Source organism: Sinohyriopsis cumingii, chromosome 10 (assembly GCF_028554795.1).
Source record: "Sinohyriopsis cumingii isolate HCF-2022 chromosome 10, ASM2855479v2, whole genome shotgun sequence".
NCBI classification, from domain to species: domain Eukaryota; kingdom Metazoa; phylum Mollusca; class Bivalvia; order Unionida; family Unionidae; genus Sinohyriopsis; species Sinohyriopsis cumingii.
In genome coordinates, this window is record NC_142970.1 from 4,336,278 (window position 1) to 4,480,456 (window position 144,179).

The window sequence follows — 144,179 nt, forward strand, 5'->3', positions numbered from 1 at the left end:
AGAAAGATGAAGAGAAGAGAGTCGAGTGCAAGAAAAGAGAAAGAAGAGAAATACAAATACATAAAGAAGGAAACGATTCAAGATCACGTGATAAGTCTCATTGACTCCTCAATGACTAATAAAGTGATTTTCATGAGCTAGACTGAGAATGTCATGACGATATGAATTCGGAAGAACAAATTGAGAGCTTACTGACAACTCGTTACCAGCAGATACCTCGGGTCATCTACAGTGTCTCATAAGAACCCCATATTTTACAAAATAGCAAGCTTTCTCTTGTGTGAATTAAGTTTCGTCCTCTGAAACAAACAATAGATCTGATATTTTTGCTCTTGTTCGACAATGTGCGATTTTCTTTTGGCACCCTGATTAGAATATAGCAAATTGGTAGTAGAAAGAAGATCGTTGTAATCAATATCATTTGATTGATCAATACTAAGATGAAAAGTGAATTACTCATAAGACTGGCTATTAAATGTGTCAGCTAAATGAGCAATTTCAAGATCAATAGCTCTGGTATATGCACAAACAGGATACAAATCAGGGGTTTCATTTTTATTCGGATCAAACACTTGATCCAAACAAGCTTTTTAAGTTAAAAGTTGATTAACCGCGGCCTTATCCGAAGCCAAGTTAATTCCCTCAATAGGTCAAAAGTCACTGCTCCAGCTGTTACGGCTCTTGAGAATAAGTCTGATGCCAAATGGCCACAATGAATAGGAATATTAACAAAATTGCTAGCCACTCCCTGAATGCTAACACTTTCACTAGATTAAGACTTCCCTGACAAAGTGAAAATATCTGATAAGAAAAATCTCATAGAAGCTCATGTGCCCCTCTTTAATAATGTAATATAAATAGGTTTAGAGGAGTCACCCAATAAGTGATACAGAACCATTCGACGAGAATGGTTTATAAAAATCTTCATAATATGGTCCAAACAATGCATTGCTTTCAATACAAGACCGTGACGTTGTATATTTGGAATAGCCATGTCCTTCATCTACCGCAGTAGTGAATGGGGATACTAGAGCCGCAATGGGAATTAGCATTACAGACCCCCCCCCCCGGGAACATATAGCCTCAATGGAAATTTAACATGGAGAAAAATCGTAGGAACATATAGCCTCAAGGGAATTTAACATGGAGAAAAATCGTGGAACGATATAGCCTCAAGAGGAATTGAACATGGGAATAGGGACTGTATAGCGTCAAAGGAATTTAAACAGGGTGGGATGTATAGCGTCAAGGGAAATTGAACATGGGAACAATTGCTGGGTCACTCTAGGGACAAGGGGAATTGAACATGGGAATAGAGTGTGGGTCTGTCTAGGGACTAGGGGAATTTAACATATGGAAATTGAACATGGTGGGTCTGTATAGCGTCAAGGGGAATTGAACATGGTGGGATTGTCTAGGGACAATGATGGTAGAGGGTCAAACACAACAGAGACAGAGACATACATACACTAGTACAAGCGTGAGATTTATATATAAAGCATTGCCAAGACCTGAAATCTTGCTGGGGTGTTCAAAAATTTGCATAATTGTAATGATGCTATAAATAGCTATAATCAAGGAAATGCTCAACGACAAAATGGATGTGACTAAAAGTAACGCTAAAATGACGAAATTGTCCCAGAATTTAAAGGAAAATAAACATATCCCCGAAAATTAAGTTACAACGGTTTAGAATAAAATGGATAAAATTAGTAACTACTTACAATATCAACTTGTGTGACGATCAAGGATAAACACCCATGTATCTATTTATAGCTATAATCAGCTAAAATTCCTATGAAATGCCACTATCTATTTATAGCTCCAACTTGTGGGTTATTCCTTTGGAAAATCCCATTATCTTTTTATAGCTCAGCTTGAGTGACGTTCCTGTTTATGAACTCTAGTACATATGTATAGCTACAACCTGTGGAAATCCCCAAGTCCATATTTATAGTCTTAAAATTTCCAGCGTCAGTGACGTCACTGTACTGAACACTAGGGGATAAGTGTCAACAGTGTTGCAAGTGGCAGATCTGAATACGCGCTACTGTAGGTAGGTAGGTAGAATGTATCTGATAGGGATAAAGGGAGTTTTATACGGACAAACAGAGACCAATAGAGACACACACACACAAACACACACACACACACACACACACACAACGTACGCGTGCAGACACACACACACACAAACACACACAACGTACGCGCGCAGACATACTCACACACACACAAACACACACACACACTATAAAATAGATAAAATTAGTAACTACTTACAAAATCAACTTGTGTGACGATCGTCGATAAACACCCATGTATCTATTTATAGCTATAATCAGCTAAAATTCCTATGAAATTTCACTATCTATTTATAGCTCCAACTTGTGGGTTATTCCTTTGGAAAACCCCACTATCTTTTTATAGCCTCAGCTTGAGTGACGTTCCTGTTTATGAACTCTAGTATATATGTATAGCTACAACCTGTGGAAATCCCCAAGTCCATATTTATAGTCTCGAAATTTCCAGCGTCAGTGACGTCACTGTACTGAACACTAGGGTATAAATATCAACAGTGTTGCAAGTGGCTGACGTGAATACACGTTACTGCAGGTAGGTAGGTAGAGTGTATCTGATAGGGATAAAGTGAGTTTTATAGGGACAGAGACCAATACACACACCCACACAACGTACGCGCGCAGACATACGCACACACACGCACACACATACACACATACACACACAGAGGGAAGAGGAAAAAACAAACCCCAAATATGCTATCAACGCAGAAGGGAGATAATACAAACCCCAAATAAACTATCCACACAAACGTACGCGAACGCATACAAACCCCAAATATACTGTCAACACAGAAGGGAGATAATACAAACCCCAAATAAACTATCCACACAAACGTACGCGAACGCATACAAACCCCAAATATGCTATCAACACAGAAGGAAGATGATACAAACCCCAAATAAACTATCCACACAAACGTACGCGAACGCATACAAACCCCAAATATACTATCCACACAACGTCGCTAACGCATACAAACCCCAAATATGCTATCCATACTCGGGAGGAAGAAGAAACAAAACAACCAAATATACGATCTACACAATGTACGCACACACACACACACACACACACACACACACACACACACACACACACACACACACACACACACAGGGAAGAGGAAAAACAAACCCCAAATAAACTATCCACACAAACGTACGCGAACGCATACAAACCCCAAATATACTATCAACACAGAGTGAAGAAGAAAAAGTTTTTTGAAAGCACCTAAGCCCTCACCTGCAATGACCAACTCTGCCAAACACCTACACCCCACCCCACCCCACCCCCACTCCCAACACTACAAAACCCATTTAACCCGTTATTTTATGGCATCAGTGTGTGATTTAGGAAACATCAAGACACAAAATGATGGATGAATAGACTGACTATTGTTTACCGACTTGCATGCCTAAAGAGCGTGCGTGAAGGAAAACATCCTTCCATTTCAATTCTAACTAAAACATGATCCAGAGGGATAGAGAGAGGTGAAAGAGCACAATTTCATAAAGTGTGAGTAAAAACAAAACACGCCATCCTTATTATACAATGTCAAGACGAAGAGACACTTACGTTTTCTTTCTGGTCTATTCTCTTTTAGAAGGTAGTATGAAATTTCACATCAGGGCCAACGCATCGGCTCACATTGTCAATTTTTCCATTTCCATGTCTTTACTGGCACAAGTTCTTCATCATCTTCAATTTCTTCTTCTTCTGAATCCCTCTTCTCTGTTTCGTCTTGTTTTTGTTTCTTCTCTTTTCTCGTAGGGCACTCTGAATTAAAGTGTCCTTTCTCCTGACAACGATATTAGGTATCTTGACTTTTGTCTCTCTTTCTTAGACGAAGCAGGTATTCTGGAGACAAATACCCATTTACCTTTGCAGATATAGCAAACTTCATTAGCACTTACACACTTTCGTATGACTCTCATCAAATCAACGACCAAAAGAGTAAGTTTTGTTGCCACTTTCGCATGTGAATTATGCTTTCGTATGACTTTTAGCAAATATTTGACCAGCAGGTCGATCTGTGCTGACTCTTCCATCTTCTTGATCGTTTGAGAGCGGAATGAATACTCTGACACTAAGACACTCTCCTTATATACAGAGACCTGCTGCGTATGAAACCTAGTCAAATGTAATTTTGCAATAAGATGAAACGATTTCATTGAGGAAGTAAAAGGCAATGATGTACCGTATCGCCTCACACAAAACCTGAAGTGTTAGTTCAAATCCGTGTCAACGATTTCGAAGACGACATAACTGGGCTTTAATCAATGCTCTCCAATTATGCCACAAAACCACGAGTCCTGATTCACGCCAAAAGAAATTTCGTTCGGTCCATAAAAAATAGTATCACATCTGAGAAACGCAAAAACGAACTTCCAGAAAACTGAGAACGACGGCTTACACCTACAACGTAAATGTATGAGTTCAAGTAGTGCGTAAAACTTAGTCAAATTAAATTTTTATAGTCAAGACGAAACGATATCTTTTCGAAGAAGAAAACAGACACCAAACGACAATGGCGATCCGTGTCACACAACACTTTTCAAAATGTGTATTATCAGAGGTTTGTTCTAGCGATCTGCACGGTTAAATTAAATGTTGATGTATTTTGCAATAAGACGGACACAATTTCCATGGGATCGCCCATGGTACGATTGTTCGTGCATTAGTTTAATTTTTAAAAATATTATTTTATATAAATCGCGTATAGGATAGACCCAGTAAAGCACTGTCTGAATAGCTACTCAAGTCAATTCGAAGCGAACGCGGTAAGAAAATAAGTATAGCAAATGAAATGGCTTACAACGGGTGATGCATTGTTTCGTTCTAGGACTGTGTGGCATAATAATCCCTATGTTCTTGCGTTGTTACCATTACAGTGCAGACACTGAAATGTGAACTTACAAGCCCTCTTTGTGTGTGTGTTGTACCATTTCCTCTTACCACATCAAAATACTGAGCGTCACAGTATTGGTTCGCGTTTTCAAGCTGACCATTTTTTTATATCTCACTTAAACATTTCGACATAAACACTCACACTCACATCGGTAGAGTCAGAACAGACGTGTTACAGTATTGAGGGGCATGTTATCTTTTTTTTTTTTCAAACTAATAAATTTGGGGTTTGTATGAAGTAAAGAACCGAAAGTACAGTGAAACTCAAGGATGATGACCCAATCTGTCTGTCTATTGATGCGTGTATTTACTTAAGAAGAAATATGACCTCTAAAACACAAAGAGATACGGCAAGCATGATTAGATTAAACACAACGATGTTTTTCCTTCACGCCCGTGTAATTTAGAGTTTCAATCGTCTTTGAAGACAAACTTGGTCTCCTTTTGTAGGGCTTGAAATAATAAAAAAAACTGAAAAATCTTAAGCACTTTGCTATAGATAATTTCATCAACAGACCAAACAACATAAATACCGTTACAACAATAGAAAGCCTTAAATCTTCTATCAAAAAGAAATGCATGAAAAAAATTAAAGATTAACGATAACTAACCAATGAAACCGAATTAACAAAGGCAATGACATGTGAAGAAATGCCTCTCACTTTGGAAAGGTAGGCGAATGTACTCTCTCATGCACCATCAACTTGAAAAAAATTATAAACAGAGAGAAACCTGAATTCAAAATTCAGTTGTTTTTTTCTTTTATCAAAATTATTTCGTTTCTTTTTTCTTTTTTTTTTTAACAAATCTAAGCACTAATATAGAGTGGAAAAGGGAAAATGCACATACAAGCTTTGATATTTCTGAAAAAATGAGGGGATATTCCTAACGTTCATAACCACCTATATATGCTTGGACTTGTCTGTAACTTATCCACAAAACAAGATGTACATATTTCTGGTCAAGCTGCAAGTGTGTGCGTGGTTTTGAAAATGGTAAAACTTGGATATACAATTTTCTCGTGACACTTATAAAGTGAAGAGTCTGTGCAAGTGTCAAAAGCCAAAGTCATATAAGTTTTGTATTTTGTACGGCTTGTAAAGATTTCCACTTTAGGAAATGTGAAGTATCACAAGTTATTATCACAAACAGAAGTGGAACATAGGGGCTTGCAAGAAAGAAAATAACCCAGACAGTTGGTGTCATCAAGAGTGCTAGAGACGGTACCCGAACTTGCTTGCTTGCTTACTTGAATTAAAGTGATTTTCTCTCTAATGGAGCATGTATCACTGGTTTAATAACGCACCGCGTGATTTTTAATTACTCCTGGGGAAGGAAAGAGAGCCTCATCCCCCAGGCTTTTATGTACTCACAGACTATTTTTAAATTTAGCCACTCAGGTGTAGGACTAACTAGTCCTTAACAACCTGTCTGAAAGGCTTTAAACATGAGTGGGAATTGTCTCAACACACACTCATTTTTCTGTCCGAGCGTGGTAAAGGAGGAAAAAGGTGCTCAGCAAGACAGCCATGGATGTTAAGTACTCACCAAAACGCTAGCCCGTACTTATTTCAAATCAAGTCCCGTTTTTTGCTAATCGACAATAATAAGTACCAATAATGTGTTAACCACCTGTGCAATTAGTTCAAATCTAACGAGTCTGTTAAATTTCCTAACATATCTGTCTAATATTAGTACTTAGTGTACATTAAAATAGCCATACTGATCTTATTTAAATTATTATGTCTAAGCGACATATACCAGTTTGGTCACCGTTAGGTTTAAAAAGTTAAGTTTGTTGCAGTGTTCCAATGGGTCAAGTTTGTTTCTAGAATAGTTTAGTCAAGGAGGGATACCAAGCCAAATATGGTTCCCTATTTAATAAAAAGCAATCTTTTGGAGCCCTAAAAAAGTCTGTTTTTTCTGTTAGAAGGTAACACGTCTCTCTTTTGCTTTCTGTTCTTTCCCGCACTCCTAGTCTCATGATTCTTGATATCAGGAAATGCGTAGCCATGATGGGCGGTAATGTAAGCAGCGGCTTCTACCAGTTGACTGAGGGGGTATCCAGTGTAGGTTTGTCTGTAGAATTTGGGAAGAACTCTGACCCCTAATCCCCATTGAGAAGGCCTTGGTTTAAAGGTGTCTAGAGATTTGTAGGCAACGTATTGTATGGCTCTAATAAACTGCCCTGCTATGTTGACGTCATACAATGCTTGATCTAGCCCCATTTCGGTGTACTTTTCAACGAGGGTCAGCGTCCCCCTCCTCCTCCTAAACCGCCTCAATTTCCTTTTCTGGTTCTGATACTAATTCTTCAGTTGAGGTAGATAGTTTCAAATCCGCTGCTATGGTGTCTGTCGCTGTTATTGGTGTTGTGGTTGTTATTTCAGCTGAGATTGCCTGTAGTATCGGAGTGAGAAAAGAACGTAGTGCCTCCGATAATTACATTTGAGTTTGCCATACCGTTTGTCTAGCATAATTGGACCTTTGTTTTGCCACCACTCTTTCCGGGACGGGCTGTTTGTTAGGTATAGTCGGCTGTTGACTAGATGTTATTTGTGTTCTCGAGGTGGGTGGAGTGCTAACTGGCAGAAACCGTAAAGTGGGCAAACGACGTGTCAAAGAAGTCAAAGTACCTTGGAAAGGATATCCACCCAGTTTTGATTCTTGGATCGACGCTTCGCACGTCATCGACTATAAAAAGAAGTGACCATCATTCCCTTTCACACAGATTCAGCTACGTCGACCACTCCTTCACCTAGTTCTTCTCTGCAAGATTTACAAAAACAACCCTTGTGGGTGTGGTGTGGAGAACGTGTGCCTAAAACGCAAATCGTCTTTTTCTGCCAAATCTTCGTGGTGTATTGTGTCATCGGGGCAGCCATTACCAATTTGAGTTTGCAACAAGGAGACAAACAATTGTGGACCATTTTATTGAGCAGTTGCATCGGTTACCTGCTTCCCAATCCCTCCCTGAAATTCTCCTCGAACGGGAACCACGGGAACGTTGTGTCCAGTGCCAGCCACCACTCCAACAACAACTCCATTTTTTGGGCGGAGACACTCTTCTGACTTCCAGTATCGCCTCGGAGAGCCACAAACCTCTGGAATTATGAGCAATAACAATCAATTTTACTTAACCTTACCCAGTGACAGTTCCATGGAGGTGTTTCCCAACAACACGTTGTGCTGTTACACGGTCAAATTACCTCAGACCATCCCGTTAGATCACGAAGCCCATTGGGAAGTGGCCTTAGTGGAAATCATTCACCCAACACAAATCAAAAACATCACCGAAAAGCAAAACACTTTCGAGGTGGAAATCCTGAATGCCCAATTGGAGGAAGAAATCAATAAAATTGGGTTTTTAGGGGACACAAGACCAGCCAGCAATCCAGCCTTCATTATCTACACCTTGAAAATTCCTTCAGGTTATTATTTTAGTGGTGAACATTTGGTGGACACTATTGCGGACAGGTTCAACTTAGCCTTTGGCAAAGCACTGAACAGAGCCAAAAAAAGTGTGAAGATTGAGTACCATAAAGTGGCTCATCGTCTCGTGATCAAATTTCAAGATACGGACACATTGTCCCTCAGGTTCAATGGTAGTTTGTTTGAAAGTTTGGGTGGACATGCAGAAATGGTCGCAAACAATATGAGCCCCAAGATCAAAAGTAATATGGATTTTTACAGAGCTTTTGGAAACCCGGTAGAAATGAACCAAGGACTTAATGTGATCTTTGTGTATTCCGATGTGGTGGAGTACAACGTGGTGGGACACACCTCTGTGCCGTTACTGCGTGTCATTCCTTTCAAAGTGGATAGTACCACAAACAATGACCAGGAAGGTGCAAACACCTATCACGTACACCGTGAATTTGTACATCCTCACTATTTACCCGTCAGTAAGTCGTATTTAGACACTGTCAACATTGCTATAAAAGGAGATCTGGGACAAAATATTCCCTTCTCCAAAGGGAAAGTTACAGTGAAACTCCATTTTCGAAAACGGTTCTCTAACGAATTGTAAGTCAAGACAGCGACGAGTGACATTTTCACACTATAAAATCCGGCCAGATGCGTGTGGAATTTCAGTTTGCAGAAAATCTACGCACAGATAATACGGTGAACGTCCTCCTGTATGCTGAATTGGACAATACGATATAAACCAACAGTTTGAGAGAAGTCATTCTACACTATTATAAGTCATGGAATACTTTTATCAATGTTTATATAGTAGGGATTCTTTGAACATGGAATGTGAAGATCCTGTGGAAGGAGAACCCCAAGACAAAGACGAAGAAGTCATCATCATGAAGTCTAGATGGACAGAACAAGAATCACATATAGTTTCCTGTTATGCTATAGTCTTGACAGAAAAAAAAATTAAGGAATTGATCAAGAAAGATTGCTATGGATGTCATAACGATCATCCCAGTCAAATTCAACACGATAAATGCCTAATGTTGAGTCAAGAAGAAAAATTGGACGAATATCTGGACGAAGATTGGAGTCTCATCTCGGAAGAAGACGTGTTACAACAGTGGTATAAAGGCTTGCGTGAACATTATTGTCCTCCATTAACCACTCAAGAGATCCATCGCATCCAAGCTCTGTTGGATCAGAGTTGGGAGACAAGGCGAAGAAAACGGTTACTTGTCAGACATTTTCAAGCAGAAAGTCAGGATCGAATTGATGACTTAAGAAAAAAACAAAAAATGGATACCTGAGAACTTTATTACCTTTTGAACCACAGTTCGTATACGGCTTCTTGAAATCCTGTCGTCTGTGCTAAAGATGAACTCCCTCATCGCAAACCTCAAGACCATCTAGCTTACGTGATCAACATGGACGACAGTCATCTCCCAGGAACCCAGTGGGTAGCCGTTTACTTTCCTCAAGAACGATGTGTGGAATATTTTGATTCGTACGGATTGCCCCCTTTGGAAGACGATATCATTGACTTTATGAGAAGAAATGCTCAAACCACCCGATTCAATAATGTGAAATTACAAGGCACAGATTCGCGGTGTGTGGACAGTACTGTGTGTATTTTCTGCATCATCGCAGCCTGGGCTATTCCTTAGAACATTTAGTGACTCATTTTGATCCTCGTTCTTCTTCAAGAAACGATGTGAAAGTAGATCGATGGTTTTGGGACCAGTATGCTTATCTTTTGTCTCTAACTAGGAAACGTAGTGTCCATCAATGGCCTACTGACTTCCAACAGTGGAAATCACAATTTCATTCACAATGTTGTCAGCCCTGTTTAAAGTAGAGTGTGAATTGAAAAAAAATGTTTGGTATTTGAAAAAAATGTTTGATGTTATAGTGTTGGATTATTGTTAAAAAATGTTAGAGTTGTTTGTTAGTATGAATAAAAAAATGTTGTGTTTTGAAGAAAAAAATGCCTTTGTGGTTTGTTTGGCTATGCGAATCTTGATTCATGCTCTTTGACTTCTCTCTATCCCTCCCATAACACTATTTGAACGTTCCGGCTCGAAAACTGTGTAGTAATGTTTTCCTTCACGTCCGCGCTTTGACAATAAAAACGGGGCACTCTCCAGTTTGCCCATCCATTGTTAACTTATCTTCCTACGAAGATGTGCTCAAGATTAGCCAAGTTGAACGAAGCCTATGTGAATTTGCATAGGGTCATGACAAGTCTGATACCGAGACCTGAAGAGATAGACAATATCATAATGTTGAAAGTCACTGAAGACCTGAAAGAAGAGCTCTTCAAGGAGGAATTCAAGAAGGAGAAAGAAGAATGGATGGAGAAGTACAGACTTCATAGACGGCAGAGAGAGCAGCAACAGCAGCAGCATGAACCTGACAGAGGCTTTGTCAACAGTTGTATCGACACCAAAGAGTTCTTCTTCTCTTTTCCGAAGAAGCAGACCTTATCCTGTGAGAAAGCCTGTCGTCAGAGGAGGCCGCCATCTTATAACCTAAGCGATCGCCATAGCTTCAAGTTCCCAAAAAAAATTCAGGGCTACCCCATACTCTCGAAAAGAAATAACATTCCATTGCCTATGATATGTCAGTCAGTTAGAAAAAAAAATACAGAAGTGAGTCTATCAGCACATGATTTCTTTATCTTGGTTAGAAAGTGTGACTCTAAGTTGTTCGTTTCCGTCGCTTATCAAAATTTTAAAAATAGTAATGTTCTGTGAAAAAGTGAGAGAGTGTTTCTTTTAGGTCTGTGCGTTTTTTTTTTGTTGGTGATAATATGGATAATGTAAGTTCGGGTACAACGAAATTAAAAGAATTAGGCCCAGAACTCGGTGTGGAGGGAAGAAATATACGCAACAGCAGCGGGAGCAAGAAATGCAGACCTAGCTAGTTAGCATTGAGGCATTCTGCGTTTGACAATGCCTTTGATGTCGTACACGTCGTCTTTTTTGGTGACACGACTTGATTTGAAATAAGTACGGGCTAGCGTTTTGGTGAGTACTTAACATCCTTGGCTGTCTTGCTGAGCACCTTTTTCCTCCTTTACCACGCTCGGACAGAAAAATGAGTGTGTGTTGAGACAATTCCCACTCATGTTTAAAGCCTTTCAGACAGGTTGTTAAGGACTAGTTAGTCCTACACCTGAGTGGCTAAATTTAAAAATAGTCTGTGAGTACATAAAAGCCTGGGGGATGAGGCTCTCTTTCCTTCCCCAGGAGTAATTAAAAATCACGCGGTGCGTTATTAAACCAGTGATACATGCTCCATTAGAGCGAAAATCACTTTAATTCAAGTAAGCAAGCAAGCAAGTTCGGGTACCGTCTCTAGCACTCTTGATGACACCAACTGTCTGGGTTATTTTCTTTCTTGCAAGCCCCTATGTTCCACTTCTGTTTGTGATAATAACTTGTGATACTTCACATTTCCTAAAGTGGAAATCTTTACAAGCCGTACAAAATACAAAACTTATATGACTTTGGCTTTTGACACTTGCACAGACTCTTCACTTTATAAGTGTCACGAGAAAATTGTATATCCAAGTTTTACCATTTTCAAAACCACGCACACACTTGCAGCTTGACCAGAAATATGTACATCTTGTTTTGTGGATAAGTTACAGACAAGTCCAAGCATATATAGGTGGTTATGAACGTTAGGAATATCCCCTCATTTTTTCAGAAATATCAAAGCTTGTATGTGCATTTTCCCTTTTCCACTCTATATTAGTGCTTAGATTTGTTAAAAAAAAAAAGAAAAAAGAAACGAAATAATTTTGATAAAAGAAAAAAACAACTGAATTTTGAATTCAGGTTTCTCTCTGTTTATAATTTTTTTCAAGTTGATGGTGCATGAGAGAGTACATTCGCCTACCTTTCCAAAGTGAGAGGCATTTCTTCACATGTCATTGCCTTTGTTAATTCGGTTTCATTGGTTAGTTATCGTTAATCTTTAATTTTTTTCATGCATTTCTTTTTGATAGAAGATTTAAGGCTTTCTATTGTTGTAACGGTATTTATGTTGTTTAGTCTGTTGATGAAATTTTCTATAGCAAAGTGCTTAAGATTTTTCAGCTTTTTTTTATTATTTCTTGCAACACTGTTGATATTTATCCCCTAGTGTTCAGTACAGTGACGTCACTGACGCTGGAAATTTCGAGACTATAAATATGGACTTGGGGATTTCCACAGGTTGTAGCTATACATATATACTAGAGTTCATAAACAGGAACGTCACTCAAGCTGAGGCTATAAAAAGATAGTGGGATTTTCCAAAGGAATAACCCACAAGTTGGAGCTATAAATAGATAGTGGAATTTCATAGGAATTTCAGCTGATTATAGCTATAAAAAGATACATGGGTGTTTATCGACGATCGTCACACAAGTTGATTTTGTAAGTAGTTACTAATTTTATCTATTTTATAGTGTGTGTGTGTGTTTGTGTGTGTGTGAGTATGTCTGCGCGCGTACGTTGTGTGTTTCTGTGTGTGTGTGTGTGTGTGAGTATGTCTGCGCGCGTACGTTGTGTGTGTTTGTGTGTTTGTGTGTGTGTGTGTCTGCGCGTGTACGTTGTGTGTGTGTGTGTGTGTGTGTGTGTTTGTGTGTGTGTCTCTATTGGTCTCTGTTTGTCCGTATAAAACTCCCTTTATCCCTATCAGATACATTCTACCTACCTACCTACAGTAGCGCGTATTCAGATCTGCCACTTGCAACACTGTTGACACTTATCCCCTAGTGTTCAGTACAGTGACGTCACTGACGCTGGAAATTTTAAGACTGTAAATATGGACTTGGGGATTTCCACAGGTTGTAGCTATACATATGTACTAGAGTTCATAAACAGGAACGTCACTCAAGCTGAGCTATAAAAAGATAATGGGATTTTCCAAAGGACTTACCCACAAGTTGGAGCTATAAATAAATAGTGGAATTTCATAGGAAGTTTAGCTGATTATAGCTGTAAATAGATACATGGGTGTTTATCCTTGATCGTCACACAAGTTGATATTGTAAGTAGTTACTAATTTTATCCATTTTATTCTAAACCGTTGTAACTTAATTTTCGGGGATATGTTTATTTTCCTTTAAATTCTGGGACAATTTCGTCATTTTAGCGTTACTTTTAGTCACATCCATTTTGTCGTTGAGCATTTCCTTGATTATAGCTATTTATAGCATCATTACAATTATGCAAATTTTTGAACACCCCAGCAAGATTTCAGGTCTTGGCAATGCTTTATATATAAATCTCACGCTTGTACTAGTGTATGTATGTCTCTGTCTCTGTTGTGTTTGACCCTCTACCATCATTGTCCCTAGACAATCCCACCATGTTCAATTCCCCTTGACGCTATACAGACCCACCATGTTCAATTTCCATATGTTAAATTCCCTTAGTCCCTAGACAGACCCACACTCTATTCCCATGTTCAATTCCCCTTGTCCCTAGAGTGACCCAGCAATTGTTCCCATGTTCAATTTCCCTGGACGCTATACAGTCCCAACCTGTTTAAATTCCTTTGACGCTATACAGTCCCTATTCCCATGTTCAATTCCTCTTGAGGCTATATCGTCCCACGATTTTTCTCCATGTTAAATTCCCTTGAGGCTATATGTTCCCACGATTTTTTCCATGTTAAATTTCCATTGAGGCTATATGTTCCCGGGGGGGGGGGGGGGTCTGTAATGCTAATTCCCATTGAGGCTCTAGTATCCCCATTCACTACTTACCGCTTATTTTCAGCATGTAGTAATCAGAAATAACGTGCTTTTACAATGAATGCACGTTGTTAGAGATACATATTTTTGATCAGAATCGTTTAATTTTTAAACATTGTGCAAAACTGATAAAAGACTGGGATGGTTTTTGTCTACCAAAACAAACGGCTGCAAACAAGACTTGTTGACAAATGAAACTGTGTGAGTCGAGGAGTAAGCAACAGCGTAACAAAAAGCGTTTGTAAGGTGTCCACTGTTTCCTCATCAAGATAGCAAAATACTTCAACTAATATGAGCTGTCTGAGGTCATCGTAATCTTGAACAACATTCTTGGCTGAATACCATTGCAAAATGGGTTTGTACAATTTCTTCTCTACAAATCCAAAACGATTGTCGATATGCCTCAGATACCAACTCATAACCCTTCAAGATAAACTGTTTATTACATGATAATCAACAATCTGTTGTACAGACAATGAAATGTAGATTTCTCGAACTTTGGTAACAAGTACACTTTGTAATACCTAAACTCAATGTAGTCTTGGTCATTTTCAGTTTTCTGCATTACCCTCATTTTTAATTATTTTAATCCATATCGTCTTTCCCCGTCAGCTTTCTCTCTCTCTGTCTTTCTCTGTCTCTCTCTGTCTATCTCTCTTTTGATTCTCTTATCACTCTCTTTGCACTTGGATTTGCATCTTTTCCTTCTTTCTTAACTGTTTTACCATCTGATTTTTAACTGTAATTCTTTTAATTTACCATCAAAATAAAGCTAGCGCGTTCTTTTCATAAACTCTATTCCGTCCTGGGAATGATTTAAAACTGTGTTATGCATCTGAGATATCATTTTTGAATGCTTTCTACTTTCACTAAGAGCAGCAGGGAGGGCGAATCCGACATTTTGTCCAATCGTCATTTGGCTTAATTAATACTTTCTGCGCGCCGATCCCAGCGTCGTCAGGGTCCGGTAAAAAAGCGCGACGACCGCGTCGATGTCATCGCCCTCCCTGCTGCTAAGTGGCTATTTACAATGATCTTACAAACAGAGTGATCACTAACTCCTCCTCTTGTAGATCAATTAGGTTATTTGACTGATCGGTAAGTTTAAAATTAATTCTTGTTAAAAACCGATTATGGGATCGCATATAGACCGGATTAATCGGACTCTCAACGATTAAAAATCCCGGAGGGGCTGTTGGTGAAAATGAATAAAGGATATACCCCTGTTGAGCCTGATTTGATTGCTTGGTATTCACCTGGTAACTCCCTTCGATAACATCACACACTAGATTGATTGCTATCACAGACGTAATATTTACGTTGTATGAAGCAATATGCCTACCATCCTCTCCGTTATCGTGTCTGAGGATAGTTGATGGGGCGAGAAAATCATTAAGAGATTTTTTTAGTTCTGGCGCGTTGTATCCTGGAAACTTGAAATTGGGTAAATCGGCTTCTGTGATATTATACTCGGTTAGGAATTTTTGTTTATTATCATCGCTGTTAGCAGATATTGTTTTAACGATTCGTTCATTAATATATTCCATGTCTGATATAAGTTGATTTAACACCTCAACGTGTTTTCGTGCTTTCGTTTTCCGTAGCTGTTCTAGTTGTGATTGGTAATTACGATTAATCTCGGCAAACGCACCAGTGATATCATTTAAACCAACTGTGACCACGGCGGACGATTCAGGAGTTTGCTTATACGGAAAATACCATTGCATGGTATTCCTGTTTTGAAATATAAACCTGCTGGGTAATAACGTGTTTTTTATAATAGACAAATCATCTCGATAAGTGGGATCAATCTCATGATACGATTGCACATTCGTGTGCAAGTCCGCGGGGATTTCATGAGGTGGATTCTTAGGCCATCCTAGTATGGTTCTTATTGAACTGTTATAAATATCAACCATGTACCCCGGTGTGCTTATTTCAATCGTCGACGATAACGTCGGTTCATGAACCGTAATAGCAATTTTTGATTCTTTTCCGGTGATTGATTTTATCCTGCGTTGAAATTCTTTATTGATTTGTTCTATTTGGTATGACCCAGTTGGTATTGTAACCTCCTTCCAGTCTGGGGTCCCATCGGGTTTATTTGTCCATGCAAAAACCAGCGAGTTATTAGGTTGTTGTCCGTTAAATGCATCCGCTCGGATATTAGGCCAACTGTGATATACTCGCAATTTTGCCAGCGCTATTTCCTTCACTGGAACCGATGATGGGAAGTTCACACTGAATTCGGGTTTCGTTGACGTTATTGATATCATACTTGTTTGTACAGGAGTGGTGTTCTCCGCGATCCGTTGAAGTAATTGAAACCCTTCGGGGTTCAGCGACATTATTATTATTCGCTGTTTCTAGTGTTTAATTTCAACACCGAATATTAACAACCTGCTTGTTTTCAGGAGAATGTTTTAAGTCCATTGAAGTGGTTTCAGCGACGTGGTTTCCGCCTTCCAGTTGAAAATTTTCGATTTTTGACATCGCGGAGCCATACAACTGGACCATCGTGGAGAATTCAACATCGGATATGAACGAATTATCGATTGACAACGAGATCAACCCGGATAATTTCGAGTACGCGTCGGATACTATTTGATGTTTTACTGTATACTCGTTGAGTTTTTTCTGAGAACACGATGATATCTTTCTAGTGATTGCGTTGGCGACTCCAGCAATTGTTGTCGCCGCGGAGATAGCGATTGAAACAGCGATCGGGGCTATCATGGTCACCGTGGATAAAACGACGCCGGTACCAGCTACTATACCGGACACCGAGTACACAGTCACGTCGATGGCGGTTATTTTTCGGCGGTATTTTTTTATTTTTGCGCGGTATTGTTCGGAAAGCGTTTTCAAGTTCGCGGAGAATTCTTTTGCGGTATCGAATCGATATTGATGTGACGTCGGTGATACCTCTGATTCAATTATCCTGGTGGTCATTTCTATTCTAAAAGAGCTATTGTTTTCAATTACCTACTTAAATTGTTGCCACGAATTCCACATACCATGTAATGTTTATCCTAATTAGACTGCTATCAACGGCTCTAATTATAAACCGTTCGGTTGCATCCTTGTCAACGATTGTTGATATTGTATTGTTAAACCCGGATGAACTCGACGATGATATATTAAACTGCATCGCTGAAATCAATGTCAATCGATAAATGCCCTTAACAGTTGCGGTGATATTTACTATATTATGCGTAGGAGTCCAATCGAATGATCCGTGTTGAACCGTGTATACGCTATTGCCGATGCTCCCATGAGGTGTTTTCATTTTTTCGAGTTGCTCTGTCATTCTAGGTAGTCTGTCTTTAATCGCTGTAACATCAGTTTTGATCGTTCCTATTTCCTGTGTATACGCGTCTATATTATTCTTGTTCGCTGTAACCTTAGTAATGAGTGTATTTATTTCCCCTCCATACGCGTCTACATTTTTTTGTTCGCTGCAACCTTAGTAATGAGTGTACTTATTTCCCCTCCATACGCGTCTACATTTTTTTTGTTCGCTGCAACCTTAGTAATGAGTGTATTTATTTCCTGTGTATTTTCGGTTATACTTTTTTTGTTCGCTGCAACATCAGTTTTGATCGTTCCTATTTCCCCTCCATACGCGTCTATACTTTTTTTGTTCGCTGCAACATCAGTTTTGACTGTTTCTATTTCCCCTGTATGCGCGTCTATATTCCTTTTGTTCGCTGCAACATCAGTTTTGACTGTTTCTATTTCCCCTGTATGCGCATCTATATTTCTTTTGTTCGCTGCAACATCAGTTTTGACTGTTTCTATTCTCCATCCATGCGCGTCTATATTATTCTTGTTCGCTACGATATCAGTTTTGATCGTTCCTATTCTCTGTTCATGCACGTCTATACTTTTTTTGTTCGCTACAATATCAGCTTTGATCGTTCCTATTTCCCCTCCATACGCGTCTATACTTTTTTTGTTCGCTGCAACATCAGTTTTGATTGTTCTTATTTCCCCTCCATACGCGTCTACATTTTTTTTGTTCGCTGCAACATCAGTTTTGATTGTTCTTATTTCCCCTCCATACGCGTCTACATTTTTTTGTTCGCTGCAACATCAGTTTTGATTGTTCTTATTTCCTGTGTATGCCCGTCTATATTCCCTTTGTTCGCTGCAACATCAGTTTTGATTGTTCTTATTTCCCCTCCATACGCGTCTATATTCCCTTTGTTCGCTGCAACATCAGTTTTGATTGTTCTTATTTCCCCTCCATACGCGTCTATACTTTTTTTGTTCGCTGCAACATCAGTTTTGATCGTTTTTATTTCCTGTCCATACGCGGTGATATCATTTATAGTTGTTGTAATCTCATCCAGCTTGGTATTTTTTTTACCAAAGAATTTATCAAAGTTGTCATCGATCCTGTTAACATTTTTTCGTAACGTGTAAAATTGACCCGACAGCGTTGTAAACTCCGAAATAGTATTTTTTATTGTTGCAATATTCGGTTCGGTTACCGTCGGGGTCCCAAAAAATCTAGCGGTAGTGAGTTGTATATCGGTGACAGATTTTTTCACCTGCGTGTCAAGTTCGGTCACCAATCTATCCAACCTTATAAAACCGTCTTGGATTAATGTTATCGTCGATATATGTTCACCCGGTTTGAGTCGTCCGCCGCTGGTATACAACGCGATAGTGTTCTCGGCGGCATCACGCTGTCGTGTTAAAACGTCATCCAGCGACACATTACTGGATTTTAATTTACCCTGGCGGTCTTGAAATACAACTATTTCGCCCGGGTCAACACTGGTTAGATTTAACGTATCGGCGATTTCATCCTCGATTAGTTTTTTTTATGTCATCGGTGGCGGGCGTTTCCGTGGATTTTTTCAGCGCCGAAATAGGTCGTCCCCAAATATCAATCATCGTTATTGTAAAAAAAAAACGGTGTTTTTAATTAACCCGCCGGGCCTCTACGACCCCACTAGTGTATTCGTTTACAACCACATGAGGTGGTTTCCGCGATGATGAAATCGCCGCGAGTACGTTCAACACCTCACGGCCGCATATCGGTGGGTCACTTAATTGCTGTGTTGGCAGCGTGGAATAAAAAACCGGGGCTGAACACGCCCGGATATACCGCATGAACTCGTTTGGCGGGGCTAACCCGTATGAATCAAAATAGACGATTGCACGCGGATCAATCGCGTACGCAACCCAATGAGTTCCCGCTCCGGAGGACCCACCGAGGTTAATTATGCCGGTTTCAATATTCCTTGGTGCCGCCGGTAATTGATCCCTCATAAAAACACCTCTGAAGTTTTTTATCGCTAGCGCGTCTGCGGCATCTATTAAATCAAAATTAGACATAGGAGTCATTGACTCTTGCGTTAATAAACGGCTCCCGGTAGTCTTAGACCCTTCCCCGAGTACCATGAATACGGGGTTCCCGGTAGTCTTAGACCCTTTCCGGCCACGGATCGTTTTTTTTTATAGCCTTTCCCGGTTGCCTTCTTCAATGCCATCCCCGCCGCGGTACCAACGGCTCCTAACGTCGCCGCCTTCGCCACTGCTGGGGCCGCCGCGGCAATCAACGCTGGAATCGCAGCTAACAGCGGAAATATCCCACCGGTCTTTTCCATGTTTTTAATCGCTGCGGCCGAAAAATCTATTTGAACACCCTTTTTATTCTTCATCGCATCATTGAAATGTTTTATTTGACGTGTCGTCAACGATATCTTATGATTACCACCTGCCATCTGCGACGGCTTCAGCGTTATTGTGGTCCCGCATTGTTTAGCCGACTTTGATCGTAATTTCTTGACTTGACCATCAGTTAGTGTAACGCCGACAACACTATACGACATTTTATTGTAAACGCGTTTGTGTTTTCAATTACATGTTTTCCACCGGCGCATCAACGATTCTCATTCGTCCACCAACACCTTCTAGCAGCATTGATTTATCGCTGAGAATGACAGCAACCGCTCCATAATCAGCACCACCCGGGGCTATACGAGCTCGGAAGTGTATATCAACGACGGATTGTCTCGTTAAATCAAGATGTTCCAACGAAAAATAATAAATCGGATACAGGTTTTTAAAATCAAGTTGTGATATTTGCAAACCAGTGTCGACGTTTTGATCACGACCCATGTATGACAGCAATCGATGATACACACGTGCGATATGGTTGTCGCCGTAATTAAGCTGTATATCCTCGGATGGTTCCTGTTGTCCGTTTATTCTCAGCGAAACATCCCTGACTCCTAATTGATCAAATATCATATGGCTGCGTTCTTGATTACCCAATCGTTCCCTATTCTGTAGCGCTATGAATATATGACGCGGGGCTGAAACACCCTGTTTTGATGCCAAGTGCCATGTAAATGTATCAGCGACATTATCCTCTTTAGCATCAGTTGTTACCGCTAGCCAACTCAACAACGATTTCCCTCCCTGTTCCATAAATGATAACAATCGTGCTTCCGTGGTAACTGATGGAGTCAACACCGGCATCCACAATGCTATTTTAGTTAAAACGACTTTACCGTTATCGACGCCAGCAGCACGCCATATTGCATTGTTATCATCGCCCCTTCGCGTTAGCGCGATTGTATGCTTGCCCCATAGATAACTTTTCTGACATTTCTGCAAAATCCGAATATGTGATGGAGTGGAATCGCGCATGAAAACTGTCGGCGTTGTCCTTGCAACATCCCTACTCGTGTTGCGAATCCCATATTGTAATTATCGTTAATACTTTTTATAATATTGAAATCAGCGCCTGGTCTTGCTCTGCGATCTGGATTGGCTGCTTCAGCCTGTGGGTCAACTGCGTTATCTCTTGCCGTCAGCACGTTAATGTACTGAAGATGATCAGCGTTATTAGTGGTGTCCTTTGCGAACATCATAGATGGGCCCGCCGATCTTGTATAATCATCCGAGTATCTCGCTAACCCAATTATCGTTGTTGCAACATCAACCTCGCGTTCTATTGATTCAATTTCTCGCCCGTCAATAAGATATCTGGCACTCTCAAATAACGCCATGATACCGTTGTTGACGAAACCAACTCGAACGCGATTGTCATTTGCGTATGGTGTATTAGCGGCAACATTTGTCACGAGTTCTCCCTCAATTTCGATAAACGCTTCACACGGCAAAAAGTATTTACTGGTATCTTGGACTTGAAGTTCAATTCGCGATCGTAGGTCGGCTTGTGGTGGTTGATAGGAATAAAATTGATAATCACGGACAGAATCATCCCTGCGCACTGGGGCGTCCATATCAAACGCGGGATTTGCGGCTCGCGCAAACATTTTTATTATTTATCATGTTTTCAATTGCAATCCATCAACGTCGTCTTCGTCGTAAATTCTTTGAATTCTGTTTAAGACCACTGCCCGCTATTGCGTTCATGAGCGCGTTGGTTGCCGCATCGGCGGATGGCTGAGCCGCCAGCGACGGAGTCGGGAGCGGCGGAGTCAGCGACGCTAGTTTTTTTTCCACCGCGTTATTTATTACTTTACTGACATTTGCAGGCATCACCGTCGTTGATGGCATCACCGGTGGTTTCTGTTTTCTTTTTCTCACCAACGACATTAGTTTGTCCTTTGCTGCAGAAAACGCCTTTCCGGCAACATCTCCAATAGCACTAATTCCCTTATCACGAATAACATCAATAGCCTTCATTCCTAATTGTTTGGCTAACGGCGCTACTTTTGGAGCCATTCTTGTAAATAACCCCGCAATGGTATTACCGAGACCATCTCCATAGTACGCGCGGTAAACAGGCAATCGCGAGTTTACCACGTAGACGAGTACTGGTTTATCATGGTTGTAGTGTATGATCATCTTTATTATAAAAAACACCAGTTTTCCAATTAATCATCCACGAGCTCGTCTATGAGCGTTCGATATGCATTAATGTCCATGATACCGCCTGCAAATAAACGCCTGCAAATATCAACGGCCTCATTGATTATTTCCGGAGAGTTATTTCCGGCTCGTTTTCCTCCGATTAGTACTTCCAGCCGTGATATATCACTGAGAACACTACCAGGACAAGCGTTTTCAACCACACCGCTGTATCCTTCTCCTTTTTTTGGTTTTGCACTTTTAACCTTATCGAGGAATGCTTTGTAATTGGGACCACCACGACGTGGTATTTCGTCCTTGTGTATACTTGCTAAATACACCATTCTTGCCCAATTAACTCCCTTACATTTTCCTCGTAACCGCTATTGATATGCTTCTTATCTCGTATGCTCTTAGCAAAATTTGTGACAGTAAAATTAACTAATTCTTCCTCGCTGCTGAAGCCTCTAATTTTATCTATTGTGTCCTTTTTAAGTACATTACGGTATATATTCTCCCCTCTCTCTTTTTTTTCGGTATTTCTTCCGGTATTTCTTCCGGTATTTCTTCTTCTGGTTCTTTCGCAGTAGCACCTAGTTCTTCTTCGTCGGCCATTGTAACATAGGGTTCTTGTGGGTCCGTTATAGCGAGTGGTGGTGGCCTCCGTGTTGTAGCAACCGCTATTTCCGCAGGAGGTGTTTCTAAAGACCTTTTTGTTTGTTCGGTCTGAGCCGCTATCTTTTCAAGTACGCCAAGCAGTGGCGCCTTTTTCTTTCTTTCTTCGTCGGGAATATCCCCGTATATCGCTGTTTTCACATCCTTGGTTGCACTCGTTATTGGAGCAAAGAGTTGTTCACTTCCAACAGTAAAATCAGTTTGTAGTTGCTGCCGCGTTTGAAGTTGTTCTCGGATCCTGTCTCGTAACGGTATGAACTTTTTAAGCGCCGCTAGTCGCTCTCTGGCTAGCCGAGTAGTAAGTGATTCACCTACCATTATTGCAATTGCTCCGCAATTTCTAATTTCCCGCCGAGTGTGGCGGGGGGATATGTATACATTTAATGTGCCATCGGGGGCTCCACGGAGTTTTCGTCTATAATCCTTCTAATGTTTTTGATCTTACTAGAAATCTCCCGGCGTCGTTCATAAACACGTCCGAGTTTTTTTCGTATTATTTCAACGGCAGTGAATAGTCCAATGAATGCATTTACGTCATTGTGGTACAGGTTCTCATTAATCGTATGTTGTAATCGTTTTATAAAAAAGTACTCGCCGGCCAGGGTAAAACGCCCCCGTTTCGATTGTTCGTTAATAATCTCATAATCGGATAATATTTTTTCGCTGTTGAGACCATCAGATAATTCAATTCCTTGATTTTTTAATTTTGAAATCTCGGTTAATATATTATTGATGTCTTCGATATTCATATTCTTATAAAACATCTTATTTTTAAATAAAAAAAAATTATTTTACAAAATGAACCCCGCGCAGTGTGTTATTTAGTATGAAGTATTACAGACAATTCGTCATGGTGGCCTTGTCACTCGCTGATATTTATATACGAAAATCGAATTCTGTGTCCGGTCCTTTTTGAGATCGCTGTTTGATATATTCGTTCTGCAACAAATCGTACTGAGGCGATACAAATGTCGAAATATTTTCCTGCCTCATTCATCGACTGAAATATTTTTTCCTCGTGCGTTGATGTATTAAACGATTTGACACCCTTTGCTTGCTTTGAGCACTTACCAGTTTGGCCTTTTTTAATATTTTCGCTCTGAGAGATAGCTTGCAAATTACACAGTCTGTTATCTCGATAATTAGAATTAATGTGATCAATAACGAGACCATCCTTGATCAATCCGTGGAAGCATTCATAGATAATTCTGTGACAGAGATGGTTTTTCCCTCCAGCATTAAATATCAAATACCCCTGATTATTTTTCCATCCAACTGGTTTTTTTAGTCTACAATTTCTAACAACGCCGTCGCGAGATGCCTCGTAATTAATGAGCACAGGATGCGGCTGAAATTCTTGGTTCATTTGTATAATAATACTACTTGTCTAATTCATTATTTGGTTTAATTATAAACCTTTCAATGTAGTCTTGAGGAGTTTTGATGATTTTGTCCTTGACGGAGTCAGCGGTGGGGTCAATGACGGCGTTTTTTATTCGTTTGTCATAATAGCGTTTTAGTTCCCTGTATCGCTTTCCGCCACAATTGATACATAATTGTGATTTTCCTCTTACACCAACGTGGCAAACCAAGCACGGGAGGGGGCCAAGAGAACCATTACGAACGCTTTGTAAATGATACCCGCAGAATTCACCTCTACATGATTTATTGCACGGGGTTGTCGACCCAATCATCAACCATTTGCAGTGATTCATTATACTATATTCTTTCATTTAAATACTTGTTTTAATTATATGGAGGAGTTCGAGAGATTAGCAGCAATTAAGCCCTGGAAACATATTAGGTTTAATCTCGATAGAGTCTTAAGGACGCACCAAAAGCGTTAATAAACGATAGAACCCTGTTGGATAAAATACGCGATTGTATCAATGAATTCAAGCGTGATGGTGCATCTCATAGTTGGTCAACATTTCGAATTGATGGCGTTGTTGATGCTACCATGAACGACAACCGCGCAGCAACGATAATGTCACAACTTGACGGTAAAAAGTATTTCTTCAGAGTAAAATTCATTGTCCGGGTGGAATCAGGTAATTGGATCATACGTGATAAATTTGAACCAGTTCTTAGCGACAAGAAAACAGTCATTGTTAGCCGCGACTCCAAGCCGGGGCTGTTAACCAGAATTGACAGACCATACTATGAACGAGCGTATCCTGAAACAGCAGTTGTTTATGGAATATACCCGTTAAATAAGAAACCTGATATCGGAAAACTAGCGCCGATGAAACAGTCAACGGGGATAAATTGTGTAGCAGAACGAGTAATAGAGCATTTTACAAATGCGCGTCGAGGAAACAAATTGACTGATTTACGACGTTGCAAAATCAACCAGTGGGAGGAGACAGTGCGCGAGCGTGGAGCAACCATCAGCGACATAGCGAGATTAGAAACGTCGTTGAGATTTCCAATAACCGTTACAACGATAACCGGTGAAGTATTATACGAATCGAAGTATAAATCAAATGGAGCCCCAATCAAAATTATTGATCATAACGAACACGCGTGGACGCCCGCGATCACAGTGTTTCCACGGGATAGAACAGTAAAGTATATACCTGAAGAATTTTTGGGAGAAGAATTCTCCCGGGATGGTTTTCTCGCGGAGAGGAAACTATTTGATGCTATTGCTTGTTTGTGTAAAAACGACCCTGTATCAGTGTGGTTACTTCGCAGCGCTGAAAACGATGCGGATACCTTTGATCAGTTTGTAAGACCAAACGGTGAATTATATCGCACTGAAGCGTTTCACAACAAGATGAAAAAAACCGCCATGGAATTTGAGGAGCATGATGAACAACTGCTAACAAATTGTTTTACGATTCCATCGGTTGCGGCTCATGTTGCAGCAAGGAAAAATGCGTGGAGCCCAACGCGCAAGGAATTTCTACCGGATGTACAATCCAGTTGTTTGGAATACTATCAAGGTGGACTATGGAACACTGAATACAACCGCGACGCTATGATTTCCGTTGATATGGTTGCCTGTTATCCAGCGAGTTTTCTCGGGTATGGATCCGCCGCTAGGTACTTTAAACGATTTGGACACCCCAGACATGAAATGACTCGTGTTGCTATTAATGGACCACTGCCTGATTTTGATTTAACCGGATTCGCTCGCATAGTATCATTTGAATTCGCGGCAGGATTTCATCGCTGTTGCTATATTTGGATCGGTAGACACATGAATGAAAAGAAGTGGTTGCCAATAGCGCTGCTACGGTATATGATTGATTGTAAAATGCTAGTTTCGTTGATTGTCAGTGACGCAATTATATCATACCGGGCGCAGACTGAAGTCTGGTTACCAGAACCGGAGCGTCTAGATAGCATAATTGACGAGTCCAGAAAACACATTGATGCCGACGAGGAATATATCGTCGAATGGTCCAAAAAGATATTCAAGCAACGAAACAGACAGGCAAAAGATCTCGGTAGAAGAATAATTGGTAAGTTCACACAAGGTGGAAAAAACTGCGACTACAAACGATATTGCTCACGGCTGATTATAGATGACGCAGAATATGATTTCGTAATCAAGGACGCAGTGGCAAAAAATAGATACGTGAACTGCAAAACAGCTTTCTTGTCCAATGGAACAAGGTTGGGTACAGTTGTTACCTACAGCGATGGAGACAGCCCAGCATACCCGCATTTGAGGGCGTCTATGCTGGGTTACGCCGCTATCAATTTATTCTCGATGATAAATAGATTTCCCGACACCGCGGTTAGAGTTGCGATTGATTCATTTTACATAGACGTAAAGTATAAGGAAAACGTAGCCGAGTTTACTAGTCCGGACGAGAGTTGGGGCACATGGAGAATTAAAAATGAAATACGACGCGATTATTCCTCGTCAGCAGATGTCACCGTTGAGAACAACTACTTACGCGGTGATAAATTGTCAGAATGGTCTAATGCACCACCGTGTTCTGATCCAATTTGTAGGCACAAAACAGTTTATTTAAGCGGCTGTGGCGGGTCAGGAAAGACGACTCGGGCAATTGAATTATTTCGAACGCGGGCAAGTATAATCGTGCTTACACCGACCCATAGACTAGCGCGAGAGATAAAACAACGAAATGTTGACGCCGTTACTTATCACAACTTTTTTCGATACAGCGGCGGTGAGTGGACTCCTGATCGAATGGGCGAAAAATTTATTCCTGAGATTATCATCTGGGATGAGATATGTACTGTTTCGTTAGATGTTTTACAAATGTTTCTTGATTGGTTGCTGCTCGCGAATACAGCGGTGATAATGTGCGGAGATCATGGTCAACCACCACCATTTGTCGGCGAGGGCCCACATGATTGGTTAAAGGGTTTTGTGGACTATTATGAAGAAACCGATACTGATTACCGAGCACTTGATGAACAACTGCGCGAGGTTAAAAAATTAATCAGATTACAGCCGGATAGAATTCAGTGTGAAATAATCCGCGAGGTGATTCCGGAAACGCCGTTAAATGAATTCTGGGAAACATGGAGACCAAATGATTTGATTGTAGCGAGTAGAAAGATAGTCAGAGACACACTTCAGCGGAAGTTGTTTACGTTGCATAAGGAAAAGTTTCCAACGCGCCCAGTGCCGTTATGTTATAGACCCGCGGACACACGGCGGCAGAACATTGAAGTTGAAATTCCAGGCCCGACAGCGTCAGGGACAAAAAAACAAATTCTCGTGCTGAATAATATCGTGCTCGTTGATATCAGCGTCGTCGAGGACGCGCTACGTGCTGATAAATCCCCGTGGACGCTAGGATACGCAACGACAATACATTCCTCGCAGGGACTGACTATCACGGACACAATTGTTTGGATGGTTGATAATCGCATCGAATGGTCAAATCTAGTCTATCTTGCAGTGTCCCGAGTACGGAGGATAAATCAGCTTCGAAGAATTGTTATTGACGGAGTCACCAACGACAACGACATCATCGATGCAAGCGTCATTGATAGAAAACTCTCGGGTTACCGCCAACAGGATAAAAAAAAACAGCGGCGTTTTGATATTGATGCCGAATTAATAATTGCGTTACGACAACAACAGAATAATCACTGCGCGAGTTGTAATTGTGTAATGCGCTGGCGTTATTCGGATAAAGACGCTCGCCAATTTACCGTGGACAGGATCGATAACAGTCTCGGTCATGTCAAAAACAATGTGAGGTTGACCTGTCTTGAGTGAAATAGACACAACGGCGCTAGTTAAGACCACGCGGGGGCAATTGAGTATCGTCAGGTATCACTTGAAGTTGCTCGCGTGTAAACCCCCGCTGTGGGGCAGTTGAATCCAGTCTATAGATCGGTGGTCTATCAGTTGATCGTGTTATCGTTGATATGTTATGTGTGGTAACACTCCAGATAGGATCAGTAGCTCTTTTTTTACCGCCTTCAAGCTCTCCTGGTTCATACAGATATCTAACAGTGACATCGCCGAGAATCGGCTTGGAAACGCTATCTATTTTTGATCTTCCGGGTATATACTTTTTTTTAATCGCGTCGCTGGGCTTCATGTTGATTGCTCGGGTAATCTCGTTATTTAACGCTGCAATTACGCCTGGTAACCTTTTGACCCATTCACGAGATCGTTTTTCTTGGATGAATTCCTTCGCGTATTGATACCCAAATAACCGTTCAGAAAGAGTCCGATTGAATCGTTCAACAATTGCCTGATCACGATGTAGCGCAGTATGACCTCGTCGTATCGCGACGCTATGATGTTTCAGCGTTGATAAAACAGCGCCGCGAAATTCACTACCAGGATCAACTTGTAATAGATTTGGCCAGCGCAGAGGGCCTCTTCGATAAATCCGCTCAAACGCATCGGCTACTTCAGTTGCTGACTTTGTTTTTAACGGCTCCGCTTGTTTGTATCGACTCGCAACATCAACTACGGTTAGCGCGTATTTGTAACCGTTGTCATGCGGCAGAAATAGTATATCAGCCTGATGAACTTCATTAGGTACGCTGACATCAAAGCGCGAGAAGTTGATTTGTTTAGGCGGTGGTAGATAGATTTGCCATATAGCCTGTTTGGATAACCAATTAGCCGCAGTGGCCCTTGTTACCTTTGCAGCGCTTGCAAGCTTAGCAATTGCGGCCTTCCCCTTCCAGTATCCTCTCGGAGAATAATAGATGGATTCCATGTTGTTATTATAAACGCTAGCGTTTTCAATTACCAGCGCGAGAAGCTCCGCTTCCAATCATTAATTTACCTTTCATAGCCGATTTTACCAACCATGAAGCCAATTTTTCTTTGAAGGATTTATCAGGAATAGCATTTAACGCGTGAATTAATTTTACGTCCGCGATATGACGCTGTTGCAGATCGCTACTTTTGTAGTAAGCAACATCATGAGCATGACACGCCTTATCGATAGCGTTTATTGGATACTCACCGGGTTTGGGCTGATTTTGATCATCGAGTCTGATATCTAATCGTGTTCCGGGGCCACAGTAGTTATATCCTAGAAGGTGTTTTTCTCCTGGATACTTTGCCTACGGGGTTCCGGGGAGTTTTGATAACTTGGCTGCAATATCACCTCCTCGCTTTTTTTTAAAACATCTCCGGGTCTAATAGAAATAAATCTAAATTTCTTTATACCGCATTGTGCACACTTACCAGTAAGTGCCGATCTATTATTTCTTGTTGTAACGGTTGTCATATCATTTGTGCCAGTACGCACTCTACACTTCACACAATATAGATCCATAATTTATGTATAGAGATATGAATATAATTGATTTTTCGGCGACTAAAACAAGAGAACCAGTTAAGCATGTTGCAGCGTTACCAAACTCGATCCGGATGATTATCATCGGACCATCTGGATCCGGCAAGACGCAATTGTTACTTAATTTAATAATGAGATGGATGAAGTGGGATAAGTTGTATTTAATCGCCCCTAGCGTAGATGATCAACGATGCTACGAGGTGTTGAAAGATTTCAACGAGAATGCATCAGCGATCGCTGAAAAAAATGTTATTGAGTTTATTACAGATATCAATGAAGCACCAGGTATTGATGATATTGATGGCGACGTTAACAATCTAGTCGTGTACGATGATGTTATGTTAGACAATCAAAAAAACCCAGCTAGGATATTTTCCAGAGGCAGGCATAAAAACACTGACGTGATATATGTCACTCAACGATACACTCAGATTCCAAAAGTAATCAGAGACAACTGTAATATTCTTGCTGTATTCAACGGCGTCGATACACACACGCTACGAAATATTTGGCAGACATGGTGCGGCGGTGACATGGACTTCAATGTTTTTCGAAACTTTTTTAGTCATGCTCAGTCGACCCCACATGGATTTGTGACGATAAATTTACATGATCCTCGGACACGATATCGTATCGGACTTGACCAAATATTCGGTTAAATTGTAAATAGCCACTTAGCAGCAGGGAGGGCGATGACATCGACGCGGTCGTCGCGCTTTTTTACCGGACGCTGACGACGCTGGGATCGGCGCGCAGAAGGTATTAATTAAACCAAATGACGATTGGACAAAATGTCGGATTCGCCCCCCCCCCCCTGCTGCTCTAAGGATTTTAAGAATGTATCAGATTGACATTTTTGTTATGAACAATGAAAGTCTTAGAAAACCCGTTAATTTAAATTTTAAAGACAATTTATTTGTTTCTATGAAATATTTTAACGAAATTCAGATCCTGGACGATCTCCTAATTTCTGTTACGAATTTAGATCTTAAACTATGCAACAGAAAGAAAGCGAAGCCGATAATTTATGCAATATTTAGAAACAATTTATTTACCTTGAATAAAAAAAAAAATGTCCGTTTCCTTTGAACTCATTTATTACATCATTGCGTGCTTCACAGAAAGCGTAATCAATGGCCCTAAGATCTTATCAGGTGTGCCTTTGCTGTGTCACATGTCTGTCGTGTAGGTTGATATCAGGGCGAAACAGGTGTATAGCACCTGCCTGGGTTAAACATGTGGCTGATCCCGTTCATTGCCTTCCAATGTTAGCCTACCTCTCAGAGTAACTTAGGCAACTGTTATGTACTTTTATCACCAATAATAATTTATTATTTTATTTACTTTCCCAACTTAAACACATACACACGTTAATTTCTCTTTAATATCGTTATGTTCTGTAGCTTTGCGTTTGAGAAACGCGAAACACTTACAAAACCATTATGTTCACAATGATGCCCATTATGAAACAGCAAATGAAATGACCGTATGAATCATCGGTGGTTTCATTTGCATGTCGTCCTAATCGGCATTTGTATGGCCCCCTAAGACACGTATGCGACAATTAATACAATTAATCACACTCTTTTATCATTTTATGGTAAGGAATACTGAAAAAGAGTCCCAACTGAATAAATCAAAGGTCAATATGTGCATAACAAAAATGCTAAGTAATTTCAAGAAACGTCTAATAACAGCAAAACCGAGAAGCAATTTGCGTTATCGGTTCTAAAAGAGAAGATGAAGTACGCTAAACAGTTATTTGAATGCTGCAAGCAACTATGCACCATCCCCTTCATATTTTAAGAAAAACAAATGAGAAATGTTTAAAAGGAGCCATGCCTGTTCATTTCTGACTGTCATAATATGCATGATCGAAACCATTATACTAAAAAAGTATTGAGAGGAGCATATCTTAAAATATGTTCAAGCCATCCAGAATAAATATAGCTGAGATCTGTGGTTAAAAGGTTTTATTAGCATGCTTAATCATCATCCTTTCTCTGATAACGAAAGTACTATGGAAAACATGGCCAGTTTGTAACAATGTGATAATGCATCTTCAGAACACGTTAAGTATTATTATTATTATTATTATTATTATTATTCAATCAGTGAATTCAATAAGCTCTCTCCAGATACTGCAATTCTGAGTTGTTCTTCGTAGACCTAAACTACTGACGTGTTATCTGTATGTGATTTTTCATATGCGTGAGTGCGCGTTCTTGTGTGCCTGTCTTGAAGAGAGACGTTGAAGCCGACATAAAGAAAGATAAAGAAAAATAAATAAGTGCATCTTTTTATCTTGTGCAGACACGTATGTGTGTGTATAGTGAACGAGGCCGATATAACATCATGTTGAAAGTGAGATTCAATAACAGTAAATGGATATTTTAGAGCTGCTCGTGTGTGTGTGTGTGTATGTGTGTTCAGAGATCAATAATTAAGGTCTTATCGTATGACACATGTACACACCAACGTTGCTATAACTCATAAGTCAACAAATATATACTAGGACCTCTAAAGGGCAATGGGTACATATGTCATCCAGGACTTTTTCATACTGCTGTGCCAGCAGTTTATATTCTATACAACTGCTCAGAGACGTTAAAATCAGTGCTATTACTATTAAGATCTATCCTTTGATGAAGCAGTTGTTTCATTTCATTTTTAGACGCACTAAAGCAGATTATGATTGCTATTTGTAAACATTTAAATCTTACATAATTGATTAAAGGGATCTTAAATTCTACAATAAGTAATTTTCATTCCCTAAGAACTGTGCAGCATCTACCGTAGTGTCTACAAAATTATATACATATACGAACACGAGCTCATTTATCATTTCTGTATATACTTTTTTCTTAAAATTGTGCTTTTCCTTCCTTTATCAAGTTTTGTTCAAAATATGTAAAAACTTACTGAATCGTTCAAATATTTAATTTGAAATTGAATCTTGATATAGTCTAAGATGCATGTTTATGAACTCAGTTTCAAGTCAGAGATTTTTAAAGCATTTCTTTCTTAGTCCCTACCCTGTGAGCAAAACGTATCTCTGGTTGTTATTAATCCTTATTTTCCACTACTATGACGGTTTGTTTAGATTCTTCGTGTGAATTCAAAATTTTGTTATACGTGCCTCCATTTCAAATTATTATGTATTTCCGTATGCTTGCGCTAGTAAAAACTCGTAAGAATAATTAAAATACCAGCATATTAGGAACGGCGATTCTTCAAATCGCCTGCAATTTGAAAAATCTTCATATTTACATCCATCTGGAATTGATCATACTGAAGGTATACTGAGGAGTGTGCAAAAGAGAGAGAGAGAGAGAGAGAGAGAGAGAGAGAGAGAGAGAGAGAGCGAGAGAGAGAATACAGTAGGGTACCATAATTATTGGCTTGAGGTGTTAGCTATATTTTATTTTGGCGAAAACGTATACTTTTTTAACATGTTTCGCTTCCATAATGATTTTTATTTCAACGAAAGAAAACAATATTTCAAATTCTTAAACCTATTAAGAAAACGCGTATTTACATAATCATTCAATTTTCATTTATGAGCTTTCTTATTATCAGTTCATTTTAAACCTCAGACAAATGCTCGCTTTACAAGTAAATATAATGAGAATGAAATCGAAGCCATGCATTATTGAACTATCTTAAATACTAAGTTTAATATTATTTTGTGTATCGTCTCATACCCGGGCCCACAAAATTTGCATATTATAACTTTGTATATGTCTGCTTTGTCGTCAATGAAATATTTTGTCGTACATACATACATACATAGATTGTACCTGATAGATATCGAAAGCCGAACCCCCGATATTTAGACCATCCCTCTTATGTAACCACTTTCTGCTAATCCAAATAATAGTCGTAACTTTTTTATTGTATATGATACCACCGGTTGACAAATATGTATTATCCTTGAACGCAATATATACAAATTACCTGTTGGCGCTATATACACATAAACCATTGAGCTACATCGTCAAATTATAGGTCACACCTAGGAACGTAGATTTTATTACATTTTGGTGACATTAAATGAGCAACACAAAATGTTTTTCGCTTCTTTTTGTACCCCTCCCCCGTTTTCATAACTCTAAATATTCCTTTCAATACTTCCAACAGAATATACCCTTCGAGTACAATAATTGTTATCCCTTATTCACAGTATAGATAATGTCATCGCGAGGTACTAAATTATATGCTATCACTTATATGTATGTGTCTATGTATATATATGTATGTATGTATGTTGTTGTTGTAGGTTTTAACGCCATTTTTCAGCACAAGATAGGCTATATATGGCGGCCAGTATAACTGGTGGAGGAAGAACACGGGAAAACCCCGGGAAGAACCACCGACCCACGAGAAGCTACTGGCAGGCTTTCTCACGTACCAACGTTAGCCGAGCCTGAGACTCGAACTCACGCACACAGAGGTGAGATGGCAGTGATCCGTAACGGTGAGCGCTTTAGACCACTCGGCCACTCGGGGACCCCATGTATGTATGTATGTATGTATGTATGTATGTATGTATGTATGTATGTATGTATGTATGTGTGTTCTTAGAACGATTACAACCTTTTTAAGTTTAGGAAATGCGTCAAATATTATTTGTGATCATCAAATAAATCATGGAATTAAATTTCCGCCAGTTAAATGTAAGTTTGAATAGTTCCATTAAAACACATAGAACAGATTCATAAATCATAGTTCCATAGCTCTCAGGACAACTGTTTATTTGTTTGGTGCTTTACGGGACAACAGCACAAGTGGGTTATTTAGTACTGAGGCAACTGGAATAAAGTGCCTTACCCAAGCACACACCACTTTAGCTGACCTAGGATTCGAACTCAAACCCATTCCGTCGTGAGGCGGCACATTAACCGCTGAGCCTAACCACCGCGGCATCTCCCAGGACAAAGTCAAATGGAAGGTACCATATGACTGCAAGTATACAGTCTTTTTATTTTAACTACATGTCTTATACAAATTCATATTTAAACAGATAATAGTATGCATCCAATCTTGCCGTGTGTAGAAACATAAGGTCTTATGAGCTTCAAAACTGTGATGAAATAGAGATAACTACAAGCAATGTACGTGTAGACGCTATTCAGCTAAAACAACCTTGAATGAGGACAAAGTAGTTATTTCCAACTTTTAAAACTTGCTTGTTTATAACAGTACATTCCATTCCATGAAAAGTATATTACTAACACAGTAAAAATGTGTATGTCCTTGAAAATACCGGTGATGGAAGGAAAAGAGCAAAACCAAAAATGGAATTTTACGTTTTAATATCAATTAACTAGGGTCATTGCTATATTTAAAATTTAGTATTTAATTCTTTTTTGCACAAGTTTCTCGATATCTAAACAAACTGACATTATGGCCAACATAGTACAAGTTAAGTTAAGAGAAAAGTACGTCGAACGTATTTAGAATATACGATAAATTGCACAATGCTTATAAATTCAAACTGTAGTTCAATGCAGATTGACCAACCATAGGCGTTTCGGAGTCACCTAATTATGCTGAGGCAATACATGCAGGCAGCTCTCCTGTTTGTGACGTCGGGGTGGGTCTGGGGGTTGTTCAAATTAAGATCACTCTAAATATTTTAGCTTATCGTTATTAAGATACGTTTTGCATAATGTTGCCTGATTATTTCGCCTAGATATTATGAATACATATTATCAGACGATTTTTGTGAACACGTTTTACTCAGCAACTTTAAACTTTCCACCAAATGTAGAACATCCTAAATCCGAACAAATGGGGAGATTTCGCATGTTAAACTATACATTTATATTGTTTAGAACAGACTAGAAATACGTGCATTACGTAAGTTCATATTTATTAAGCGGCTGCCGTACTGACACAGATAAGTTATTCAGTATATACTTGAAAAAAAAGCAAAGTGAAGATTTCGACATAAGTAGTACTGAGCTTATTTCTATTTCTTGTTACGACTCGAGTTCAATTTCTTGTTACGATTCGAGTTCCATTTCTTGTTACGAATTGAGTCCCATTTCTTGTTACGAATCGAGTTCCATTTCTTGTTATGACTCGAGTTCCATTTCTTGTTACGACTCGAGTCCCATTTCTTCTTACGACTCGAGTTCCAATTATTGTTACGACTCGAGTTCCATTTCTTGTTACGACTCGATTTCCATTTCTTGATTTCCATTTCTTGTTACGACTCGAGTTCCATTTCTTGTTACGACTCGAATTCCATTTATTGTTACGACTCGAGTTCCATTTCCTGTTACGACTGGAGTTCCAATTCTTGTTACGACTCGAGTTCCATTTCTTGTTACGACTTGATTTCCATTTCTTGTTACGACTCGAGTTCCATTTCTTGTTACGACTCGAGTTTCATTTCGTGATACGACACGATTCCCATCATTTCTTGTTACGACTCGAGTTCCATTTCTTGTTACGACTCGAGGTCCATTTCTAGTTACGATTCCATTCAAAAACTGAGATTGATCGTTACAACCCTTGCTAGTTTAGTAACATTCCCTTTGCTTGAATAGTTATAACGGTAAGTAGAACAAAGCAAACAATTTACCTTTCTGGCAGTGTTTTCAAAACGAATTAAGTTTTTATAGGCAGTATGAACAAAACACCTAACCCAGCTTAATCATATTTACCAAGTGGCCAAATGTACCAGGAGGCAAGTGTAAAGTGTTAGACCCCCATTTACTAATTCATCGCCAAGAGAAGTTATTGCATGGAACTCTATTTAGAAACAAAACCTCATGTAACATTCATGGTCAGAGACGAATAACTGGCGTGTTTGTCCAAAGGAACGCCTCGTCTGAAGTGGAACTACCATTGCTATAATGACTTTGCACTGGTCTCTTCTAAAGTATTACTTATGATTTTGCAAGGGTTCGAGCAACGAAGTAGATTGTAAGTTTGAGAGAAATCTACATTTGTTAGTTTATGACATGATTTTTCAATATCACAAATTGAATAGAAATAAAAACAGAAAATGAAATTGATGAATATCCACAAATATCCTTATGAATATAAACATTACAATTCTGTCAAGAAAATAGTTACGCTACCCATCCACCCCACCCCCAACGCGCACACACAAAAGACACTCATTTTCCAGGGTTCAGTACTCATATTATGAACATTTCTATTGAATTTCACGTCTATATCTATTCGTAAATGTTTTTTTTTTATTATAAAACAAAATATCTTATACTCACTTAATTTACCTGAACTGTAATGTAATTGGGCAGACAATCATTTCCGTTCCTGTTCTATGTTGCGCCTTTTTGCCCTTTAACTTTATTATCAGATAAGCTTCGAAGAACAGGGTAACGAAGACGTGTTTTGACCTTCAAATATTCCCTCACTAGGTACACAATCCAGGTAAATATTATTTCTTTAATGACATAGGCCAATGCACAAATCAATACCACGCAGAATACAAGAAACCGATTTACCGTATAAAGATCATACGTATGCGGTATGGCTCATATGTAGTTATTTTACCCTTTGCTGTATGTATGCACGTATGAATGCATGTATGTGTGTGCGTGCGTGCGTAAGTATGTATGTATGTTTATGCATACATGTATGTATGCATGATTGTGTGTATTGTATATTTTATGTGCATTATTTTTTGGCTTTTCTCTATGATTATATGTTATGTTTAATTGTATGTTTCAATTGACCTTAGTCTAAAATCAAGTCGTTTGTTTACCTGACCAGAGATATTTAATTTGCAAACAACGCAATGCTTAGTTAATATTTTTCTGTGACTATAGATTAAATATTAGGATCATTATCAATGGAGGTAAACATGTTTATCTTAATCTGAGTCTAGAACACTGGCTTTTCATTTCGAAATTCCTAAGCTTACTGACAAATTTAAATGTTTTAGAAAGAAACATAAATACATCCTCGCTCTCAGATTGTGTCTTTAATTCCTTAGATTAGCGCACGTGTGTCTGCATCTCGGACGTTACCCCCCTTTCCTCAACTGCCTTTGATTTTGGCATGTATGAGTATGCCATTTTGATTTTTCGGAACTTTTGCGATACCTTCAACCAGAAAGTGCACGCATTATGTTGTATGCCATCAAGCGCACACAACTGTTTTAATTCCTCTTATTTTAATATTCATGAGTACACAAAATGAATTAGAGATCAGAAAACTTAGAAGCAAATATCATTGATGTATTATATCCTAGATAAAACAGGCACAGCTAATATAAAACTTGTTCAAACTGCATGTTATGGTCTACATATGTATAAAATCATATAGAATAAGTCGCAAAGTTGCTATTTTTGGCAATATATTTTTATACGAAAACTTGTCCCTCTCAACCTAAAGCACATATACATTAAGACTGTCATGGGCTACAAAATTGGATCATGTATCATCGATAGGATTTTTCAGCAATAACTCGATCTCATAAATATCAAATTAATTGATATATACATTACCATTCCACTACTACTTGTCACACACACCTTTGGAAGCAAAGTTTACAAAACGGTTGAAAGGTAAGTGGTTTTTACCATACAGTGTGCAAAGTAATTTTCATTTCCACCCGTTTGTGAAAAGAAGGTGGATATCTCCTGAAATCTCGGCTATATGAGGCAACGTTGTATGCTCTTAGTACAAAGTCGATGATATTAGTCATATAATTCTAATCTGGTCAATATTTTCTGGATACGTTCTGCATATTTTCCATTTAATTAAGGTTTTATCCGTATCCGGGATTTTCCCGGTGCTTTTACATTGAGGACAATTATAAATATGTGAGATATGTAATGATTATGTTTCTCGTGTACCCTTGATTTTTTCAACGGGATATCTGCGATTTGTCCAGTGTTCCCACATAGGGAACTATTCCTCATTTGAGATATGTTGATGATTTTTGTCATGTGCCCTTGACCTTTGTAAAAGTGTATCCGAGTTTAATAGTACCTTGGATACCGCCTGTTTAATGAAGTCCTTGATAGATATGAACACAACAAAATATCAAATGGAAGTATCGGCTTAAAACGAACTCTTCTTAAATAAAGAAAGACGTATATGGGGGAAGTTCCATAACACGTACGATCATACCCCTCATATTGGGTTACCTCTCTTTGGACTGATAACATTGCTGCCAAAACAATGTAAATTTGGTAGCAGAATGCTACTGGTAGAAATAACCGAACGCTTCGATAACTCTTACAGACTAAATTTATATACCATTTTGTGCAATCCTTTCTGTACAATGATTTCATTTTTTAGTGTCTACGTTTCCAATCATAACATATTTATTTTGCACCAATGCAGTAGGCTTAAGATTAAATGTTTGTACTTAGTCCGTCACACTTGAGAATTTATTGTGTAATGTATCTCGTACTAGACCTAACCATGATGAGACACATAAAATAAAAAGCTCATGAAAACTAGTGCTAAATTAATAGATTAAAACTAATAAATCTAGCACAATCGTTTGTATTGTGCTGTGATTTATTCATTATGAACTGTGTTGTGTATGTTTTCAATTATTTCATTGGAAATTAAATCTGTATTTATCAGCTATAGAGATTATAAATGCATGTGATGTCGACAATTTTGTTTTCTCTTTTTAACCTTGACCTTGGAAACCGAGAAAAGAGTTAAAAGGGATAGAAGACCATAACCTTCAGATCAATGGACAGGATGGAGGAGCACATATCATGATCTGCTCAGAATACCGCAACACCATATATGAGTAAACAGAGCTTCTAAACAGGGCAATAGTGTGCACTTGTAATAAATTTAAGTTTTCATGATAATGGCCCTGAAGGGACCTATAGACATAAAAACGTTTTCATCGACTCAGACAAAGAAGTAACACACGAGTAGAGGTTTTCATTGACTCAAAGTATAATGGTAAGTCAAATTTCTAATTTTCATTTACTCAGATAAGGGACCAATGGATGCAATATAAATATTAGGACAGAATATTTAAGTAAAAGTATTAAAATTGAATTTTCTCTAAATTAATTTTGCTAGGATATAGGTTGTATCGTAATCTTCTTCTCATTTCTTGCTATGAGAAGGGATTACTCATAAGTTAAGAAAGGTCTTTGCCCATGGTGAGAGAGAGAGAGAGAAAGAGAGAGAAAGAAAGAGAGAGAGAGAGAATGAGAGAGAGAGAGAGAGAGAGAGAAAGAGAGAGGGAGAGAGAGAGAGAGTTCAGGTTCTCTTAATAAGGGTGTCTCCATTAACGGTATAGATACGGCTACATTTTGGGGAATGAGGTACGGACTCGTTTTAAGGAAAAGACAGAGCTGTTCCGACTCGAGGAACGAACATTTTATTTAAATAATTTTATATATTACTGATATTATGTAGTTCATGCGTTGCTACTTTGATACTTTTCAGTTTATTATTTTTCGCATGGATAATATACCTTATTGTCTTATTATACCGCTATCTATGACAATTCAGTGAATTTAAGATAACTGGAGCCCTCCTGTAGGGACGAGGAGTCACGATTCGAGCTCCATAAATCAAACTGTGTCTTTCGACTCTTTAGATAGTCCTATCACCGAGTAGAACATGTCCTTTATTAATTGTGTAAGCGCAAACTTTTTAACTGAAGACCACATAGAGCGTATTTATTTCCTGAATCTATTCTTGTCATTGATAGGCTGCATAAACCTTGGAGATACAAGAGAAATCATGCTAGAGATACAAGACTGTTTTGTAGCACTAAACCGAAATTGAAAGGTGAAAGATTTAATTTAGGTTGCACTACTGTTGAACAACTTCTTGGCGTAATCTTACAAACTATCCTCCAGCAACAAACTAATATGGCCTTAATTTAATTTCTGTCTTTTAATTAGGTTATCCATTAATTATAACGGGATCATAAATGTTAATTTATTTCCGAAGTCACGAAGGCCACACCAACATGACCTAATTGAATTATACGATTAGTCTAAGCAAATCTTTGAAACAACTAAAATAGGTCTAAAAACTGAACCATTGTTTGAGCTAATATTTAGAACGCAACAGTCTTGGACTGTTATGTTGAGAAAACAGAAAAGTAATTTTAATCATTACGATCGCAGTAAATAAAAAAGAGCTCTGTCTATTGTTACATACTGAGCCATGGATTTATACCCTGATGGAGAGATTTATTGAGACTATGGTTTCTATTTTTAAATGGAAGTTCGTGGAAATTTGTAAGATAACTATTCCCCAAACAATTATGTTCGCAAGACAAACATACCGGGGGGCCCCGGGGGTTCCGAGTCGTCTAAAGCGCTCCCCGTCACGGATCACTGCCATCTCACCTCTATCTGCGTGGGTTCGAGTTTCGGGCTCGGCCAATGTGGATATGTGAGAAAGCTTGCCAGTAGCTTCTCGAGGGTCGGTGGTTCTTTCCGGGGTTTTCTCGAGTTCTTCCTCCACCATTAATACTGACCGCCATATATAGTCTATCTTGTGCTGCAAAATGGCGTTAAACCCTATAACAACAACAACAACAAACATACCAATGTGAGTAGTGAAGGGGGCCACTTTAGCGTCAATGGGACTACGATGTTAAATTTGGTCGTTTGCACTATGGGTTCATAACGGGAATTTAACATGGGGAATATTGGGCCTGTATATGGGCAAAATATTGGACCTGTATAGGTACAATATGAATTGAACAAGGGTGACGTCACTGTACTGGACACTGGCAACAATGTTGCAAGTAGCTGACCTCAATCGGACGGAACAGTGTGGCAACGGGCTAACGTGAATACGCACTACTCTAGGACAAATAGAGACATATACGTATAGACGTGGTTAGAGACAGGGTTTGAGACATGGACATAAGACACAAGCATAGATTTATGAAGATAAATCTATCACATCAAAAATCGACTAAAATTGTTTAGGCAAGAGAGAATATATATCTTTTCGAGGCATTGGAGTGGCCCTGAAAAGGGCCTTTGGATTCTTTTTTTCTCCAGTTTTTTCACCAGCTCCTAATTTTCTCTAGTATTCCTTTCTACTTCTTCGTTTTATTCTCTGGTATCCAGCTTTGAAGTTTTCCTGTATCTCAATCCAATTTTCATTCACATTCACAAAGTCCTCTTTATTCTTTCTATTTTGTTTCTCCTGTCTCTCCTTAGCCCAGATATATTTTATATTCGTCACCTCCTCTTCATTCACCTTTCTGACCATTTGTTCTGCTTTATTTAATTGGTTTAAGCCCCACTTCACAAAAGACCAATCTGTTAAATTGTCTATTTCTTCTAAAACTTTTCTTACCTTTCTCACACCGTCAAGAGACTCCTTTAATTTTCCCACCTTAACATACATAGGCTTAATACATCCTCTTAAATTCTCCACTTCATCCTCAATCACGTCTTTTATCAGTTCTCTATGTCACGGAATAGGGCAAGAAAATAATTCGGTTTTGCATTAAACGATGACAATGTATATTTGACTTTGTCGACGCGTACAGCGTTAACTAGAGTAGCTTGTTTTATCACCTTTACATATAGTTGCTGAATGAGTACATCTCGTTTTAGGTCGCTCGTAGCGTGATGCCCATGTTTCTCGACATATACGGGTACTTTACCCTTGGGTCTTGAACGTCTTGTTTTTTTATATAGTATAAATAGTAAGATTTTACTACAAGCGGTACATCATCGCTTGGATCTTGTGACCAAGTGTCGGTTTGGAACCACAAAACTACAGCCATACGGGTAAGTGACAACTGTTAAAATAATTTTGATTCCATTGTACATGTATGCTTTTCAGTGTGTTCGTGACATATTTATTTTATTATCATAAATTTGATAAAACTTCGATAGATAAAATAACCACGTTTAACAACAGACAATTCACTATTAGAATTTATTCCTTTTCACGTGTAGGGCTCGGAGTAGAAAGTCACACGTAAAGTGGGAGTTTAATGTATTTTTTGTTTGTTTGTATAAACCATTAGAGACATTAATATAATGTAATGGACTATAGGTATTAGTTCAGTGGATATTTATTCATTTCATATTCATATATTTGAGTTATCTTGAGAATTTTGTGTGATAGCGTATTTTGTATTATACGCTACCAGTTTCATCTATGTGTAGCTGTAACTGGTGGAGGGGGAGGTGTAGGTGAACCAGACTGGAACTGGTGGGAGGTGTTGTTGCGACATATTGAAACTGGTGGGATGCGTTGTTCGCGCCAGACTGAAGTTGGTGGGAGGTGCTGTTGCGCCAGACTAAACTGGTGGAGAGAGAGAGATTCTTTCTTTCTTTCTTTTGTGAATGTGTGTGTACTGTGTGTGCGAGATTCTGGTATTGCATGTATAGTTTCATTTATTATTTTTGGGCCATCATCGTATCGTACAATACACAAGTCTTGTCATTCGCACACATTGTGTTTGTGTTATTCATTTGGTCCAAAGCCCTCTCGTATCAGTTATGTTATTTTGGCTGCTTTTGGAATCGTCACTTGGCGCGACGTCAAAGGTAACTAGATACCTCCGTTCAGCTGAAATCCTTTCTACCACTTACGCTGCATCCATCATCCAATACCAACTGTCTTTTAAATCATTAAACGAATTCGTTTTTGAAAGTGCTGACTACTCAACGCTGTCCATAGCCCCTACCAAACAATCCAGTAATGATCTAAAATACGTTTTTAAGAGTTCGAGAGGGAATGGTTTAATGTACAAGACACACCATTGCCTACAATCATATTAGCAAAGGAGTTGGTGTTTATAGTCACACTACTCTACATTCACACAAAATAAACATTCATGAGTGTAGGGACAATGGGTTTGTTAAAGGAAAGACACACACACACATTTTTGACAACGTGATCAGTCTCTCATTCCTTGAGATCTGATTAGCCCTGAGAAAGGCTGTTTTTGTAAACTTCAGATGAACCTGGTTAACTCATGCACCTTCCAGGCCGGGCACCACACAAGCAACGGGCTGCTCCAGTCATTCTCCTAACTGACATTTGTTCTTGAGAGAACAGAGGGTTGTTGAGTGGCCTCATCATCCTAAATCTCACTCTGAGGGATAGTGGAGACTTCCCTCCGTCTTCATCTTTTCCACAGGCGTGGATACTGTGGCCTCCTTACCTCATGCGGACACTGAGGATCCCACTCTTGCCTCTGCCCTCCAATTCTTCGTCCGAGTTCTCTATCTGATGGACCACGGGTTTGTGTGTGGTGGTAGTGGCTGTGGTGCTGGTAGTTACTGAGGAGGTGTTATTACCATTGACTTGACTTCACAGACCTCTCTTAGCATTAGATGAGGCAGGATAATTTCTGTCTTTTCCCCTTTTTTTTTCTCCTCATCTTCTTAAAACATGGCACTTTCTTCTATGGCCTCCATGGCCAGCTCATCCAGGATTCGCCTGGCACCCTCCAGGTGCATCTAAAGCTCAATCGATTTGGCTATTCTGTTCATTCTTGAGAGTGTTGACTGGTCAACGCTGGGGTTGCCAGACTGACGAACGTTCCGCTTTATATTTCTGAGACACGGACGTGAAGGAAAACATCCCTTGATACAAAACTAACAATAGTTGGTTGGTTGGTTAGTTGGATTATAGTGGTCTTCGTTCTTTTGAACATGTACCACTTGTTTATTCCCGCACTGCTTGATTTTTAAGTTTTCCTGGCGGAAGGAAAAGGAGCCTCATCCCCCAGGTTTTTATGTACTCACAGAGTACTTTTTAATTCAGCCACTCAGGTGTAGGACTAACTAGTCCTTAACAACCTGACTGAAAGGCTAATAAACATGAGTAGGAATAGTCACACCACACACTCATGTTTCTTAGTTGGATTGAAATGTCCCAGGTGTCAACCCAAGCAGTATGTGACGCCCGCTACGATTAGTCGGCAGCGATTACGTCACATTAGGACACCTGGTCTTGTGGCAGGTGGAAATTGTTCCACATACTGCCACGTGTACGTTGTCCGAGCGTGGTAAAGGAGGAAAGGTACTCGGAAAGCCAGCCATGGATGTCATGTACTCCCCAAAAGGCCAGCCCGTACTTATTCCAAATCATGTCCAGTTTTACTAATAGACAAAATATACCAATAATGTGTTAGTCACCTCTGCAATTAATCAAATCATAAGAGTTATAAATTTTGAATACATTTTCCGAACAAGTTTGAATTTAGTGTACATAGTGTACATACTTATTGAAATTAAAAACCAATCGGTCAAGTCTAAACGACTTATAGAAATTGAGTAACGCATGGTAAAAGAGTAAGTGTGAGAATTTAAACGGCGGTACCAAAACAGATCAATTCAGATGTAAGATTAGTTGATCTAGGAGGGATACCAAGCCAAAATGGATCCCTGTTAGATATTTGCAGGCAATTTTAGTAGCCCTAAGAAGGGCTTTTGCTTTTAGGCAAACGTTCCCCGTCTGTCCTCTGCTTCCCTGCATAGTTGGGCTGTTTGCTTTCTTCGTTAGTTTCCCCTGGAAAGGCATAACCATGAAGTTTAGCGATGTATTTAGCCGCCTCGGTCAGCTGGTGTAAGGAGAACTCTGAGTAAGCTTCATAATAGAACGCCAATTAATGTATTTGATTGCACTGACGAAGTGGCCCGCTTTTTTATATCATCAATTGCCTTTCCCAGTCCCATATTCCGGTAGACAGAGCCTTCCTTTCTTCCACTCTGTTTAGGTGGTGCAGGTTCCTCAGCTTCATCGCCGCTGGATGATGATACTTCCAGGGCCGCTACCAGCGGGGAAGTTTCAAATTCTTCGGGGTCGTCTGCCAACATTGCCTGGATTTGGCTGAGTATGTTAGTAGAAATAGCTGGGAAAGCTTGATTTAAAATTTCAGCCAGTTGTTGTTGAGTTACTAACGGATCTTGGTCCGTATTGGTATGGACAGTCTTATTCTCAATAACTAACAATACCCACTCCACCATCAATAATATGGAACGCGCTGACCTAAAATAAACACTCACGTTCACTTTTTTCCTACAGACACACAATATCATCACTCCTACATATAAAAAACTATATAAGACTATCTTACAAGCCAGAGAAACGAAGTGTTTATAGGCACACGTTTATTTTTTATCTACATACGAACAAAGACAGAAAAATGTTTTGGGATTTTGACTAATTTATCTTTCTTAGATTGTTTGGGGTAGCCCTGAAAAGGGGGTGGGGGTGAGGGTGGGGGTGGTATGGCAATCTCTTATCGTTTAATATTGCCTTTTCGTCTGGCTGCATGTTTTCCCACAAGGTACGGTCTGCTTATTTGGAAGGTGGAGAACTCTTTCATGTCCACACGGCAGTCCACAAAACATGTCTGGCTGCTGCTATTGTTGTTGCTGCTGCTGCTGTTGCTGTTTTCTCTGCTGTTTCTAAAGTATGTAATTCTCAGTCCATTCTTCTTGCTCATTCTGGAATTCGTCTTTAAACGCCTCTTCTATCAGGTCTTGTGCCCCTTTTAACATTCTGACATTTTCAATTTCATCAGGCTTGGGTATCAGGTTTTTCTTGACACGATGTATATTCAAATGGGCTTTGATCATCTTCTTCATAGGTTGACGAGTCAACAATGGATGGTCAGACTGGAGACCGCTAAGGTTAATATTGCTCATGCGCTGACAGGATAGAAAACGTCCATACGATTTTGCTGAGTAGGAAGGCTATAGCTTATCTCATGGTGAGGGATAGAAAGAAATCAAATAGCATGTATTGTGAAACTATTTTATTTAAAACAGACCGCCAACACTCTTTCTAATGATAACATATTTATTCAACTAACAATTAATGAACACATAAGGTAAAAATTCATATACTATCAAATAACCAATTTTGACAAAGTTGACAACGTTGTGAAGTCAAGTTAGACTTCCATTGATGAGATCATTTGGCCGTTGATGTACACTACGTTTCCTAGCTAAAGACAAGATATCCATAATGGACACAAAACCATCGATCTCCTTTTCTATCGTTTCTAGAAGAGGCACGATCAAAATAAGTCACTAAATGTTCTAAGGGATAAAGAAAATACACACAATAATGCCCACACACCATAGAATATGTGCCTTGTAATTTCACATTATTGAATTGTGTCGTCTGCGCATTTCTTCTCGTAAAGACGATGATGATGTCTTCCAAAGGCTGCAATCCATACGAATCAAAACGCTGCACACAGACATCGTGCGGGAAGTAGACGGCTACCCAGTGGGTTCCTGTGAGATGAATGTCGTCCATGTTGAGGATATCAGCTTGATGGTCTTTAGGTTTGCGATGAGCAAGTTCATTTTTAGCGCACACGACCGGATTCCAGAAAGTGGTGTACCAACTGTTTTTCAAAAGGTACTAACGTTTCTAGGCAGTCATTTTGTTTTGTTTGCTCTTGTTTCACAGGTGATAATAAGTCATCTAGTCAGATTTGACTTTTTGGTTGATAATCTTCGTTAAGTAAACGGTTCTTTGCTTTGTCACCGTACTGTGTGGAAAGAGAGCTTCAATGCAATGTATCTCTAGAGCTGTCAATGGAGGGGAGTAATGATCACGCAAAGCTTTATACCACTGATGCAACACTGCTTCTTCCGAGATGACATCCTAAGTGTCATCCAGATACGCGTCCATTTGTTTTCTTCTTCACTCATCATCAGACATTGATCGAGCTGAATTTGACTGGGATGATCGTTTTGAGATCCATAGCAATCTTTCTTGGTCAATGCCGTAATTTTAACCGAACTGTAGATAGCAAAATAGGAAACTGTTCTGTCCATCTGGACATGACCGTCCCCTCTAAGTCTTTGTATTTGGGTTCTGCTTCAACGACATCCTCCCATTCCATTTCCAAAGATTCTCTACCATTCAAAAGGGATAAGAGTCTTCCATAGCTTCTATAGTCTAGAATGACTTCTCTCAAACTCTTGATTTCTATCGTATTATCGAATACGCATACAAGATAACGTTCACCTTCTATGTTAGAGCTTCTGCAAACTGAAGTTCCATACGAAGTTGACCGGATTTTATAGGGTGGAAATGTCCCTCGTCGCTGCCTTGGTCAGGAGTGAAATCAAAAGCCCACAAAGCATAACATCCTGCATAATCGTCGTACGAAATGCCGTACCTGATGTTGGTCCCTAACTATCCCGTAGCTTCGTACAGAGAAAAGTACGATTTCAAGTTATTCTTCTGGGCAAAGTTAGCTTCCAATATTTCTGGTATACAAGATCTTGCCATCTCGACTGACTTCGAAAGGATTGGCGGTAACGGCTCCGTTGAAAGCTACGTTGCTGACGATGTCAACGATTAAACGTTTGGGTAACTGTCCTTGGAAAAGATGATTCGATCTTGGATCGGAGTCCAGCGGCAATGGTTATAGTGTTCACTTCCACTAGTCCTATCGGATACTTGGCGCTTGTTCTGCTCAAAGTGTGACTGATGTCATTTCCTACTTTAGGTAAGAATTCCATGCGTTGCACGTATAGTCTGGCTTCTTCGATGATGGTTTTGTACTCGTTAGGATCGGCCATCAATACAAAAGCGGTACTGCTTTGACTCAGTCTGAAGCTGACATCCGCTCCGTTCATCAAATACTTCTCTTGCAACCACATGTCCAAATGCAAGCGGTCCATCAGTTCTAAACTACATCCTTGCAGGTTTTTCTTTCGGCGATAATTAAAGCCTACATTGTCAGAAATGTAAAGTGCTGTTTGGACTGTGTCGTTAAACTTGTCCTTGCTTGCTATGTCAGGTTTTCATACAACGCAAGCATCCAGATCAGTGTTCTTGGCATATTTTACGTACGTCAAGAGATTTTCTAGGCACGCTCGGCACGGGGAAGTATCCATGCTGCTGCTGACCATTTTTTTTTATATTCAAGAACAATCCACTTAGCTGAGAAAGAAATGCATAAAAGTATTGACGGGAGCTACTCTAGCATCGGCTCCCGGAGTGGTCACTTTGACCTTGATGTACAAGTAACTACTATTCAGGTCTATATAATCTTCGGGATGTCCTTTGATTTCAAATTCGATGGGGGCTGAGGTCGTCAAAGAGGAGATGGGATGAAATTCTACTCATTGGGATTCTTCCATCGTCATAAAGTGGGTGGCATGGCAAACAGATCCAGTTCCGACTTGGAACATTCGCAAGGCTCTCGGTGCATCATTTTTATCTCTCTGTTATTTAATAATCATAAACGTCTAATTCTCGGACGGTTCTTCTTTTCTTGGTCTTTCTAGATCTGGGTGTGTGAAGGCATCTGGAGGGGTGTCTTCGTCGTCTCTTTCTACCTTGTCCTTGTTGTAGTGTCAGAGAAGCAGGAATGCCTGACTGGGAAGTGTCCAGATCAGTTGCATGAGTTTCCCATCGGTCATAAATGTCTTTGCCTGCTTGAAGCAATACATTTTTGCCTGCTCTCAAGATGGCTTCTTTGGGAGTTTGTTTGTCGATGATGACATTTTGGAGAAATTTTTTGCCTTCCGTCAAAGCGGCATCTTTCAAGGCACGCAATCCTAGTGTCACCATCGGTTTTAAAACGGGGGCCACCGAACGAAACGCCGATTTCTCCTAAAACATGTCCTCGCTGTTGAGCGACTCCTCGGTGTACAGGATATATGACTTACAAGTCGTTAGAGAATCGTTTTCGAAAATGGAGATTGAGTCTAACTTTCCCTTTGGGGAATGAAATATTTTGTCCCAGATCGTCTTTTATAACAATGTTGTCACTGTCGAAATAATAATTACGGACGGGTAAATAGTGAGGATGTACAAATTCGCAGTGAATGTGATAGGTGTTTCCATCTTCCTCGTCCTTGGTTGTGGCAGAATACACTTTGAAAGGAGTGACTCGCACTAAAGGTGTGGATGTGTGTCCCACCACGTTGTACTCCACTACATCAGAGTACACGAAGATCAAATTTAGTCCTTGGTTCAGTTCTACAGGGAATCGAAAAAATTCGTAAAAGTCAAGATGTTGACTATGGGTGATATGTTGCTACCTTTGACTATCTTGAGGTTTCCGCCCAAAATGTCAAACAATTCAGGACAAAATGTAATGGCCATGGTCTTGGAATCGGAAAATTTCAGCAGTGGGCGACGAGCCACTTCATGGTACTCGAGGGTGACAGTTCGTTTGGTTTTGTCCAAGGCTGTGACAAACAGCTCATTGAATTTAGCAGCAACCGTGTCCTCCAGATGTTGACCGCTAAAAAATAGACTGTAGTCAGTCATGCCAATGTAGCTTTCGGTATTGGTGCTAATAAAATGTGCACAAATCTTCCGCGTTGTACCAATATATTTTGCTTTTTACGTATGGGTATTTTCTTCTGGACCATTTGGCGAAGAGTGTATCGATGCTTGGCTAAGCATTCTTCGTGATATTGAGACAAAGGTATCGTTCCTTTCAAGACATTCAGAAACCATTCGCACACGGTATCGATGACGGCTTTGAAGGCTGTTTAAATGAGTGGTTGTTTCATGGATGAAGGAGCTTTTGACAAGACGGACAACTCCTTTCCTTTTCTTTCCTTTTGGGACAGAAGAGGTATGGCTTCTGGGTGGCGACATCTTTGTTTGTTCCGGGGCATACACAGAAAATATGCTGATGTTGATGACTTGGCACATGCCCTTTTATCTTATTGTTTTGGAATAGGTCGAAAGGTTTGTAACCAGTCTTTTGTACGAACTCTTTGACTATCGCTACGTCAAAAATGTGACGACTTTTTATATAGCCAAACAATCCTCCCTTTTGATTGCTCCTCTTTTTCTTTTGTCGACTGTGTCTTTACTGGGGTGGACGTCGATGCTTGGCTAAGCGTTTTTTCAGATGCGGGGTAAAACAACGAGACTGTCCTTTTCTTTTTTCTTTTTCTTTTTGGACATGCGGACGACGATGGTGGTGGTGTGCACTTGCTGTAAGGGACATCTTTAGGCGTTCAGGAGCACAACAACACTGGTACCTATCGTTTACCGCAGGTCTTTTTTAATCGTGGGATGCGTCGCCACTGATTGTCGGTCCATCTTATCATTTTCATTGCAAGCATCACTCAACGCTGATGGGTTTGCCACGGACTAAATCGGGACAGTTCTTTCTTTTGAAAAATCCAGTAAACACCGTAACATGCCCGATTTCTATTGGACTTTGATTTTGGAGGAGGGAACTTTTTCAAAAACTGCAGCAGCTGCTAAAGAGGTGGAAGGTGTCACCTCTGGAAGAGAAGTTCCAGGAGACAGGGGTGTCCATTATTTCATCAAATTAGGAAAGAGGCGTGTCAAATTGGGTTTGGCAGGCTTCCCCAGCAACGGAGAAGTGGATGAACCTGAGGCTACTGAAGACGCGGTCACCGTCGCTGCAGGTCGTGGTTTGGGAATGTGAGGTTGCGTCCTGGTCTACGTGCCTCTCTTGCGGGTAGAAGCTGATTTCTGGGGTATATTCTAGGGATATTTCCTTTTCTGGAGGTGTGACCTGGTCTTGACACCAATGCTGTTTTCTTCTGGGTACGTTTGCGTCAGGGAATGATTTTTCTTGGGGAGGACTTTTGGAGCTTGATGATTCCATTTTAAGAGGGAGCGAATGATGACACCCCCTAGAGTATCGATACCTCAAGGTTTCAAAATGGTTTCGTTTTGGTTCGAGTCTCGATGCAGGCATCTGCCAGTTGCGTCAAGGCTACTTTGACTCTCTCAAAAAGCGTTTGGTTTGTTATGAGATGTGAATGATGCCTTGCAGTAATTGACATGGTGTCACAATTAACCATCGTACGCCTTCTCTGAGATTGGCTTCTAAGACACGAGAACGTATTTGTCGATTTTGTTTCGCGACTGATGCCATACAATGCACGAATCAATTTCACAGGAAAATGAGACTGAAGGGACGTCATGTTGATTATGTGTGAGACAGATCCAAAAGGGCCGAGGTGTTTATATATTTTTAAGTCGGTGTTGACGTGTACACGACATGCACTCTGTCTTGGCACCAATGGTGAAACAAATGGGTATGAAATCGCAAATAATCGGCGGTAATGAGTTTTATATCCACGAGTAAATAGGCGTAAAAGGTTTCAGTGGCATCATCGTAGGCCTGAGTCAGCCAGTTAGTTCCTAACTGTTTGGCTAACACTTGGACTTGCGTTTTATCAATGGGGCTTTTAAACAAAACCACATAATGAACATTGAGACTGATGGTGCTATATCCTTTGCTTTGTTGAAAACGATTTTGAGTGTTGTATATGACACTAGCATTATAATGATGCCCTTTGCGCGCAAACCACAGTTTAATTTCTTCTTTTTTCCTAACATATTGTCGAAGAAGACCGAATGAATTTGACTGGGGTCAGACACGATCCCGTCGTCTTCGCCAGGAATGCTTTGCACAAACACGATTGAATCGCATTGACTTTCTCACAGAAGGCTGTACGCCGATTGCCACTTTTTGTAACACGACACGATACGTTGAGGTGGACGATTGATCAAATGATGTTTATGCTCGATTAAACGTTTGACAAATTCGGTTTTGCCTGAACCACTCGGTGCAGCAATTAATATGCTAAAGGGATGACGGAGATACAAGGCCTCCCAACTAGCACGATCTAAGTGTTTTTCGATGACTTTGAAAGTGGTGGAAGACAGAGGAGAGACATCAGATGTAGCCATAGTGCAAGGAATGTCACTTTTGAGTTTTTATACTTTTTTTAGGACACCTTTATTTCAAAACATTTTCGAAATTGAATACGAAAGACAAAAAGACATAAAAGCCAAATAGTTAAGTATATAGATAACTTACATATCAAAACGATCAAAGTGGAATATAAAGAAGTCACTGTACAACATTCTTGGTGACGAAGGTGTAGTGTCCTAGGGACAGTTTGTACTGTTCTTAGAGTCTCTATACTTGGCACAATCACACACAGCTCCTCCTGGAATGGCCTTCCGGGGACGGCACCTCACAGTACAGATTGTAAAAATCCCACAAGTAATCGGCTAGTAAACGAATTCCCAGAAAGAAAGTCACTGTTACACACACCACTCGACGACCCGAATTCATTGGATACAGATCTCGTAAAAAGTGTTGTTAATCCACCAGAGGTTCATTTTGAGTTCACAAAACAGCCCTTTTCAGGGCTAAGCAGATCTCTAGAAAAGATAGACTAATCAAGTTGCCAATCATACAGTTATGTGTGTTTGTGTCTGTGTATATGTGAGCGCTCAATAAATTCTGGACGGATTCGTTACAAGAGAACATTTTTGGTTTGCCTGTGGAGTTGAGAGAACGCATTTACCGAGAGTTTGTCAAAATACATGCTCAGCGCAAAGACCAATTGCTTCTGTTAAACCACTGGTACCTGAATGTTATATGAGGACTGATTCATTTGAAAGCGTTCCAATTGTCAGACATTGTTCAACTGACCGAGGACCAGAAGACATTGGTTGCTACTCATCCTACTCCTTATAAGTTAGACATAGTACACCGAATTCCAGATGAAGAGTTAGAGAGTTACCACACTCTTTTATATGAAGAGTAAATCAATGACAGCATTCAGACTCTTAATGTATGCACCTTCCATGCCTGGCACCACACACCCAACGCCGTTTCCAGTCATTCTTCCAATTGATACGTTTGGTTAGGAGCGCAGATGGTTGATGAGTAGCCTCATCATCTTAGTTTTTACTTTGAGGGATAGTGAATACTTTTTCCCTCTGTCTTCTATTCTACACCCGGGTATGATGAGTTCTCTGCGGTTCCCACTCTTGCCGCTGTCTTTCGAACTCCACATCCCGGTTTTACATCTGAGGGACAGTGATTCTTGGTAATGGTGGTAGTGGTTGTGGCTGTGGCTGACGCGGTGCCGGTGGTGTCTTCAACTTAGGCCTGACCTCAGAAAGAGGCCTAATCATGAGGTGAGGCATGATCTGTCTTTTCTTTCTTCTCCTCTTCTTTCATTTTTTTTTGTTGCTTCTCCTCTTCTATCCTGACACTTTGCTGGATCGCCTCCATGGCCAGCTCGTCCAGTATGCGACTGGTATAGTTCAGGTGCATTTTGGAGTTCAAGACGTTTGGATAGTCTATTCATGTTGACGAGTCAACATCGAGTGATGCATGGAAGAATGGGTAGATAGCAAGATATGAGAGAGAGAGAGAGAGAGAGAGAGAGAGAGAGCAACTGATTCGGTGAAACATTAATTGCTTGATAGATAGATATAAAGATATTGCTTTTCAAATGGACAGATTAACGTTGCGATAGAGAAAATATTAATTTTATGCAATTAGATTAATTACACTAATATGAAATATACAATAAATGAATGCAAAGGTAAAATGAAAACCATTTATTAAGGAAAGAATATAAATATTTGTTTGATATAATTATTTTCATTTGATACAATACTTGCTTACGTTGTGATAATTATATCACAAAATCAAACATCTCAGTTATAGTAATTTTACATACATTTATGAAAAGAAACATACATAATGAAATTACATTAATTGTGTTTTTAGTTGAGGTATATGAAATGATATGACTACTACACCATAGAAGAGGAAATTAACAATCCAGTAATTTGACAACAAATATTAATGATTACATTGTGGTATTATGGATTAAACTTTATAAATATATTGAAGATTCTAGTAATTTAGAAGATATATATATATATATATATATATATATATATATATATATATATATATATATATATATATATATATATATATATATATATATATAATAGCCAATTATTTGTTAAAGTATTACATGAAAATAAGAACACGTTAATGCCCTTACCCGATTCACCTTGTTATGCAGGAAAGTCTCAGGGTCTGTTTTTTTCTTTAAAATTTGTGCTTAGTTTGCTTGCAGTCCGCAAAACGATCAAAAGGTCCTCATTCCTAATTTATAAAAGCATTATGACAGGTATTAACGACTGGTGAAATATACAAGAAAAAGAATATTACAGACGACAAGAACGACAACGACCGTAAATAAAACAACACAAATTGTGCGATAGTTGGAATCGCTGCTCGTATTATTTACACGATTCATAGTTGTATGGCTCTCTGAAAGTTCTACAGATTCTTTGATGTATCTTGGTTGCTTTTCTGTTACTCCCTTTTTTCTTTGCCGCATCTCTACTGTTAGTGGGATTCTGTCCATTTTCGTGGAGTGGTCCTTGCCCTCTTGACTGTCTATACTTCCTACAGATTTATGAAGGCATACTGGCTGTACTACGGGCAATTCCTTTCTGCTTTCTTTTTCATTTTGTTGGAATAGATAGTATCCGTCATTTGCTTGATTTGCGCTCATATCACTGTCTGCACGTCCTATGGACTCTTGCATGCATCCTGGCTGCCTTTTAAGTTTCTTTTTCCTTCTTTTTCTAGGTTTTTCCCATTCGCTGAAATGATCATATCTATTCGTTGTTTGGTTCGTGTTAATAATGCTATCTGAAGGTTTTGCAGATGTACTGTTGTATCCTATTTGATTCGCAGGTAATTTCTTCATACTTGTTCGCTTTTCTTGGGATGAGGTCGGATTGTATCTCTTTTTTGCCTGATCTGTGTTTATCTGGCTGTCTGAAAGTACTAGTGATTGATTTATGTCATTTGTCTGCTTTGCGGGTATTTTGCTAATCCTCTGAGTATTGTGATCTGGAAAGGTGATGCTTTTGTGCTTTACGCTATGCAGGCTCTTCTTTTTGTCTGGACACCCTACAGATTCAATTACATATCCTTCTTTAATTTCAGGTACTGTACTCATCCTTTTCATCGTTTCACATTTTGGCGAGGAACTGGGTCTGTCCTTTATATGATTCTTGTCACTGTGACTGTCCGAACCTTCTACATAATTAGTGATGTATCCATACTGCTTTTTTGATACTTTCTGCATCCTTTTCGGCGTTTCGTATTCTGGTGCTGGACTATGTTTGACATTTGCGTGATTCATGTTTTTAAGATTGTCAGAACATTTTATTAATTCGTTGTCGTCTTCTGGTGTTTTCGTCATACTTGTTAATGTTTCATTTCCTGAAGAAAAACGGCATCTTTCCTTTGCATGATTCAAGTTCTCACTGCTGTGTGAACGTTCTATAGCTTCATTTACGTATACCGGCTGCGTCTCGGATATTATCTGTTTCCTTTGCCATGTTTCAAGTTCTAAGGGCACATTGCATCTTTCATTTTCTTCTCTTAGGCTCATATAATTATCTGAATATCCCAAAGACGGATTGAAGTCTTCAGGTTTATTTTCAGGTAGTTTATTCATCCTTTCCAATGTTTCACATTCTGAAGAGGAAACATGTATGTCCTTTGCGTGATTTATATTCGCACTGCTGCCTGAACGATCTATAAATCCATTAGCGCAGGCCGGATGTTCATCTGGTATTTTCTTCAAATTTAACCATGTTGCTGTTTGTATGGGCGGGCTGTATCTTGTCTTTGCTTTTTTGGTGCTCATATGATTGTCCGAACATCCGAAAGATTCATTTAGATCTTCTGGAGTCCTTACAGCCAATTTATTAATCCTTTCCAAAATGTTGCTTTCTGAGAAGGATCTGTGTCTATCGTTTGCGTGATTCCTGTCATTATGACTGCGTGAACGTTCTGCAGATTCGTTCTCATATCCAAAGGGCTTTTCTGGCATTCCCTTTATCCTTTTCTGCGTTTCATGTTCTGGCGAAGGAATGTATATGTCATCGGCATGATTAACGCCATTATGATTATCAGAGTATTCTAATAATTGATTTTCGTATCCCGGTTTATTCCTGGGTATTTCCTTCATCCTTTTCAATGTTTCATGTTCTGAAGATAGACAGTATCCTTCTTTTCCGTGAGTCATGTTCTCGTTATCGCCGGAAGATTTTACGGATCCATGTGAGTATATCGGTTGCTCTTCGGGTATTTTCTTCATCCTTTGCCATGCCTCATGTTCCAATGATGTACTCCATCCTGCTTTAGCTTTGTTTATGCTCGTACGGTTGTCTGAAGATCCGAAAGATTCATTTTCGTCTTGAGTTTTCTTGTCAGGTAGTTTATTTAACCTTTCCAGCGTTTTACTTTCTGAAAAATAATTGTGTTTGTCCTTTACATAATTCCTTTTTGTACAAAGTATGCTTAAATGACAACTTAAATGTTCTAAAAAATCTTTCAGATACTTTGGATGCCATACAACTGTTTCCTCCCACTTCTTCTTTTCGTGTTCAGGGATAAACTGTAAGACTGAGCCCTCTTTCAGAGCTTGAAAAACAACAGAGCAGCAATTTTTAAAAAGGCCGCTGAAAAATGTACCGTTTTTTTGTGACATCCACCATCTTCTAATTGCATGTTCATCAATCTGATTAGTTAGTGTAAAAACAGAGTCAGGTTGTCTCTCTTCCTCTAACGCAATATCTTCATCAAGTGACTCACTACATCTCGCTGTTGTCAGAAAGGTTAGTGTCAGTATGGAGAGAAATCCAGATTGTCCTGCCCCTCGTCTTTTGCTACCACTTGAAGGCCACCAACTGATGTGGGTACCGTCACTAAGAGTCATTGAAGCGTGGCCAAAGCTGTCGTCCCTGAAGTCCCATATGTGTACCTTAGTCGGCATATTTCATTAGATTTTGCCCTAAAAGATAAAGAAGGCAGAGCATGCAATATTGCACACACTATACACTACTCATCACAAGAACCAAGGTCAACTAGATAACAAGTAAGCTTACTTCAAAATGGTTTGCATGCACCTACATAATGAATATCAACCTGGCCTACATTTCAATCTACGAAGAAAACTATTACTAATTCATTAGCTAAGTATACATAGACATCCCATATATGAAACTAATATGTTGTTATAGCAAATAATATTTATATAGGCATTAATTAAAACCATTTATCTTCTACACAATCTGAGCGAATCATTTGCTACTGTATCTCATTGTAGTTCCTAGCGCTACGCTTTCAGGCCAGTTAATTAACAGACGTATGGCTCAAGGAAATGTCACGTTACCTTTCCTGGTCTTTTAAATGCATATTTTCCACGTTAATTATAAATGTGCGATAGTCTTGAGTTTTTATCTAATGTCCGGTTGCTTGTACACTATTTAAAAGAATAAATTAAATTTATAAGCAACAAAATTAGAGTGGTGATAACCATTGTAATTTCATGCATGCCGACAATACTAATTAAACTGTATTTGCTGTTTAATGAATCATGCGTCAACGTTGTCATTTTGATTTTCAAGTTCACCAACAAAGTTCAGATTTTGTGCACTTTTCTGGACAAGCGTACTAGCAAAATCCTAAAAACAGAATATAGAGCAAACCAGGACCTAAAGTTGTGACGATTGTGATACTAATCATAACATATATAATTCAAAACAGATTTTCAACGTTGCAAGAGGGCGAAATGCCTTATCGGTTGAATAAACTGCTTATGAGCACAAAACAAAAACTCAAGACACTATCAAAAACAAGTTCTACACTCTTACATGTCATGATAACAGCAAGTATTAAATAAATAAAAACGACGTGTGACATGAATAAAAAGTGGGTTATTCTATGTCACATAACGAACAAACATGTCTGGACCAAATTCCAGCTTGTGAATAACAGACATAAAAATTGTGACGAAATATCAACGCTATTTACCTTTGCTAAGGACATTATATCCCCATCGAGTTATGCATTGACGTTCTGTCAAGAGAACTTCTGCTGTCAAACTTCTAGCAATTAGGGATCGGGCTTATATTCCCAAATTAGATATTACGACTCAATGGTCTTAAGTAACAGAGCAATAACCAGCAAGTTTTGTACAAATACTTTTTCCCCTACAGTACAAAGTGAAAAGTGAAAAGAAGACATTATTGTAAACTAAATCCCAAAACAGATCCAAAGGTTCTATCAGACGTCCTAATGTCCAGCGTTCCAACTGAATACAATGGTATTCCAGATAAATTCCTATACTGAATTTGCTGATGTGCCTGTAGTCCTGAGTGTGTGAATGTACCAATGACCTGAAATGTGGTGATGTGTTAATAGTCTTTTGATGTATTATAATATATAATCCAAAATGTCCTTCAATGAATTTACTATATTTCCAACACAATTATTTAATCCATGAATTATAAATGAGCACTTTGTAATTCCAGTGAATACTTTAAATAAATAAATCCACCCAAACTAAAAATTGAACTGAACAATAAGACTAATTTCACTTAGTATCTTACGTTAGGATTGAGTAATGTTTCAAGTAAACAACATTGGTATAAAAAGCTAAGACGTAATAATAGAACTAGAATATGTCTCATTATATCTCAGGTAGGCTTTGCAGTTCAAATGAGTGTTTAATAAAACAAAGCCAAGACTGTTTGCGTAATAATGGCGTTGTAATATATAATGAAGTGAATAACATACGAATCTTTTAGTAGTGAGATATTTTTTTTAAGTAGCTCATCCAACGTTGTGCAAAATTTAAATATTTTATTTTTTAAATAAAAGATAAAATGACTAACACAGACAAAAGTCGTGAAACCATGAATCGTGTGGTACATTGTTTTTGTCTTTACATCTTGATTTTAGTACGTTAATTTATTCAGAATCGGTTTTTATCACATACATTGTACTATATACTATGCTATGCTAAATAACACATACAATAAAAAAGTAAGCTGATTTCGTGTTGAATTAAAGATTTAAGTATACACAGTATCAACATGTATGTCCTGATAATCTAGTGGACCAATTAAAATTTAAAGAAACTGATAAAGTAACAAATATACTGTATGTGTATATATATATATATATATATATATATATATATATATATATATATATATATATATATATATATATATATATATATATATGTGTGTGTGTGTGTGTGTGTGTGTGTGTCCTGTTTCCTTTTAATGAAATATTTATTTAACGAGTGGTATATCACTGATACAGCGTACATACTGTACATATATTTTATTATATCACATACAGATACATATATTTTACCTTTTAACGGAGCTTAAGTTTGGCTACAGGCAAACCGTGCACTGACAGAGTGAATGAATTCCTCACATCCTGAGTGTGTCCGCTACAAAATGTAGATCTATGCCTATTGCTGCTTTTTTCAATCACCTATGCATATTGATAAGTTGATTGTTTTCTTTTTTGAGTTTCCGTTTTTATTTATATCGATCAAATCAATATAAGACACACTTGTGATTTAAGAATGAATGATGATTTTAATGAAGAAAGTAGACCAATGCACACATATGGTTATCTACTCAATTTACATGAACACTGCCATTCAAATACCGGAGCATGGACATTAGTGGTAAACTAAGCGAAATGACGAACCAACAAGATGTAATTAAATTATATTAATATATGTACAATTTATCTAAGTCATTATTCGGCTTTAATAACAGTACTACCGACAATATAATTCTCTCTCTCTCTCTCTCTCTCTCTTTCTTTGGCCGGTTAGACTTAAATTTTACCATAATTCATTAAGTCTAGAGACATTGTGGGATGACAAGCGAAAATTCTCTATGCTCTTCTTTTCATAGATTTTCGCCCGTATCGTCCTACGATAGTTCAGAGGGAAAGAGAGAGAGGTGGGTTGGGTGGGGTGACGGCCTTTGGACATTTTCATATTTAATTAATAATAATCGATATTTAGAACATTATAATAGGTTTAAGAAACAACAACAACAGCATAACATTCAATACATCACAGTATGTGTAGATGAATCCCAAAGAAAGTGCACACATACCGTTACGACGAACCATATTATTGTACGTTACTTGGTGTAAATTCACTTTCAAGGTTTTCATCCAGCACAAATTCTTTTTTTCTCGCACTCCAGATTTCTGCGCATATTGTCCATTATGCATGAGAGTGGAGGAGGAAGAGAAAGCATTAAGTATTAGGACGAAATTGTGTACCATATTAAATTCATTTAGAAAACTGGGATTATTTATAATTTTGTATCGTTATTTTCATACGTCACTAATGAGTGATGAGTGCACAGCACACAATTGCAAGGACGCCGTTGCAAGAATGTTGATATATGCGTATTATTGCACCATGGACGGATCACAATTTGATATACCAATAGTATTGGTATTGCAAATTGCTTTATACCAATGTTTTAAAAGCCATGCTATTTTTAATCTATATGGTATAAAGAAATAACTCTGTATAACGGCTTTTGGCAGTTCGGTGCTTTATTTCTCTATTACTCTTTGATACAACAACCCCATACACTACTGACAGTATATTTTTTAAAGACACCTTATGCAATAAACTGGATTAAAAGCACAACAGAGTCAGAATTGTGTATGCATATTATACATATTTATTCAAGATGCAACATTCAAATAAATGATACAGCAATAAACTGAATATTTAGCAATCAACTAGAATCACAATTGTGAAGATGCGAACTTTGACACCAGATGTGACCAGAACCAATATTTCGTATGCCCAGTGAGCTATCAACAGTAATGACAGACCAACGAAGGTTACAATCAGTGATATATCAAATGAAGGCCTGTATTTTCTATAAGGATCGATGACATCAATTAAATATCATCCCCGGGTAATCAAAACTGAGCACCATAATCGCCCCCAATCTTTAACATTTCTCCATATCTCTAACGAATAGCAGCAGAGGCAGCGAACAGACCACTTGTCTGAAACCTAATTTGCTTAAAATATAAGCTTCTTCTGAAATAAAAAAAATAAGGTCACTACTAACCTGACCGAGAGTTGTGTTTACATACCGGAGGTCCGCCCCCTCTGCTGATATCAATTAAAAAATATCGTATTAATAATGCCACCAGCTAAGGAATCTCACACTGCTAGATTAGCTCGAGAGAGGCTAAAATCAATCAAAACAGTTATTCCTGTTCGTGATTCTGTTAGACAAAAATTGCAAGAACGTCAAGAAGCCCAAGTTGAATTTACAGAAGGCACATAACAGTTATTTAAACCCATTACAACAATTACTACAAAAGCTGTATGGGGAGATTTTAAGGATGATGAGGATGACGAAGACGAGGAGAAGAAAAAGAAGAAGGGTATTCTTCAAGTATTAAAACGAACCGCTGAGCAGGCTAAAAAAATAGCAGAAAGAACCAAGAAAACAAAAAAGATTTTACGAGATCTTCCAACTGAAATAGCTGCAGCTCAGCTTCAACCCGTCGGCGAAGAAATACTTGAAGGTACTGGTGAAGAAATCGACGACGTGAAAAAAGAACTTACATATAAACCAGTAAAAGAAAACGTAAAATTGATTAACAAATTTAGGAAAGGGATTGTCGAGGATATTAGAAATACTAAAAATGAAGAACTACCTGGAAAAATGTTAATTGGCATATTTAATAAATCTGGTATTTTAAAAGTGATGATAATCTTATTAAATGGGTATATCGTGTATATTAAAACAAAAAGCAAGCCAGAGATGATGGTCTAGAATACAGAAGTCTTGATGAAAGAGTAAAGAGACTTTACAGAGAGGCACTGAAACAAGCAGAGCAACAACAATCTTCTCCACCGCAAGAATCTTCTTATCAACTTTCTCCACCTCTGCAACAGAAAGAAAAACCAAAAAAAGATATTCAGCCTGTAAATATATTTACGATGAAGCTCTTAAAACTTTTAATGACCGAGATAAATTAATTAATATTGCTGTGTTTCATTATAAAAGCAGAGAAAAATATGTGAAACCTGAATATGTAAAATCAATAGCTCCTAAACTTTGGGTTCCTACATTATATTTTGCATCTAAAAAATCAAGTATTAATACTGATGATCCAGAGTTTAAAGATTTTGTACAGGATGTAAAGAAAAAGGCAAAACTATCAAAACCTCCAGAAGAATCAGGTGCCACTGGAAGCGGTTTTCCTTTGGTTACTCAGGGAAGTGGTCTTATTACCTGTCATAACAATGTTCTTTCTGACGTAGAACGACTAGAAATATTGATTGGATGAAAACGAGCTGGAAACAATTCTTCAGAAATTGTTAATGAAATATCTGATATTTGTCGAAGATTATTTCAAGGCGGTATTATGGATCGCAGCATTTATCGTTCCCTTATTGATGAAATTGCCGATGATTATCACAATGACTAAACAATTAATCAGTATATAAAAATGATTATACACACTGCTCAACGTGGACCGATCATGGTTAGGCTATTGGTAATCTTGCCAAGCTTTCTCGACTGTCAAGGACAGACTAGCTCGATTAGTACGAAGAAAACAGCAGCAACCAATGAAACTGGCCAGCACTGAAGTTATGCCCGCGAATGTCAGTAAAATAATAAATCAAGCTGCAAATCAAAAACTATCGGAATTATCTGAAAAAGCAGAAAAAAATGTAGCTTCAAGTTTAATAGCAGGAAGCGGTCTTCGTGTCCTTGGCAAGTCAAGGCGACCATGATTTAGATCATGGCAATTATAATAAAATGTTTAAACGTGTATCCGATCCAGCGTTTGATATAGACGCACCCGTTCTCAAAGACGAATCAATACGCGATTATCAATTTTATTCTTATGAAGCACGACAACCAAATCAACGTGGTCGAATCGAATTACAAGTTCAGGATACAAGTAGATATTTCTTACCCGCCGAAGCGTTTATTGAAGTAGAAGGTGAAATAATAAAAGCAGATGATACTGAGTACGGAGGTGATGTTAGAATCGGTTTTGTTAACAATGGTATTATGGTCTTTGTTTGACAGTGCCACATACATGATTGATGGAAGAAATATTGAATCGATTCAAAAAGACGTTGATGTTGCCACAGCGATAATAGGTCTAGCAAGATATTCAGATGATTATACAAGATTAGCCGGTCCGACAATGATGTTCGCCAAAGACACTTCTGATCACTCAGATCACAGACTGTATGATATAAGACGACCAAGAAATTTTGCCGATAACGCTAATGCTGATGTGTGGCCAGTTGTTCATGATGCTAATTCAGAGTTCAACTTAGGATTTTCATCACGACGATCGATGTTAAAAGGTAATCGTAGAAATTTCTCATGCGCGATTCCATTATCCCATATCTTTGGATTTTGCAGAAATGTTAAAAAAAGTTATCTTCGGGGCTAAACACACAGTTGTGCTCGTAAGAAAAGGTGATGATAATGATGCAATATGGAGACCTGCTGGTGACGCTGGTAAAGTAATACTGACAAAACTTTCATTGTGGATGCCAGTAATGACTCCATCAATTACTGAGAAACAAAAATTACTCTCTTTTATGGATTCAGGCGGTAAATCATTGTTATGATGGTTGACAGTAACCACATATGCTATTCAAAGTACTGTTAATGGTTTATTCACATGGAATATAGCATCACAACAGGGTGTTTCTGCGCCACGATATATTTTTATTGCGCTGCAAAATAATATTCGGACGAAATAGTCAAGAACGTTCATATATGATATTTGATAAACTTGAAGTTGATGAAGTTTCCTTGCGGATAAATGGATATCAAGAACCAGCTGAAGATGTATTGTTAAATTTTGGTCAAAATCACGTAGCGCGTGCATATCATCGTTTGATGTCATTTATGGGACGTGATCAAAATATGGATACTGGGCTGCAAATATCACAGTTAGATTTTACAAATCTGTATCCGATTTATTCCTTTTCGCTGGAGCATCTTGTTTTATTCAAGCAATCTGTTGTTGATATACACTTTCGAGCTCGTGATACTGACCCTTCTCCTGATATAGCTCGTCGACCCCTTATTCGCGGCACCTACAGAGCAATCGCTGTTATACTCAGTGACAAAGCGATGTTACTTGAAGGTAGTAGTGGTCGAATGAGAGTCGTTGATGCACCAGTGGAAAATATTTAATCATGTTATTTAAAATCACGAGTATTATCATAAAATGCCATATCATCACGTTTGTGTCAGTCTGACTCCTGGTCAGATTAAAAACCTTCAATCAAATTCAGCAAAAAACTGCGGAATGAAATTATCACTAAAGCGAGATCAGATCACGGTCGGTCAAAATAAATTATCATTATCAGAACGTCAACTTAATCATTTCAACAGCGCTAATCAATCAAAAACAGGCGTCAAACTTAATCTCTCTGCGGGTGCTGTTAAAGACTCAATTAAAACAGGCGGTATTTTTCCACTTCTCGCGGCTATTCCAGAATTAATTTACGCAGCGGCACCTGCCGTAGCAAAAGCAGCCGCATTAGGTGCTGTTGGAACCGCTGCTGGAATGGCTCTAAAGATACCAACAGGGCGAGGATTAAAAAAAAGAGGGACCGAATTAAGATTACCGGGATCTCGTTGGGGAAGAGGTCTGAGGCTTCCAGGATCACTTCGTTAATTATACCAGCATCAAATTTTGATTTACTTGATGCTGTTCAACAACTAAAAATAAAAAACTTCAGAGGTATTTTTATGCGAGATCAATTGCCGGACCGACCAAACAGCGCTGAAACAGGTATTATTGATCTCGATGATAATTCAGGACCTGGTACCCATTGGACCGCATACGCAATTGATCCACGTGGAATCGTTTATTTCGATTCGTACGGGTTAGCTCCACCTTGTGAGTTTATCAAGTATGTCGCGCCACTTCACGCAGCGGTTTGGTATGCAACGCTACTAACACAAACAATGACGGATCCGCCAATATGCGGCAGTGAAGTAATTAATGTACTCGACGTTATATCAAAGTCCTTCGCGGCACCTCATAAAGTCATGCATGATTATACAAGTAACCGCTTCGTTTTGAACAGATTTTAAATTATAATGGTTGATATCTACGGAAGATCTTCTTCTACGAGTAAGAAAAAAAATCCGACATTGATTTTTCGAAGTACGCTACTAAAGATGAACTCGCTGATATTATGAATCTGGCTGGAGTTGACCCAGATCAGGTTGTTCTTTTTCAGGACCGATACGTTAACTAAAAACGAGCAAAATCAAATGGAATAATATAGTTCGACGAGTACTCGGTGCGGTCACGGATAACATTCCTTTGTTTACTGACGGCGGCGGAATCAGAGATTCAAGTATATCGTTTATAACCATCAGAGATGAAATTGTAAGAAGCATTGCTAATCGTGTAAGAAACACCGGCGACACAATGACAGGTGAACTCAACATGAACGGAAACAGGATAGTAGTTTTAAGAGATCCAACATCCGACGAAGATGCCGCGACAAAAAATATGTAGACGTTAACTACAATACCGTCGACGATAAATTATCCACGTTGCGGGCCGAGCACAGCACAGTTGACGGTAAAGTATCCACGTTGCGGGCAGAGTATGATGTGCACGTAGGCGCTTTTGGAAGATTTCGAAGAACTTTTCAAAAAACAGATGAATCCATAGATACATTTTTTGTCACTCCGCACACCGATGACAAAAAACTTTCTGATGTCAAAACTAACCTAGACACAACTAAGAAAACACTAGAAGATGTTGTAAGTGGAATACCTGATATTGTTAACAAAATTAGTCTGATTAAAATTTCAGCCGGAATAACTCCCGGGCATATGACCAATATCGTACACACGGTGTCATCGGGATTCGCAACATGGTCACAGCAACAAAAAAACTATTAAATATACCGCAACAGTCACTGGCGTGTACAGGCTGTCTGTGTTCAGTGCTGCGAAATTCTAGATTTTTACAACGTACCCATGGCGTCATTCCACCGACAAGTTTTCTGGAGTTGTGTCTATCATATTAAATAGCGGAAACGAAGAAATACTTATCCTAGAATCAGCTGATAAGAAATTAACCACAACATCTTTCGGGTGGTGTCTAGAATTTGTAGCTGAAACACCTCAATTGTTTACTGCATAAAATATAACGAGTACCTCAGCATCGTACAGGTACAGTGAAGCACATGAATGGCAAACGAACTTAAAAGATCGAGTCGAACAATATACGGTAAAAATAAAGAAATATCGACGACGACTAGTTATAGTTGACGTAATCGTTTATTCAGTATCCGGTGTTGTTGTGTCCACCGGCGTATAATTATCAACGATAACAATGATGGCCCCAGTAGCCGTAACAATCTGTATTTCAGATACAACATCAATTGCAGGTGTGCTAAATATCATTGCAAAAAAGATAAGTACTTGCACGAATAAAACATTATCCGATTATATTTTAAAGTTGCACACGACGACGGTAGCATACTCGAAGTTATCTTCGTTGTTATCGACAGGTCTTAATGATGGAATTATATCTGATTTTGAATTTACAGAAATGATTAAAATATACAAATGTGCTAGTATTAAGGGCACAAATATATTAAATAATGACATCACTAGAGCTACTCCAGCAGATCGTGACAAACACAACTCCGCTGAAAACAGCGATAACCTCAGTAAGTTCGATTAATCCTGAATTTAACGTTAGTTTCCCAACTGCGATTCCAGCAAAAGAAATCGCACTGGCAGAATTACGAGTATATTACAGTTGGCCAAATATCAGATCGAAATCATTTAATGGTACTCCAGCAAATAATTCGCTTGTATTTGCGAATAAAAGTAAAGATGATGGAACACCTGACTGGGTCGTTGTGGGAATACCAACTGGCAGTTATGAGATTGAGCAAATCAATGAAGAATTTGCGCGTAGAATAAAATCAATAACGGGAAAAGAAGCAAATAATCAATTAAAGTTCATGAGCCGACGTTATCTTCTACGGTTGAGATACATTCACCTGATTACGCCGTTAATATTTATCAATCATCGATAAGATCCGTACTAGGTTGGCCTGATATTGCACCAGAATATCATGGACCACCAGAACCACGTCGGGACGATTTTACAATAAATGAAATGAAGTTTATAACAACTCTTAAATACCGAAATTTTTATACGTGGAACGGAACCCATGAATATAAAGTTTATACTTTTAGTGGTGAAATAAGATATTTGGACGTTTATGAAATGTATTCCGGCCATATTAATTCTGAGGTCAAACAATCAATCGATATTATACAAAATTTGTTTTTGTCGTTATCGCAACATTATAATGATGATACAAAACAACAGATCATTGAGGCAATAAAACATCTAAATCAATTGGAATCAGATTATAATTATGTTAATGAAACTTTCATTAGGGAAGTACGTGATCATGCAATTGTTGCTCGTAATTTTTCTTTCCCCCGCCCTAGAAAGCCATTTATCAATTATTACAGAATAACAGAAAAAGAATATGAAGAAAAAGATTTTACATTTGTAGTACCAACATTTAAAAAAGATGAACTAAGAAAAAATATTGACACAAATTGTCCTAAAATCATCGAATCATGGAGAAATATAGCACCACCCGCGCCTGTTCTCGGACATGACGATGATCCATACGGCGGAGGCAGACATACTTCACCAAGAATCGTTAATATAACATCGACAATCGCGGTTGATCTCGTTTGTGATGTGATCGATGGCAGCTATCAAATAGATCTTGGAAAATCAAATCAGGCTCAACAAGGATACATTTTATACACGTTCACACCACATGTTTCCCCTGAGTATTTCATCGTGCAAGTACCAACCAATCTGCGGTATCATAATAATATGTTAACACGAATACATTTTAAGTTCACAGACCACCTCGGACGCTTAATTGACCTGAGGGGAGAGGAATTGATTGTGAATCTGTATGTGAAATCTTAATGATTTTTCAGAAATATTTTATTTATTCTGAAATAATTATTATAATCTGAAATATTTTGTTTAGAAATATTTCATTTATTCAGAAATTGATGGGGTGGTTGATACTTAAAATCATGTAAATCAGTCAGTTTGTTTGTATTGATGGGGTAAATCATACTGAAAATTGTGCAAATCGATCAGATTGTTTGTTTTGATGGGGTGGTTGGTACTTAAAATTGTGCAAATTGCAAAATTATTATAATCTGAAATATTTTATTCTGAAATAATTATTATAATCTGAAATATTTTATTCTGAAACATTTTATTTATTCAGAAATTGATGGGGTGGTTGGTACTTAAAATCGTGTAAATCAATCAGATTGTTAATTTTGACGGGTAAAATTGTACTTAAAATTGTGCAAATCAATCAGATTGTTTGTTTTGATGGGGTAAATGGTACTTAAAATTGTGCAAATTACAATAATTATTATAATCTGAAATATTTTATTTAGACATATTTTATTTATTCAGAAATTGATGGCGTAAATGGTACATAAAATCATATAAATCAATCAGTTTGTTAATTCTGATGGGGTGGTTGGTACTCAAATCATGTAAATCAATTAGTTTGTTAATCCTGAAGGGGTGATTGGTACTCAAATCGATCAAATAAAAAATATTTCAGAATAAATAAAAAATATTTCAGAATTAAAAAAAATACTTCAGAATAAATAAATTTTAACAAAATTAAACAGTAGCATGATGAGCGGTTATCAGTTTCATGGGTTCCTGCACTGGCCTGTGTGTCTCCATGGGATCATTGTTTGAGACTTTTCTTATGGTCTTTTCTCGGCATTCGATGATTGTTTCTTTTACCCAAACAATTTTTCTACATTTTTTTTTGTGGGTACTCATGTGACTTAGAGCTTTTACATCAACGCTACTGTTTATTTTGGGGGCGTCATAGACATATCTCCGGAGAATTTCTCTAACCGAAACGAGTGGTAGAATATTCAGAAGATTGTCTATGCGCCATGTACACCCCCTAGGAGAAAATCCCGGGGCTGCCAAAACGCACTCACACTACGGTTTGGTAGTTTGGGGTGTACATTGGCTGATGCCGCCCCCACTTTTATATAGGAAAAACCCTACCATAGGTACCGTTAACAGTATGTCCGTTACGAGATTCGAACTGTTCGAACCGGAGACCCCCAGAATGAGAGTAAGCTGCGCTATGGTTCCTAATCTGATTATATGCGCTTTATATAACTAACCATCACTGAAGAAATATCTATCTCTACAAAGTTAATATTAAATCATTGGATAAAACAAATGAACTCAGTATAACTAATTTTTCAGTTCTGCACACAGATAAAACTCATTTCTGCTTAATAAGTCAGATTTGGAAAGTTAGTTATTTTTCGGGATAACATATGTACCGAAAAAACGTTCTGGCTAACTGCCACACTGTAGACATGTTAGCGAACCAGGAAAACCGATACTAAAAAAAATATATTGTTTGGGCTAAATACAGTCACTCTGATATAAAATAAGGAAGATAATTGATACTATTCCTGTAAGACATCTCAGTTCTGAATACAGGTAAAACGTACCAGTCAGATTTAGAAAGTTAGTTATTTTTCGGGATAACATATGTACCGGAAGAACTTTCTGGCTAATTGCCACACTGTAGACATCGTAGCGAACCAGGAAAACCGAACGATTCGGCTGCTTGTTATTATGGCAGAAGACATACATCACTATAACACGAGTATCGATAAAAGGACCAAACTGCCACACTGCAGACATCGTAGCGAACCAGGAAAACCGAACGAATTTAATGAAATAAAAAAAAATATATTGTTTGTGCAAAATACAGTCACTGATATAACGGAGATAATTGATACTATTCCTGTAAGACAACGGAAAATAACTGATATTCTTCCCGTTAGCCAGCTCTAGACATATCAAAATTAAATACGGTTTTGTCGAACTCAACTGACTTTAGAAACACACAGAAAAATATTATTTACAAATTTATATTTATGTGCAACAATTTTCCGCTTACAATAGTAAACACGTATGCGGATCCGTGACACGGTCAAAGGGAAATAACTCAATTAAATGAGTATGCTCAACGGAGTTATGCCCTTCTTCAGGTAAGTACTCTGCTCGTATACTATAGACCCAAATATTAAATAAATAGTTAATAAATATAATTCGAGGTAATTTGACGATGCATCTCCATCATTGATATTGGAAGATGATTCTTTGATCATATTTTTTAGAAAAAATAGATCTACTTATATTTTCCGCGACAGAATGTATTGTAAACCTTTCAATATTAAAATATTTGCCAGCTGCATACATCGATTTAAATATTCTCTCTTCACCCGTCTCTAAATTTATAGATAAGGCTGCTTTGGCACTCTTATTATTACAACCGGTGTTTCCAAGTCTACAATTCTGACTTTGCGTGACAATGCTCAGATTGGATAAATTATTATTAAGTTTATTTCTATCAACATGATCAGTCACAAAACCATCTTTGATTTACCCCTTGTGACACTCGTATATGAATCGATGACATAAATAATTTTCCCTCCCATCAGCATTGAACTTCAGATTACCTGTATTACTAATAACACCAACTGGTCTCTTCAACCTGCAATTTCGGATCACACCATTACGATTTGATTTGTAATTCTTGATGATCGGATGCTTCACAAACTCGTTCATATTTTCCCCCATTTATATAATAATAGTATTTGTTTAAATCATAATATGTCTGAGAATTTATTTAAATAATCCTCTTCACGTTTTATAACTCTGTCACTGTCATTATTTTTTTATCATAATATCTTTTAAGTTCCCTGTATCGCTTACCACCACAACGAGCACATAACTGTGTCTTCCCCCGGACTCCGACACCACTTCGCAGAGACGGTATTGGTCCTAAACTACCATTACGAACACATTGTGAATGTTGTCCGAAGAATTCGTTTTTACAGGATTTATTCCAGTGAGTTAATGAACCGATCATCAACCATTTGCATTGAGACTATATATATATATATATATATATATATATATATATATATATATATATATATATATATATATATATATATATATATATATTATTTTTTATTTAAATACTTGTTTGAAATATAATATGGGCGAGTTCGATAGATTGTTCCGAATCAAGCCCTGGAGTGCAGATAAATTTAATCTCGACAGAATATCTCCCGACCTACCGATGCGAGATATGGTTGATGCGAAAAATAAAAGTTTATTAATAAAATTCACGGCGCCAAGAAAGAATTTCAAACGGATGGTGCATCTCATGTATGGTCAACGTTCAAGGTTATACGCAACGGTGTCATCGACGCTACGATGAATGACGAACGAGCAGCAGCTATCATTAACTACATTGATAATCGCAAATATATTTTCAGAATAAAATTTTGTCGTGCTAACAGAAACAGGAAATTGGATTATCCGTGACAAATATGATACTGTACACAAGGATGAAAAAACTGTCATGCTAAGTAAAGATTCCAAACCAGGTCTATTGACTGGCATTGACAAACCATATTATGAGCGAGCGTATCCTGTGACCGCGGTTATTTATGGAATCTATGTGATAAATGAAAAAAACCAACGTTGATAAACTGGCGCCGATGAAATTTTCAAACATAAACTGTGTGGCTGAACGAGTAATAGAACATTTTACAGTTTCGACTCGTGGAAACGGCTTAACGGATAAAAGACGTAAAATAATAAACACGTGGGGAGAAATGGTTAAAGATACCGGGGCGTCAATCAAAGATGTGGCTGAACCAGGGAAAAAAACTAAAGTTCCCAATAACCGTAGCGACGATAACAGAAGAAATATTGTTTGAATCAAAATATAAATCAAAAAGTGCTTCGATCGAAATTATTGATAATAACGCACACGCTTGGAATAGGGCAGTAACAGTGTTTCCACGAAATCGAACTGTTAAAATTTACCGCGGAGACATGTTTGATTTTATTAACGAAATAAGTAAAGACGATCCTGTGTCAGTATGGTTATTTCAGAGTTCTAACGACGAATACTATGTGGAAGAAAAAAATATTTGATCAGTTTGTACGACCTAATGGCGTTATTTATCGAAAAGATCTTCTCCATGAGAAAATGAGAAATCTTGCATTGCAATATACTGATGATACTAAAGAACTATTGACCAACTGTTTTACTGTTCCGTCAGTTGCGGCTCATTTTGCTAGAAAGAAAAATTCGTGGAAACCAACTAGATTTGATTCTCTTAATGACATAATATCCAGTTGTGTCGAATACGGACACGGTGGATTATGGAATACTAAATACGATCACTGAGATGTTATTTCGGCTGATATAGTCGCGTGTTATCCCGGCAGTTTTCTCGGGTACGGAGATTGTTCTGTGTACTTTGAGCGATTCGGTCATCCGACGCATGAAATGACACGAGTATCAATAAATGGACCATTACCGGATTTTGATCTGACTGGATTCGCTTGTATCGAGTCATTCGAGTTTGTTATGGGACTTCATCCAATTTGTTATGTTTGGTTTGGAAAACATTTTTCAGACAAAATGTGGGCATCAATAGTACTGTTACGGTATATGCTTGATTGTGCGATGTTAATGTCGTTGACGATCAGCAAAGCAATTATATCATATCGGAAACAAACCGAAGTTTGGTCACCACAACAAAAACAGTATTATGATGATGAAAACTAGCTTAAAACGGATTACGAGAATAAAATTACGAAAGATCTTGGCAGAAAAATAATTGGCAAGTTCACTCAGGGAGGATCATACGATCATAAATGACATTGTGCAAGATTGATCATGGACGATGCTGAGTTAGATTTTATAATCGCTGATACAACGAAGAAAAACACTTTTATAAGTCGAGAAATAGCTTTCTTGTCAAATGGAACTAAACTAGGCACAATCGTGAGCTACATGGACGGTGTTTCACCTCAGTGTACTCATTTAAGATCATCGATGCTCGCACGTTTCAATAAATATTTTATCGATGATAAATAAGGTTTCTACACTCGCTGTCAGAGTTGCCACGGACTCGTTTTATATCAATAAAAATATTCAGGATTGTTAGAACAACTACATATCGATACTTGTGCACAGTGGGGTTCGTGGAGAATAAAAAAGAAAACATACTCGATTATTCCGAATTCGCTGAGGTTACGATTAAAGATATTTATTGTAAGAAATAACAAACATTAAAGCTATCTTCTGCACCATCGGTATACGATCCAATAACCAGAAATAAAACGGTTTATCTGAACGGACCAGGGGGTTCTGGTAAGATGACTCGAGCAATCGAATTATTTCAGAATTCAGATATGATCGTTTTAACTCCTACACATAGACTCGCGCGAGAGATGAAACAACGAGGGGTACAATCGTGTACTTATCACAGCTTCTTCCGATGGAAGGGTGATTCTTGGACTTCTTCAAGAATGGGTTAGAAATATATTCCGAGGATTATCGTTTGGGATGAAATATGTACAGTACCGTTAGAAACATTAAAAACGTTTCTCGATTGGCTATTAACAAGAAATACTGTTGTGTTAATGTGTGGCGATCACGGTCAACCACCAACTTTTGTTGGACCATCTCCACATGGATGGCTGAATGATTTTGTTGACCACTTCGAAAAAGTGACTGATAATCATAGAGCACTTGATCCAGAAGTAAACGGTTTTAAAAAATTAATCTGACTACAGTCGAATAAAATTCAATGTGAAGTAATGCGTGAAATGATTTCAGAAACACTCATGAACGACTTTTTGCGCGCGTGGAGACCAAACAATTTGATAGTTGCAAGGAGAAAGATAGTCAGAGACACACTTCAGCAGCGGTTGTCTCAGTTACAACGAGAAAAGTTTCCAACGTTTCCAGTTCCATTATGTTATCGACCAGCAGATACACGACGACAAAATATTGACGTAGATATACCAGGACAGATCGAGAAACAGAATTTAGTGTTGAATGATATTGTCCCAGTTGGTGTCAATGCTGTTGAAGATGCGCTAAAAACAAATAAATCCCCGAGGACGCTAGGATACACGATGGCGATTCATTCATCTCAAGGATTAACTATTACTGATACAGTTGTTTGGATCGTCGATGATCTATCGAGTGGTCAAATTTGGTTTATCTCGCAGTATTTAGAGTCAGAAGAATATCTCAGCTACGAAGGATTATCCTGGACGAGTCAGTAATCAATGATGATGATGTTGACGGTGACATAATAAGAAACAAATTAGCTGGTTATAAACAGTGTGATAAAAAAAATAAACGCGACTTTGATCTTGACGTTGAATTTATTAATACGCTGAAACAGCAGCAGAATAATCACTGTGCAAGTTGTAATTGTATAATGTTATGGCGGTATCTGAAAAATTATCCTAGACAATATACTGTAGATAGGAAAGATAACCACCTTGGTCATACACGAGAAAACACAATGCTGACCTGTCTTGAATGTAATCGACGTAGGGGTGCTAGTTAAGTGATTGCGGTGGTAACTGAGTGTCCTCGGGAATTATTTGTACTTGTTCATGTACAAATCCACGTTGAGGAGCAGTTGAATCTAGTCTGTAGATTGTTGGTCTACCAGTGGATCTTGTTATGTTAGATATCTTGTGTGTCGTAATACTCCAAATAGGATCAGTCGCTCTTTTTTTACCACCTTCAAATTCACCTCGTTCATATAAATATATTACGGTCACATTATCTAATACTGGCTGTGTTGAAAAATCACATCGTTGTACATGTATATTTTTATCGGTAATTGCGTTAAGGTTTCATGTTGGTTGTTCGAGTAATCTCATTATTTAATGCAGCTATCACACTTGGTAATCTTGCCACCCATTCGCGAGATCTTTTATCTTGAATGAATTCCTTCGCGTATTGATCTCCAAATAACCGCTCACCAAGTGTTCGATTAAATCGTTCAACAATTGTCTGATCACGATGAATTGCAGTATGTCCTCGTCTGATTTTGACATTATGTTGCTTCATCAACGACGATACTGGATCAAGAAATTTTTGCTAGGATCAACCTGTAATAGTTCTGGCCATCGTAATGGTCTTCGTTGATAAATTCGTTCAAACGCATCGGCTACTTCTGATGATGTTTTCGTTGATAATGGTTCTGCCTCTTGATATCTACTTGCAACGTCAATGACAGTTAACGCGTATTTGTAGGTTATTTGACGTCTACGTACTTTAATCGTATCATAAGGTAAAAACAGAATATGTGCTTGATGAACTTCATTAGGAACGCTAACATCGAAATACGCGTACTGAATTTGTTTCAGTGATGGTAGATAAATTTTCCATATTGCTTGTTTGGATAACCACGCTTTAGCAGTAGACTGTTTAACCGCTGCTGCATCAGCGAGTTTACTAATTCCTGCTTTACCCCTCCAATATGCCCTTGGACTATAATAAACTGATTCCATTTATAATTAATTACCAGCCCCTAATACGAGTTTACCTTTCATTGCAGATTTTTCTAACCAATTAACTAATGATTCTCTGATATTTTTATTTTTTATGGAATCTAGCGAATGGATCAACTTCACATCTGCAATATGCCTATGTTGTAGATCTTTATTTTTATAAGCCACATCAGGAACGTGACATGCTCTATCAATATCATTTATGGGATACTCATCTGGTTTTGGTTGATCCTGATTGTTAAGCCTGATATCGAGTCGAGTACCAGGACCACAATAATTATATCCTGGAAGATGTTTTTCTCCAGGGTATTTAGCCCATGGCGTTCCTGGGAAATTTGACATTAATTTAGCAATATCACCACCATCTTTTGTGGGTAAAAACGAAAACTTTTTTTCTGTTACATACTGCACACCTTCCACCATATGCAATTCTCGCATTTATTGTTGTAACCGTAGATAGGTCATTAGTTGGAGTTTCAACTCTACAACGTAAACAATATAGATTCATATTATTTATATATGGATATAATTGATTTCTCAGCGATACGAAAACAAAAGCCAATTAAACACCATCCTGCGTTGCCAAATTCGATCAGTATGATAATAATAGGTCCATCTGTATCGGGTAAGACGCAATTATTACTTAATCTGATAATGAGATGGCTAAAATGGGACAATTTATATTTGGTAGCACCATCAGTTGATGATCAACGATGTTATGATGTACTTAAAGATTTCAATGAAAACGCAAGATTACTGGACGAAGGTAATGATATTACAGAGTTAATAACCGATATTGATGAAGCGTTGAGCGTTGATATTTTAGACGGATTTATTAATAATTTAGTTGTATACGATGATGTGATGCTGGACAAACAATCAAACCCTGCCAGAATTTTTTCACGTGGCAGACATAAAACCACTGATGTGGTTTATGTTACTCAGTGATACACACAAATACCAAAAGTAATCAGAGATAACTGTAATATTTTAGTTATGTTTAATGGAGTTGATACGTATACGTTGCGAAATATTCATCAAACTTGGTGTAGCGGTGACATGGAAATAATTAAATTCAGAAATTTCTTTTCACATGCACAATCAACCCAGCACGGGTTTATAACAATACATTTACATGATCCTAGAACGAAGATATCGTATTGGACTTGATAAAAGTTTTGGATGAATTGAGAGCAGCAGAGGGGGCGGGGACCTCCAGTATGTAAACACAACTCTCGGTCAGGTTAGTAGTGATCTTATTTTTTTTTCTTCAGAAGAAGCTTATATTTTAAGCAATTAGGTTTCAGACAAGTGGTCTGTTCGCCCCCTCTGCTGCTCGAATCGTTAGCAGGTCAGACGTACATTAGTACATGTACCGCTCCGGTGGCCTAGTGGTTAGAGCGTCCGCCTCGGATGCGGGAGGTCGTGGGTTCGATCCCCAGCCGCATCATACCAAAGACTTACAGAAATGGTACTAACAGCTGCCTCGCTTGGCGCTCAGCAATAAGAGGTTAGTGTTAGGACTGGTCGGCCCGGTGTCAGGATAATGTGACTGGGTGGGACATCATGCTACATGTCTGCGGCATGATGCCCCAGTGCTAGACATCACTATAAACTGCCTCATTGCAGACATCGTAGCGATATGACTGAAAAAGTGTTAAAGCTACGTTAAAAATCAAAATCACATCACATCACATCAGTACATTCCTACGGTTGCAAACTTAAGAGTCAAAAATCTCTTTGGCGTCAAAACTGGACGTCATACTGAGTAGTAAACAAACGGGCATCAAACGTGGGGGTCAAATAAATGAAATTTGAGATCTCTGAAGCGCATATGATGGTAGAGAGAAACATTGTATATGTACACATTGTACCGTAATCAGCTGATAGTTCCAGCAACCATTATATATTAACTGTAACTTATTTTTTCTTATTTGCAATATGCTCTTGCTGAATTTTAAAAAAATCAGATGCGTAATGTAGTAGTTCTGGTGATCCTGCATGTCAATGATTATAGTATTTTACGAACATTAATCAATTACCGAAAAGACTAGAAAATTCCGACTGTTAGACACACACACACACACATATATATATGATGGTGCGGTGTGTGTGTGTGTGTGTGTGTGTTTGTGTGTGTTGTTGTGTGCGTGTGTTGATGTCTCCATTAGATTTATGTAGAATTCATCATTATACTATGTATTGTAATCTATAATAATAGTACCAAATAAAACTTACAACTTACATTCTAAAAAAATGAAAAGTTTTATTCTGTACAATGTATGATTTAGATCCATGTTAAAGCACACCTCAACATCATACATCTATATTCTCTTAATTATGAGGATCTCGTACGATGAAATATAAATATAATTATTATTTAAAGCATTTCATGTAAACGTTTGTTCTCTAAATTCATAGTGTATCATTCAGTTTCACTTCAAATTACTAAATCTGAAAACAAATCAATGCATGTAATTTGTTTTCGTCTATATATAATGGCCTCATATTTTGGTTACCTCTTTTCGTCGACATATAATGCTTTTAGTATGTTAATGCATTTTTAACGATATCTTTGTAGAATATTTTTTTATACTCAATGAACTCTATATAGAGAACAATGACCATCGTTAAGTGATTTTCGTTAGTTGAATCTCTCATGCATTATTTTAAATGTATGCTCATTATTACTGAAAGTGGACGTGTACAAGAGCAACAAAACAGCGTATTATTATTATTAATATCATTATATATATATATATATATATATATATATATATATATATATATATATATATATATATATATAGTTCTTTCCTTTGGGTGGCTAGTTTTTAACCTTGATAACGGCACAGAGGAGGTCGACATCGATGACCGACAATATAAGGTAGCTGATACAGCAAGATTTATACGTTTTAGTTTAGGGTTTGTGTACTTTAATTCATTTTCAGCACACCATACGCTATACACGGCGGCCAGTATATTTTGGCGAAATAAATTCCCGAGGGCAACGGTGAGGTGCGTGAGTAATATATAAAGGCGAGTGCCTTAAATAGCTCGGTAACCCTGAACTCCATGTGTTTTGGACAAGGGTAAATACCATATAAATTTATAACAAGATAAATCAAATAATAAACAAGATGATCGGGTCGCAGTTAGGAGCATTTAAGCATCATTGAAATGAAGATGTAGAAACAAACAACTAGGAAATAAACAAATATAAGTAATGAAGGATAGGAAGGGAGGAAGAAAGGAAAAAAGCTAACAACCAGGAAGTGATGTTGATGGCTATGGCAGTTGTATTTGTTGGGTGTGATATTTTTTTTTCTGCTGGTAAAATGCATGAAACAGTCATTAATATTGACACACAAAAAGAAGATTTGAAGAGAATGATTTGTTTTTAGATTAGATGCAATGGTTGCTAGTCATGATCTTGGTAGCTAGTTTCTAGTAAGCATAATTTTACACTTTCGATGGAAAATCATTTTGAATTGGACGACGATTAATATAGTAAGGGTAGAAATGGCGATTATGTTTGTGTTCAGAAGGAACTGGATGATTAAACAACACAATTTGAAATAGGAGAAACATTGCCATAAATATTTCGTCTGCAAATGATCCTCAATGAAACGCATGAGTACTGCAAGCCCGTTAAATGTTTACTGGTATGTACCTTTGCTTGCAACTGGTAAGGCTGAGTTAGTAAGGCAAGAATTGTACAGATCACCGACAAGATGTGTCATAATTGTTGCTGAATAAAGCTATTACAGTACAATGAATCAACATTTGCTGTTTCTCCACTTAATTGATGCACACAGTTTCAGGCATAAATATAATCAATATAAAACATATTCAACATATTTCATAACATTAGCCAAGGCAAATACAAATGAAAAACTTACGGAACAAGAGAAGGCAAACTCGATGATTCACGTTATCTCCAATATAGCGCATTCACATTCAGGTTTTCAACCAACGCCCCAACAGACTGGTTCGATGTTAGATTGTGCCGTGTCGCTGAATACTGATACGTTAGCATAGCACAGTTGCTCGGATTTATTATAAGAAGTAATGAACAAATCTGGTGACGTATATATATATATAAAATCGACGAATTTATTAGTCTAGTCTGGTTCTCTGCCCTAATTCACTTTGTTAAGATTAGACAAACACAAGACTCAAGACATATTTAATAACAAAATTCCAGCCCCTTTTATCCTGCTGTTTATCTCAAACCCCTTGAAGTATCTGAGTTATATGGGCCTCATTTCGTTTTAAAATAACAGCGGCGCAGCCATTTTTTAAAATTCGAAGCAGAAGATAACGTTTAATGCACACAATTAACGTATTTCTTTTGAACGGATTATCTGCACCAAGGACATACAGTGTAAAATAAACGTTTGTATAATGCAAGTCTGATGCTGTAGATAAACATCGTGAGTGAGTCACAATACAACCATATTTTGCTCTGTACATGAAAGAGTATTTATCTCTGATATACATGTGATGAACTAGAGCAATATGTATAAGCAATACATAGATGGTATAGCAGAGTCTATAGAGTTTGGAAGTTCTATATACATACGTCACGGGTCAATATATAGACCGATATTACCTTTTAGGAATACGAAATTACATAAATTATAAATGGCCATAACATTAACATATAACTTTCGATGACGATGATATTAATACAATGGTGACGGTTAAGATGAGAATGATACCTGAATAACTTGAGGAACGTAACGTGAACAAATTATGTATTACATTCAAGGATCTGAAATTCATTCGGAACATTCGATTCTTTTCAACCTGAATAAAACTGTATATGATTATTTTGGATTCACTTTATTCTAATATAAGTTCCTCTAACAGTTTCATTTTATACTTTTGATAATTAAATTATTTGTTAAGTTTCACAATACTTGTTGGTTTTGGTTCTTTGTGTTACTGACTGTAGTTGATGACCGTAGAGTCATAACAATACAACCTGCATGCACGTTAAGGCACTCATTGAAAATAAATTGTCAGCAGTTTTGTATCTAATATGTAACTGTGAGTGTTTATGTTTGTACTTGCCTTGTATTTATTTATTGCCTTTATCAGTAATTAAGTTTACTTAGTAATGTTCAAATATAAACAAGAAGACGCTTGTGTGCAAATCAGATTACGAAAAACTTGGATTTCTCGCGGCTATATATCAATCTATCCAGTATCTTACGTATTATGATCGGAAGTGTTTAGACCAATGAAACCAAAACCTTAGAGATCTGTTGTAACGACTGAATCAAAATTGTCTTCTTCTTCCGATCTCCTCATAGCCGCTGGGTCACATTTGACCAAACACGGAATTTACTTGCTTGTCCACATATTCGAAATAAGGATACCTCCACCCCAACACTGTCCTTTGTTCAATTGCACCGACATTGCCAAATATTGGTGGTTTTTGAAAACACTTTCTGTAAACAGTTGAACAGGAAGACGCATAACCTAACGAATTCCTGGTTACGACCCTTAAATACAGGTTAGATGAGTGTTGTGAGGGGAGAATGGGATAGAGACAGTATTTGCAAATAAATATCCATTAGTAGCAAATTAATGGAACAAGAAAAACTGTGCTAGTAAGGCTTCGCAACCCAGGAGGTGTTGTTGTGTAACTGAATATTTACGGCCGGGTGCTTAATGATAGAATGGAAATTTCTGGAAATAAGGGAAATTTAACGAATATATACATGTAATGCTTGAAAACATGGTGCGGAAATATCCTGTTACTGTTTCAGCCTGAATTCTTATAAACTGGTGTGAATCCCGAATTCGCGCGTCCTACACTAAACCCTGCTCAAGCCTTCACCAAATCACAAAAAAGAGTCAAATGACTTCTATTATAAGACAAAATAGACCGTTCCTCAGGTAACTAGTACTAATATGCGAAATATGTATGTTAAATAACTATTCGAGTAATGGTTGCCTAATAGCGTGCTGAACACAACCTCTGATACATTTAAATTTAATTTTATTGTGCTAACCTGTATGACCTGTTTTGGGAGCAATCCGAGTCAAGCGTCGTTTGTTTATCTCTGTTACCAGACATATACAATTAGACTGAGCTATTTTGAAAATTCGGCTGTGTGCTTGAGTATCAGAGAAAGATAGCGTGCAGATATATGTGTGGACATGTAAGTATCGCTATTCAACGGAAAAAGAAGGTGAATATATTTGTGAGGGTTTAGTGAAAGACCAGTGAAGATAGAGATGTTGTGTCGATGCAATGCTTTTTCTTATAGCTTATACACAAAATACTGTTGAAAAGAAAAGTTACAATGCGCTGCAAACATATGAGATATCCAATGCGCGGGTTTATATGGTAGTCAGCTTTTGGTTTTTCCTTCAGGTTTTGTATTTGGTAGTCAGCTATTGGTTTTTCCTTCAGTTTTTTAATTATAAAGTATTAAATGCGAGCTGCAATCAGTAAAATCGTTAACTCAGTAGTCAAATGAAAACAAGTTTTACACAAATCTTCTTTAAAGAAACACTAATATGTTCACAGATATTACATAATATTGTCTCATCATTCTTAATCAAAGTTGTCTGTTAAAGCGTTGATGTTTTTTGTTCAATTGTCCATTAAAATATCTCCAAAAGATGAATGGATCAATGTCCTGCTACAAATGGTCTAAGGCCAAAACGCTTCCGAAATTAACGTAGTCAAGGTTTATTAATTATTGGTCACTCAGAACGACAACGATGTTCAAAATTGGCTCTAGGTTTAAAGATATGATACTGGGTCAGTGTATACGAACGTTGACTTGGGAATGGCGGAGGATAAGTGAGTTATAAAGGGAAGTGGTCTCAATTGAATCCAGAAATGACTAAAACAATCCTTGACCGGATCTATGAATAAATGTATGACTATGTTTAGACAGTACTTCTTTTTGGGCAAAACAATGAATGATGCAATCTGAAGATGGTATTGCGTCATACATGATATGAATTGCATCATGTTATTCCTAGACGTCATGGACAATTTAAACATAACTTAGATTACATTACTCTGCTGAACATATTGCCCTCTATCGGCTCTCGAAATCGAACAGTGTCGTGCTCTCTTATTTGTCAGTGTTTGATTTTGCAAAGGGACACAATTCTGTTTAGCCAAGGTGAGCACATATATCTCGTACATGTGCGCACAATGCAGAGAAGTTGTGATATATTTGTGGTGAAGTGACTTTTGCATCACAAAAGCGTAGTATTACCAGTGTGGAAAGCCAATCACCGTCATTTAGGCTGCATAATTGGAGATTATGACAAGAGGTTGGCCCCACACATATGCTGCAACACTTGTGCAAACAATCGTCGCCAGTGGTTGAGCATAAAAAGGAAATCTGTGCATTATGCAGTGCCTATAATTTAGAGAGAGCCAACAAGATCATCTCAGCAATTGTTACTTCTGCATGGTGCCTCCCGTTGGCACAGGTGTGTCAAAGAAGAAAATATGGACTGTACATTATCCAAACATTCCATCAGATATACAACCAGTTCCCCATGGAGAATGACTGCTGGTTCCTGATGCACCAGCATAATTCTCACTTCAATCAGACAAGGAAGAAGAAGAGGATGAAACGTCTTGTCCTGAGCCATCAATGTCACATCACCCATATTTTCTCCCATCCACCTCCTGTGAACCACACCTCATAACACAAGGTGAACTGAATGACCGTGTCAGGGTTTTTGAACTATCAAAGAGTAAGGCAGGGATCTTGGGCTCCATACTACAGCAGTTGAATCACTAGGCAATTGATGGTAGGGCTGCCATGTTTAGCGACCGTCCAAAGGATCTTGTCCCATTTTTATTTATTGAACCTGATCGTGTAGCCAACAACAATATCGATGACAGCCTCAACGTCGCTCATCATCCTGATGAGTGGAGACTGTTCTTTGATTGATCGAAGACATGTCTTAATTATGTTTTGCTGCATAATGGCAATGTTTTGCCATCAATTCTAGTTGGTCATGCAGTTCATATGAAGGACACCTACGAAAACATGGAACAACTTTTGAGGTGCATAACCTGTGATCAGCATCAGTGGCAGGTCTGTGACGATTGGAAGGTTCTTGCTATCTTGCTTGGTCTACATGAGGGATACACAAATTACTGCTATTTTCTCTGCGAATTATAGTCGTGCGAGAGATTCCCACTACATCAAGAGAGATTGGACACTCCGACAGTCCTTGGAGCCTGGGACGGAAAGTGCTCAGTATCCACCACTTGTTGAATCAAGGAAGAATTTGTTAATACCCTTGCACATCAAGCTGGGTCCAAAGAAGAACTTTTTCAACGCCATTGACAAAACACAAGCAGCTTTCAAGTACCTCCGTGGAAACTTTTCAAGGCTAAGTGAAGCTAAGTTATCGCAAGGTATCTTTGTTGGCCCCCAGATTTGTGATCTTGTTCGAGAGTATGCATTTCACCGTGCACTGCGTGGCAGGGAAACTACGGCATGGAAAGCATTCCAGTTAGTGGCATCAGATTGTCTCAGAAACATCATTGCATACAACTACAGGGAGTTCGTGGAAAACCTCATCAAGGCATACAAAAGCCTTGGTTTCAACATGTCACTAAGGATACATTGTTTGCACTCTCATCTGGATTATTTTCCACCGAACTGCGGAGCAGTGAACGGCTAGCACGGCGAACGATTTTACTAAGACATTGCAACACTGGGCAAATGCTATCTGGGCAAATGGAGCCCATCAATGCTTGCGGACTATTGCTGGACTGTGACAGGAGATGCTCATTTTAATGAATACAAGAGATACGCCTAGAAGCGCCGCGTGGACACTGAATAGGTACAAATCTATGTATTATATATACATTATATTTCGTTGCCTTTTATTTCATAATACATTGTATTTATATAAACATTGTGTTGTTTTATAAAGTGTTACATAAACGGGACACGTGAAATGTGTATCATATAAAGCAACCATACATATATGAAAAGACCTCGGTTTACAATTTATCATTGAAATTCTACTATCTACAAAATATAGATAAAATTTAAAAATATAAATGTCTTAGAAACAGTAGCCAACCATTTGTTTTAATTATCATATTTGAATTCAGCACATAAATGTTTATAATAATCAGCACATGTTATCTCTAAAGCAGACGACTTCTAAAAAAGGGAAGACCAGTATTATCAGCACTCTACTCTGATGGAAGTTCCTTAATTAAGATTTCGTTTAAGCGCATGAGATGGGATGTATTACAGTTGCATATTTGTTTGATGATAATGGAAAATATTGTTGAATATGTATGGAACCGTTGTGCAATGTTCTCTTCAAATCTTTTTCAACTAGTCTGCCCTTTTTCTACAATATCTAATGGTCAGGTCTTAATGCATATGGAGTATATCTCAGAGACGGCGTATAACAGCTAACTTTTTCTAACGGTTGCCAGGCCAAAACTATTTTCGATCCATTCTTGGTTTAAAATCATTCTCTTTCGATGGTATTCTATTTTTAAAGCAATCGGATAGTACACTACTCTTTAATTTATAGCCACGCTATTAAAGGTAATGCAAAATGCAGTGAAGGTTTGTCTGTAACATTAACCATCACAACAATTTGGTGAAACCGACAGGAAGGACACTCTCGAAGCAAAGTTAATTATATAAGTGAGCGAAAGTAATGTTAAAAAAATCATCGTCATTTTCGTGTTGAAAGAGTAGTATGTTTGACAAAATTGCAAACATTATATTACAATCTAAATTGTTTCTGTACTACAATTAATGTAAAGCTAGAAACATCTATTTATTTATGTAATAATACAGCCGTTACTGGGATGTATACATAATGGAGAATCACATCAGCAGCAGAGAGGGTGAACAGACCATAGAATTCCGACAAAACAAATAAAACAAACAAATAAATCATCTCGTAGAAAGGTCCAGATTTTACAAATGAACTTTCCTTGAGATGTTTTATTTCTGTAATGGACGATTGTACTAATAAAACCTCAGTTCGAAATAGTATCTGAAAAAATAAAGTACTCTACGTGTTTATTTATTTCTTGTTTATTTTTTTGACGACCAACGTTGGTAGGCACCCTCTCTGCTGCTCCCCCTGTTACCCAAATATTTTATCAATACCCACACGATATCTTGTTCTTGGATCATGTAAATTTATTGTTATAAATCCATGCGGGGTAGCTTGCGCTCGTGAGAAGAAATTTTTGAATTTAATTATATCCATGTCACCACCACACCAGGTTTGATGAATATTTCGCAACGTGTGTGTGTCTACGCCATTAAACACAACTAAAACGTTGCAGTTGTCTCTGATCACCTTCGGAATTTGTGTATATCGTTGAGTAACATAGATCACGTCTGTATTTTTATGTCTCCCTCGGGAAAATATTCTGGCTGGATTTGATTGTTTATCTAGCATCACATCGTCGTATACAACTAAATTATTAATAAATCCGTCTATGGAATCTACGGATGGTGCTTCATCAATATCGGTTATAAACTCTATAACATCATTATCTTCATCCAGTAATCGCGCGTTTTCATTGAAATCTTTAAGTACATCATAACATCGCTGATCATCAACGGATGGTGCTACTAAATATAATTTATCCCATTTCAACCATCTCATTATCAGATTAAGTAATAATGCGTCTTACCCGATCCAGATGGTCCTATGATAATCATTCTGATGGAGTTCGGTAGCGCAGGATGATGCTTAACTGGCTCTCGCTGCCGAGTTGCTGAGAAATCAATTATATCCATATATATTATAACATGAATTTATATTGTTTACGCTGTAAAGTTAAAACTCCAACTATTGATTTAGCTACAGTTACAACAAAAAATAAAAAAATAGCGTACGGTGGAAAATGTTCTATGTGCTGTAGAAAGAAATTTTCGTTTTTACCTAATAAGCGCGGTGGTGATATTGCTAATTTGATGTCAAAGTTTCCAGGTGCTCCATGGGCTAAATACAGCGGAGAAAAACATCTACCAGGATATAATTATTGCGGTCCTGGTACTCGACTCGATATCAGGCTCGATAATCAAGATCAACCAAAACCAGGCGAGGAACCAATAAATGCTATTGATCGAGCTTGTCATGCTCATGATGTAGCTTATAAAAGTAAAAATCTACAAGATAGGCATATTGCAGATGTAAAATTAATTCATTCATTAAATTCTATAAAAAATAAAAATATTAGAGAATCATTAGCTAATTGGTTAGTAAGATCCTCGATGAAAGGTAAATTAGCGATTGGGGCTGGTAATTAATAATGGAATCAATTTATTATTCACCGAGAGGATACTGGAGAGGCAAAGCAGCAATTGGTAAACTCGCTGATGCAGCATCGGTTAAACATTCTACTGCTAAAACGTGGTTGTCCAGGCAGGCAATATGGCAAATTTATCTACCACGTCCTAAACAAATTCAGTACGCGTATTTCGATGTCAGTGTTCCTAATGAAGTTCATCAAGCTGATATTCTGTTTTTACCGCATGATACTGTGCGTGGAAAAACGTACAAGTACGCGCTAACCGTAGTTGATGTTGCAAGTAGATATAAAGAAGCAGAGCCGCTATCGGCGAAAACATCATCTGAAGTAGCCGATGCGTTTGAACGAATTTATCAACGAGGACTCGGACCACGAGGTGGTCTGCGATGGCCACAGCTACTACAGGTTGATCCTGGCAAGGAATTTCTTGGTCCAGTATCATCGCTGATGAAACAACATAATACCAAAATACGACGAGGTCATACTGCAATTCACCGTGATCAAGCAATTGTTGAGCGATTTAATCGAACACTTGCTGAACGGTTATTTGGATATCAATACGCGAGGGAATTTATTCAGGATAAAAGATCTCGCGAATGGGTGGCAAGATTACCAAACGTGATAGCTGCATTAAATAATGAGATCACACGAACAACCAACATGAAACCCATTAGCGCGGTCACAAAAATAAATATACCAACACAACGAAAAGATGCTGGAAAACAAAAAATATTAGGTGATGTCACAGTCAGATATTTATATGAGCCTGGTGAACTTGAAGGTGGTAAAGCGAGAGCAACTGATCCTATTTGGAGTGTTACCACACACAAAATATCTACCGTGACAAGATCCACTGGAAGAAACGTAGGCGTTTCCAGACCTGCAATCTACAGATTAGATTCTGCTGCTCCTCAACGTGGATTTACACGTGAACAACTACAAATAATTCCCGCGGATACACAACTACCGCCGCGATCACTTCGGTGATTTCGATCACTTAACTAGCACTAGTGCCAGCACTCAAGGCGCTAGCGCCAAGGGTGCCTGCACCCCGACGTCGATTACACTCAAGACAGGTTAACATGGTATTTTCTCGTGTATGACCGCGACTATTATCTTTTCTATCTACGGTAAATTGTCTTGAATCATTACTCGAATACCGCCATAACATTATACAATTACAACTGGTGCAATGATTGTTCTGCTGCTGTTTTAACTCAATAATAAATTCAACATCAAGATCAAAGTCACGTTTATTTTTTTTGTCAGATTGTTTGTATCCGATTAATTTTTTTCTTATTATATCATCATCGATGATGTTAAATTTATCAACGATTTCAGGAATTATAATTCTACGTAATTGAGATATATTTCTGACCCTCGATACCGCTAAATAAACTAAATTTGACCACTCGATGCGATCGTCTACAATCCAGACTCGTGTATCAGAAATAGTTAATCCCTGAGACGAGTGGATCGTCATAGCGTATCCCAACACCCATGGAGATTTGTCAGCGCGTAATGCATCTTCGACCACACTGATATCAACGGCGACAATATCATTTAATACGAGAATCTGTTTCCTTGACTCTGTCTGTCCTGGAATATCAACATTAATATTCTGTTTTCGTGTATCTGATGGTCTATAACATAACGGAACGGGTAGTTCTGAATATTGTTCTTTATGTAGTTGAAATAACTGCTGCTGTAAAGCGTCTCTGATTATTTTTCTACTTGCTACGATCAAATCGGTGGGTCTCCATGAGTTCAAAAAATCACTCATTGATGTCTCTGAGATCACTCCACGTAATATTTCACACTGAATTTTGTTTGATTGTAATCTGATTAATTTTTTAAACTCTTTCAAATTTGCATCAAGAGCTCTATGATCATCATCTATTTCTTCGTAATAATCAACGAAATTTTTTAACCAATCATGTGGAGATGGTCCAACAAAAGGCGGCGGTTGACCATGATCGCCACACATTATTATAGCGGTATTTTTCGTCAACAACCAATCAAGAAACTTTTTTAATGTATCCAATGACACCGTGCATATCTCATCCCAAATAATTATTTTAGGTATATATTTTTCTCCCATTCGCTCAGGAGTCCATGTATCTCCGCGCCATCGGAAGAAACTATGATACGTACACGATTGTACTTGCCGCTGTTTCATCTCACGTGCAAGTCTATGTGTGGGTGTCAGCACGATTATATCTGAATTTCTAAAAACATTAATCGTTCGAGTTGTTTTGCCGCATCCACCAGGTCCATTGAGATATACTGTCTTATATCTGGTTATTGGATCACTCAACGATGGTGCCTTCGACATTTCTGATATTTTATTACCCTCACGATAAACATCTCTCATTGGAACATCTGCTGATTCTGTATAATTGTGTAATAGTTCCTTTTTTATTCTCCACGAACCCCATCGTTCATCATTACTTGTAAATTTCATAACAGGTTCTAAATATTTACTTGAAATATAAAACGAATCTGTTGCGACTCTGACTGCGGTCTCAGGAAATCTATTAATCATCGATAATAAATTTATAGAAACATAAGCCAACATGGAAGATCTTAGATGAGTATATTGCGGGGATACGTCATTTATGTAACTAACGATCGTACCCAATTTTGTTCCGTCGGATAAATAAACACTCTCTCGATTTACAAACGTATTTTTCGCCGTTGTATCAGCGATTATAAAATCGTACTCGGCATCATCTAGAATTAATCGTGCGTGATGTCTTTTATAATCATATGCACCACCTTGAGTAAATTTACCTATAATTTTTCTACCGAGATCTTTTGCGGTTTTGAGTTTATTAGGAATATCATCCTTAAACTCGCTAATAACTTCAGAATCTGACATGGGCAACCAAACTTTGGTCTGTGCATGATATGATATAATTGCCTCACTGACCACCAACGATGTCAGTATCGCACAATCTAGCATATATCGCAACAAAACTATAGGTGCCCAACGTTTTTCACAAAAATGTCTACCAAACCAAACATAACAAATCTTGTGAAGATTTTCGTTAAACTCGAACGATTCAATACAGGCGAATCCAGTCAGATCAAAATCAGGTAATGGTCCATTAATTGCCACTCGCGTCATCTCGTTTGTAGGGTGACCAAATCTTTCAAAGTACGTAGAACAATCTCCGTATCCCAGAAAACTTCCTGGATAACATGCAACCATATCAACCGAAATAACATCATTGTAATTGTATTTGGTATTCCATAATCCGCCATGTCCATATTCGACGCAACTTGCGCGTACGTCCTCGAGTAAATCAAATCGTGTTGGTTTCCATGAATTTCGTTCTCTGGCGAAATGAGCCGCAACAGATGGAACAGTAAAGCAATTAGTTAGTAATTTGTCAGTATTTTCCGCGTGCTTGCACTGTAAAAACGTCGCAAGATTTTTCATCTCGTCATGGAGGGATTCTGTGCGATATATTTCACCGTTCGGTTTGACAAACTGATCAAATTCACCTTCCTCATTACTTTTAAATAACCATACCGATACAGGATCGGTTTTACTTATTTCGTTGATAAAATCAAACATATCTGTGGGGTAAAATCTAACAGTTCGATCACGTGGAAATATTGTTACCGCGTTAGTCCATGCGTGCGCGTTATGATCGATAATATTTATTGGAGCTCCCTTCGATTTATATTTCGACTGGTACAGTACTTCTCCCGTTATTGTCGCCACAGTCATTGGAAATTTTAATATTTTTCCTAACTCAGCAACATCTTTTATTGTAGCACCGGTGTCCTTAACTGAATCAGCCCACGAGTTTATTTTTTCACGCCTTAAATCAGTTAATCCATTTCCACGCATCGCGTTTGTAAAGTGTTCTATTACTCGTTCAGCTACACAATTTAACCTTGAAAATTTCATCGGCGCTAGTTTATCAACGTTAGGTTTTTTATTTATCTCATAGATTCCATAAATAACCGCCGTTACAGGATACGCTCGTTCATAATACGGTTTATCAATACCTGTCAGTAGACCCGGTCTGGAATTTTTACTTAATATGATAGCTTTATTATTACCAAGGACAGGATCATATTTGTCACGGATAATCCAACTACCTGTTTCTGTTAATACAATAAATTTTACTCTGAAGAAATATTTTTGATTGCCCTCGTATTCAGCGATGTAGTTAATGATAGTTGCTGCTCGCTTGTCGTTCATTGTAGCGTCCGTGACAGTGTTGCGAATAATCTTGAACGTTGACCATGTATGAGATGCACCATCCGTGTAAAATTCTTTCTTGGCGTCGTGAATTTTTGAGATCAAACTTTTATTTTTCGGATCAACCAGATCTCGTACTGGCAAGTCAGAAGATAATCTGTCAAGGTTGAATTTATACTTAACAGGCCTAGTTTGGGATAATCTCTCAAACTCGTTCATATAATTAAAACAAATATTTAAATAAAGAAAATTATATATATATATACAATGTCCCAATGCAGATGGTTGATGATCGGCTCAGTAAATCGATGCAACAAATCCTGTAGAAAGGAATTTTGTTGGATGCACTCACAAAACATACGACGAGGAAGTCTAGGACCAATACCATGTCTACGGTGTGGTATTGGAGTGCGAGGAAAGACAGAATTATGTGGGAAGTGCGGCGGGAAACGGTTCAGAGAGCTTTAAAGATATTATGACAAAAAAAATAATAGCGGTGAAAACGCTATAAAATCCGTGAGGGATTATATATCAAGATTTCAGACAAACAATGATTTAAACATATAATATTATTATAATGGAGCAAAATATATTTGTCCCACATCCTGTCATAACAAACTATGAATCAAATATTAATGGTGTCATCAGACACTGCAAGTTAAAAAAACCAGTTGGCGTTGTTTCTAATACTGGCTATCTAAGGTTCACATGCGAGGGGGGGAAGAAACATTATCTATGTCATAGATTTACATACGAGTGTCACAAGGGTTTGATCAATGATGGTCTTGTTATTGATCATATTGACGGGGACACTCAAAACAATAATTTATCCAACCTTCGTGTTGTCACATACAGCGAGAATAATACACGTGGAAATACAGGAAGATATAAGACAATCGGAAAGAGGGCGGTAATTTCTACAAACATAGAAACCGGTAAAGAAATTATGTTTCAGTCTATGAACGCGGCTGCGACATATTTTGATATTAACTCGCGTGTGGTAAAATACGTCGCAGATAATATAACCAGATCTACTTTCTCGAAAAAATATAAACAGAAAATTATCTTTAAGTATCAATAACTATCATCACCACATTATTAACTATCATCACCACATTATTAACTATCATCACCACATTATTAACTATCATCACCACATTGAATTAATTTTTTTAATTTATGTCACAGTAGGTCCTCCATACACTACTGAATTTTTGATTACATAAGGGAGATTACTTTGTAATATATAGTTTTCTTCGTAGATGGTTGGTTTTTTATGATCGTAATTAGTCAGTTTAACTAATTACATCGTATAATGCCGACGAACCTAACTCATTAGACTCATAAGTATTATTTATGGTTTTTAAATATTTTCCCATCATACAACACATGATAATGTTATTGATCCGTAGGAAGCTGTGTGTGAAACAGAAACCGTTGCTCATTGTAATCGACCTGCAGTTGTGTGTTCACTGAACTTACATTCTGGAAAGTTCTTTGACTGGTGCATTAATGCCACTGTTATTATTGATTTTCAGTCTGCTTAGGAAACCCGCTACAAATACAGAAACTATTATTCAGAAACTGTTATAAATACAGAAACTATTATTCAGAAACTGTTATAAATACAGAAACTGTTATTATTCAGAAACCGCTACAAATACAGAAACTGTTAAATACAGAAACTATTATTATTCAGAAACCGCTGTTTAGTGTAAATATTGGTTCCTTAGCTATATATTAACTTCCGAGACATATGTTCGTAACAATGTTTGATAGCTCGATCAGTATGGTATTGGACTGTGGCGCTCGCGGTCCAGGATCAAACCCCCATGGCTGACAATTTGTCGGTGGTGCGCATAATTGCGATTTTTATAATAGTGGGGGGAACCGCAAGAACCCACCCCGCTCAGCAAAATTCACCCACAATATTGACTTGTGGTTGATACATATTTTCGTATCACCCACTGGATTAATTATTGTGGGTGTGATTTTGCTGAGCGTATATGTTTGTACTGTCCTTAGTTAAGTTATATGTTTGTACTTCATTCATAATCTGAGCTCGCTAATACACTCGATAGGGGCTCTTCATTCATTGTATATAACCATTTCATTGTATATAACCATTTCATTGTATATATCCATTTCCTTAGTTAAGTTATATGTTTGTACTTCATTCATAATCTGAGCTCGCTAATACACTCGATAGGGGCTCTTCATTCATTGTATATAACCATTTCATTGTATATATCCATTTCCTTAGTTAAGTTATATGTTTGTGCCGTCCATGCATAATCTGAGCTCGCTAATACACTCGATAGGGGCTCTTCATTCATAATCTGAGCTCGCTAATACACTCGATAGGAGCTCTTCATTCATTGTATATGTTGTGCTGTCCCTGAAACATCCCGACGAACTCGCTAATACACTCGATAGGTGTTCTAGGGATATTTTTTTTATTTTAAAGATTTATATATTATATAATGAACCATGAAAATATCAATGATGTAATTGTCGCTATTAAAAAATTAAAAAAAGATGGAATTAATATATCTGATGAACTTAATCCTGAAAAAATAGTTTCTGACTTTGAGATTTTACAAGAACGTAAAACCATGGGGACACACACACTATCATCTGAATACAGGCTCATGAAACGGATTCAATTGGCAATGTTTCAGTCGCTAGCTACCGTAGAAGATGATCATGTGAAGGAGTTCGTTCCTCTTTCTACCGCCGTAGAAAGAATTAAGTCGTTATTATCCCACGAGTATGAGGCAAAGAAAACGATTAGTACCCGTATAAGACTATTAAGAAAAATTATGTCAGAGAGTAACCCCGTTACTGGTGAAACGATCCAGAGTAACCTCATTACTGGTGAAACGATCCAGAGTAACCTCATTACTGGTGAAACGATCCAAGGTAACTTCGTTACTGGTGAAACGATCCAAGGTAACTTCGTTACTGGTGAAACGATCCAGAGTAACCTCATTACTGGTGATAATGAAAATGAAAGTTTTGGTAACTGGGGTCCATGTCAACGCTGACCACGTGTATTGGTAGTCAAAATCAAGAAAGTTCTAACCTTGTCAAATTTGTTCCTAATAAATTTTATTTATTATAAATTTTATTTATTAATAATATTATTTTTACTGAGGATTTATTTTTTTTTTACTAAAATCAAGAAAAATGCACGAACTACTTGATTCTGACGGGGTAGTTGGTAGTCAAAATCAAAGAAAAATGCACGAACTACTTGATTTCTGACGGGGTAGTTGGTAGTCAAAATCAGGAAAATTGAGCAATTTCGTTGTATTTTAGTAAAAAAAAAATAAAAATCTCAGTAAAAAAAAAATTATTAATAAATAAAATTAATTTATAATAAATAAAATTTGTTAGGAACAATTTGACAAGGTTAGAACTTTCTTGATTTTGACGGGGTAGTTGGTAGTCAAAATCAAGTAGTTCGTGCATTTTTATGTTTCTGAGGGGGTAGTTGGTAGTCAAAATCAAGTAGTTCGTGCATTTTTATGTTTCTGAGGGGGTAGTTGGTAGTCAAAATCAAGTAATTTGTACAATTTCAGTAAAAATCAGGAAAATTAATAAATATTATTTTTTTTTTGTGATAGAAATTTTAATTTTACTTTCATCGACTAGCTTTTTTAGTTGCCTGGGCCGATTAATTTGTACCAAACACAAATTTGTGCTAGTAATAATAAAATATTTTTTTAAGTTGATCGAATTTGAGTCTGATCTCTGTTACAAATGTTCTTCTAACTGTTAAGAAATCCTCGCGTGTAAAAACCCTCCACATAAAGATCTACGACAAAAGTCCTTAGACAGAAATCCTTACGACGGAAGTCCTTAGACAGAAATCCTTACGACTTTACATACAGATTTATTACAAGCTCTTCTTCACGTATGTCAATCAAGCGATTAAGGTGGTCTGTGAGTTTAAAATTGATTCGTGTTAACATATTATTGTGACACCGTAAATACACAGGATTAGTTGGTTCTTGCACGATTAAACTTCCAGGGGGAACTTGTGGTGTGAACGTGTACAGGATGTATCCTTGTTGAGCCTGATTTGATCTTCCGAGATCTATTTGATAGCTGCCATCGATTACGTCACAAACCAGATTGACCGCGACCGTCGGTGTTATATTAACGATTCCCGGAGATATGTGTCTTCCACCGCCATGTGGATCATTATCATATCTGAGAACAGTTGGAGGTGGTGCTAGTTTTTTCCACGTATCGAGTATTTTAGGGAAGTTTTCGTTGATAATTCTGTCTATTTCATCCTTTTCATATTTTGGTGATATAAATTCGATACTTCTCACCCCCTCTGTATACTCTTTTTCTGATATTGCATAATGATCAAGAAATGGTCTTCTAGGACGGGGGAAGGAAAGAGCATGAGATGCTGCTTCAGAAAAAACATCATCAATATAATTAAGATCTGATCCTACTTGATTTAGATGCTGTATTGACTCAATAATTTGTTGTTTTATATCCTCAGAATAATGTTGCGATAACGATGAAAACAGATTTTGTATTTTGTCGATTGATTGCTGGATCTCAAAATCAATGGGATTAGTATACAGTTTAAAAACATTTAAGTAGGTTATATCATCACTGAAATTGTAAACCCGATACGCATCACCGGCTCTATTCCATGGAAATTTTTTTCTATATTCTGGAGTTGTTATAAACCTAGTTTCGTCCGTGATAAAATCACCCCTCGTTGGTTCTGGTGATCCTTCATGCACCGGGGGAATTTCAGGCCATCCTAGCACTGATCTGATTGAAGATTGATAAATATCAACGGCATAATCAGGCGAGTTTATTTCAATCGTCGAGGACAACGTCGGCTCATGAACGTTTATTGATATTTTTGATTCTTTTCCTGTTATTGATTTTATTCTACGCGCAAATTCCTCACTGATTTGTTCGACCTCATAACTGCCAGTTGGTATTCCAACAACAACCCAGTCAGGTGTTCCATCGGGTTTGTTCTTGTTAGTAAATACGAGCGAATTATTTGCTGTTGTACCATGAAATGATTTTGATCTGATATTTGGCCAGCTGTAATATACTCGTAATTGTGCTAGTGCTATTTCTTTTACTGGAATTGCAGTAGGAAAATTAACACTAAATTCAGGATTAGTTGAACTTACCGAGATCATCGTTATCTTTGGCGGAGTTGTGTTGGTCACGATCTGCTGGAGTAATTCTGTCATTATTGATACTTGTATCTTTAATACCGATACCTTCGTCGTATATTTTGGTCATCATTGAAAATTCGAAATCAGATATAATTCCATCACTGAGACTCGCTGATAACAACGAGGATAATTTCGAGTATGCTACCGTCGCTGTATGTAATTTTATTTTGTAATCGGATAATTTTTCGTTCGTACAAGTACATATTTTTTTTTGTGATGATACCAAGCACACCTGCAATAGTTGTTGCTGCTGAAATACAGATAGTTACAGCTACTGGTGCCATCGTTGTCAACGCTGATAATATTACACCAGTTCCAGCAACAACAGCGGATACTGAATAAACAATCACATCAACGATAACCAATCGTCGTCGATATTTTTTTACTTTTACTGTATATTGATCAACTTGATCTTTTAGCGCCGCCTGCCATTCACGCGCTTGATTGTATCTGTATTGTGCACCGTCCATATATATTTTTATACAGTAACCAATTGATGTGCTTCAGCTACAAATTCCAAACACCACCAGTAAGATGTTGCGGTTAATGTCCTATCAGCTGCTTCCAGAATAAATATTTCCTCGGCTCCGATATTTAATATAACAGATACAACCCCGGAAAACCTGTCGGTGGAATGACGCCATGGAAACGTTGTAAATATTTCAAATTTTGCAGCACTAAACACAGATAGCCTGTACACGCCAGTGCTTGTTGCGGTATATTTAATGGTATTATTTTGTTTTGACCATGTTGCAAATCCCGATGATACCGTGCATACGATGTTTGTGATATGCCCGGGAGTTATTTCAGCTGGAATTTTAATCAGATTGGTTTTATTGATAATCTCAGGAATTCCCGCTACGATGTCTAGTTGTGTTCGTTTGATCGTGTCTAGGTTACTTTTGATATCAGAAAGTTTTATATCGATGACGGAAGGAGTTCCAAAGAACTTATTTATGGCATCATCGGTTTTCTGAAAATTTCTTCGAAGCCTTGTAAACGCGCCCGTGTGAACGTCATACTCGGCCCGTAGCGTGGATAGTTTTCCATCCACGTCGTCGACGTATAGTTTGTTTGCGACGTCGTTGTCAGATTTTGGAGCTGTTACAGCTACTATTTTGTTCCCGTTCATGCTAAGTTCACCTGTCATTGTGTCACCGGTGTTTCTCACGCGATTAGCAACACTTTTTGCAATTTCATCTCTGATGGTTTTAAGTGACATACTTGAATCTCTGATTCTACCACCGTCAGTAAACACGGGAATATTATCCGTAACTGCACCAAGTACTCGCCGGACTATATCATTCCATTTGATATTGCTGGTTTTTAGTTTACCATATCGATCTTGAAAAATAACAACTTCATCTGGGTCAACTCCAGCCAGGTTCATGATATCAGCAAGGTCATCTTTAGTCGCATACTTTGACAGATCAACGTCGGATTTTATTTTCTTACTAGTAGAAGATCTTCCGTAAATATCAACCATTATAATAAGATCCGTTGTTTAAAATGCTTTACGCGCAACATATCGGTTGCTTGTATAATCGTGCACGACTTTATGTGGCGGCTTGGATGATTTTGATATAGCATCGAGTACATTAATTACTTCACGGCCGCATATTGGCGGATCTGTCATTGTTTGTGTGGGTAGCGTTGAATACCAAACTTTATAACCGCTAGTTGTTGCGTGAAGTGGTGCGACATACTTGATAAATTCAACAGGTGGAGCTAACCCGTACGAATCAAAATAAACAATTCCACGCGGATCAATCGCGTATGATACCCAATGAGTACCAGGTCCAGAACGTTTGTCAAGATTAATAATACCTGTTTCTAGTTTGTTTGGTTGTTTCGGTAATTGATCTCGCATAAAAACACCTCTAAAGGCGGATATTTTTAATTTTTTAGCAGCATCAAGTAAATCAAAATTTGATGATGGAACGTTTAACGAAATGAGCCTGGAAGCCTTAGGCCTCTCCCCCAACGAGATCCCGGTAATCTTAGACCGCGTCCCTTTTTTTTGTATCCTCGCCCTGTTGCTTTCTTTAGTGCCATTACAGCGGCTGTTCCAACAGCACCTAACGCGGCTGCTTTGCTACGGCTGGAGCAGCCGCAGCTATTAATGCCGGAATGGCCGCAAGAAGTGGAAATATACCACCCGTTTTAACCATGTCTTTGATGGCGCTCGGGGAGAGATGGAATTGAACTCCAGTTTTTGATTCTAGGGCTTTATTGAAATGTTTAATCTGATTATTTGTCAACGATAATTTGTTTGGACCACCACTAATATGATCTCGTTTTAGTGATATTTTAGTTCCGCATTTGTTGGCGGTTTTTGATTGAAGCTTTTTTACCTGACCAGGAGTCAGAGTAACATTAACATGACTATACGACATTTTTATATAAAATATATTTTTCTAAATAACACGATTAAAGATTTTCCACCGGTGCATCAACGACCCTCATTCGTCCACTGCCACCTTCAAGTAACATGGCCTTGTCGCTAAGTATGACCGCGATCGCTCTGTAATCAACACCAGCAGTATTTAATGTTGCTTTGAGATGTATATCAACGACAGATTGTTTTGATAGATCAAGATGTTCTAATGAAAAATGATAAATCGGATACAATTTTTTAAAATCTAGTTGTGATATTTGCAACCCGGTATCAACATTTTGATCACGTCCCATAAATGACATCAAACGATGATATGCACGTCCTATGTGATTTAATGCATAATTTAGTTGTACATTTTCTGTTGGTTCCTGTTGTCCGTTTATCCGTAAGGAAATATCTGTGAGACCTAGTTGGTCAAATATCATATGAGAGTGAGTTTGTGAGTTTAAACGATTACGGTTCTGAAACGCAATAAAAATATGCCGTGGTGCAGAAACACCTTGTTGTGATGCTATATGCCATGTAAACTGACCGTTAACGTTAGTTTGCATGCTATCCGTGCTTGTTGTTAACCATGACAACAAGGATTTACCACCTGCATCCATGAAAGAAATTAATCGCTGTTCTTCTGCGATCGTTGGAGTCATTACCGGCATCCACAATGAAAGTTTCGATAATATTACTTTACCAGCATCACCAGCGGGTCTCCACAGAGCATCATTATCATCGTTCTTTCTTACAAGAACAACCGTGTGTCTAGCTCCAAAAATAACCTTTTTAACATTCCTGCAAAATCCAAAAATATGCGATAGTGGAATTGTACATGAAAAACCTCTATTGCCTCCTAGCAACATATTTCTACGTGCTGCAAATCCCAAGTTGAAATTGTCATTAGAACCATGAACTACTGGCCACACGTCAACATCATTGTTATCGGCAAAATTTCTTGGTCGTCTTATATTATACGGATCACTTTCAGGGTTATTGGTGTTATCTTTCACAAACATCATTGTGGGACCTGCTGATCTTGTATAATCATCAGAATATCTCGCCAGACCAATTATTGTTGTAGCAACGTCGACATCATTCTGAATTGATTCAATATTTTTTCCATCAATCATGTATGTGGCGCCACTAAATAATGCTATGATCCCGTTGTTGACAAAACCAATTTTTACTGGATCTAAGTAATTAGTATCATCCGTTTTTATAATTGTACCTTCTACCTCAAGAAAGGCATCAGCGGGTAAAAAGTATCTACTTGTGTCATGAACTTGTAGTTCAATTCTTCCACGTTGATCTGGTTGTTTTGCGTCATAGGAATAAAATTGATAATCACGTACAGATTCATCCTTAAGGACGGGTGCTTCCATGTCAAATGCTGTGTCGGATACGCGCTTGAACATTTTATTATAATTATTTTTCGTCTAACACGTTGATCACCGCCGCCGGAAAGTTCCACCTCGGAAAGTTCCACTTCCTGATATCAAACTTGAGATATTATTTCCAGATTCACCGAGTCCTTGATCTGCTAACGCCGCTAGTTTTTGATTTGCAGCCTGATTTATTATTTTACTTACGTCTGCAGGCATCACCTCAGTACTTGCCAGTTTCACCGGTGGTTGTTGTTTTCGTCGCAATAATCGTGCTAGTCTTTCTTTGATCGCCGAGAACGCCTTACCAGCAACATTGACAATTGCACCAGGAGCTTTATCACGAACAATATCAATAGCCTTCATCGATAATTGTTTTGCAACTGGTGCTACTTTGGGAGCTATCCTCGTGAATAATCCCCGAATGACATCACCAAGTCCATCTCCGTAAATAACACTATAGATTGGTAATCGTGAGTTTACCGCTCTAACCTGTGTGGGTTTACGATGATTATCATGCACAATCATCTTATTTTATTTACCATTTATCTAACAACTAGTCATCAACGAGCTCATCAATAAGTTCTCGGTAAACGCCAATATCCATGATACCACCTTGAAATAGTCGCCGACAAATATCAGCTGCTTCATTGGTTATTTCTGGTGAATTATTTCCGGCACGTTTTCCTCCTATGAGAACTTCTAACCGTGACACATCATTGATGATATTATCAGGACATAAACCAGATCCTGTTTTAGGTTCATCTTGAGGTGTTTTAAATACTGGTGGTTGCATTACCGGAGCAAGTACTTCAGTGGTGGCCGGGGGTGAGTCACCTTCTCGAAATCCATGTGGTGAACCTGTCGGTGTAAATGTCATTTTCGGTGCAGAAATTTTCTTCGAGGGGAGTAATTTAATTAGCTCTTTAGTCCTTTTAATTTCCGACTTCAACCTTTGCTGCGGTGAAGAAGATTGTTGTTGTTGTTCTATTTGTTGCAGAGGTGGAGGAAGCTGATACTGGGAGGACTCTCCTTGTTCTAGTTGTTCCCATCTCTCTCTATAAAGTCTTTTTACTTCTTCTTTAAGTCTTTCAAATTCTGGACCTCTAGCTTGTTTTTTGTTGTAATATACGCGATATATCCATTTAATGAAATTATCATCATTTGTTTTTTCATAACGGGGTTTTAAAATACTAGATTTATTAGATATACTATTTAATATTGCTTCAGGTAATCTCTCTCTTTCAGTTTTTCTAATTTCCTCAACAACTCCTTCGTTAAATTTTGCAATTAATTCTACGTTTTCTCCTGCTGGTTTGGATTTAGATGCAAGTTTTTTTCTCACATCGGCGACTTCAGTACGAAGTTCTTCAATACCTTCAAGTATTTCCTCATCAACAGGTGGAGGTTGAGCTGCGGCTATGTCAGTTGGAAGGTCTCGTAAAATCTTCTTTGTTTTTTAGTTCTCGCTGCTATTTTTTCAGCCTGCACTGCAGTTTGTTCTAATACCGGAAAAATACCCTTTTTCCTCTTCTCATCTTCCTCCGCAATATCTCCCCATATAGTTTTTTCAACAGCCGCTGCAGCTTTCTTAGTAGCTGCAGTGACAGGTTTAAATAGTTTTTTAGTGTCTTCTTCGTACTCAACTTTTGATTCTTGCTGCGCTTGCAGATTTTTTCTAAATGAGTCTCTGACAGGAAGAAATTTTTTAATTGTTTCTAATCGTTCTCGTGCTGTTCTTGCAGTATGAGATTCTGGATGTACCATTTTATTATAACATAATAATTTAATTAATATCAGCAGAAGAGGAGCAGCAGAGAGGGTGCCTACCAACGTTGGTCGTCAAAAAAATAAACAAGAAATAAATAAACACGTAGAGTACTTTATTTTTTCAGATACTATTTCGAACTGAGGTTTTATTAGTACAATCGTCCATTACAGAAATAAAACATCTCAAGGAAAGTTCATTTGTAAAATCTGGACCTTTCTACGAGATGATTTATTTGTTTGTTTTATTTGTTTTGTCGGAATTCTATGGTCTGTTCACCCTCTCTGCTGCTACATCTATCCAAATAAAAAAATGTTTTGCTTTTAAAGTTAAATTATGAAAAAGAAAATCTGTTTTTTAGTAGACTTAAGGAACTATTTCACTAGCGACGTGGAAACAATTTGTGTTGACATGAATATCAAAGTTTCCACTTGTAATATTTCCTTATATCTACTGCAAGAACGCAAATAACCTCCATGTATAAAAGATCTTGCTATAATTTGCAGGATAAGCTTACGAATTATGAGACCTCTCTAATGAGGCCAGATGATTTGTGAAGATTTAATTCATTGAGAAGACTTCTTTTTCAGTAATATTTCTTGATTACGCTCGATGGGGAAAGTATCCTCAAATCCAACTGGATATTTTTTACATTCTTCATCGGTTTTTCCTCTATTTTCTATATTCCTAAATATCGATGAAATTTATATCCTTGGCGTCTCGATGTCTTGCTTTACTTGTATCAGAATGTGACCATGAGAGTTTAGTTGAAATTTATTCCTTTTTTCTTTGTTTTGTTTTAAAACTCTTTGTGTTGTTCTTGTAAATCTCTATAATCTTTCACCACCATATATGATTTTTTTTACCTCTCTACCACTTTATATTTTGTTATGACATCCAGGATCGTGTCAACATCAGGTACCAAATATATAAAGAACATGGACAAACATCGTCAAGGATATCATCTGTATTAAAATTCTTAAAATGACCGATATTATATTTCAGCGTGGTCCCCATTTTAGATTAAGCTGGGATCATGCCTGATGATGTACACATACCGCTATATAAAATTTAAAAAAGGGTCCTCTCAGGAGATCTTAGTAGTACTACATGGATTATTTGTCCAAATATTATCCGCTTTAGTTTGTTGTACATTTTTTATTAGAACACCAGGTCCGGGTGAAGCATTGGTAATGCTATTACATCTTCATATAAATATTGACATATACCACATATCCTTAATAACAGACTGCATCATTATTCTAAACACCAATTATAATATGGTTCCGACAATTTAAATTAATGGATTGTTGTTTTGTTTGTAAGCTATTACATGTTTACTCCGCTTGCCGTAACTGCATACAGTTAACGTACCCCACCAGTTTATGCACAGTTCACACAATGGTCTGTGTGCGCGAAGTTCAGAGTGCAGTTTTATTTGTTGATATTATTCGAGAAGACTACAGTTCCCTTTTTACTTATGTGAATCGAATCGCTGTAAAATAACTGTTAGTATTCAATGTATCCACTATAAGTTAAGATATTGCATATCTTTGTTCCTCATGGAGGCTATTTGCTTTACAGAAATTTATAATGAGAGCATTAACATCATAAATCGATTACTAGATATACACATATACAATGTGAGCTAGATGTGTTTGTTGCTTTCAAAACCGCAATAATTTATGTCTCCAAGTAACTGAACTACTTCTTGTCAGATCAATAATTTTAACACGGCATCTTTCTGAACGCAAATTTGTGCACTCAAACAGCAGTTGCATGTCAAGACAAATATACATACAAGCAAATGCCAACGACATGTGTTGTCTATTTACTTTAACATAAAATTATGTCCCTGGGTTTTCACGGGACATTATCACACTGACAATTGTGCCAAGGCTTGTAAAGAGCGATATCCTCGGCACAAATGAGCCATTACGTGTTTCTATTAACAATATAAAACTTGACCTTTTGTGTTCGGATTATGAGACGTTGCAAGTATTTTGGTCAATATCGTCTGTTCTAGTTACAACACAAGGCAATCCAACTGACATTAAAACCGATAAAATGCAATAAAGATGATGATGATGATGATGATAATGATGACGAATTAGAAAGAAAAAGATGATGATGATGACAGTTTGTTGATAACTGATTTATTGTTCTTCAATATGTTGCCATAACTATTTAGAATTCCATGGTAATGGTAAAATGTCAAAACTGCATTTGTTTTATTCAAAGTTATGTTTTATTGTTTCACAGTGTGTCAGATTCCTTCTATTTCTGTATTATTTAGCTAGAAACAAAGATGTTTCGACGAGGTGAGACGAAGCTGTTGTCCTCTTTTGTATTTATATGTTAGTGGTTTGATACGTTCATGTGAAATACACATATGCGACATGAATAATTATTGAATTTGATGTAGTATTCAAGAAGATAAAAGAACTATTAACCAAAGAAAAGAATGGTCATAAGCAGGTCAAGGTCATCCGTTCTGCCAAATAGAAATTGTGACCTGAATTCTGATATATCGGTGTATAATGATGTGAATCATGGGTTGAAAAATCGACCAATTGTACCTCGGTTTACATATTTTAAAATCGATTATGCGATAGCTTCGGAGAAAGCATTGGTCTATAATAACACATTATCTAATTGGCAGACTTTCTTGCCGAATATGTAGTTAAATTGTTTTGCAAAGAACACTTCTGCCGGTAAGAAGGAAAGGTTTATTCCATTTGAACATATTTCCTATATTATACCACTCTGACAATGGAATTCCAACTATTAAAGCCATATTTAAGCAAGCAAAAGAACTGTATAACACATCATGGTATAGATATTGTAATGGTGATATATGATTGACAGAAGCAATTTTAGAGACCCTAGAAAATGTATCAAGCGTATCAGACAATTTCAAGATGCCAGTATTCTTCGAATTAGGAGAAGAATCGATGTTCTCAATGTGACGAGCGAGGATGTAAGAAAAATAATGGTATCAAAGAATCTGGAAGATCTTGAGGATCGTTTCATGATGCATATGCTGAAGACTACTTTATAACTAACAAATTCTTTCTGTGGGATAAAATACCCGAGTTTGTCATTGGTCGTGCAGGGTATGATAATTGAATTATGGTCACCCAAGGTGCGTTCTTGGAACTATTGTTATTGATGCAGTTCACCAAGAGACATCGAAAGGTGAGAACGAAGAAGTTTTGCAAGCGCGGATGCAAATATGTAATATCTAATTGATCAAAGGTTCCCCATGTAATTTTTATAAGGTCACACAACTTGTGCAGAATGGAAAACTTTCATGACCATGCAACTGGACAAAGTTGGTTAAGAGAGATGACAAACATAAAGACTGCACATGCAATAAACAAAATACACAAAAAGTAAAAACTGTGATAGTATTTACATAACATTATCTAGGAAATTAAATATTTCCCGAACACTTTTCTCCACATTTTCTCATGTAACTTCATACATCTTGGTGATTTAAAGTCAAATGTTGAAGGATGAAATACCTATCAAATGAAAGAGATGAAAACTTCTTTGAAATTTTAGATGTCAAAAATAAAAGGAAATCATTCTTAGAATGCTGCTTAACTTCTTTATTTTACTAAATTGTTTTTACCTCTTTATTGAGTTTTGTTTAATTCAACAATTCAGGAAAATCATATTGAATAATCTCTAACCAAATGATTATTGGTACTAGTGCCATATCCGAAGCCACTTTGGTACCTAGATATTGGCATCTCAGAAAAGTATCGAATGAGGACACTAGAGTACATGGCACGTAAAAAAATTGCAATTGAAGTTAATATGCATGAAATGTTTGAAAAGAAACAAATTTAGTTTGCTGCTGCATATAATTTTTGTTGCATGATTTGTTTTCAACACATTGTTTTCTGCATGAAATGATGGCACTGTTTGGAAGTGGAGAGAACAGTCTTATATTTGTATAATCGTATTATGATATTAATTACAGAAAGAACAGGTAACTAATATTTCATTGGCTTGTAAGTATATACATATTCCATGAGCAACAAAGTAATGAAATAAACCTGAATGGAAAACTTTTTCATATGTGGGTAATCATCAACAAAAATAGGAAGGAAAGATGAACTATAAGTTTGAAAAATGCAACTGAATTGTCAGGCATGATGGTTTCAGTAATGAAAATACTTATTATTTTAACAGTAATATCAAATAAACATTTATAATGCATACTGATACTAACTGTATAACATTTAGTGTCCTTTCTTGACAGCGTGTTACAAGATATATTAAACAACCCTGAGAGTATGTATCTCAACGCATGGATAAACATAGACTTTACATTATAACAACTGAACCGTTCTCTCTTTTTCAATCTCCACACAGTGTACTGAGGGCTTCCATAGTTTACAATAGTTTTTCTTCAAAGCAGTAGATAAAGTACCTCCATTAGAGATAAGCTTGACACCACAGTTTCAATTGACTCGTCGTCATCATACAGTTGGAATACATAATATGAGCGGCAACCATTAGCAGCATTTGAATCTGTCTCTATGGATTTTGTACGTACAATCCTGATGAAGAGCACACCAAAGTCATGTGAGCTTGATCCAATTCCCGCATCAATGCCGCTTGGGTGCTTAGATCCAGTATTGCCTTCACTAACTGATGTTATTAATACCTCTCTCTCATCAGGGGAATTCTCATCATTTTTCAAAACTGCCATTGAAAAGCCTCTGCTGAAGAAACCAACACTAGACAATAATGATTTAAAGAACTACCACCCAGTTTCTAATCTCCCATTCATATAAAACATCTTAGAAAAGGTTGTTCTATCCCAGCTTGTATCTCACCTGTATTCAAACAGTCTTTTTAGCAAGGTACAATCTGCATATCGCCCTTGCCGCAGTACTGAAATTACTCTTCTAAAAGAGTTAATGACATTCTCTCTGCTTTGGATAGCGGAAAGATTACAATCATCACCCTCCTTGATTTGTCTGCAGCATTTGACACAAAAGACCAGGATAAATTATTTCACTGTCTCCAGCATATATTTGGCATTCATGATACAGCCTTACTGTGGTTCAAGTCCTACTTGGTCAACAGGACACAAATTGTGTTTGCAAATGGAATACACTCCACCCCAGTTAATCTCTGTTGTGGTGTTCGACAGGGGTCTGTTCTTAGACCTGTTGTCTTCATTATATACACTCAGCCGCTCTCAAGTTCATAGATTACTATCCGGTGTATCACCAATTGTACGCTGATGACACCCAAATATACAAATCTAGCCACCCAAATGAAGTTGATGCTACCATCCAAGGTGTAAAGGTGTACATTTATGATGTGAAATCATGGATGACATGGAACAAGCTGCAGATGAATGATGACAAAACTGAGGCTATTATGAATTCAACACAAATACTTTCTCATTCACACCCTTTTCCTCAAACAATACATATCAACAACACCAAGATTAAATTCACACAATCAGTACGAAACCTAGGTGTTACTTTGGACAGTACTCTCACATTGCACGAACATGTCATGAACATATGCAAGGCTGGATATCTTGAACTGAGACGCATCAGCTCCATTCACAAATATCTTTCAGTTGATGCAATTAAAACACTTTCAAGACAGGACTATTGTTACTGAATTATGTCTGGTTCAGCTCAATATGTACCCCAAAATCTTTAAAAAGTTCAAAACAAAACTGCTCGGATAATACTTAAAGTACCACGATCAGAGCACACCTTCCCACTGCTCTGTACCCAACACTGGCTATCCATTCGATCCAGAATCAAGTACAATTTCTTTTCTCTGTGCTACGTTTCACTGTTAGACTCTAGTCCAACATACCTATCCGATCTCACCCATGTGTACACACCAGCAAGATATTTACGCTCCTCTTGTGACAATCGTATACTCATTCCCACTATGAAAACAAAGTGACATAGACAGCATTCTTTTGCATACCAGGGCCCAGCAATGTGGACTTAATTGTCCACTGAACTTAGACACAAAGACACAGTGATCACATTCAAGAGGGCTCTCAAAACTCACTTATTTCGACTGCAAGAACAAACTTAAAGACCTAATAATGTTTCCGACCTTAAATATTATCAGCATGTTTTTTTATGTTTTCTAATGTCATGGTGTTTGTGATTCTAATCATATCATTATATGTTTTTTTTTATCTTATATGTCATGCCTAATGTTGAAAAGCGCTTAGAACTTCTAAAGATCTGGCGCTTTACAAAGTCCTCATTATTATTATTATTATTGAAAAATTGAAAAAGAAAAATAACATCGTGACGAAACTTGATTTTAAATTTTATTATACTATACTAATGGTAACTTGGTTACTGAAATTAAGTTTGTGGAATGTTTATTGTATCCGTGCATAATAAGTAATGATGATTTAGCATTTTGTAACAAGGACTGTGATATCGGGTTATCATTCCAGTAAGTAGAGTACCGTTGCTTAAACATTCTGTGTCCGTCCTTAATCTATTACACCATAAAATACTGAGTTGTTTCTACCTGCTTTCATCAAAGAAAAGTAAACCTAATTAAGATCTACATAGTATATGTATTCAAACTTGCTCACACAAGTCAAATTAAAATAAACAATAATGTCATTATGTAATTAGAGCCAGAGCAACTATGTAATGATTCACTTTAGTCTTAAAATCAAAAATGAAACAAATAACAATGTGAATATGAAACATAATATTATGCAACTTTATTGGAGGGGGTTGAAATCGGAGAGAAGATTCCATTTATTTTGACTAGATGAATCAGTATGCAAAGTATTTTGACTAGATGAATCAGTATGCAATGTATTTTGACTAGATGAATCAGTATGCAAAGTAAGTTAAATGCATCTTAGTGCTTATATTCAAACCTGGTTGTATTTACGCGTAAAAATCTATTACATTTTGGATCTTAATGTTGCTAGCATATATGTATACTCCTACACATTGAATCGAGATACTTAATGTTGTTTTGTTTCCGTTATTGATAACAAAGCATTTTAACAGTAAACTTGCGTAAAATTCTTTAGGAAAGGGAAATAAAGTTTGTTTGTGCTAATTGTTAAAGTTTTTACCCTACAAAATGTAAATACAATATATATGTACGGCAATCAATAATCTTTGAATCTTAACCGTCATGACGTGATTGAAAGAAGATTGTAAGGAATAAGCAAACTACTTTAGCCATTGCTCTGTTATATATATATATATATATATATATATATATATATATATATATATATATATATATATATATATATATATATATATATATATACATGCAACAGTGAAACTCTGAGGAATCCAGTGGAATAGCAAACGGGAGCATGCATAATGCATAGTCATTACAGAAAAGGATCTATTATATGAAACACGATCAATTTTACATCGATGAGCAATAGTTAGTTAATCAGCAGTTGAGATCAGGAAAGAGAAATTGGTTAGCACAATCGAGGCAAACGACAGTAAGCAGTAAGTGTTTGCAAACAAAGTGTACCGCCTTGAATGACGACTTTTAGTGACTGTTCAATCATGATCAAGCGAATATGTGATACTAATAAAGGCTAATTAAATATTAATAATTTATAATATTAGTGAAGTTGTTTGGTTTTCTCTCATTATTGGGTTACTGTCTTTAACACTACAATGCATGCTATCTGCACCAGATCAGTGATGTTGACCAAAGGGCACCAAACATATTACACATATATGGCCTTTTTACAACCTTGTTTAACTGATTACTGTCATAATGATATAAGCAATTTGTCTGAGGCAAAACGTCAGAGAATTTTATACTTTTATGAATGTTTATGTGATTTTGACTGCTGCATGGGTAGCAAATTTTTCTTTTCAATTTCTTACGTTAATTTTATACGACTACTAAATATTTTCTCTATTAATATGTTTTCATCAAATAAATTTTGCAGGCTTGCAAAATTAAGATAATATTACATCCTTTTCTACATATTATCTGCTTAACAAATATTACCTGCTTATGCACTATTCTTGTTTGTAGGGTCATTAGAGGTTTATATCGTATCGTCCTTCTTTCGAAATATTTAGACATTTTCCTATTTAATTACCACCCCATCCTGCTCTCTCTCTCTCTCTCTCTCTCTCTCTCTCTCTCTCGGATGCAAATATGTACGGGATTTCATACTAAAATAAAAACTTTACTGGGAAGTATGAGAGCACAGATTTTAATTGATACAAACAACACCAGTCACTAATGTCCTTATTATTGTAATAAACTACAACCAGATGAAGGCCTGTCACTATTGCAGGTATATGAAGGTTAGAATTTCATTTCCAACGGCCGAACTAGTATATTGCATGCAAGAAAGTGTTACGGTTTGATTAGAATTGCTATTTTGCAGCATGTCTACAGTTTCATAATTGTACTGGTATAACTTGGCTGTAATGTGTATCAAATCTATTTATAAGTGCACGGATTATCAAATGAACCTTTTATTTGTTAGGTATCAATTTTGCATCCGAACATGATACGCAACAATAAGTTAACATTTTGCAACAAAGTCTGGTATCAGGTTGTTATCCAATAATGGCAGTCAAGACAAGGCATTTTAATTTATTTTCACGAATATAGTTTTGTGACCCGGATCCTAGGATCAGGTTTTGCACCCAACATGAAATCTTATGTGACTTGTTCCCATTAAACTGCAAAAGAAAAATGACTTCCTGATAAAACCTGACGCTAAGGTGTGTGACACTATATTTATTGAACACGAGTACTGAAATTAAGCTTATATCATTTTTTAAATATAAACTGCGTCTCTGCATAATATATAACATTGATGTAGCATTTTGCAACAGAGCCTGCGGTTTAGGGTAGTCATTCAGGTATGTTAACATTGTCTGTTGGGAGTATGCTTAGATATTCTGTATTTGCCCTTAATCTAACTTGTCAAGATGTACTATATAATTCGACACGATTTCGTCTTGATGATTCACCAATTTGATTTTATCAGAACATGTTTTTGAAGTTGCTTTTACAAATGAAATTGAAGAAGTCAATAAACTCATATAGTTGGAGCCTACGCATATATGGAATGAACCACTTTAGAAACATATTCGTCTTAAAAATTAACAAAAACAAGCTGAAAGTACATCAAGCAAAAACAAATGATGCCGCTCTTTGCTTTTTCTGAGATGGGGGTTGGTGGGAAAAGTAGAGAAAACCACATATAATTTGACTAAATCTATCATTATGCCAAGTAATTTAAATGAAGCTTTGTATTTTGCAGAGAAGGTTAGTTTACCTGAAAACAAACTGTTACATTTACGGTCTAGATACTGAGAGTTAAGACTACAGTTACATACTGACTTACAGAGATACCTAACACTGTTGTGTTTCTTTTATTTGGAACAATCGATTTATCAGGTAACTTGCTGGACCATCTCAAATATATTTGTATTGATTATAACAAGAGAGCAAGCATATGATATATATATATATATATATATATATATATATATATATATATATAGATAGATAGATAGATAGATACATATATCTGTGTGTGTGTGTTTGTGTGTGAGTGTGTGTGTGTGTTTGTGTGTGTGCGTGCGTGCGAGTGTGTATGTGTTTCAGAGAGAGAGAAAACCATTAATCATCAATCGAACACAGTTTGGTTACGATACAAATTATTTTTTATTAAAGACATTAGAACCTTCATGATGTGATTCATAGATAACTGGATTTTAAAGAAGCAAAATGTGCCGATATTAATTTGTAGTGCATGTCATGTGATGTATATGGTACATAACAGTGATACTAACAGTGATACTCTGAGTAACTCAGTAGAATAACAAATGTGCGCACACGCATATTAATGGTCAAGCTCTTAACCTACGAAGCTACTTTTGCGGCAAACTTCAAGATTTTCAAAATGGCGCATGCGTTCAAACATATAAACCTGTGTGGTGCTTGCAATGCACTCTAGTAGGGACTTAAGAATTCGCGCACTCATCTTGGTTGACTTTGTAACATTTATAAACAATGCTTAAAATTCAAGTTCTGACATTTTTGTTTGTTTCATTATTATTTTATGACTAGTAGTGGTTATTGCTGTTATTCAGCGTTTGCTTTATTTTCAGTCTTCTTAACTTTATGAGTCCTGTGCAATATTTAGTTCGCCTCTTAATTTAAAGTTAGGATTAGTGTGAGAAAACAAGGAAGTCGACGGTAACGATTGGTTATAATAATACATTATTTGTCATTTCAGTTTGTTCTAGATGGCTGTATGGTGGTCATATTGGAATATATGAAATCAACTAAAGTATTCGCAATTCATCAGGGAAATGCAATGAATGACCCATCTAACTATCAACCCATATATAGATTATCAACAAATTAAAATCAGATTTACAAAAACAAAACATTCCTGTCAAACTGCATTGACGAAAAGTAATCACCAATGACTACTAGCAATCGAATTCAGCGATCGTACTGGCGCAGTAGTCTGCATTGATTTGAAAAGCAAATAACAAAACTTCCATTTTGTTGACCTTTTCGTATATATTGACAAGAAAGTTTTCAGCCTACGAGTTTGCTTTCACACTCACTTACTTTGTTATAATGATATCGCACCAATAAATCGCAACATGTTTGCACAGATACAATTTACTTCGATTGAAGTCATATGTTAAGCGGTGGACTTTGTGCGCACTAAATTCAAACAACGGTCTAAATTATATTTGGAACGAGCACCTGCGGTGTAAATTGGTCATTTTCCTACAAAAATCACACTTTGTTTCCAATAGTAGCTGTGCAATCAATTCAAAAGTGAGCGCTAAATGGTTGCAAGTAATATCGTTCAAAACGTTCTAGTAGGTGATGTAAGGAAAAATTCCCACTTTTGCAACCAGACATTAAAAGCATACTGTGCACGAATTTCACGGACTTAGTTCGACCAATCAGGTTCATTTAATGGCATATTTTAACATGCTGACATATCAATAATATTAGAAGACTTACGTAATATGTAAACTATCCCGAATATGTGATAAATGAATATTTGTTATTTAGACTTATATTGGTTTGGTTTGGTTTAATTCTTGTAGTACAGATGATAGATGATTCAAGTTCCTGTACTTCGCTACTTACTACAAGAACCTGTGGTAATGAACACCTCTTTCCCTCTAAACTAACTAGAAGATGGACTTGGCACAGCACAGACGGAAAACATCAAAATAGATAGACTATATTTTGGTGAAGAAGGCTTCCGGTCTTAGGGTAACATTACCAGAACACGTAGCCTTCTAGGAGCTGACATAGGAAGTGACCATGACTTTCTGAAGATGACTTTTCAAACAATGTCTCTGGAAGACCAAGAAGCCCTATTAGGTTAGTATCAGGTTTGAATTTGAACAACGTAAAGAGCAAAGCCTTGAACAAGCATTAAATCTTCGATAGACATCAAATTTGCAGCACTTACAAGTATGGGTGCTGATGAAATACACATGTTCTACATAATCAACACATTCAACACGGCAGTCATATGCACAGCCAACGGGATCATTGAAAAGCATCGTATGATATAAAAGCCCTAGGTCATATGAGGAGAAAAAAGAGAATACAAACAGTATTAAGAACAGCTTAAAGAAAGCGAGGGAAAGCTGGTTAGAGGACTAATGTTAAAAGACAAGACTAAATGAGAGTAACAGTAAAAGGCATACCAGTTGGTAAAAGACCCTGACAACAGAGAAACAGGGGAGATCTGCCACGATCCAGGACAAGGCTGGTACGAGTCTCACAGAAGATAAAGACATTCGTAGCAGATGGACGTAATATTGTTCATAGCTTTACAACCATGAGATTTCTGAAGGCCAAGCTGAACTAGACTTCCCACTAAGTACAACAGACTCTGACCATCTGAACCTTTGGAGAGAAGTATATGTTGCAATAAAGGCTCTAAGAAAACGGATGTCAGGTGGTGTAGACAATATATCAGTAGAACGTGTTCAAGCAGGATGAATCTCCGTGATAAATCTCCTCAAAACAATCTGCAACATAATCTGTCAAACGCGAGAATGACCCTCACCATGGACCCAGTCTCTGATCATCACTCTTCGAAAGAATCAACCGCGTAAGCCACCAAAGCAAGGTTATGCTTACGAACATCATCAATAAACAGACAAACAGAAACAAAAAAATCATTTGATATAAATATCTTGAACTAGTTAGGTTCTTCATTTTGCAAGTAGATTTCTCTTACAAATAGCTGATCAAGAGTTGTTTGTATGGATACGACGACAGCTTGAAATATTGGAAACAGCGATATGATTTGGCAAAAGTATTTCATTCCATCGACACGCTATTCTTTCTGTAGGTAAACTTCAGTGTTGCAAACATGAAGGTGATTACATGCATTTGGATCTTGTTATATACATTATTTTATGAGCAATAAGAAAGAAACAGATTACCATTCAAGCCTACCACTCCCATCTTATAAAAATAATCGCATACCACCCCATTCGTGTATCGTGAACTGTTATCATTTTGCAAATTAACAATAGTTATCTGATACGTAAAAATACCGTGGTCATTCCTCATACTAACCAACCTAGAAAGATGTAAACAAAATTCCTCATGTAATAAGAAACACGTGACACTCTTTATATATATGTGCTACAGGTACTGGATCATTATATTTTCATATATAAAAATCAATAATGTCTGAACTGGTTAAGAGTTACATATTTGCAACAATTACTAGAATTTGTAAATAAAACAATGTACTGTAATTAAAAACTTGTTTGTACTCACCAAATCCATCACTTTATGCCACCTTTAGGCAGACATGTGATTCCCTTTATCAGCACTGTAATGCAGGACCGTTTACACATCAGATAAATGCAAGTGAAACGAGTGATTTACCGTAGATTACATTCTCACAAACCTTACTTTAGTTTTGATATTAGTTGAGAGCAGGTTAGATCTAGTACACCCTATGGCAGCATATATAGACTTGTGCTGGAAATTGTAGCCATGAATAAATCCTTGAATTACATTGAAACCTACAAAATGTCAGGTTATGTCATCTTTCTGCATTCCCTTTCTACATTGAAAGCATTGCAAAACCTGAAATTTGACGTTTGTATGCCAGATCTTACAGAAATAAGATTTCCTAATGCAGTCTGAAATAAGGTAGTCCCTGCTGTTGGCTGCCTATTTACATTAGTATTAATGGTACGGAAAGACAAATAAAGGACTCAAAGCTACCTTGCAGTGACCCATATAAACTGAAACTTTCACATTATTATTTCCATTAGTATCTATATCATCATGATCTTTACGCTTCGCAAAGCACCGTAAATGAAAAGTAGGTAAACAAGCTTCCGAATATCAACGCATCAGTGGAGATTGGCATTCATCATGTAAGACGAACCGTAGAGATAAAATAGCATTGCGCCAATTATGCAAGTATTGCACATACTTACCTCACTCTTTAATACACCCTGAAAGGTAAATTTCGACCATAGAGTACACCCTACCAATGTCCATTGACAGGAAAAAATACTTATCGAGTGTGTCGAAATCCACACTGCAAAACAGAAAGGCTTTGATGTGAACTCGGTGAGCGAACTCTAAGATTATGAAACCCAAGAGAAAGTATTTGACTACCTGAGAATCAGATCATCCAATGAATGTAGCGGGGACATGAATGTTAATTTGCTTTCGAATGCAAAGAGGCCACAGTTATCTAATTTAATTGCATAATGTGATTAGTCTAACCAGATATCTGAACCAACAATAATACATATAACAAATGAATCATTGCATGCGCTTATACCTAGAGTTAAAAATGTGCATATACAATGCATAAACTGTAGTGTTGAGAAAACCGAACAATATTTCTGATTATAATAATCTAATTGAATACAGATTTGAATCAACTTGTGGTAAACTGATTGGATCATACCAGAGAGAGAGAAAGAGAGAGAGAGAGAGAGAGAGAGACAGAGACAGACAGACAGAAAGACCGACCGATAGCAGCTTTAAACAACTTCAGATGCAGACGGTTTTTGTGCACTATTAGGTCGGTTCAAGCACTCGCGGATAATAGTCGAGAATCAAATTTATTTTATTGTGGAGAGTGGCCCTTACATCAATGGCTCGTCGATTTGTGTTTAAACGAATGGCATTATTATGTGCCCTATAGTTTATAACCATGAAGCTCCCCCTAAAGCCGTGTGAGCATTTTGAGCGTAGGTTTTAAAAAGGCGTCATTTTTAAATGAGATTTTATCCGTATCTTCTTGAAAAGATTTCCTGCAGACACATTACTGCAGGATCACGTTCATTTAAAAGTAGCGAAATACAATTGTAATTTATTAAGTCCTCGACAGTTCCATTATATGATGGTGGTTTTCATTATTCGTTTAAAAATGGGAGGGTGTAGCAGGTAAGCAAGAACTGTATGGAGGGAACTCTTTTGTTTGCTTATTTATCAGGAAGAAGTATGGGAAACCTTTCTAGTCTGTAAGTCTGGAGCTGTCTTGATCACATGGATCCGTTTCCTTTGCATCGTGTCCTCAAGGTCGCCATACATATTATGCAGCTTTATTTGATCATCCGATCTCTTTTGCTGCCTAACTGATTGTTGTCGCTTTTTTTTGGTTTGACGATTTTGGAGTTGGTGTGGTATTGAACGTTATTTGAGTGAATATTGTGTTTTCTCTGAGGTTTATCATGTGGAGTGGTTGAGATTGTCACTGAATCATGTGAGTCTGTTTGGGTCTATGCGTCTTTTGTTTTAGTTCGGACTGATATATATTACAGTTGGGACGTTTGAGCCCGGTAGGAAGGTTTTAGCTTGAAAGATCTTTCTGACACCTGGAAAGGTGATATTGGATGTGCACTTCACTTTTTGTATTTTCGTCTCCTTTTTCCTAGTTCCACAGTCCTTAGAGATGGCGTTGTGCTCCTTCCAGAGGTTGATAATGTGGCCTTGCACTCGGGTTTCCGATGAGAAGAGAACCCCAACGGTCACATGCCGGGCTTCTGGAACAATTTTCTTTGTAATGTCCGTACTTCTGACACTTGAAATATCGAAGTGGCTTTGGGATGTATATCCCGCCCTTAACTTGCAGGAATCCAACCTTTACTTCTTTGGGTATTGTTTGTGTATTGAAGGTGAGTGTAATGGTATTGGTGTCCTGCACATTTCTGTTACGTTTGATACGAATTCTACAGATGGCAGTGATACCTTGATTTGTCATTCCTTCAAACGATATAGGTATCGTTGACTCCAGCCAAGTCACGACAACGAATCATACTCTTTGACGAATTTAATGATGTGTGCGCGAAAGAAGTTACTGGAATATGAACAAATTCTTAATTTTCTGGATATTTTCAAATTGTACTCATCACTTACACACAACTAGCAAGAAACTGATTTAATTTCTTGACGTATTTTTTGGTGTACAGACTAGACCAAGCACAGCCTGTTCGACTATAAAAAGTGATAGTACGGCAAGAGGCTTGAAGAGTATTTGCACTGTATCTCCATGAAGCGAGGAAATGACTAATGTCACTTGATTCCTCAGCCGAGTCAGATAGAGCATTTTGTTCTCTTAAGTTGATCTTTTATGTTTTGTTTTGTGTTCATTACCCGTACTCACGCACCCACTAAGGAATTCAACAAGGGACACTGTATCAGGCGCCCGTGATGCACACATGGTATACTCAGTGGGTAAAGTTACCTACCGATTGACCAATTAAGCCACCATCCTCTAGTTAGTCTTCTAAGAGGAGACAGAAAGGAACACAAATGTGTAGACTGTAGTGCCAATAGTGGTTTCAAGAGAAATATGCGGAAAAGGTTAAAGAAAAAGTGAGAACACAAATTAAGGATGCCTCCTAGGACTCGACGTGACTAACCGTTTTGCAGAGACGTGGCCCATCCCGATGACCCGTCTAGAAGTAGAGGCCTCGAATCAACTGCCCATGTTCTTTCACCCGCCGGCACGGGTCACAACTTTCAGTCGCCTCTTACGACAGGCAGTGATGATGCATCAGGCTTGTTCTGCAACCCAAAAACCGCAGCGGTATGAGGAATTTAAATTAAGGAAATCAACAACAGCGGTAGTAATATCATTTAAAAGTGCTTCCAGCATGTATTTTTGATTAGAACGGATCATTCAATGTTTGAAATGATACAAATGTATGAGGAAAAATCTTTCTTAACTAGATATGTATGTAAATGGGTCGAATATATAACAAATTCAAATTCGTTGGAGAATTCCAGAAGGTGTTTAAAGGAAAGAGTGGGTCAATTGGGATAACACTACAAACTGTAGGTGCTGTCCACTTGTACAATCTGATTGACAGTGATAAATGCGCGCGTTATTAGAATGCGAGATTGCAAAGCTTGTAATGTTCATAATTGGACATGACTGGATTGAAAACATGTATCCCAACACATGATAATATTAAGAGTATATTGTGCTCATAGTGAGGTTTCCTTTTGATTAATGCGCTGCCCACAAATACACATTAAATAAAGGATAAGCTATTAGGTATAATGTCAACAGCTGATAAGCGTGTTATTGACATGCAAGCGGGCATGAATTTAGATAACTGAACACTTTTAGTGAGTACACCGGATTGTTTCGTACGTGACGAAGTGATGTATATTCGCTGTGCAGTCGCCGGCTAAAACCTATTAATCTGCGCATGAAACGATAGAAAAATTCGCATACTTTAAATTCATTCTTTCGAGCATGAGTGCATAAAGACGCCGAACAATTCTGTCCACCCAGTTCGGTGTCCATATTAAACTTTCCTCGTGCTAACATTTATCAGTAGCAAAGAAAACAAATCGAAGACGCTTGACTTCAGTAGTCGATACTCTACGATTTGAAATGAATAAGGGAAATATGCAGATACACTTTATTACAACAAACATATTATTGCCACCCAGGCCATTCATTTAAAGGAGAAAATTACAAATCAAGGAAGGTCGATAGGAACAGCATATGAAAAGGAACGTCACATAATAAATGAAATTTTTAATTTTGCTGTTGTTTCAAATTCAGCAAATGCTTTACTTAATATTCTCATATAAAAGTCATGAAAACCAACGTATTATTCTGACAAATTTGATCTATCATTCATACCATGTCAAATGCGACATAGGGAACTTTTGTATTTGCTGTAGAATACATTTTGACTGTTAGGGCGAAATATAATCATTTCATCATCCACGCGAAGTTTCCCAAACTTTGTTTGGTAGATGTTGGCACTGTTGGACGGGTTATGCACTCTATAAGACGCTGAACAAATTTGTCCACGCTGTTCGGGGTCCAAATTAAAACTGACACGTACTGAAATTTCTCAGCTTCTGAAAAGAAACTCAAGGCGGAGCCCGCACATAGAGCCTTATAGACAACAGTGGAACAATTCTGATCAAGAGCACGCCAGTTTTCCTCCTTGCTAAAAGACTTCCACCATGTTATAATGGCCTCTTCATTGATGTAGCCAGGAGGTATGATACGAGTGACATCTGGTTGTTTACCATCCTCGCCTTGTATGTCGTCACTAAGTGTCATGCTACGTACTGGCGGTGCCTTGACTGCATTTCCTTTCACAGATTTTCTTTCATCCCCACCACAAGGCCACCAACTAATGTGCGTACCATCACTTAGGGACATAGAGGCGTGACCCCAGGCTTCTGTTGAACCTTGGAAATTCCATATATAAACTTTGATCGGCATTTTGTCGTTTGCTGGATTCAACTGAAACAATAGAAACAATCTTATAAATCAACTTATTGCCATACACATGCTTTTTTGTTCCTTACATAAAGTTGATACCGATAAAATATGTGTGGAATAGCTTTTTTATCATTTTGTAATATCCAATAAGTAGCATGCATTAAGGAGACAAAAGTAAATCTTTACTAAGAATTAAAAATATTTTAAATTTTAAAACTGTACAACTGTGCCAAAACTGTAATAATTCAAAGCAAATAACGTGTACCTATGCAGAAATTTACAGATTGTAGATTGGAAACACGGAGGAAGAATGCAATTCCGTTAATTAATGAGAGATCAGCTTTACAAAGCATTCCGCCCATGTTTATAAAATTGTGGTTAATGGTCTCAGACAATATCGAAGTCGTCCATAGTTTGTTGTATATTTCAGTACTATGGGAAAACCATACACAGTGACCTGGACACTAGTTTCAAAATTATCTCTGAAAGCAATTTCTCCTCTCCACCGATAAATCCGTGAGACACTAAATCGTTGAGACGATGTTTTTTTTCTTCATTTTTATCTCAACTAATTAATCTTTATCTAACCTTTGAACAAAAATACTAAGACAAATTAAAACATGATACAAATATGGAACATAATCAGTTTTGTGACTCCATTTAAATACATTATTTATCTACATTTACAGGTAACTTAGGCATTAACCTGTGGAAAAAAACTTACGGCTTTCTGACAAAATAAAGTATAGCAACAAAGTCAGTTCATTTTACGTTATTGGAATACGTCAGAATACTGTCAGATTTCAGAGGGAGAAAATTTAAATAGTTGGGCAACATTATTACGAAAACCTTCCATACTCCACACATCGCTTTGTGATAGCCATTACGTATTAGAAAACCTCGAATCTTCAAACGGAATGTAGTGATGTCTCAACTGATACAAAATTGTATGTAATCACCAAAACTGCAATGATGGAAATCAATTCAACTTGCAGTTGTGGGAACTTCGATTGAAGCTTCTTCCGTTACTGAGAATATCTTTGATACCAATCATCAGAATTGTTCAAAATTGATTTATGTACCAAGAAATAGGTTTCTAAAATGTATACCAGCAGATTAAAACTATTTTATACTCACCAAGCACACTTTTTTGGCCTTCGAGTGCAGATACAATGAGTATGGTCCTACAAGCAAGATCGGGTCTTTACCTTATAAACATACATATATGCCATTTCACGAATACCGGGTATCAAAAATGAAAGAACAATCCTTGACCTGAATATCACTGTACACGTCAGTCATGTGTACTCATATGCAGACAAAGCACTGAAGCATTTTACCGTATATGCCTACTGGGATGCAGTATAGTATAGTTTCAGTTCTCATGTGAGACATAGAATTCAATGGTAAAAATAAAAATAATAACTCAATCGATTTTTCTTCAAAATGGGCTTCGATTACACGAAAGTCTCACAACTGATTGTCACTCAACATACCTGGGTTTAAACTAGAAGTCGCACAATTCAGTTGTACCATCATGCAGCTAGTATTGTTCCTATTTAAACCTAACTTCCTGTTCTTATAACGTATACATTTGCAAGCGTCCGATTAATAGTTCTGAAGAAAAATCACCGAGGACGAGATAAGACTTCCAATGTAAACAAATCTATATACCATAATTTTAACCCTACAGGAACGTTTACAGGACATAATAATTGGGGTGAAATGAGGGAATTACCTTACGTTGACTTCTCATAATTCTAGAATACAACCGTGGAGAAGAAAAGAAAGAAACAAACTACTCATATAGTTCATACTTTATCTCCAAATTATAAACATTTATATTCTATACTAAGAATATGATGAACATCAGAAAATCGAAAAATATCCACATAGGTCAATGGAAACATAATATCACAATACAATATCCAACCGGTATGTCAAAATTCCAAGCAGTATTTGATGCCATGCTTCGAGAAACGACAATTATAACCTAGTGGTTTCATGCATCAGCGCACTAACCTAATTATGCAGTCCCCTGGGTATATCCAAAAAATTGTATGTGTCACATATTAATAGTTCTCAATAGAACTTGTGATTGCATTTCAGAGCAGTGTGTTTACCACATACATATATCAATATACGATGTGAGCTTCGTAAGTTACATATGGTAATTCAATAGGTGCGTCCCATTGACAAATTACTTATTTGTTGCACTTGAGCGCTAGCAACGTGGTGAGTCAGTATGTCTAATGCAGACGATACGGTTTTAACAGGCTGTTGATAATGCACGATCCAGTACCGGTGGGTGGGGGATTAATACATGGCTATATATTTTGGTTATACTGAAGTCCTAGTGCCTTCACTAAGATATATTGAAACACTTAGCAGTGAGTTTGTGAAAGAAAAACTAGCAATTTCAATACCTTTTCACCCACTTTTTTAAAGCAATGAACATGAATATAGAGAATGAATGGAATGATTAAAAAATATCACTGGTACTGATCAGTAATCCGTCAATTGGAAAGGAGAAGTGGATATTTATTAAAGAAAATGGGGAATTTAACATCAGCTGTTTTTCAGCACGAACCTTCTGCAAATAAAGAAAATAATAAATTAGTCCTGAAAACCTGGAAAGTAGGTCCCAGTAATAGGGTAGGGAGACCGATAGTAGACCTAAAAGAATTTTATGAGAAGCACAATAACATGGTAATAATAATAATAATAATAATAATAATAGCTGTTTGTTGCAAAGCTGAAAAGTATGTAAGCTTTAAATAAGCTCTATTAATATGCCATTTAGTGCATGTTGTACGTTTCTCTAACTCTCTGACTCTCTCTCTCTCTCTATATATATATGTGTGTGTGTGTGTGTGTGTGTGTGTGCGTGTGCGTGTTTGGCAGATACCCAATACAGTGCTCGTTAGTCCCCTTTTAGGACTATCAGTATGTAAGTGGACAGCCACTTTACTCTACGATTTCCTGGAACCCTTTACACAAAGGAGTTGGCACGTCCATGACATGTTCTTTCAAATATCCCAGGTTTATGATTCTGCTACCATCGAATATGTCTACATACCGTTTTATTCGAAACGTAGCATTTTTCTGTCATTATCAAACACATGCAGTTTCCTAATGATCTGGCGAAATGCAGTGTACAGCAATTTTAGTGACGTTCTCTTTAGAGGAAATCCCTGTTTATTGGTATTATGTTACTTTTTCACATTCCCGTCTCTTGACACACGCAATTCCCGTATGGCTTACCTTTTGGGTGGTCATGTTAACCATCAGCGGTAGTAAATCGCCTGTTGTAATGAATGATGGATGTTGTTCAAAGCAAATTATTTATTTAGTTAGAAATATGTTCTTTGGTCTATATTAAGTATATCCATCTACCTGTTGCTTGAGTTTTGTTTTATGATTTTTAGCAATTAGTTTCTGTCCAATGTTTGTTATGTTATATACATTAATTTGTGGCGAACCTGTGTTAAGAGAAATGTCATAAAGGAAGGGAGACGACTTGGAACTTCAAGAGTAAAAATGAAAACTATGCAATTATATTTTGAGAAAAATTACTGACCTTTGTGTTTGTGATAAATTTTTGAATATATTTGTCTGATTTTAGCATATACTGCAAAACGGTTTGGCTTTATTTGTTTACTTAAGCATATAGGTAATTGGCAATTGTCGAAATTGAGCTATCTAAATCAGATATCAGATCTCATCTCTTAGGTCGGCAACACAACTGCAAGGCGCCATTAACCAACAGTTTCCAATATACAACAACTGAAAAAGTTTTCATCCAGACAAGTTATATATTTACGAGAACTTGACAAATAAAAGGTGCAACGTTGTCGGGGGGCCCCGAGTGGCCGAGTGGTCTAAAGCACTCACCGTTACGGATCACTGCCATCTCACCTCTGTCTGCGTGGGTTCGAGTCCAAGGCTCGGCTAGCTTGGGTACTTGAGAAAGCCCGCCAGTAGCTTCTCGTGGGTCGGTGGTTCTTCCTTGGGTTTTCCAGGGTTCTTCCTCCACCAGTTATACTGGTCGCCATCTATAGCCAATTTTGTGCTGAAAAATGGCGTTAAACCCTAGAACAACAACAACAACAACGTTGTCAAATATCTGAATTACTGGTCGGGAAAATCACTGAATGCATCAAATCTGTTCGTTATTCTATGTACACAAAACTCACTTAACCCACCCACAGTAGCAGCAGAGAGGGTGAACAGACCATAGAATTCCGACAAAACAAATAAAACAAACAAATAAATCATCTCGTAGAAAGGTCAAGATTTTACAAATCAACTTTTCCTTGAGATGTTTTATTTCTGCAATGACCGATTGTACTAATAAAACCTCAGTTTGAAATAGTATCTGAAAAAATAAAGTACTCTACGTGTTTATTTATTTCTTGTTTATTTGTTTGACGACCAACGTTGGTAGGTACCCTCTCTGCTGCTCCTCTTCTGCTGATATTAATTAAATTATTATGTTATAATAAATGATACATCCAGAATCTCATACTGCAAGAACAGCTCGAGAACGATTAGAAGCAATTAAAAAATTTCTTCCTGTCAAAGACTCATTTAGAAAAAATTTACAAGCGCAGCAAGAAGCAAAAGTTGAGTATGAAGAAGACACTAAAAAACTATTTAAACCCGTCACTGCAGCTACTGAGAAAGTTGCAACTGTCATCAAAGAAGATCTTCTTCCGGTATCAGAAAAAATAGCAAGAAGAACTAAACAGGCAAAGAAGATTTTACGAGACCTTCCAACTGACATAGCTGCGGCTCAACCTCCACCTGTTGGTGAGGAAATACTTGAAGGTATTGGAGAACTTCGTACTGAAGTCGCCGATGTGAGAAAAAAACTTGCATCTAAATCCAAATCAGCAGGAGAGAACTTAAAATTAATTGCAAGATTTAACGAAGGAGTTGTTGAGGAAATTAGAAATATTGAAAGAGAGAAATTACCTGAGATGACATTAGATAATATATCTGATAAATCTAATTTTTTAAAACCCTTTTATGGAAAAACAAATGATGATGATTTCATTAAATGGATATATCGCGTATATTACAATAAAAAACAAGCTAGAGGTCAAGAATTTAAAAGATTTAATGAAGAAGTAAATAGACTTAGAGGGAGACGGGAACAACTAGGACAAGGAGAGTCCTCCCAGTATCAGCTTCCTCCACCTCTGCAACAAATAGAACAACAGCAATCTTCTTCGCCGCAGCAAAGGTTGAAGTCGGAAATTAAAAAGGCTAAAGAGTCACTTAAATCACCCCCCTCGAAGAAAATTCCTTCACCTTTACGTAAAATTTCTGCACCGGATATAACATTTGCACCGATAGATTCACCACATGGATTTCGAGAAAGTGACTCACCCCCGGCCACCACTGAAGTACTTACTCCGGTAATGCAACCACCAGTATTTAAAACACCTCAAGATGAACCTAAAACAGGACATGGTTTATGTCCCGATAATATCATCAATGACGTATCACGGTTAGAAGTTCTCATAGGAGGAAAACGTGCCGGAAATAATTCACCAGAAATAACCAATGAAGCAGCTGATATTTGTCGGCGACTATTTCAAGGTGGTATCATGGATATCGGCGTTTACCGAGAACTTATTGATGAGCTCGTTGATGACTAGTTGTTAGATAAATGGTAAATAAAATAAGATGATTGTGCATGATAATCATCGTAAACCCACACAGGTTAGAGCGGTAAACTCACGATTACCAATCTATAGTGTTATTTACGGAAATGGACTTGGTGATGTCATTCGGGGATTATTCACGAGGATAGCTCCAAAAGTAGCACCTGTTGCAAAACAATTATCGATGAAGGCTATTGATATTGTTCGTGATAAAGCTCCTGGTGCAATTGTCAATGTTGCTGGTAAGGCGTTCTCGGCGATCAAGGAAAGACTAGCACGATTATTGCGACGAAAACAACAACCACCGGTGAAACCGGCAAGTACTGAGGTGATGCCCGCAGACGTAAGTAAAATAATAAATCAGGCTGCAAATCAAAAACTAGCGGCGATATCTGAAGAAGCAGAAAAAAATATAACAGCAAATTTAATAGCAGGAAGCGGTCTTCGTCGACGATGATCATCATTTGAAAAATGGTAACTATAATAAAAATGTTCAGGCGCGAATCAGACCCAGCATTTGATATGGAGGCACCTGTCCTTAAGTACGAGTCTGTACGTGATTATCAATTTTATTCCTATGACGCAAGACTACCAAATCAGCGAGGGAGAATCGAATTACAGGTTCATGATACAAGTAGATATTTCTTGCCCGCTGAAGCGTTTATTGAAGTAGAAGGTAAACTTGTGACGAATGTTGTAGCTGATACGGCATATGGTGCCAATTTGCGTGTTGGTTTTGTCAACAACGGGATTATGGCACTGTTTGATAGCGCCACATACATGATTGATGGAAAAAATATTGAATCAATTCAGAAGGATGTTGATGTTGCTACAACAATAATTGGTCTGGCGAGATATTCTGACGACTTTACAAGATCAGCTGGTCCAACAATGATGTTCGCTAAAGATATCACCGACAACGCTAACCATAATCAGTATATCAAGGTACTCACACCAAGGGCTACTGCAGTTGATCCACAGGCAGAAGCTGCCCACCCAGACCGTGAAGGTAGACCAGCTGCTGAATTTGAAATCATAAAAGATATTGCCATGACTTACAACTTAAGGTTTGCAACACGCCGAACAGCGCTGTCGGGAAATGATATAAATTTTTCGTGTGCAATTCCATTATCTCACATCTTTGGATTCTGCAGAAATGTTAGAAAAGTCATCTTTGGAGCTAAACACACAATTGTGCTCGTAAGAAAAGGTGATGATAATGATGCAATCTGGCGAGGTGCTGGTGTTGCTGATGCTGGTAAAGTAAATATATCAAAACTTTCATTGTGGATGCCAGTAATGACTCCATCTATTACTGAGGAACAAAAATTACTATCTTTTATGGATCAAGGAGGTAAATCATTGCTATCATGGTTAACAGTAACCACAGATGCTGCTCAAAGCAATATTAATGGTTTATTTACATGGCATATAGCATCACAACAGGGTGTTTCTGCACCACGACATATTTTTATTGCATTGCAAAATATTAACCGGATAAATGATCAAGAACAATCACATATGATATTTGATAACCTTGGAGTTAGTGAAGTATCCTTACGGATAAATGGACATCAAGAACCATCCGAGGATATATTGTTAAATTATGCACAAAATCATGTAGCGCGCGCATATCATCGTTTAATGTCATTCATGGGACGTGATCAAAATATAGATACCGGTTTGCAAATATCACAACTAGATTTTACAGGTCTATATCCGATTTATTATTTTTCACTAGAACATCTTGATTTATCCAAACAATCTGTTGTTGATATACACTTTCGAGCTCATGTTACTAACCCACCACCTGGTGGTGCCTTTTACAGAGCGATCGCGGTCATACTTAGCGACAAAGCCATGTTACTTGAAGGTGGTAGTGGTCGAATGAGGGTCGTTGATGCACCGGTGGAAAATCTTTAATTATTTAGAAAAATATTATTTATATAAAAATGTCGTATAGTCATGTTAATGTTACTCTGACCCCCGGTCAGGTAAAAAAGCTTCAATCAAAAACCGCCAACAAATGCGGAACTAAAATATCACTAAAACGAGATCATATTAGTGGTGGTCCAAACAAATTATCGTTGACAAATAATCAGATTAAACATTTCAATAAAGCCCTAGAATCAAAAACTGGAGTTCAATTCCATCTCTCCCCGAGCGCCATCAAAGACATGGTTAAAACGGGTGGTATATTTCCACTTCTCGCGGCCATTCCGGCATTAATAGCTGCGGCTGCTCCAGCCGTAGCAAAAGCGGCCGCGTTAGGTGCTGTTGGAACAGCCGCTGAAATGGCACTAAAGAAAGCAACAGGGCAAGGATACAAAAAAAAGGGGCGCGGCTTAAGATTGCCAGGATCTCGTTGGGGGAGAGGCCTAAGGCTTCCAGGGTCATTTCGTTAGACGTTCCAGCATCAAATTTTGATTTACTTGATGCCGCTAAAAAATTAAAAATATCTGCCTTTAGAGGTGTTTTTATGCGAGATCAATTACCGAAACAACCAAACAAACTAGAAACAGGTATTATTAATCTTGACAAACGTTCTGGACCTGGTACTCATTGGGTATCATACGCGGTTGACCCGCGTGGAATTGTTTATTTTGATTCGTACGGGTTAGCTCCACCTGTTGAATTTATCAAGTATGTCGCACCACTCCACGCAACAACCAGAGGTTTCAAAGTTTGGTATTCAACGCTACCCACACAAACAATGACAGATCCGCCAATATGCGGCCGTGAAGTAATTAATGTACTCGACGCTATATCAAAATCATCCAGGCCGCCACATAAAGTCGTGCACGATTATACAAGCAACCGATTTGTTGCGCGTAAGGCGTTTTAAACAACGGATCTTATTATAATGGTTGACATTTACGGAAGATCTTCTTCACGCGTTAAGAAAAAGCCCGGCGACGTTGATCTGTCGAAGTATGCGACTAAGGATGACCTCGCTGATATCATGAACCTGGCTGGAGTTGACCCAGATGAAGTTGTTATTTTTCAAGATCGATATGGTAAACTAAAAACCAGCAATATCAAATGGAATGATATAGTCCGGCGAGTACTTGGTGCAGTTACAGATAATATGCCCGTGTTTACTGATAGCGGCAAAATCAGAGATTCAAGTATGTCACTTAAAACCATCAGAGATGAAATTGCAAAAAGTGTTGCTAATCGCTTGAGAAACACTGGTGACACAATGATGGGTGAACTTAGCATGAACGGGAACAAAATAGTAGTTTTAAGAGATCCAATATCTGACGAAGACGCAGCAACAAAAAAATACGTCGACGTCAACTATGGCACCGTAGACGGTAAATTATCCACGTTACGGGCTGAGTATGACGTTCACGTGGGCGCTTTTGGAAGATTTCGAAGAAATTTTCAAAAAACCGATGAATCCATAGATAAATTCTTCGGTACTCCACGCGCCATTGACATGAAACTCGTTGATATCAAAAATAACCTAGACATAATCAAACGAACACAGCAAGACGTCGTAGCGGGAATTCCTGAGATTGTCAGCAAAACCAATTTGATTAAAATTCCAGCTGGAATAACTCCCGGGCATATCACAAACATCGTATGCACGGTCTCATCGGGATTTGCAACATGGTCGCAGCAAAATAATACTATCAAATATACTGCAACAGTCACTGGCGTGTACAGGCTGTCTGTGTTTAGTGCTGCAAAATTTGAAATATTTACAACGTTTCCATGGCGTCATTCCACCGACAGGTTTTCCGGGGTTGTATCTGTTGTATTAAATAGCGGAACCGAAGAAATATTTATTCTGGAAGCAGATGATAAGAAATTAACCGCAACATCCTTCTGGTGGTGTTTGGAATTTGTAGCTGAAACACCTCAATTGGTTACTGCATAAAAATATATATGGACGGTGCACAATACAGGTACAATCAAGCGCGTAAATGGCAGGCGGCGCTAAAAGATCAAGTCGATCAATATACAGTAAAAGTAAAAAAATATCGACGACGATTGGTTATCGTTGATGTGATTGTTTATTCAGTATCCGCTGTTGTTGCTGGAACCGGTGTCATATTATCAGCGTTGACAACGATGGCACCAGTAGCTGTAACTATTTGTATTTCAGCAGCAACAACTATTGCAGGTGTGCTTAATATCATCACAAAAAAAATATGTACTTGTACGAACGAAAAGTTATCCGATTACAAAATAAAATTACATACAGCGACGGTAGCATACTCGAAATTATCCTCGTTGTTATCAGCGAGTCTCAGTGATGGAATTATATCTGATTTCGAATTTTCAATGATAACCAAAATATACGACGAAGGTATTAAAGATACAAGTATCAATAATGACAGAATTACTCCAGCAGATCGTGACCAACACAACTCCGCCAAAGATAACGATGATCTCGGTAAGTTCAATTAATCCTGAATTTAGTGTTAATTTTCCCACTGCAATTCCAGTAAAAGAAATAGCACTAGCACAATTACGAGTATATTACAGCTGGCCAAATATCAGATCAAAATCATTTAATGGTACACCAGCAAATAATTCGCTCGTATTTGCTAACAACAACAAACCCGATGGAACACCTGACTGGGTTGTTGTTGGTATACCAACTGGCAGTTACGAGATTGAAGAGATCAGTGAGGAATTTGCGCGTAGAATAAAATCAATAACGGGAAAAGAATCAAAAATATCAATTAATGTTCATGAACCCACCCTGTCCTCGACGATTGAAATAAACTCGCCTGATTATGCCGTTGATATTTATCAGTCCACGATAAGATCCGTACTAGGTTGGCCTGAAATATCACCACCGATAACACCGATACCACCAGAACCGAAAAAGTCTGATTATGTCACGGATAGACAATCATATCATGAAATTAATCCATCATACGGGGAAGAACTACGTATTTTAAAAGGTAAATCGATGCTCAGCAGGTTTTTCGTTTTCAGTTATGATGAGTTATGGGCTTTTAACAATTTCGGGGAAAAAGCAAATAGTTTTAGTCTTCATCGGAGTGATATTATTAAATATTTGCAGGAAATCAATCAAGAATGTAAAAAACAACTAGATCAACTAAATCAATATTTTAACGAACATATTTTTGACATATCAGCGTCATCGCGTGAAAAAATCATCACGCGTGTGGAAATATTAAATCAGCTTATATCAGATATGGAATATTTTAATAACCGAATAGTTCAAGCGATGGTTAGTTTAGAATCATTTGAAGGATATGATGCAAAAAGATGGTTAGAAAAATATAAATTAACAGAAGCCGATGTACCAAATTTTAAATTTCCCGGGTATAGTGTAACCGAGTTAAGAAAATCTATCAATGATGTCATTGATGAGTTTTTTCCTAAAATACTCCATGCATGGAGAAAATTAATTCCACCAGCAGCTGTTCTCAGACATGATAATGATCCACACGGCGGTGGAAGACACGTATCTCCGGGAATCGTTAATATAACACCAACGGTCGCGGTCAATCTGGTTTGTGACGTAATCGATGGCAGCTATCAAATAGATCTCGGAAGATCAAATCAGGCTCAACAAGGATACATCCTGTACACGTTCACACCACAAGTCCCCCCTGGAAGTTTAATCGTGCAAGAACCAACTAATCCCGTGTATTTGCGGTGTCACAATAATATGTTAACGCGAATCAATTTTAAACTCACAGACCACCTTAATCGCTTAATTGACATACGTGAAGAAGAGCTTGTAATAAATCTGTATGTAAAATCGTAAGACTTTTGTCGTAAGACTTTTGTCGTAAGACTTTTGTCGTACCCATCAGAGTTATAAATAAATAATAATTCAGAAATAAATAATTTGTAAAATTAAGAAATTTGTACAATTTTGTAAATTTGATGGGGTAAATGGTAGTCAAAATTAAGAAATTTGTACAATTTTATGTTTTTGATGGGGTAAATGGTACTCAAATTAAGAAATTTGTACAATTTTGTAAATTTGATGGGGTAAATGGTAGTCAAAATTAAGAAATTTGTACAATTTTGTTAAATTTCAGTAAAAAAAAAACAAATTACTAACCCATCAAATTCAGAATAATATTTCTGATCAAAGATCTCAGTCATCTTCATCGGAATTACTACTCTGGATCGTTTCACCAGTAACGAAGTTACTTTGGATCGTTTCACCAGTAACGAAGTTACTTTGGATCGTTTCACGATCTAACATAATTTTTCTTAATAGTCTTATGCGAGTACTAATCGTTTTCTTTGCCTCATACTCGTGGGATAATAACGATTTAATTCTTTCTACGGCGGTAGAAAGAGGAACGAACTCCTTCACATGATCATCTTCTACGGTAGCTAGCGACTGAAACATTGCCGCCTGAATCCGTTTCATGAGCCTGTATTCAGATGATAGTGTGTGTGTCCCCTGGGTTTTACGTTCTTGTAAAATCTCAAAATCAGAAACTATTTTTTCAGGATTAAGTTCATCAGATATATTAATTCCATCTTTTTTCAATTTTTTAATAGCAACAATTACATCATTGATATTTTCATGGTTCATTATATAATATATGAATCTTTAAAATAAAAAAAATATCCCTAGAACACCTATCGAGTGTATTAGCGAGTTCGTCGGGATGTTTCAGGGACAGCACAACCAAGAACTCGTAGCTTGCCACCGCAATCTACCAAGTTCATTAGGCAAATATTCCCTCTACGAGAGCCCCTAACCCGCCAAACAACGGTCTAGAGGCCCAAGAGGGAGGACAGCACAATCCTCATTAAACTCGTAGCTTGCCACCGCAATCTACCAAGTTTAGAGGATATACACATAACATATAACTAACTAAGGACAGCACAATCCTCATTAAACTCGTAGCTTGCCACCGCAATCTACCAAGTTTAGAGGATATACATATAACTAACTAAGGACAGCACAATCCTCATTAAACTCGTAGCTTGCCACCGCAATCTACCAAGTTTAGAGGATATACACATAACATATAACTAACTAAGGACAGCACAATCCTCATTAAACTCGTAGCTTGCCACCGCAATCTACCAAGTTTAGAGGATATACATATAACATATATACAATGAAATGGATATATACAATGAAATGGTTATATACAATGAATGAAGAGCCCCTATCGAGTGTATTAGCGAGCTCAGATTATGAATGAACGGCACAAACATATAACTTAACTAAGGACAGTACAAACATGTACGCTCAGCAAAATCCCACCCACAATAATTAATCCAGTGGGTGATACGAAAATATGTATCACCCACAAGTCAATGTTGTGGGTGGGAATTTTGCTGAGCGGGGGGGTTTTTGCGGTTCCCCCCACTATTTTAAAAATCGCAATTATGCGTACACCACCGACAAATTGTCAGCCATGGGGGTTTGATCCTGGACCGCGAGCGTCACAGTCCAATACCATACTGATCGAGCTATCAAACCTTGTTACGAACATATGTTTTGGAAGTTAATATATAGTTAGCTATATAGCTAAGGAACCAATATTTACACTAAACAGCGGTTTCTGAATAATAACAGTTTCTGTATTTATAACAGTTTCTGTATTTATAACAGTTTCTGAATAATAACAGTTTCTGAATAATAACAGTTTCTGAATAATAACAGTTTCTGAATAATAACAGTTTCTGTATTTATAACAGTTCTGAATAATAACAGCTTCTGAATAATAACAGTTTCTGAATAATAACAGTTTCTGAATAACAACAGTTTCTGAATAATAACAGTTTCTGAATAACAACAGTTTCTGTATTTATAACAGCGGTTTTCCTAAGCAGACTGAGAATCAATAAAAACAGTGGCATGAACACACACCGGCAGGTCGATTACCATGACAACAGTTTCTGTTCTACACACAGCTTCCTACGGATCAATAACATTGTCATGATCTCTCGTAATGTTGTATGATGGGGAAATATTTAAAAATCATAAATAATACTTCTACGAGTAATTAATTACGATGTAATTAATTACGATGTAATTAGTTAAACTGACTAATTACGATCATAAAAAATCAAAAATCTACGAAGAAAACTATATATTACAAAGTAATCTCCCTTTTATATAATCAAAAATTCAGTAGTGTATGGAGGACCTACTGTGACATAAATTAAAAAAATTAATTCAATGTGGTGATGATAGTTAATAATGTGGTGATGATAGTTATTGATACTGAAAGATGATTTTCTGCTTATATTTTTTCGATAAAGCTGTTTTATATATATTTTCTGCGACTTTTTGTACTGATTGCGGGTGAATATCAAAATATTTCGCAGCTGAATGCATTGAACGAAATATAATTTCTTTGCCAGTTTCTATGTTTGTGGAAATTACCGCCCTCTTTCCGATTGTCTTACATCTTCCTGTATTTCCACGTGTATTATTCTCGCTGTGAGAGATAGCTTGTAAATTGGATAAATTATTGTTTTGAGGATTTCCATCAATATGATCAATAACAAGACCGTCTTTGATCAAACCCTTGTGACACTCGTATGTAAATCTATGACATAGATAATGTTTTCTCCCCCCAGCAGTAAACATTAGACAACCAACATTATTAATACAACCAACTGGTTTTTTAACCTACAGTGTCTGATGATACCATTAATATTTGATTCATAGTTTGTTATGACAGGATGTGGGACAAATATATTTTGCTCCATTATAATAATATTATGCGTTTAAATCATTGTTTGTCTGAAATCTTGATATATAATCCCTCACGGATTTTATAGCGTTTTCACCGCTATTATTTTTTTTGTCATAATATCTTTTAAGTTCTCTGAACCGTTTTCCGCCGCACTTTCCACATAATTCTGTTTTTCCTCGCACTCCAATACCACACCGTAGACATGGTATTGGTCCTAGACTTCCTCGTCGTATGTTTTGTGAGTGTATCCAACAAAATTCCTTTCTACAGGATTTGTTGCATCGATTTACCGAGCCGATCATCAACCATCTACATTGGGACATTGTATATATATATATAATTTTCTTTATTTAAATATTTGTTTTAATTATATGAACGAGTTTGAGAGATTATCCCAAACTAGGCCTGTTAAATATAAATTCAACCTTGACAGATTATCTTCTGACTTGCCAGTGCGAGATCTGGTTGATCCGAAAAATAAAAGTTTGATCTCGAAAATTCACGACGCCAAGAAAGAATTTTACACGGATGGTGCATCTCATACATGGTCAACGTTCAAGATCATACGCACTGACGGAGTCAAGGAAGCTGTCACGGACGCCACAATGAACGACAAACGAGCGGCAACTATCATTAACTACATCGCTGAATACGAGGGCAATCAAAAATATTTCTTCAGAGTAAAATTTATTGTATTAACAGAAACAGGTAGTTGGATTATCCGTGACAAATATGATCCTGTCCTTGGCAATAATAAAACTATCATATTAAGTAAAAATTCCAGACCGGGTCTACTGACGGGTATTGACAGATCGTATTATGAGCGAGCATATCCTGTAACGGCGGTTATTTATGGAATCTATGAGATAAATAAAAAACCCAACGTTGATAAACTAGCGCCGATGAAATTTTCAAGGTTAAATTGTGTGGCTGAACGAGTAATAGAACACTTTACAAACGCGATGCGTGGAAATGGATTAACTGATTTAAGGCATGAAAAAATAAACTCGTGGGCTGATTCGGTTAAGGATACCGGTGCTACAATAAAAGATGTTGCTGAGTTAGGAAAAATATTAAAATTTCCAATAACTGTGGCGACAATAACGGGAGAAGTACTGTACCAATCGAAATATAAATCGAAGGGAGCTCCAATAAATATTATCGATCATAACGCGCACGCATGGACTAACGCAGTAACAATATTTCCACGTGATCGAACTGTTAGATTTTACCCCCCAGATAGTATGTTTGATTTTATTAAAGAAATAAGTAAAACCGATCCTGTATCGTTATGGTTATTTAAAAGTAATGAGGAGGGTGAATTTGATCAGTTTGTCAAACCGAACGGTGAAATATATCGCACAGAATCCCTCCATGACGAGATGAAAAATCTTGCGACGTTTTTACAGTGCAAGCACGCGGAAAATACTGACAAATTACTAACTAATTGTTTTACCGTTCCATCTGTTGCGGCTCATTTCGCCAGAGAACGAAATTCATGGAAACCAAAACGATTTGATTTACTCGAGGACGTACGCGCAAGTTGCGTCGAATATGGACATGGCGGATTATGGAATACCAAATACAATTACAATGATGTTATTTCGGTTGATATGGTTGCATGTTATCCAGGAAGTTTTCTGGGATACGGAGATTGTTCTACGTACTTTGAAAGATTTGGTCACCCTACAAACGAGATGACGCGAGTGGCAATTAATGGACCATTACCTGATTTTGATCTGACTGGATTCGCCTGTATTGAATCATTCGAGCTTAACGAAAATCTTCACAAGATTTGTTATGTTTGGTTTGGCAGACATTTTTGTGAAAAACGTTGGGCACCTATAGTTTTGTTGCGATATATGCTAGATTGTATGATACTGACATCGTTGGTGGTCAGTGAGGCAATTATATCATATCATGCACAGACCAAAGTTTGGTTGCCCATGTCAGATTCTGAAGTTATCAGCGAGTTTAAGGATGATATTCCTAATAAACTCAAAACCGCAAAAGATCTCGGTAGAAAAATTATAGGTAAATTTACTCAAGGTGGTGCATATGATTATAAAAGACATCACGCACGATTAATTTTAGATGATGCCGAGTACGATTTTATAATCGCTGATACAACGGCGAAAAATACATTTGTAAATCGAGAGAGTGTTTATTTATCCGACGGAACAAAATTAGTACGATCGTTAGTTACATAAATGACGTATCCCCGCAATATACTCATCTAAGATCTTCCATGTTGGCTTATGTTTCTATAAATTTATTATCGATGATTAATAGATTTCCTGAGACCGCAGTCAGAGTCGCAACAGATTCGTTTTATATTTCAAGTAAATATTTAGAATCTGTTATGAAATTTACAAGTAATGATGAACGATGGGGTTCGTGGAGAATAAAAAAGGAACTATTACACAATTACACAGAATCAGCAGATGTTCCAGTGAGAGATTTTTATCGTGAGGGTAATAAAATATCAGAAATGTCGAAGGCACCATCGTTGAGTGATCCAATAACCAGATATAAGACAGTATATCTCAATGGACCTGGTGGATGCGGCAAAACAACTCGAACGATTAATGTTTTTAGAAATTCAGATATAATCGTGCTGACACCCACACATAGACTTGCACGTGAGATGAAACAGCGGCAAGTACAATCGTGTACGTATCATAGTTTCTTTCGGTGGCGCGGGGATACATGGACTCCTGAACGAATGGGAGAAAAATATATACCTAAAATAATTATTTGGGATGAGATATGTACGGTGTCATTGGATACATTAAAAACGTTTCTTGATTGGTTGTTGACGAAAAATACCGCTATAATAATGTGTGGCGATCATGGTCAACCGCAGCCCTTTGTTGGACCATCTCCACATGATTGGTTAAAAAATTTCGTTGATTATTACGAAGAAATAGATGATGATCATAGAGCTCTTGATGCAAATTTGAAGGAGTTTAAAAAATTAATCAGATTACAATCAAACAAAATTCAGTGTGAAATAATACGTGGAGTGATCTCAGAGACCTCAATGAGTGATTTTTTGAAATTATGGAGACCCACCGATTTGATCGTAGCAAGTAGAAAAATAATCAGAGACGCTTTACAACAGCAGTTATTTCAACTACATAAAGAAAAATATTCAGAACTACCCGTACCGTTGTGTTATAGACCATCAGATACACGAAAACAGAATATTAATGTTGATATTCCAGGACAGACTGAGAATCAAAATCTCGTATTAAATGATATTGTCGCCGTTGATATCAGTGTGGTCGAAGATGCAATACACGCTGACAAATCTCCATGGGTGTTGGGATACGCTATGACGATCCACTCGTCTCAGGGATTAACTATTTCTGATACACGAGTCTGGATTGTAGACGATCGCATCGAGTGGTCAAATTTAGTTTATTTGGCGGTATCGAGGGTCAGAAATATATCTCAATTACGTAGAATCATAATTCCTGAAATCGTTGATAAATTTAACATCATCGATGATGATATAATAAGAAAAAAATTAATCGGATACAAACAATCTGATAAAAAAAATAAACGTGACTTTGATCTTGATGTTGAATTTATTATTGAGTTAAAACAGCAGCAGAACAATCATTGCACCAGTTGTAATTGTATAATGTTATGGCGATATTCGAGTAATGATTCAAGACAATTTACCGTAGATAGAAAAGATAATAGTCGCGGTCATACACAAGAAAATACCATGTTAACCTGTCTTGAGTGTAATCGACGTAGAGGCGCTAGTTAAGTGATCGAAATCACTGAAGTGATCGCGGTGGTAGTTGTGTATCCGCGGGAATTATTTGTAGTTGTTCACGTGTAAATCCACGTTGAGGAGCGGCCGAATCTAATCTGTAGATTGCGGGTCTGGAAACGCCTACATTTCTTCCAGTGGATCTTGTCACGGTAGATATTTTGTGTGTGGTAACACTCCAAATAGGATCAGTTGCTCTCGCTTTACCACCTTCAAGTTCACCAGGCTCATATAAATATCTGACTGTGACATCACCTAATATTTTTTGTTTTCCAGCATCTTTTCGTTGTGTTGGTATATTTTTTTTTGTGACCGCGCTAATGGGTTTCATGTTGGTTGTTCGTGTGATCTCATTATTTAATGCAGCTATCACGCCTGGTAATCTTGCAACCCATTCGCGAGATCTTTTATCCTGAATAAATTCCCTCGCGTATTGATATCCAAATAACCTTTCAGCAAGTGTTCGATTAAATCGCTCAACAATTGCTTGATCACGGTGAATTGCAGTATGACCTCGTCGTATTTTGGTATTATGTTGTTTCATCAGCGATGATACTGGACCAAGAAATTCCTTACCAGGATCAACCTGTAGTAGCTGCGGCCATCGCAGACCACCTTGTGGTCCACCACCTCGTTGATAAATTCGTTCAAACGCATCGGCTACTTCAGATGATGTTTTCGCTGATAGCGGCTCTGCTTCTTTATATCTACTTGCAACATCAACTACGGTTAACGCGTACTTGTACGTTTTTCCACGCACAGTATCATGCGGTAAAAACAGAATATCAGCTTGATGAACTTCATTAGGAACACTGACATCGAAATACGCGTACTGAATTTGTTTAGGACGTGGTAGATAAATTTGCCATATTGCCTGCCTGGACAACCACGCTTTAGCAGTAGAATGTTTAACCGCCGCTGCATCAGCAAGTTTACCAATTGCTGCTTTGCCTCTCCAGTATCCTCTCGGCGAATAATAAATTGATTCCATTATTAATTACCAGCCCCAATCGCTAATTTACCTTTCATCGAGGATCTTACTAACCAATTAGCTAATGATTCTCTAATATTTTTATTTTTTATAGAATTTAATGAATGAATTAATTTTACATCTGCAATATGCCTATCTTGTAGATTTTGACTTTTATAAGCTACATCATGAGCATGACAAGCTCGATCAATAGCGTTTATTGGTTCCTCGCCTGGTTTTGGTTGATCTTGATCATCGAGCCTGATATCGAGTCGAGTACCAGGACCGCAATAATTATATCCTGGTAGATGTTTTTCTCCACTATATTTAGCCCATGGAGCACCTGGAAACTTTGACACCAAATTAGCAATATCACCACCGCGCTTATTAGGTAAAAACGAAAATTTCTTTCTACCGCATATAGAACATTTTCCTCCGTACGCTATTTTTTTATTTTTTGTTATAACTGTGGCTAAATCAGTAGTTGGAGTTTTAACTCTACAGCGTAAACAATATAAATTCATGTTATAATATATATGGATATAATTGATTTCTCAGCAACTCGGCAGCGAGAGCCAGTTAAGCATCATCCTGCGCTACCGAACTCCATCGGAATGATTATCATAGGACCATCTGGATCGGGTAAGACGCAATTATTACTTAATCTGATAATGAGATGGTTGAAATGGGATAAATTATATTTAGTAGCACCATCCGTTGATGATCAGCGATGTTATGATGTACTTAAAGATTTCAATGAAAACGCACGATTACTGGATGAAGATAATGATGTTATAGAGTTTATAACCGATATTGATGAAGCACCATCCGTAGATTCCATAGACGGATTTATTAATAATTTAGTTGTATACGACGATGTGATGCTAGATAAACAATCAAATCCAGCTAGGATTTTTTCCCGAGGTAGACACAAAAATACAGACGTGATCTATGTTACTCAACGATATACACAAATTCCAAAGGTGATCAGAGACAACTGCAACATTTTAGTTGTGTTTAATGGCGTAGACACACACACGTTGCGAAATATTCATCAAACTTGGTGTGGTGGTGACATGGATATAATTAAATTCAAAAATTTCTTCTCACGAGCGCAAGCTACTCCGCATTGATTTATAACAATAAATTTACATGATCCAAGAACAAGATATCGTGTGGGTATTGATAAAATATTTGGGTAACAGGGGGAGCAGCAGAGAGGGTACCTACCAACGTTGGTCGTCAAACAAATAAACAAGAAATAAATAAACACGTAGAGTACTTTATTTTTTCAGATACTATTTCAAACTGAGGTTTTATTAGTACAATCGGTCATTGCAGAAATAAAACATCTCAAGGAAAAGTTCATTTGTAAAATCTTGACCTTTCTACGAGATGATTTATTTGTTTGTTTTATTTGTTTTGTCGGAATTCTATGGTCTGTTCACCCTCTCTGCTGCTACAGTTATACAACAACTGAAAAAAGTTTTCATCCAGACAAGTTATATATTTACGAGAACTTGACAAATAAAAGGTGCAGCGTTGTCAAATATCTGAATTACTGGTCGGGAATATCACTGAATGCATCAAAACTGTTCGTTATTCTATATACACAAAACTCACTTAACCCACTGTTTGCTAAGCTATCAGATGTTTGAAATTTAATTTTCAGATAACACGTCTACATTAAGTTTATTGCTCGCTTCCCTTCTCATAGTCTTCATATAAAGTAATATCATGGCTATTGATGGCCTAAATTAAAACTATCAAACTCCGGCCTGTACTTCAGTCTAGTCTGACTATACAAACTTCTCCGATCTCTGTATGTACAGTTACATTTGAAATTGAATTAACTCAGTTGGAACCGTTTCAATTACCTTTATTCAAGTTAAAATATATATGTTGCTTACTGTCAACTATAATGTACAAACCTGAACACGTTTTAAAATCCTTTATATTCTTTGACGTCTTGACGTATTAGACTATGTGACTGAATCAAAAGAAGTTTAATGCTTTTGTCATTTTTTGGGTATTTGTTAAAAAGCAAACAGTGCAGAAGGCAATGAGTGGCTAAACAGATAAAGAGTTGGCTACGGTTAAATGCTTATATAGAGGTGAACACTATATCTGGTGTACCTTTACATTCCTACTGGTAGTCAACATACTATAAACTTTAACAAAATTTGTGATGCAAAATGAATCCCTGTTACAGCCATGTGCTTCACTTATTATACTTATATTATGAGTGTCACTCTTTTCTAAATAGAAGTTTAAAAATGAAATGATTTAAAGGAACACAAATAAATTTCTAAACAACTAATCGCAGTAGAGCGGGTATTTCTTTTTGTAACCGCATAAACGTGTTACTCTTCGGTTAATTGAGAAAAAAATGAACGGGTTATGAACGAGTCACGGGGAAACTCTCAATCCAAAATAAAAGCTTCTGTAAGTGTATGGTTTGACACTCTTAAGCAACGATTCATCCTAAATTAGAGATGCAATTATTTTGTATGCACAGTTTTTTTTAGCAAGTTCAAATTCTAGCAGAATCTACGTTAATGGATTGGAATCACTTAATTTATTGATGGGCTTCTAGTTTGAAAATGTTAATGTATGCAAAGTTATTGCTGTCCTGAAAAGAATGTTTAAACAGAGTTCCCACTGCATTGAAGAACCATTGTGATGACTCCTTTGAGTATGCTTGAGATGTATGATTATCTAGATCTGAGTCAATGTGAGTATGCTTGATACGTATGACTATCTAGACCTGAGTTATCGTGAGTATGCTTGAGATGTATGATTATCTAGACCTGAGACAATGTGAGAATGCTTGATATGTAAGATTATCTAGACCTGAATCAATGTGAGTAATGCTTGATACGTATGACTATCTAGACCTGAGTCTATGTGAGTATGCTTGAGATGTATGATTATCTAGACCTGAGTCAGTGTGAGCACGCTTGATATGTATGATTATCTAGCCTGAGACAATGTGAGTATGCTTGATATGTATGATTATCTAGACCTGAATCAGTGTGAGTAATGCTTGATACGTATGACTGTCTAGACCTGAGTCTATGTGAGTATGCTTGAGATGTATGGATATCTAAACCTGAGTCAATGTGAGCATACTTGATATGTATGATTATCTAGACCTGAGTCAATGTGAGCACGCTTGATAGGTATGATTATCTAGACCTGAGACAATGTGAGTATGCTTGATATGTATGATTATCTAGACCTGAATCAATGTGAGTATGCTTGAGATGTATGATTATCTAGATCTGAGTCAATGTGATCATGCTTGAGATGTATGAGTATCAAGACCTGAGTCAATGTGAATATGCTTGAGATGTATGAGTATCAAGTTCTGAGTCAATGTGAGCATGCTTGATATGTATGATTACATAGACCTGGGCCTGTTTGAGTATGCTTGATATGTATGATTATCTAGATCAGAGTCAATGTGAGCATGCTTGAGATGTATGAGTATCAAGACCTGAGTCAATGTGAGTATGCTTGATATGAATGATTATATAATATTCTGCTTGTTAGCGCATCAACTGACCGCCTCGGTAGCTGACGTGGTTAGAGCTTCAGCCTCCGTTGCGGGAGGTCGCAGGTTCCAACTTTGGCCCAGTCCTGCACCAAACTTCTAAAAATGGTACTAGCAGCTGCCTCTCTTGGAGCTCACCATTAAGGGTTAGTGTTAGGACTGGTCGGCCTGATTTCAGAATAATGTGACCGGATGGGACAAGGTACTACATGTCCGCGGCATGATGCCTCAGTGCTAGACATCACTATAAACTGCCGCATTACATACATCATTAGGTCACGAGTGTCCGAGTGGTCTAAAGCTCTCTCCGTTATGGATCACTGTTGTTTTGCATCTTGCCAGTAGTTTCGTTTGGGTCGGTGATTTTTTCGGGGGTTTGCTGGGTTCCTTCACCAACAGTTAAACTGGCCGTCAGATACAACCTATCTTGTGCTGAATAAAAATGATATTAAATCCTTATTTAAATCCAGCGATATGAATAAAATTGTTAAATCTATGTTAACCCCCCAAAGGACACTGTAAACTCCTGTCATAGACATACAAGGTCCAATATTATATCCTGTCTTGGCTCACAATAAAATGGGAACTCTAAATCCATGAAACTGAGATTTCAACTCCTTTTCTTAAAAGAATTAAAATAAAAAAAATTGTATGACGATTATCACAATTTTTATAACAAATGAAGGGAGATTAAGTCTCTTTGTATGGATCCATCTTGATTTTCATTGCATAATATTAACCAGGGAGAGATACATGGGGTTTTCAGTCAAATATTCCAGGGAAGTATATCAATGGCTGGTCAAGCCATAGATTTCAAATGTATCTAATGCACTCACAGACAGTTAATAATGAAGTTTCACAAAGGATTTCTATACAGCGTAAGGATATGTCTTAGATGTGTGGCATTAGTATATATGTTCTAACCATCACGTTAATTCTAGCTAATAATAATAATAATGATGAAGACTTTGTATAGCGCCTAATCTTTAGAAGCTCTAAGCGCTTTACAACATTAGACAACACCTATAAGATAAAAAACATAATGATATGATTACAGACACAAACACAATAAAATTAGAAAACATAAAAAACATGCTGAGAATATTTAAGGTAGGAAACATTATTAGGTCTTTAAGTTTGTTCATGTAGTCGAAATAAGGGAGTTTTGAGAGCACTCTCGAATGTGATCACTGTGTCTTTGTGTCTAAGTTCAGTAGGCAATTCATTCCACGTTGCTGGGTCCTGGTATGCAAAAGAGCGCTGTCCATACGACTTTGTATCCATAGTGAGAATAATGAGTATACGATTGTCAGAAGAGGAGCGTAAGTATCTTGCTGGTGTATACACATGGATGAGGTCAGATAGGTATGTCCGTCAGTGAAATGTAGGACAGAGAATAAATTTTGTGTTTGATTCTGGATCGAATGGATAGCCAGTGTCGGGTATAGAGCAGAGGGGAGGTGTGCTCTGATCGTGGTACTCTAAGTATGATCCGAGCAGCTGTGTTTTGAACTTTTTGAAGTTTTTGGAGTAGATATTGAGATGAACCAGACATAATTGAACTACAATAGTCCAGTCTTGAAAGTACTTACGAACACACACGTGTTTTAGTGGCATCAACCGAAAGATATTTGCGAATGGAGCTGATGCCTCTCAGCTAAAGATATGCAACCTTGTATATACATATGTTCATGACATGTTGGTGCAATGCGAGAGTACTCTCCACCAAGGTTTCGTACTGATTGTGTGAATATAATGTTGGTGTTGCTGATATTTATTGTTTGAGGTAAAGGATGTGAATAAGAAAGTCTTTGTGTTGTAATCAGAATGGCCTCAATTTTATCATCATTCATCTGTAGC

General features: G+C 37.5%; 1 protein-coding gene across 2 annotated transcripts; it reads right to left on the reverse strand.

Moving 5' to 3' along the window:
- Positions 1-53,739: 53,739 nt before the first annotated feature.
- Positions 53,740-115,186, reverse strand: LOC149789513 (uncharacterized). Of its 2 annotated transcripts, none has more exons than XM_089971561.1 (2): positions 114,709-115,186; positions 53,740-57,029 (listed from the first exon to the last, which is right to left on the reverse strand). In XM_089971561.1, the coding sequence occupies exon 2, from the start codon at positions 57,009-57,011 to the stop codon at positions 54,345-54,347; it is 2,667 nt and encodes an 888-aa protein (XP_089827687.1). In that variant the 5' UTR covers positions 57,012-57,029; positions 114,709-115,186; the 3' UTR covers positions 53,740-54,344. The 2 variants fall into 2 exon arrangements, with proteins under 2 accessions (XP_089827687.1, XP_089827686.1); XM_089971560.1 differs by lacking the exon at positions 114,709-115,186 and adding an exon at positions 79,489-79,624.
- Between the last annotated feature and the right edge of the window lie 28,993 nt (positions 115,187-144,179).

Coding starts and splice junctions, on each gene's coding strand:
- LOC149789513 (XM_089971561.1), bottom strand. CDS start 57,011: ATGCCGACTAAGGTACACATATGGGACTTCAGGGACGACAGCTTTGGC.